Raw genomic sequence first — 144179 nt, 5'->3', positions numbered from 1 at the left:
GGATAGGTTGTGCATCTGTTCATAAATCCTCACGGTAGGGGTAGGAGAGGGTAAATAACATTAGCCCCGAAGAGGTCCCCAGCAGAGGGGAAGAAACGTTGACATTTAAGCCAAAATACGAAGGTCCCAAAATTCCAATTAATTTTACCCAATCCAAACGCAAAATTCGTAATAATTGACCGAGAGATCTTCACTAACATCTCTTTATAACCAAAGTAATGAATTGATAACTTTGCGATGGGAGCTAGTCTGAGTCTTCTTAAAACATTCGACAAAGCTGTGATTTTTCTATTCTCTTTTATGTAATTTTATTTCAATTAAATTTAACACTTGAATCACCGTAATAATCAAGTGTTTTCATCGAGTTTTATTTGATAAATATGTCACAAAAGAGCAGTTGCCTAATTATTTTCGAAATTTAATACTCGATGAGAATATATTTCCACCATAATAGAGAAAGATTTCTACAGAATTTCTAAAGAAGAAAGAGATTTCGAAAGAAGAGAAGAACAATTTCAACAGAGACACCGGCATTAAAATTAGCCGCACTTGGCAATCCGAAATCAGAAAAAACAATCAACAACCCACTCCTCCAACCTCCCGCTCCCCTCCCCCCACCACCTGATACAGATACCTATATGTATGAATTTAAATTCCCAACTCTTCAGAATCCCTTGAGAAAGCGACCAGCATCGGTCGGGAAACGCTGGGGCCACCCAAGAATTGATGCGGTGACATAGCCCAAAAGTTTTTATTTTACATATATTTTCACGTTATGTGACACTCACGCAATTACGTTTAGGCATAAAGCACCCAATATGAAGGACAACCAATAGCTATCAAAACTTTGCGTACCATTTACGAAAAAGTAATTACGGATGTAAACGATTTTGCGCTGAGCATTGCGATGTTTCGACGCGACCTGATGGCCACGATAAAAAAATAACGCTATCAATATACGTGGCAGTGCGCTGCGCTGGTATATCTGATAAGTTAGAATGGTAGCATTTTATATGGCAACAAGCTGGGTTAGGAGTCGTTTCAAATTGCTCCCATCTTTCCCCTATTCCACAGCTGTTTTGAAATGTGAACAAGCACAAAAGCATCAAAAAGATCGTATCACCAGATTTTGGATCTTCATAAAGGGATTTATTTTAAAAATTCGCGAAATAGACTCGTGTTGTACGAGCTCCACATTGCTGTAGTAATAAAAAATACGTTGTCGCGGCCTATAATAGGATGGCTGCGAGCATTGTTGCCAACATTATTATACCTCGGTGGACTATAATGCTATCGGCATCGTTTTTGAAGCCCCGACCTCATTTTTCTCGAATGTCTCGACTAAGAGAGCGTAATTACCGTGGTAGTCGGAAATAGAATAGTACCTAGGTCATCATCAACAGTACACTCAATGATGCATTAAAAATATGAGTAAGAGTCAGAAAGGCTCCGGCCCAGGAATTATGGTAAAACGCAGAGAAATCATGCAGCGATGTAAATACAAGTAGAATAGATAATGTTCAGTTATAATCCATAGTACAGAGCTGCAGGCATATTTTTTTTAGATAACAATATGCACAATCTCACTCTACCATGAAAAAATCTCAATTGATCGTTGCTATTCCACGGGGTACACTCAACATTTTAAAGTACGGCTAGTATTTATTAAAAAAGACGCACGTTGAATGAGTAAATATTATTATAGAGAAAATATTTCATCCTGCTCTCGTGCATTAGCAGTAGCGTATTAGGAAGCGCAACAAAATTAGTATTCAGAAATAGCTTCACTTTCTTAACCATAAAATTATACTATCAAGACATATTCCTCAGTGTAATATGATCTTTATTTTTTAAAACACCAAAAATAAACACAGAAACTAGGTATCATTAGATTTTGCGGAAAAATACCAAGAGAGAAAATTTAACCACTACGGTGCTCCACCAAATACGCACTCTATACTTATGAGTAGGCTATAACTGTAATAGTACATATGGCATTGACAGTGAAGATTTCTCGGGTCTTGCACTGGGTGAGATCCTCCATATCTTATGCCAACGTTTCGACAAGTAACTCGCCCATCTTATTCAGGGATTTAATCCTAGCAATTCAATCATTGGATTCCTGAAACCATGAGCGAGTCGTTGCTTGTCAAAACGTTGGAAGGAGATATAGAAGACCTTATCCGGTGCAATATCCGGTACATCTTCACTACTAGTGCTCACCGGGAAAGAACCAGACATTACATTACGTATAGAATTCTTCGCCAAGTATGAATTGCAGGCTTTGGGAAAATTATTTGAAGAAATAATGTCGGCCGTTCGGTTGATGGGTTGATGTGGGACTGAATACACATGTAATACCTTGAATTGAGGCAGTAGATTGTTGTTTGGATGATTAAATTTAATTGTAGACGGCTCGCGAGAAAAAATATATTATCATCTCTAAAGACACTAGTCATATGTGTTATCAGTTTTAAGGATGTTTACTTAAATTCAGTTATTTTCAGTTGAAGGATACGTATATTAAATCTTTCTGTAACAACCTCTAACGGATCCGCGTATCTGTATTGCAGCAAAATATTGTCTATGCAACTAACACAGTATTTCACACGTTTCAGTACACTCTGCATGCAACTTATAATTAGCTCAGCATATCATGAGGAAGATTACACTCCCATTGCAATTTCCTTGTGAAATTGAGACTATAATCTGTGTATTAAGCACAAACAAAATAGCAGGAGCTGTGGAACAAACCGCTCGTTCCCGTGTGGAAACATCATTCATCGCCGATTACCACCACAACTAGAAGTGATGGGTAATTTGGTTGGTGCGCCATAATAAACGATTTCAATCAGATGTGTACATAGAGTTTTCCAATTATCAACTGCCCGAAGCTTTTGTTTAATGTTCAATGCGGATGCCATACACAGCCCTTAACTCAATAGGAGCAACAAATATGAACGAGATAATTGGTCATGGTAAAAACGATAATTTTAGGCCATAGGACACTCGTTCATTGAACGTCAATATTTTATTGCTCGATGCTGATTCAACAATGAGTGCCGGGTAACTTATTTTTCTGGAAAATGAAACAATCAAACTACAATTATACCCGCATGCATACTTCTAAAATCCTCTGATGGAACTTTATTACATTCAGTTTGCAATATGAATTTACGTCATAGCTGCAGTCTTCACCGCCAGCTGCTAGTAAAGAAATCTCATGATTTTTTACATTGAATGCATACCGTTTTTGGTAACTGCATCAATATTAAGATTCTGTCAAGAGTATTAGATTTAAATCCACTATTAGGTAGCGTGCAAATTTTTGACTGCAAACCAAATGAAAAAGGTTGCCTATCATATTCGGTTCACATTATTCAATCAAATGAACACTCATTATAAGACTACGTGTGCCAATTACCACTTCAAGATGTTACGCATGGTAGGGGATGAGAAACAATTGTGGATTCCATTCAAAGGAGTGATAAAATATTTTTAGGATGCATGGCTCAAATTATGAATGTGTACGTATATGCCCTGATATGCGTGAGTCCACAACGCTAACTTGGAGGAAAAAATCATGAAAATGTGATCTGGAAACTGCAGAAAACCTCACACGTTGATAGGGCAGGAATTATGAAGTGCATAATCCTAATATTAGCGAGCTTGGTTTTACTACGATGCAAGCTGACATCCAAATTGACACATACTTAACGCTCATTCAAGGACCAGTAGTTTTCTTAGTCAGATGACAAGTGTCATTTAAATCCCTGTTTACCTATGAGATGCAATGCTCGAATACTTTCCTTTTTCTGCACTGGTTTATAAGAATCTCCATGATCTTTCAGGCTGAATAAACTAAGAATGAAAGAATGTTACAATAATAACATCAGTAGCGGATACAGAAAAAACTCAAGGGGGGGGCGCAAAATATATCTTGAGTTGTATTTACTTTTATCGTATCGTAATAACGTTAATTGATGAAGTCACTGGAAGAGTATTAGAAAACTTAATTTAAAGTGTATATAAAAGACAATACCATCTTATGATATAAAAAAGTTACAATTGTGGTTTTGCAATGCTTGGCAATACGGGCGGACCCGCAAGGGGGGGGCGCGCCCCCTGTGCCCCCCATCTGTATCCGCCACTGAATAATATTAAACCTTTATTGGTGTGGACCCACCTCATGTCGTATTTTTCCATAGAATTATTGATTAGGCGTTCATAATGCGAATAAAACGGATGTAGCAGCTCAAATAAAATAAAAATAAGGATCCCAAAGGCTTGAAAGAAGTTTAAACGATGCAGACCTCAAGCAGCAAAGAGATGAAACAGGAGTTTAATAGGCTCATTGATTTGGAAATACAATAAAGCCTTAGCGTTTGCCTTCTCTCAAGCTGTTTACTCGCCATCGCAAAAGTTAATTATTAATTAATTACCCCTAAACTATTTCACGCTTCATTTAATGAAGTGCTCGGAGGCAATTCGGATTCTATTAATAAAAAGTACCTATCTTGCGAGAGAGAGGTTGCTGTATCACGTCTGAGAATAATGTTTGCGCGAACCTAACGATGACCTTTCCCTGTAAGAAGGGAAACATAAAAGTCCACACTTATATATTGCCCGTTTATTCAATGATTTCAGCGGGAAGTGGGATGGAGCAACGGCAAAACATCGAGATGGGCGCGGCTAGAGGGAGGTAGGGGCGAGACCTCGTTATTAAAGACCCTGAGTGCACATACACACGGCCACAAAAAATTCTTATCGTTACTCAGCAAACCCTTTGCTCCCCGACTAACCCGTTCGCCATTTCATCCAAAATCCACTCAAGTTCATTAGCGGAACCCGAATGGCTTTCTTCCCTTCGTGGAACTTGGGAGCTGCGTTCGTACACCAAGCGCGCCCCCTACAATGCATCCACCCGTTCCAAATCCCTATTTCCAGCCGTTCCTATCTTCTGTCCCCGTCTATTCATATTCATCTTTAATGCACGCTCGCCTGCTTACAAAGCAGATTAACCATTTACTTGGTCCATCATCTGCTGCTCCGACAGTAATCCTCAGAATGCCCCTTGGTTGAGGAAAAAAGGAGAAAAAGAGTTTCCTTTCTCGTGCTTTAGAGATTTTAAAGATACTCACTCCCTTAACCTCCATTTATCATATTTTCTGCAATTAAGGTTATGAATTTAACCCATTATTCCCCAGACTGCACATAGGGCTTTTAACTCCGGTCATTTCGTATTTTACGGTTAATCATGGCCTAATTAAGATTAATTTTCGGATAAAATTATTATATTCAGCATAATATATGATTTACATAATGTTGCGTTTACGCAACGCTGGGAAAACTCCGGAAAATAAAAGCAAAAAAAACTTAGAAAACTTAGGTTGCATATTTTATTTTTCATCGACTTCTCTGATGTAATGTTCAATAATATGCTGCATGGAATTAAACGTGGCACTTTTAACAATATAATTATCCTTGATTTGCAAATTTGACATCTTCGCCGGGAATTATATGTAGCCTGCGGATGAAATGCCCTATTCTCCCTTGACGGGCATGCTACGGTTTACCCGACATACATGTTATTTTTCCCAAGGTGTCCCACATGTGGACACCGATTTTTATGCAAAATGTCATCAGCCATTGTATTGGAAACGATTTCTTGTCACAGTAAAGTTTTACGATCTCGGACCGAAATTCTAACTGAGGAATTGCTTTGCCCGTGACTTAGGCGTAAAATCACCACGGATTCACCACTGCTTTGTCAAACCCTTTTCGGAATAGAGGCCACCTCCATTTTTTGCTCCTAAAGTGGATACGGTAACATACAACATAATTATCGAGAAAATCTACCCATCCTATTCCCTGATTGTAATCGTTGATAATATTTCGAATTTCTACGGGAATCTCTGGGAATATCTTTTCGTCCTTACTATGGGTCCATATTCCCATAATTTAAAGGAACAGCGATGACAGAGTTATCCTTCCATCGCACATAGACAATATTTTTTGACCTGTCAAACGAATAGTAGAAATCCCCGTTAGGTTTTTTTGTCAAATCTCTCAAAGACTTGAGTGCGCAGTTTTCCGTTCGATTTCCTCTTGCTTTTCCTGTTGAAAAATAAAAATTATCACTTAAGAGTTGCTAATAGATTGTAACTGATGAAGAAATTATCAAACTACTTGGCAAGAATTTTCGGAGACTAACAAAAAAATTCTGCAAATTTATTAAAACCCTTTCTTCTAGTGAACTTACAAATCGTAGGCATATCACTTTCAAGTTTCACCTCTCCATCTGGCAAAAATTCATATAGATAGCCTGTAGATGAGGCCAGACACCACAATGTGTAACCTACTTTAAATTGTTCCCCACGAATGAACATTTTAGCTGTGTGCCACCTGAAATATGGAACCATTTGTTAGGAAAATTCCTAACTGAATGGAATTTTGGTTTAGTCTATTGAGAAAAAGTCCAACTTTCAAAAATGTATCACTTTGTGTAGTTGAGAATTATTGGAGAGCTGTCGATATTTATTTAATTCATCAAACCAAATGCTCATCATAAATTTCCTCACAATTGCGACAGGCATCTCCACTTGGCTTGTCCAGTACAACTTAGTGCGTGGTAATATATGATACCCCGACAACATTACCATTGCAATTATTTTTTTATATCTGCCTCACTCTGAGTAAACGTATGGTTATTTATCTCCTCGGCGTAATTATTGAGTAGCTCAAAATTAATTCAATTAATTTTTCACTGAGAAATAAGTGACGGAGCTCAATTGGTGAGTGGCCTCCATACTGAGTAATAAGTGTTTCTATTCCCTTTTAAACACAGAAATTCGGGACTCCTACGGAGGCAGATTCTATTTTTTCACATTTAGATGAACCGCTGTTTGTTCTCTGTATTTTTTACCTGGGCGTACGCGTTTACTGGACGATTTTTCTTTTGATACTGCTTGAGTAAAATGTGATTTACCTTGCAGCACCTCCTGCAATATTTGAAATACTGAGATGATGTAATCCCCATTGTAGTTTCAAAGTTAAGAAAATATTATAAATCGCCTCTCCTGTCAATTTATATTCTTCAGTTACCTTCTTGACGCTTCTTATAAAGTATACGTCTGAGGCGTGCAAATAACGAATAAAATATTCTTCAATTTTAAATCTGAAGGAAACCCCCGAATAAATTATTTAGCAAAAGGCCGAGCAAAAACTACTGCGGTATGATTGATATTATTACTGGATGAGAATTAAAGATGCATTTCAGAAGACAATTTCAGTGATACGAACCCAACTGAAGCTAGATTATTAGCCTTACATCACCTAAACGATTGAAGAAAAAATGGTGTAACGTTTCAATTAATTTCACTTCGTTTTCACGTTACTTTCAAACATTTTATTTCACTGTAAATAATACATACTCGGGAGCGAGGGAACACCCGTCCGCCATAACTATCACAATCCGAGTCCTCTCTTTTCATCTCCTCTTGCGCCGTCAACAATCCCAACAATTACCTCACTCCACCTCTGCTGCTTATTATTGCTTTTATTTCGTCACACCAACAACCAAAACAAACCACTCAAAATTAGGTGTTACATTTGCCCCATTGGAAAAGAAAATGGAATGACATGCAATTTTCTTTTTCAAAGCCTTCAAAAACAAAGTATTATGGGTTACGGGCGCGGCCCCAACGCCTTCAGTTTTGAACTTCCCCCTTTCCATCACATAAACACAGTTCACTCCACTTCACACACCGGCATTTCATTATTCCATCTGTCACACTTCTCTTACTTATCACTCCCCTTCTCCGTTCACTTTACTCATTCATTCATCACTGTCATCATTCATTCCAAGCATATAAATACCAACCATGCACTTAATAAACAATCAACAAACACTCCTGCAATCATCCATATCAAATTATTACACATGTATTTACCCTCACTTTTCTCCTGTCACATCACCCTTCCACCGTCTCTCCAGGGTGTAACCACTCTCGCCACCTATCTAATTGCCCCATTTTAAATTTTACTCTCCTCCTTTTCTCCTTCCTCCTTCTTCTCTTCACCCGACCTTCGTCCCTTCTTACGTTACCTTCACGTATCCTAAATATTCTCGCGATCCTCTCAGAGTCACCTTCTCCCGCCGATCCAAGCTCGGTTATGTGACTGCTTCTTTCCGCCATCATGGAATTGACAAGGTGCTGTCGCTCCGGTTGGCGCGCCTCCGCTACATTGTTTAGTGCAGGCCGCTAATCAGCTGATCTCTCGCCCGGCCGGTGAAAGTATCCATCGCCGAGAAAGTCATTGTCTCGTCGTCCCTCTCTCTGCTGGCTCGACGCCTGCCACTCCTGCTGCTGCGACTTCCTCGAGTCCCATCCGTGCTGCTGGTTGTGCTGGAACGCGCCTCCCGACGTCCTCCACGCACTCTCCTCACGGGGTCCCGATGTATGCCTCCCATCGAACGTCGGTACCTTCAACTGTACCGCGGATGTCATTGTGACGCCGGGTCTCGCGTCTTTCTCACGCACGATGCGTTGGACTGCTTCCTCATCTAGCCCAGCTACCTTTGAGGTGGATTCTTGTCCTATCTCGTCCGCCATCTTCCCGGGCACTTCCTCCGCTTGTTTTTCCTTTCTCCCCTCACATTCTCGCCGAAACGCCGCTAGCCCTTCGTTGATGCTTTTCATTGTCTCCTCCAACTTTTTGTCTCTTTCTTCTTGTTTACTATCTCGCCTCTCCCGTTCTGCTTTCCATTTTTTATCTCGACTCTCCCGTTCTTCTTCCCATTTTCTATTTCGACTCTTCTGTTCTTCTAGCATCTGTCTTAGTAGCACCCGTAGGTCACTGTATCCTTGGTCCTGCGTCTCCATTTCAAACTCATGTGTCTCTATATCTACCCCTTCTTTTATTAAAAGTGGCTTTAAACGCTCCTGCAGCTCAAATTTCGCCCCTTGGGTCGTTGATCCCCGATCCCTCAACAAACTTTGTAAATCCGCCTTTTTCAGTTCGTAAAATTTTTTCACTCCCGCCATCTTGAATTCCCGCTCTCTACGACGCGACTCGTTCTTCAAGGCGTTCCGTGGTCTCGATCCTTTCGAGAAGTCGTGCCCTACACGTTGCGGCGCCAAAATGTAACGTTTCAATTAATTTCACTTCGTTTTCACGTTACTTTCAAACATTTTATTTCACTGTAAATAATACATACTCGGGAGCGAGGGAACACCCGTCCGCCATAACTATCACAATCCGAGTCCTCTCTTTTCATCTCCTCTTGCGCCGTCAACAATCCCAACAATTACCTCACTCCACCTCTGCTGCTTATTATTGCTTTTATTTCGTCACACCAACAACCAAAACAAACCACTCAAAATTAGGTGTTACAATGGGTAACTCAGGATTGCACGGAGAAAATTCCAATGAGCGACTAGAGGAACGCTCCACCTTCCATCACAATCCTGCTTCAACTAATAGGTTTCTCACCCTCTCATTCTACCATCTCTGAAAATGAATGCATCTGAAGCTGAATTAAACGTCTACGAAGTAATCCTTTCATTCAACGACATGTGAATGACATTGCCCTGTATCGGTTCCACGTGTGCGCGAAACAGTTTGACTACACGAAGTACCAGAGTGTTCGATGTAAAATTCGTACCCATGGCCATGTTGGAATTCAAGATACCATTCACCCTTTACTATGTAAACTGACAACCTATGATTTCCAAAAATGCATCTAAACTGCCTCCAAAAGACTACGTTGTCGATAAAAGCCATATTGACGATTTTCGTTATGCTTTGAGACAAGTCTTCTGGTCTACCAGAGAATTCCCATCGTTGCGTAAACGCAACATTATTTACAACAACCATATTTATACCAGTAGCGGCGAAAGTTTGTGACAAAAATAAACATGATGAATAAAGGAGCTTAGAACTAAGAGAAAACATTACCTCTAGCAAGATCGCTCAATAAATCTTTGTAAAAAAATATTTATAGTTTGTAGTACTTCAGCGCTTCGAAATAGGCAAATTTTGAAGTAAAATAAAAAGTATTATTTTAATGAATATTTTCCAAAAATAACTGAAAAAGAGCGAATGGTATTTCAGGAATTCAGAAACCCTGAGAAAAAATTATCCTGAAGCAAAGGATTTTTATAATAATTTCAATTCAATAATGTTGCGTTTACGCAACGCTGGGGATTAATGGGTTAAGGATAACCCCAAAATTAGAGTGAACTATATCAGTAAAATAATTGATACAGTTCCCATAAAATATTTAATCGTGGTAGGACGGATATTCTTTTCTCTTTTTGGCTGAAAGAACTCGTTTTGAGAAAGTATTGTAGCAATATTTCAGTACTTCTGGAATAATTATTAATGATACATAATTTTTCACTTAAGTAACGGGGTTGAATAATTTTAAAACGAAGTTCTCAATATTTCAACGGAAATAACAATTAGGCTAAATAAAAAGTCGCTTGCTTCTTGGTCATTGGAAAAACTCCCGGCTAATACAAAAGTATTCATGCATGAAAAACTTGGCAAAATGGATGGCTTTTCAGTGCAAATCATCCCACTAGAAATGAAATAAAATAATTAAATTATGCGGCATAGGAATGCAGTGGAATATTTTTCATGCACGCTTCACCTTTTTCGGGAAATGAAATTTAAATATTTATAATTTTTTCACAGTGCTAAAAGTGCGGGGAAGATTACTAGATACTCTCGTTTCTTATGCCTATATTATTGCCATCGTTTAGAGCAACAGCCTAATGAACAAGGGTCCGTATTTCTATTCAACCATAACCTCGAAATTATATATGGTAAAACTATATCCCAAATGCCAAAGTTAGAAATAGGTCTACATTTATCATCCAGCATTAAGTTCATCAAGAGCATAATTAATAATTTGTGAAAGCTAACATTATGTGTGATCAAATAGAAACTAGACATCCGAAAATATCATAATGTGACACAAATTAAACCCGAAGTGTTTACGACCCGGTCTCCATTGTTTTATTTAAAAAGAAAACATCCATTTGATGAGATCCGTAATTACGTTCAGCTGAACCATTTGCTATTTCATCCAGCTTAAACTGCCAATATTCCAATCTATTTTCCGTATTGCACACAATGAAAACTTTTTATTACCACCGGAATTTTAATTTTACTAGGGATATGAGTTGAATTTTAGACACTACTTTCGTGGAAAAACTGATCGGACTTATGAATGGAAATTGTATGCATGGGAAATAGAGAATTTACAACATAGGTACTAAAAATGAAATTGCGGGCTACTTTATGAATTGATGTTGTAGTTACACAAAAAGACTTTCACATTCAAAGTGAGAAATATAATTTTCGACATACATGTTGAATTTTAATTTGGAATTTTTAAATCCATGAGGGTCAACATAGTAAATAATGCCATTGTTTTCTGCGAGACAGCGCCATTTTTGGCTCAAATGAACACACAACGAACATTTAGGTCTCACATTATTAAAACGGAGTACCACATTACGAGAAAATTAGTTTGCTAAGTGCATTTTAGCAAACATTAAATTGTAATTAACCGAGAATGAAGGAGGATAAAGGAATATTGCTATCAAGTATCCATAAATTATTAAGTTAGTGCAAACTAACGAGTGGGCTGTGCTGCATCATTGTGAATGGAAAGAGCATAATTTTTGGGAAGAGAGAAAACGGCATTTGATATACTGATATCGAAATTAGCTCCAACTGGCCCATTATTATTCAAATGACCAATTTCAGTACAGAATTCCTCCTAGAGAATATTGAATTAATCTCTCTAATGAACCGATCCCAGTGAGATATAATAATGTCTCATTGGTCCGTTGAAATGATATCTACGTTCCTTTTAAAGTCTAGAAGGAGATGAAAAAGGAACCCCATGGAAATTATCACTCATCCTTTAAATTAAATTCTTAAATAGAGTTATAAAATGGAGAAATCGTTACGTTGACTGCCATGGTAGCAAGATTCAATAATAAAGTGAAGGAAGTAAAATGAAATAAAAAATAGAAACAAAAATCCCTCGATGTGAGATTTGAATAAAACACTGCCTCTTCATTAGCATTTTCTCCAGGGTTTCACATTGAGTCATCATCCCAATTTGGCATGCGTGATTCAATTGTGAATATGGTCTACGGAGCGTGATTTGAAGACAGTTTAGAGCATTAATAATAAAAATGGATTTGTAGGATAGACGTAGGTATTCACTTCAAGAGTCAATTAACTCATAATATAAGACAACCTGATTCCTATGACATTTAGTAACGTCACTAATGAGCTACGGAGTGGCATATTTCACAGTAGTATGATACTAATTTTTAATTATTAGACACATAGCTCTAAAACGTCATATTTCATGAATATGTGAAAGACTGACAAAATTCAATTGACGATTGTTTGTACATGGCTTCAATTATGTTGAATAGCTGTTGCGAGCTAGTTTTTTTGGATCGTGGCAGTTTGAAATCAATCGAAAAATATATAAACTGACTCAAAAAGAAATATGAGATGGAAATATGCTACAACATACCAAAACTCAAGGAAGAATCCTGAAAGGCCATTTTCTCACTAATGTCGCGAAAAATAGAAAGCTCGAAAAAAGGAGATGCATGGAAACTTTGGGAAATAATACTTCTACGAAACATCACTCATTTACTACCGATTAATAAAAAAGGCTAGTAGTTCATGCCTTGATTATTGAATAGAAGTAAAATTTATGCTACGACCATTATTTCATAATGTCTTCTTTACCGTTTTAAAAAGGGAAGCGAAAAGACATTTAATTTTTGGATAACTAATATTTAAAAGGGTTTGTAAAATAAATTCGAGGCATGGGAGATACCGACTCCTACTTTATATTTTGTGATGTCCCACGGACGAAATTTTGATTAACGTGAGTGGTTCCACATGCTTCATCATATTATTCAAATTCGTAATACCCCTCAAGTGTTCACTCTTCTAGAATGGTCCACATCATGATGAACCATTTAAATTTAAATAAAATGAGAGAAAACATCACGCTTAAAAAACATTTTACGACATCTTTGGCACAATCCAGAATCCTACAATACATGCCACCACTTCCTCCCAAAAAAGGTAAGGCAAAATATATGTGTATCACCGCACTTAGCGTCGCGTTCCTATGACCCACTTCTGTCTGCTGATGAACAAAAGTTTCCCCATATGAATAAGTTACTCGCTTACCCGGATGAAAAAGAGACACCGGCATCAGCCAACGCAGAGGCAGAGGAAAAAACAGTAATGGAGCGAAAAGAATGACAGACGTTTTCTCGACCGCATAAACAGGGTAAAAACTCCTGACCGTGGAATAAAAAAAAATTAATGAAATATTTTCGGCATATTTGTAGGTTATTTTGCAAATCTAGGGTTAAAACCATGAACATATGTCTTCGGGATATACATAACCCAAACTATTGAATATCAGGCTCATAAGAAGGCAATTTTTGATTATTGAGTATATCCTTGTAAATATATTATGAAGCACATAAAAAGGACAGAGCTCCTCAGATATTCAGTTTAAAACATAAACGATTTGATTTGGATTATATTAACTTCATGATTGAAGCGCAGAAGACTATTTCCAAGCATTTTTCATTCTAAAAAATTTATAGTTGGATATTTAATTTTAAGAATAAATTCCACAGTGTTAAGTAGCACAATGGATATGAGTGATGGTTTTCCGAAGTCCATCTCCGAAAGGGTATTTTTGCCTTTTGAAATCAGTTGTCACCTCTTGAAAATCAATGCGGCCCTAATTACGATTTGATTGCGTTGCCAATTTTTGAATCGCGAAAATAAATTTTATTGGTTGTGAAGATAGAGCCACTGTCCACAAGCCGCATCTAACCAATATAAGTTTATAAAAACGTTTTCTAAAATATAACTTCATCATCAAGCTAAAAAACTTCGTAAGAGGGATTGATTTTAAGACAAAAACATATCATGGATTCACCCCTAAAATGATGAAAGCGTAATTTTAGTGACAAATATATGCCTTAAGAAGCAGTTTTGTTCACGAAACCACTTATGATTATAATACTGTTTGAATATAACTTAGACTAATCTATTTATGGCTGTTTTCAAACTTGTAATGCTCACCAAAATATCAAATTATAGTGGAAACATATTGACAATAGTGGATGTTCTAGATCTCGCTCGAGCATGGCAATAGCGTGGTTTTGGAATATGGGTGAATTCTATTTTTTTGCCTGGTGAAATGGCAGCGGCGTGATTGGTAGGAGTGCGGGGAATATTTAAGTGCTGTTCTGTGTCAATAATCTGCGAGTGAAAAAGGTGGTGTCGCGTTGGCACACGGGAACGAAGAAGGCAGCCAAGCCACTGGGAAAGACATCAGTGGAAGAACGGGAGTTGTCCTTGAAATAGATTTCAGTTGCGGGGAAGGCAAAACGTCGAAGTGTCAGAAACGAATCGAAAAGTAAACAGATTCCTCCCGCTTCCCCAGATTTCTTGTCCCAACCCTTGCTTTCAAACTTATCTTACGTTTCCCATTTCGTTACGGCGCCTTAGGTCAGGAATTCGCCAGAGAAATAATTTAATACATAAAGAATATAAAATAGAATACAAGGAATATATATTCTAAGAAAGACACCTCTTCGCAAAATTTGAGCACGCAATAAAGACAGAAAAATAAATTTTTACATCTAATAAAAAATTTTAAAATATCATGTTCAGGGACTTTTAAACCAGTGTCTTTATTTTTTTGTTTTTATTTAAACAAATCTTGAAGCTCTTACAAATTAACAAAGGCTAAATACAAAATAGTGGAACTCAAGTAGTAGAACAAGAGACGAAATAGTCATAATGTTATAATATACCATAATAACCCCAAGCATTGACAGCCTCCTTTCCGTGTAATTGATGAGCAACCACCAATAATGAAGATATATTCACGTACTCAGGAGTACTCCTTAGAGAGCGGATCAGACAATGGAGACAGGGGGTGAGATGAATATGGTAGTTGGGGAGACAGGTAAGCGAGGAAGGGGTCGGCATATGAGAAGAAGTGGGGTGTTGTTAAAGTGAAAAAATCGATTGAAATCGATTCATCAACGAAAAGAGGATTCATACATTTTTTTGTATCAAGACTGTTTTATCACATGACCTTTATTTAGAAAGAAGTATAAATCAAAGGATGCATATACTTCCAAAAAAATATATTTTTAGGGCAATGCCGAAGTAAAGAACTGTAGTTTATTTATTGGAGATATTAATGCCTATCTGTGCTCTGATTGTCCATAGCTCTATGCGTTGGAATCTAATACAAGAAGAGATGATTTCGAGATACCGAAGGCACATTTACATAACCCCTTTAGTCACCAGTGCGGTGAGCTCCGCTCGTAACAAGATTCCACGTCGCTGCGATCACTCCCGAGCAGTAGACGCAAACGTGTGGCACTGAGTTCTCATTACACTCTATTGTGAATACAACATAAGCAACCAAAGTTTCTTTCGCAACATTGTCTCTCCCAAACCGACATTTACTTCGTGATTCCATCTGCTTTGATCTTTCCTTATGATCTTTCAGAGGGTCCGCCGGTAGTGTCAGCATTTTGCGAGTCTAGGATATATTGTCTCTAATTTATGTTTATGCAACCGATGTTTTTAATGTTACTTAAAAAGTATCTACCAAAAACTTTAAAAAAGTGTCGATAAATAAGATTCATCTTTACACGCAATTCAAAATGTAGCAGTTTTCCCTCGCTGTTTCGGTTAAGTTGATGTGAGAATTATAACTGAAACTCTTTTTTTTCCTCTGACGTTTTTTGTGCGATGAGCTCGTGAATAGATAGCAAAAACCAGAGTGACTGTCAATTCTGCCTGAAGCAAAGTCCTAGCCAGATATAGGGGAGAATTAGGCAGGAGACATGCAGAGAGGTTGAACGAGGTGAGTACGTACTGCTTCCAATAATGTAACCAACTTGTCGCTCATAAGCCTATATGCAGATTTTATGTAATGTATCATATACCTAAGTATAGAATAAATGTACAATCACAAGCCAATGGCAGCAAAACAAGTGCAGTCACGACCAAAAAAGAGGGAACCAGTGATACTTTTCCAATGGTACAGCATACTTAAGCTGTGACCTCTAAAATCTGCATATGAGATCATGAGATACAAGACTTTAGTATTATGGAAAGCAATAGGTACTCATTTCGTTCAAATTATCTACATGTCCACTACCTAATTCCCTGTCTCCCTGGCCAGGACTCTGCGTCCGTCACCAGTGACGGCCACCCAGGGATTTCGTAATTCTCTCCACGAGCTCATCGCACAAAAAAATCGTCTGAGGAAAAAAAAGAGACAATGAAGATTCAAGAGGAAGCCCGCCTTCCATCGATTCACCCATAAATCAATCCAGCAAAATTTTACTGACTCCCCCATAACCCTTTCTTCTCTTCCACGCCACCGGTTAATTTTTTTGCCGCACGAGTCTATCTCCACACTTTTTTGTTCGTTGCCCGTATCGCCTGTTTTCCGTCGGAACACATGCTCTTGAAAAGTTGATTCCATAACATTGTGACTCTGTTTTTTTTCTCTTTTATTCATTTCCATCCGTTTCGGTCCTCCGACGATTGGATATGGGGACCCGAAGCTGTGTACGCGCCCTCAATGGTCCCTTTAATAAGTGCATTGGGAGGACGCGGAAGGGAAGATTTCGGCACAGTGAGTAATTTCTGACGTTCCCTTTCGAAACTGGGTCATCCGGCACCCTCAAATTATTGACAGGAAATTTGAAGAATGGTCCGGATCAAATATTCGCGTGAGGATTGCCATTCGGGTGGATTCGGGGTACAAAAAAAATGGAATTACCTTCCTGAAACACTATTTCAGTGAAGGGTGACAGCTATACAAATGAGTTTAACCTTAGAGTATACGTGGGTATTACCAAAACTGTGCTATGCTTGTTTTTCGTACGTCATTTTGAAGAGGAGTTTTAAGGCGTGAAGTAATGCGAAACTTCAGTATTATTTGCTTGAAAACGGCGTTATTAATTGATATTCTTTGCATGAATTCCATACTCTTCACTTATACTACACAACAGTAATTTTGTGTTTTTCTGTATTTTACCCGATGAGTGAATTATAAAATATGCAAAAATTACTTTTGAACTAAATTAGAAATTGTAAGCCTATAAATAGGTAAGTAGCTAAGGGATAAAAACTATGAAAGAATAATAATATTCTGAACATGCAATATGAGAATTAATTTTTAAATATGCAAGTTTACGCAATTAGTAAAAATTTGATGAACAGCTGACGTACTTTAGCATATCTATACCATTTTGTTCTAAACTAGAGAAACGCGTTGTTTGCTTCTTATTATTGGCCAAAGTATGGTAAATACCAAACGATGGACACTTGACATAAGTATGAGTTTATATGAATTGCTTTTTCTGTTAGATTTACGGTTGCATGTAAACTGCAGACGTTATGAATAATATTCCTTGGGCGTCAAAATAGCTCATTTATTTAATACATTACATGCACAAATATTGTCCTACTTCATGAAAAACAGTTTTATATTCTTCTTTGCTTTAAAGTGTTACGTTGAACGTATTTTGCCATTATTTGTGCATTCACCAAATGTCGCCTAGTGAGGGATAATTTTCAGAAAAACTTCATGACTTCTGCTGTAAAATCTTTTAAAGCTATTTTTACGAACATATAACCCAGGACTTTATATTTTTAGGGTCCGGCAAATGTATCTCTCGTGAAGAATTTAAAGGTCGCGTAAAAACTTCGCGAGGTAAGAGAATTTGCTCTGAGAGAGACTTCAATTAAACTCTGGTAAAACATACTGTGAAAAACTCATAAAAATATTAATGAACAATCATTTATCTCAAAAGGAGAAAAACACGACAGTATTTTAAAACTACTTAAATAAATTAGCAATCAACCTTACCTGAATGCCATGTCTTGCTTATGCCACCTAGTACAAATTTAGTGGGCAATACACATATCATTCTAAGGTATTATGCAATAGGCATGATTTTATTCTTGAACATTCCAAAAATTTGCGAAATACAGAACGTCTATGTTCCCCTAACATAAGTCATAAGATTACCTTCAATAGTAAATGTTTTATAGGTAATAACCTAACTTCCTGTAAATATTTCATTACGGGATATAAATATTGTGACCCGTATTACCTGAATGAAGAGATTGCACATTTAATATAGTAATAAAATCATGAGAAGATTTTAACTCTATATAATATTAATTCGTGGCAAATTAATCACTTCTCTCACATCTTACCTACCTACATAGATGGAATTAGCCCCCCAACCCCTTAGACGCTATCTTTCATATTAAAATAAAGGGAATATTTCGTAAAGTAACTGTGATACATATCTTATTCACAATAAAGGAGTAAATACCATGATAATACCTTGGAGGATTTTATCTTTGGGAGACTACCTGCGCATTATACTGTTTACCCTCCAAAACCCATCGATATCGACACCAGACAATTTAAATAGCCTCACTCTCTTTATCTGTTTGTTATCAGCAAAAATAAAGGAAAGAACACTATCGAGGGAGAGAATTTGCCGTCGTGACCATTGCGAATACCAACATATTTGGGAAGAAGAACGCGGGGTGCGTCCGAAAGTAGTGTACGAGTTCTTCATCGCAGGAAAACAGCACCACCACTCACTATAAATTCCCACTTCCATTATTTTTCCCCATGTTGACCACCACTTATTTCACGAACACAAACGGTAGACACTGCGAGGTCTTTTTTCTCGGTCGCCAACCACCGGCTAACGCGGACTCCAGTCAGAACGGAAGTTAAATAACTGTGGATTCACTACCTACCTATTCGTGGGTAGCGGGAGTATGAGAGGGAATATACTCTCATTTGCAAGTGATAGGTTGGGAAGCTTACGATCCATATCTATTGAGATTAGTCATTAATGACAAACCAACAACTCACACTCAAGATCAATGAACATCGACATAGTAGAAGTTTGATGGGGCAGATATGATATGCTTACTTCTAAACAAATAAAAATTTCTAGTCGGAAATTTGTATTTTGGAAATGTAATCTTGTCATAAAATTATATTTTTCATCTCTAAATCAAAAAACTTCTCCTTACTATAATATAAAAAGTAAAAATACGAAAGGAAAATCATTTAAACCGCCAATATAAGGTATATAAATATCATTATTACATTTCCAATCCACAGATCATATCATATTTGATGTTGCACGTACCATTTATTGCTTCTTTGGGATTATTGTTTCCAGTTGTCGTAAATGTTATGCCCTCCATACCTACTTCACACGTTAATATTATTTTTCCTCGTTAATGTTATTTCGGTGACTTCAATTATAAAGATTACCTCAACTTCCGTTTTTTTAGACTTTAATGAGAGTCGCGTATACCATGGAAAATGATTAGCACCAAAATATATATTTGCATAAAAAAAATGAATCTGGTGAGGTTAATCAAAGGAAGAATTGAAAAATTATCTTTCTCTTTCATCACTTATAAATATATATTTACTCATTCCCATGATCTGCAATTTCCTTCATTTTATTCCAATGATTCCCTGCTGTAGTCGCTCTATACGGAGTATCGTTGATCCGGTTAATTTCGTCCCAGAGCACCATGGTCACCGATTTCATTTTTCCGATTCGTCTTTCCGTAACTATTAAGCGTAAACGCACTCGAATAAATTCGCACGACGAATCCATAGAGTGGAATTCGGGGTGCATAGAGGATCCGATCGTCGTGCTAAAGCTCAAACAGCTATTTCCCAATTCAATTAATATCCACTGTGAAGTCACTGTAAAGCGCCTGCCATTCATCAATTCATATTAAAAGCGTAGTTCAACTAAATAGCTTTTAACTTGAATGACCATCACACGTTAAAATGCTAACCCATGGAAAATAACACTCCCGAACATCGAAGGGCATGAGCTTTTGATTGGGACGAAAAATTATTATAGCTCTACATTTTCCCCCAGCCTCTATAACTACTGCATGAATTCATCAATACATTTTTTACCAGGGTTCACTATAACGCATTAAGTCTGATGCTAACGCGTCTCGGATGAGATAAAATTGCCCGACAAATTAACTACGCAAAGGTATTAATTTAACCGATGGTATGATCAACGAAAAAATTAATCGCTCTAGCTCCAATATCGCACAAAGTCCTTTCTATACTGAATATGATCATCTTTATACTATGGGTAAAAACCTTGTTACTCCTTTCACATTTCAATCAATGGGATACTCTTAAATTTATGGGAAATTAATCATCACCTTGCTGCATACGTCGATATAGGAAATAGAAAAATGTACCCACCATTTTAATTTGAATTATAAAAAACATGAAGTTTCACCCCTATTAATAACTAATAGATTTTTAGCTGTATGCGTTTAAAAAAACACACTTAATTTTCAAAGAATACTGAAAATGTGTTTTCTCTGCAATTTCGTTATTAATTGTGATAAAAATGTTCAAATTCCTATTTCTCCATTACTTGAAAATGAAATCGCCGATTTTAAGCGAGTAACGCCATGGTTCTTAACACTTTTGGTCCATGTAATTTATTCTTTCATTTTTTCGCAATTTTATAACGTCCAGAGAATCACTTCATTTTTGTAAATGCTAGAAAATGCTTTTTCATGAGTTGATGTGGTGTTTATCATGTGAAAATGCTCTTCAATATGCAGTGTAATTCTTTGATATTGTAAAAATTGGGCATTAAAAATAATACAAATCTAATTTTAAAAGTTATCTACTCACTCTACATGTCCGACGTGGCAGGGAAATCTGTCTGGAAATTTATCCTCATAAATTAACTTGTCAATTTAAAACGTACTTATCTATTTAGCCTCTAGTGTCCATTTTTTAAGGAAAAAGGTTCATGAAATTAAAATTTTAGCAAGTGCACACGGAACTTGCGTTTCGTTATTGTTATGTTAATATCATAGATTTTACTAATTGCCAGTTGCTGAAAATGTTGGTAACTACTCAAACTCTATTATAATTCCAATATTCTTGGAAAACGTGAATAGTAATAATATTGAAGATGGGAGTAAACGAAATTTCTCATTTAATTATTCACTCTTATGAGAAAATATTTGTTCTTACGACGGGTGAAAGTGAAACTACTGGGCAAACAAACTCAAAAATCAAATTCATTATACGTGTTTAAGATTGATAAAATATCAGGAATAATATAAACTTGTACTAATGTGTCATCGTGAAAAAAATCTTTTTGAATTTAATATTCAGAGTCAACATATTTCATACTTTTTCCGGCTGAGTTACTTCCCAAAACATTCATTTTTCATATCCCAACGATCCAAACACAGAAAATTGTAAGTGAACTCTACGCCAAAGGAAAGTTGAACTTCTACGTAGAAGATGCTGATACGGTTGTGGGTGTAGTGAAATTTATTATAAGGACAGGGAAATAATTTTCAAACGCCAGAAGTGGCGTTGAAGTTATTTGATGAATAGATATGTATGAGAGAAGGAAGATTAACATAGACGGTGTAGCGTTAGGAAAAGGTGCTTGTTTAAGAAGGCAAATCATAAGGAAATTTAAAAAAAGGCTTGTGATAGGTATTATAAGGGCATAATGCGAAGCGAATCTTCGAAAGAATGCGGTTTGACAACGATATAACCAAAAACTCAAAAACAATTCTTATTATATTTCTACTCCCGATTAGATACATTGAGGCTGGAACTAGTCTGTCTGGGAGCGAGTTCGTTTTAGTGCCACGTGCTGGAATTTCTTGGAGGAATGGAGTTTTCTGAAAATTTAGAAAGAACTAGTATCAGTACTAATAAAAGCTAATTATTGAGCGTTTTGACCAATGTCCACCACAGAGAATACTCTCATATGACTAATTATCTCAAAATTTCTTGTCGTAAATTCTTAAAAAATATATAAAAATTTTAGGAGACGAATTGGACTCATGTTCCTTGGCAACTCTGAAAATGTTCTGATAATATTCTAAATGGGCAAATTAAGAGGGATTAAAGATGACTAAAACGCATATATGACTAATAATTATTTCATAATCTGAATGCCAAATGCTGCTAATGGACCCAAGATACAGAAGATCGACCCTTTTCTATCACTTAGCTCGTGGACGCAACAGTCGCGGTAATGTACCATCTAGTGGCCATAATTCAATGAGACCATACTCTGAAAATGAAAACATTATTTATTTTTTATTAGAAAATTCATAACTGCATCAGTGAAAATTAAAAAAATATCACTCGATGCGGCCTTATTATTTGTAACTTAACTGTGACAGTGAAAGTGATTGCGGACAAATACAATATTGCAAGAGTATAATGAATCTTCATAACAGCGTAAGACATATTTATAAGACATAAGTTGTCTTTACAGTTGGACAATCAATGTAAATTATGAAGTCATACATAATGCAATTTACATACCTAATCTTTCATTGGTAACTGAATAGATTATAAATTTTGGAAGCTAGCAAAGGCTGTGGTTTGATTAAAAAAGGTTTGATTACGTAATGGTGTATAATTGGTAGATGTCTCATTGATAGTAAAGTCGTAACCTGGCCTATGGGGGTAGGCGATCGGTTTTACAAAGGTAGTCTGTGGTTCATAGGGTAAGGTATAAAACTGAGTCATACGCCATAGGATCCTATAGAAGAACCACATTTCCGATCACAAGAAGCCAGGAAAAGAGTCTTCAGTTTTGGAAGCAATTGATGAAAAGTTTCATATCGCGGCGGGAAAGCACCAATAGCGCGCTTCCCCAGCAGAGTCGTTAAACGCGCGGAGGCGCTTTCCACGGGATATCACATGCGGGGGACCATTCACGATATCCATCGATCACACTGGAAACCCACGTGCTCCCGACACGAGGCCCTCCTCCAGTTTCCCAATAATGAACATTCCAGCGAATGAGCAATGCGTGGAGATGAAGCGAGAGGTTCACCCGCGAAAGAATGGTTGATGCTTTACCCCAGTGCTCTTTGGAGATGAGGGCAGGGAGATAACATCCAAAGAGCCATTACCTTCCACTGCTTCGAAAAGCATTAAAATTTGCTTCAACGAAAGTGAGAAATAGTTATTTATTTAAATTTTAGCAGGTTTAAGATCACATAAATAACGAAATAGTCCGTCCTTTTTATAATTATTAATCAGATGATTTGCAGCATTTAATAACTGACAATCACAAACACTTTTACAGCGTAAGATGCCCCTGACAAGGATCGGTACTCTAGGGAGCAGCAACCAACTCTGGCCCGCGATCTTTATCCGCCGCCACTAGGGCCGGGAAAACCTACTAATTAAACTACATGATGAAATTAAACCTGCAACAATTTGGCTCTAAATTTCAGATAATATTTCACATATTTGGCATTGATTACGTTTTCTAGGATGTGAGCATAAATTTAAAAAAATTATAAATATAAGAGGTATAAATTTTCATTGGGATGAAATAGCATGCTGACTGGAGGTGGGACAGAAGTGGTAGTCGGAGTGACGGCAATCTATTCTAGCTTTGGAAACATGCTGTCTAAAAATTGTTTATTTCGCAACCAGGAATGATTTTTAGAGGTTATACTATCATTATATATTTGGTTTCGTCGTTACCGGAGGTAATCAACTGCAAGTAATTCCGAAAACTTTAAATTTTCATAAAATGAGGATCCAATGAAAATATCGCGCGTGTGATATGAAAGGTTATCAAGATGTGTATAATAGAAAGGATAACATTCTAATCATATATCTTGTCACACAAGCTGAATCCCTTTTTTTTTAATTTTTGCATTGGTTTTTTTTTCTATATTCATGGGTAACGAAATGACGAACTTAAGTTTCCTCTAGGTAATAAGGATTTTGGAGAATATGCCGAAAACACTTCACTAAAAACAGAGAATGCTATTACTTACATGTATGAAATAGGACTCAATAATAGCACAAATGAAATAATGGAAAGAAAAGGAAGAGAAAACGTTAAAGAAAAAAACCCTATTAGTCCTACCGAGGTTGAGGACGTGAAAATTCCGCAATATTGAGTACTAGAGTATTATTACATCCGGATGAATTAACTCAAATGGATCGTCGAGATTGCTACCATGGTCCAGAGTAACCATGAAATGATAATAATTATAAAATTCGACTGAGGGTAATAAATTGAATGCTTAAGTAGTATCTATTCATCATTTTTCGTATTTTTCTATCTCAGACGAAGCAATTATGAATTGAATTACCCAAGCGAATAATTGCCAATTACACATTACAACACAAGTTTGAGGAATAAATACAGGATACTTGAGAAAATCATCTCTTAATTGATCCTATTCATGTGGTTCATTCTTACTCAAGCAAAAAAAAAACCATTTATCTCTATATAACTGGAGTCCTTTGCTCTGGTTCCCAATAAAATACCATTACAATTCGCGGTGCCATCAATAACACTTATAATTCAAAAATGGTGTTTTACGTGCAAATCATTTGGTTTCCTCGCCATACAAATGCAAAAATGTATCGCAAAACTCCTCGAATACAACCATGGATCTTCCCCAAATAACTCGCACTTCGCCTAAATAAAATTAAAGCTCGTTTGGGCAGTCCCGAATCCTGCTCCCATGAACCGTCCTCATTACTCTGATTACTAATCCATTTACTTTGATTCTTTTGGCGGTAAGAGTTAGCTCAAGAGAAATATTTAGTGAGAATGAGAAGATTGAAAATCATTAATTGCGAGAACCACTATCTTGAGTTAGGAACCATGAAAATATCGGGCATTAACTCTTGTTAGAAATAGAGTTTTGTTAGTCTGAAATCTGAAATCTGAATAACAAGATGAGGAAAAGACAGAATAATATTAAGCGATGAGACGCAGTGAGATATTTATGAGGAAAGTAGTTATATCCCAATAATCCGAAGCAAAAATCTTAGAAGTGCATAGTGATCTATGACAGAGCCCTGATGGCGTGAAATTAACGACCCAATGACTATTTCCCGGGTGATAACCTTCATGAATCCAAAATAGTCTTATAGTGGAATCACTGAGTGAGTGAGCGCCATAAAGGTGCATATGTAATCCAAGCATGTAGTATAGAAAGGGATTGGAAGTACAAACAGGGGAAACTACCATTCATATACGTTTTAAAGGGCATACAAGTAATAGCTCTCCGAAATACTTTTTGGCTTGTATATCAATTGAAGTTTCTCAACTTGAATAGTGGCATAATAGCCAGGAAAACGCTGTGAAATTCCGTTTTATGCACATACCGGAAGAGTGAAATAAGTGAATCCATTTACATGCATTCCGTCACTAAGTTTTATATGATCATTTAATTGGAACAGCTCAATTCATAATGAATTTAGAAAAGTATATGTTTCCGGAATTCACCATGATTTACCATTCACCAATTAAATATCTCAGGCCTAAAAATCTCACTATTAATGATGCTAATGATATATATAAGTGGAAAAAACACTGGTTTATTTTTTGGGCAATAAATCACCAATTAAATACTTTCTCCTATTTTTTTCACAGCATTATTTTGGGTTGAACAATTATTTATAGAGGCTATTTGTTGAATTCCCATTGCATAGTTAATTTCCCGAGTGCTCCACTCAATTAACGAGATTTGCACAATTTTCTGTACATAAAAATATTGTTGGCATAAAAACGTTTAACGCTATAAACAACTAGCATCCTCTTTATATTTGTTAGCGAAGTCTCTCTAAAAACTATTGTTCCATTCAACTCTATAATTGGTCAGTCATAAAAGCTGCGAGATGTATAACAAAAATGAGATTTCTTTAAAAGAACGATGTTTCACGCAATAGATGTTTTGTAAAAATTTTTTAGATCACAATAGATTTAGAAAAATTAAAAAAGCAAAACGCCTGCCATAATATATGTATTATCTATGCAAAGGATAAGTCGTTGTTAAAATATATTACTGCCGTTAATTGCGTTATATCATAGAATTGATAAAATATGAGACATATTTTCTCAGCTTATTACTTACTAAACGTGTTGATAAGGGTTTTACTATTCCACGTTTAAATCCCAGATGTTTTAAATTATTTCCATGAAAAATCCACTTCAAACTATCTGTTTTCTAAAGATTAAATAAATAACATTAATTACAGAAATTTTCAGAGTCAAGGCAATCGAAGAGTATACTTCAATTTGGAAATTAATTTACGGAATCTAAAATAAAATTTAAGTTAGAGTGCGTCAAAACCAATCAGCCCTTAATTGCTCACGTATCTTTATTGCATTCGTAACTTTATTTCATCAGCAAAACACGGTTGAAATATCAATTTAATTCGGGCAGAGAGATTGCTCAGCGTGATATGGGATTAAAAGATCATTCTTTGCAGTGGGAACGTCGGTCATCAAAAAGTTGGTTGAACAGGCTTTTGGTTTTGATGCCGATTGAAGGTTTGAAATTACAATTTATAACTACAGAGAAACCGTGGAGAAATAGGTTATTCTGGCTATTTCTTCGCTAAAAAGATAAACTTGACTCTAATAAGTGTTTAAACCATTCCCAAGGAGAAGGCCTGAATGTAACACGGTGCGTGGATTATATACTCATTCCTGATTAACTTAAATAAAAATCCCTCCTTTACCCAGAATTATAAACTCCAAGTATAAAAAACATTAGTATTTTATCATAAAGTTAATAAAAAATTTAGCAACAAAAATACTGTTCACATATTCGCTATAAATACCTCAATTTTCACGAAACAAAGATAACTGTGCAAAACAGAGCCAGATATCTATGATTGTATCGTAATATTGAATAGTTAGCTGGAATATTGCTTAAATCCGAGAGTGCAGACTTTTCGGCAAAATTAACGACTAAATTCTGTTGAGAAACTATTGCTATTATTTTATTTAGCCATGTTCATTAAAAACAAAAAGGTGAGAGGCGCGTCATTTCCAAAAAGGAGTAGGTATAAATTCAAGTATGAATTATCGTTTTTAAAATTGAATACAGTATCATACAGTAAGTAAAAAATCAGGCAAACGTTCCAAGAAACGTTTTCTTTTTCACAGAAAATTTCAAGGCCAGGCTTAGTAAGGTCAACTTTATATTGTGCGCCATATTTGTTCCTTTCTAACTGATAATACTCATGCACGTACGTTGGACAAATGTTTATGGTTTTTACGGAATTCTGGATATTTTTATTAGGCAGAGGCAGAAAGAGCGATGTCATGAAATAAGGCTCTTGAAATGCATGAATTACCTTGTTGTATCTGACCTAGAATTGTTTTGTGCAATGAGAATAGTCTTGCGCGGAAGGCCATCGGCGTTGGCTTGCCAAGGAAACAGGGATTCAAAGCGGCCGATCACGAAATGGAACGGTGAAACGATCCATAAATCACTGATTAGTGAATGCTAATCCGAAACATTGCGTTCGGAGCCTTTCACAAACCTTAAAGCGGGGCCCTGCGTGCCTCACCTCCGCTTTGGCGCCTTTCACCGCATTTCTCAAATTGCATGGCGATTCAACCGATCGCATTTCTCCTCCACAATTTCTCCGGGAGATTTGGCATCGGCGATTCATCACGCTGCAGGGTACGTATCTCCTCTATCATCGCCGTGGCGACCAGCGAATGCAATGTTTCCCTTCTATCGCCATTGGAAAAGCTCCATTGCTTTTATTTTCGACTTTTAGGCCAACTCCATCATCCAAACGCACACGATTCGCATCGCCACAGTATCCTTTTCCCATAATTTCAGGCGTTATTATCAAGCTCAGTTTTTGAAATATTTATTTATTTTTTTAAATATTTATCTCTCTGCTCAAAATTTAATCGTACTTAAGTTTCTAGCTCCCAAAGTATCTCATTGAGATGCAACCAAAAGGGAAACACATTAATTATTTGCTGCCTCTAAATCTAAAAGTATCCGTTTAGAGCAAGAAGACTTCGGAAGAAACCTGAATAAAAATGAATTTTTTTATCGGGAGGAAAATCATTATTACATATTTTATTTGGGTAATATTTTAGTTTCCCCTGTGCATTTTTGTGACTCATATTCATGAATTATGTGTATGGATAGAATTCAAATAAGCATACGTCGGATGTGCCTACTTAGGATAGTGTGTCTACATTAGGATATGCTTGTTTCCATGCATTCAATCAATCATAAATTTTCCACTTTATTGATCACTTTAACGAATGATGATGAGGCATTGGGGTCGTAACATAAATAAAACTTTAATTATTCACCTTCTGACACATAAAAATGTTAAACATTCACTTCTCACCGCTGTGAAAGGCTATTCAGTATTTAAAATCCGTGAGGTCGAAAAAAGTATTTCCCAATGTGCACTCAGATGACTACTGTTTGCAGAAATTTTGTCTTGTTCTTGTTCAGAGAAAAGTAATGGTTTTTTTTTATAACATTGACTAAATAATAATTTGCACATGCATCCCTAGAAAGAGGGATAAATGGTGACACCTTGTACCTCGATACGTCCTTTAAAAATAACGTTACCATAAAATTTGCGGTTCCTGGTGGAAAATATCACCTGTTCTTTCTTAGGAGTGATTTTTTAAAGGTACCTTATGCCGATATAATTCTAATAAAGTGTTTCAGAAAGGCTGAATAATGCATCCATGCGCAGTAAAATTTTACAAAAACTGTATTGCTAGATAGTAGGTATACACAATGCGAGTTGTGTATACCTACTATCATTATCATCATACCTACTATACACCTAGTTGTATAATGATAGGTGGGATGAGTGTTTAACAGAGGGACTTATATTTAAAGAGTGATAGTTGTGACTTGGAACAATAATTGGTTTTAAATTAGGCATATTCTAATGAGTAATGGAATAAATGAATAGCTAACAACTTCAAGGTACGGGATACTAGCATTAAATGCGGTGTAATATCGGTTTTATACGAATTAGAAAAACGATGAAAAGAAAATAATATTGAATTCGCCTTGTGAATTTTAAGAGACCCTACAAGTTAAGATCAGAGGCGAACAAAGTTCACTCTTAAGTCACGAGGGTACTCCGACGCCATTCAGACTTCACTCACAGTTGCTCTTGCATTATGAGGACGCGTGGATGGTGCTTCCCTGGATGTCTCATCTCTTGCCGTGAGGATTCCCGGCGTTCGTGTCTACATTCACAGACGAAAGTCCCCCTCCCTCCTGCGACCGCCTTTAGTTGCGCCGTTGTCTCCGTGGCAAAATCCTCCGTTCGGCAGACGCGAAGCATTCAGCTACATCTCAAAGCTCTCGATCCCATTCCGCGAGGCTTCACCGCTAAGTGATGGGGTTCCGAGAGGACGTAACAAGCGGGAGTGCGTATTCTGACGTCTAGGTTCAGAGCCGCTATCGAGAAAACTTATGCCACAAGAGTTTCATGACTGCCGAAAGAATTGGAGGGGCGTGAAGTCCAACAGAGAGATCTTAGCGATGCTCCTCTTTATCACCCGCGAAGGGACTCTAAATATGTACGGTTAATTTCGCTCCGCCGTTTCAAAGACAAACATGCAAATACTTATGAAGCGGGATCAAAAGTTAACTCAAGATAAAAAGTACCTGCCAGCATATCCTAATATAAAACATGTGCTAATATGTTACTTACAATGATAACAACAAGAAAACATACCCAACTGCTTGCCCATCCACGGTCAACTGCTCACTCAACATTTTTATCTACCATATTTCTCATCGAACTAACAGAAAATATCCTCGACAGCAAAAAATCTTAGTGCATAACACTCCCAGAATTCAACACTCCTCCTCACGTAATTACACAATAGGCATAATAAACAAATACTGCACGAGCTAGTCAACAAGATATCTGTTACATAAATAAGCATTTCTAGGCTCCTCTTCTGCCATTATAACTAAACAGGGAAGACAGCTTTCAAATAAAAAAAAGAATCACTAAAAATGTTCCTTGATAATTTTGTATTCTCTTCCGTAAATAACAGCTACACAGATGTACCAAAATATTATGTAATTACGATTTTCAACAGAAATCGACGCTTAAGTCAGAAGGGCTCCAGTTTTTTTCTGGTGAAAAAAGTACGGAAATTTACAGTTACACCTCCCTTTGCAACTTCCTTCCCTCCAATAACAAATTTGAATACCTTCTCCTTGAATTATTATTTATTTCCTCAGAAAAAGTGACCAGCAACGGCCACGAACAACCAGGAAGGATACCAATCCGCGGAATACCCCTGCAAAACGACAAATACAATTAAAACTACACACCAGGTTAATATGAATGAAAAATATCTACTCTCAATCCTCTCAAATTCGAACCACGTGGTCGTTCCATTTTTCCCCATACTTTACCCATCCCTCCCTTCCTCCCACCAATCCCTGCCCGATTTCCAATAACAATCGCATCCCCTCGCATCCATCCACATACCCTCATTTCCCCTTTTATCTCCCACGGCCGTCGCATTTCACATTTTTCCTAGAATTGCTTTCCACCCTCCCACCTCTCTCTCTCTCTCCCTCCCCACCGCATTTCTAATTTCCGCTTTATCACCCCCGCATCATTTCTCTAGTCCTCCAATCTGCTTTCCTTCCCCTTTACCGTACCCTATCCTCATGCACTCATATCGCCCTTGGATTTCTGCTTCCCCAGAACACTCCATTCCATCCCTCCCTTTGGGCATTTCTCCGCATTTATTCCCCTTTCCACCACAGCCTCCCTTTTGTACTCTCACTTCGCTCAAAAAAACCATCCCTGAACCAAAATCCCTGGCCCTCTTGTCTTCCTATTCCATCCCTCTATTCTCATCTCAAACTTTTCTCGCATTCTTTCTCTCGTCTCCCTCTTCCTCTCTGATTTCCCTCCGGTGGCGCATGCAGGCAGCACGTGCTTTTAAGCCCACCGACGCTTCCCCTCTTTCCCTGTGCACTGGAGGGATATCTCGCTTTTTTCCATCACAATCCGATTCCATTTAATGTGGAAGCAGTCGATATAATGTATAGGGAGTCGATTCTACGCCCATTCTTTGTGTGCGCTCGATATTTCAAAGTATCGACAGCACTATTTATTATTGAGGGATAGCTTTGAAATACTGTGCTGAGGTATGGAATCTACGTTCTCCAGCCCTGCAGAGAATGCGTACACCAAGCATTACTTTTAAATGCAAAAAAATTAGACGTAATATCTTTTGAAGTTCTGTCTACTATTACCTTTCAATTAGCTTTTTGCAAACTATTAAGTTATAGCCATTAAATGAAGAAAAACATCTATCAGAATATTGGTTTATACGCACGTGTAAAAGTTATATATTTCCATATCTTGTTTGAAATGGACTCTTATTCCTAATTTTCAGGCCTAAATAATATAAATTAAAGTTCCAAAATTTGAGTCAAACAATTTTTAAAACCCTCTTTTGATCAAAGGCAGAGATTTGTACGCAATCCATCAGACGCCTCCATAAAATGCATAGATTCAACGCTATTTCAATAGCTTCTCATGTATAGTACAGAATACAAATCGTGAAAGCAGTCTTCGCTAAATTAATATCAGTAACTCCCGATTGAGAATAATTTTCAGGTCACAGGTTGAGTCTGTAGTGCTTTCAAAATATTTTTTAACCCAAAAAAGCGTAAATAGAGAATAAAAGTGTCCCATCCTCTCGCTTACGTGGATGAACTCGGGGTTATTCATATTCGTATTACTTTTGAATTCACACGAGGCGACGATATGATGGCAAAGTTACTCCCATCTCACTAACAATGTGAGTAATTCGTAGTCCTCTCTACCCTGTATCCGTTTCACCTTCATCGTATCCTCTTCATAAAGTCGATATAAGCCTATGATTTTCCTACTTTTCGGGTTTCTTAATACCACGTAAAGTGTCCTAATTTACGACAAATTCACCAGTAATCCGATTTTATCTTTCAGGTTATGGGTAAACTTTGGTGTTCGTGTAACTCCAAAAACACATCCACCGTATTTACTCACGCATAGACATTAATGCATTAAAATTACTATGGTAGAAGGATAATTATACTTAAATATAATGAGTGAATTTTCCGTGAATTGAAGTATAAAAAAAAGATTTAATCCAATACTTTTCGCTCCCTGTAGCTTTCTCAATATCACCCATCATTCCTACCTATCTTCATCATTATCAGATAACCTCTCAGTTCATGTTTCATTTTGGTTTAGCAATATTGATGGAATAGTGTACGGTTTTACGATAGTAGCTAGAACTACAGAAATATGAATTACTCTCCATAAGCAACCTGACTGCGAATAAAAGATTTGACCCATTTCAATCTGGTTTTCGTCAAGGTTTCAGTACTCAATCCGCTCTTTTAAAAGTCACGGATGATGTACGAGGTGGAATATCCAAATGGAATGATGTAACTTGCGGTGTTCCTCAAGGCTCTGTATTGGGACCTTTGCTTTTTTCCATTTATCTTCTTGATCTTCCTCACAACCTTAAGTATTGTAAATATATGCTTTATGCTGATGATTTGCAAATTTATCGACATTGTCTTCCTCATGACCTTGAAAATACTATTGAAAAAGTGAATGAGGACATTGCCTCAATATCAAACTGGGTTGTAAATAATTATCTAGTTTTAAACTGTTCTAAAACCAAAGCCATTATCTTAGGCTCCACAAAACTTATAAATAAAACAGACCTTGATTTAATCCCAAATGTCAAAGTGAGTAATGTTAAAGTTCCCTTCTCAAACGCTGTTAAAAATCTCGGAGTAGCTATGTCGAATAATCTCTCTTGGTTAAATCATGTTCAAGATATCTCTAAGAAAGTAAACCAAATTTTATATCTATTAAAATTAAATAAAGAAGTCTTACCTATTGAAACGAGGAAACTATTAATATCCTCCATTGTTTTCCCGCATTTCGATTACTGCTGTTTGGTTTACAACAATATCCCAGATGATCTAGATTTAAAACTCCAACGCCTTCTTAACTCCTGCGTAAGGTTTGTGTTCAACATCCGAAGAGATACCCATATTTCACCCTACCTTAAAAATATTGGTTGGCTTCAAACTAAAAAACGCCGGAAATATTTCCTAGCAGCTTTTCTCTACTCACTGTTTCGTCACGAACAGCCCGATTACTTATATACGCTATTTAAAATTAAGCAACAAACTACTTCGATTACCACGAGATCAGATATAAATTTTATATAATATCCCGCCCATCGCACAACTTCTTTCCAGAAATCTTTCCAGGTTGTTGGGTCAAATTTCTGGAACGAGTTGCCTAAAAGTGTGAAAGAAATTCGGTCTCTGAAATTATTTAAGTCAAAGGTCTATAGCTTATTGCTTACCGCCACGCTGTAATTTTGATTTTAAATTGTATGTCTTACCGTTGTATACATTGTATAAAACTTGTATCACTGATTGGATATTGTATAATATTTCTTTTCTCTATTACTGCTCACAATGAGGATAGAACACTTGGTTTCTGACCAAAAGGTAATCCTTGAGTTAAGCGGACACCCTCGTGTATGAAATTCACTCATTATTAGTGAGATAAGCTCTATCCTCACTTATCCCAGCCAAGCCAAGGATTGAATGATAGAGAGAGAGAAAGATGATATACTATGATGAACGCATGAAAAATAAAATATTTAGTGCATAGGCAAAAACTATCCCTGTGGAATGAATTTTTCATTCACACAGGACAGAGAGCTAAAAAATATGGGATCAAATATTTTCTTTTTAGTGCTTTAACTCACGGCTACGATCTAATCTATTCATAATGGTGAAGTACTATTATCCTTCTGCCGTAACTATTATTAATTCATTAATGCCTATGCATAATTAAATAGAGCCGTTTATATTTTAGGAGTTACACGCGTACCAAGAGAGAAATGAGAAAAAATGTTTGATGGTATCATACCGTGAAGGCTGATGCCCCCATAGTTCTGAACTCATACTTGAGACATAAATGCTACAGTGCAATTCTCATAGCTAGTGACTACTAAGGTAAGTAAGGCCAAAATATTTGTACGGCAGTGTATAGCCCGGCGGAGAGTATAGAGGCATTCGTATTATATTTTGTGCGTGAAATCATGACGTTCCAAAACTTTAAAGTGCCTAACAATCGAACATTCTCTCATTCACTTGTAGCTGGTAGAAAAAACGAGGCATATTTCTCAGTTAAGTACTGCATTTGATCGCTATTCAACTGAGAGATTAGACGTTCGTCAAAAGCGACTTTTACGAGAGCGGCCTTCTATCCGAGGCACTAATTGTAAGATGGATGTGCGCACCTTAGATCAGACATGCGTCAGTAATAGATGGCCCAAGGGTTAGGCCATTACGTGGCAGCCCCGCAAAGCTTAGCAATCTAGTCGTGGATTCTGCGAGTCTTGCGCCTGTCCGATGGGTCGTTAAAGCGACGTCCGGCCGATGGGACCCACCAGTTCCTTTTGTCGTTCCACGGACAGCATCTATCTGCGTTTCCTCTTACGTGGAATATTCGCCCCCACCAGCTCTAATTACTCCCTCCTCGGACAGTAAATTGTGCGATTCAGTCCAGCGGTCGCGAATCTCCGCTCACCAATTAGTGAGAGTTCAGCGCACGGCATGAGGATATGCATACTAATCACTAGTTAACCCGACATTGATTTTGATTTCTCTTTACTGATTAAATAATTCATGACAGCTTTTATTAGTTTGAATTCAAAAGATTGACCCACTGTTTACGGTAAAAATTTTAAAGCCGACGAATCACTCCGCAAGTGCTATATTTTCGTCACGAATCACTTTTTTTAATCCTAAGTAGAAGGTACTTTTAGCAATCTCATGCAAAAACTTTCCTGCATCTCAATTATTTAATTTTCTACCGCCGTATTTCATAGGGAAAAATTTATATAATTGAGATGCTAATGAATATTGGCAGAGATCTACTCTTTCTCTCATAAAAATTTCAAAATGAAAGAAAAAGTTCCAAGCACATAGTGCGTTGTGAAAAAGGACGAAATAAAATCCGGACCGAGTGTAATGCTTAATAATAGATGTTAGTTTTTACTGTTATTTTTGACTTTTTATTACATTCGTTATTTATTGAACCGATCTAAATTATCTACATTTTAAGGTAAACAACAATGAATATCTCATATAATACTCATATGTAGATAAAATCGTCAACACGTCCACATTAGAATTCATAACATCAATAGAATAGGAGTGGGTTTACGAGGATAGAGGAATTTTGCCACAACGAAAATACAGCGAACGAAAGAATCGCCTTAAGGCCAAGGTAAGAGTCTTCTCCGAGCAATATGAAGAACCCGATTTATCAAATTTCCAAAAACGTTTCTTCATACTTCTAACTTACTATAAAATTCCTTCTTTAAAAGCATATTCATCATTTCGTTTCAAAAGTTGATTATCATAAGTAAGGAATCCGAAAAATATAATTCCCGATAACCAGCAATAATTTTGGCGCGGTCGATAACGGGACAAATTATACCTAAAAGTAGAATGACTTAAGAGTAACAGAGATCTCACATACCTGGAATGCCCCTTACCGGTGACGAAATTTTACACCAACGAAGGAAGATGAAGACTCGTAGACGCTCTTCAGGTCCGAGAAAATTCTACGACAGCCCAACCACGAGAGCTGCAACACCTGCTTGCGACCACAACGCACAACTCGATTCTTGTGAAGTTCTTAGAGGTACCAGTCACTTTATACTCCATAGAAAGGCGGTTGCGGGAAGTGAATGACTTAACACGGAATGCCAGTTTTGGAAAAGCAGACGTCTGTTTGGTCACGCTGAAGGAAGGATCGTTGAGCATTTTTTTAATGTAAAAGGAGTCAAATTGAGCGATGATAATAGAGCAGTTTTAGATTTTTGACCTTGATTACCGGCCCCGAAATAAAAAGATCTCTTTTCATCTAAATATTTTGTATTTGACAGGATTCCCTCTCTTCTTTCCCTGAAAAAATAATATTATGCAATCATCAAGCGGATAGAGGAGGTGAATTATGAGGTAATAGAGAATTTAAACGAACATATGTATTCCGTTTCTTCTTATTCATTTTCCCACACATACTCTTCATTAAGGGGAGTGTTTTCTGGGAGTGTTTTGAAAAAATTAACAAGGGCGCATCACTCACCCTCAATTGATTTGTATTCTTGCGGCCATACTTTTTTTAAAACTTAAGTTACCAACCTACTATTTTCAAGGTGTGCCAGCTCAATCTATGTGCACATTTTTCTTTATCTCAAATCGGAAAATTTTACACTATCGTACTCTTAGAGGTATGGTATTTGGAGGAGGCGACCGACAGATTAGGTCATTTGCGCCATGAGGGAAGGGTACAGAAAGAAGGGTGGAGAGAAACGCCTCGACATTAGTCTGCTCTTAACGAAAGGCGCCAAGGGGGCCACGGCTTAGCGTCCATATCAAATGATATTAGAAGAGGGTTTGTCAACAGCTCCCATTCCTGTAAAATTATTCTCTCCGCATTACAATGGCATAATCATCTCCATACTCTCCCTTGAAATGTTGAATAGTAGTAATAATAGAACTCTGCATGAAATTTGCAGGGTTTTTGGAGCACACACGGCGATTCACGTTCATAACTCATATAATGTATTCATTCATTTTTTCAAGGCCTGTTCTTTGAAATAATTATTCCCTAATGAAAAAATAGGTTCGTCCCGTTTTAGCAAACACTTTAGTTTTCTACTGGTTCAATTCTATATAATTTGATCTTTGATTCTACAATTCTCATTACCCTCAATCCTGGGCTCATTTCCATTTCCCAATGCTTGCAAAAGCACACATTATCGATGAGTTTATCTGCATGAATGATAACAGTGATGTTATTTTTAATTTTTTCGTAATAATAAATCAGTTTATTATTCGTACTATGATCCCTAACAATTGGCATTGTCATAGAAAAAATGAGATAAATATAAATCGAAAAGGGTGGTTTCCTATTATTTTTTTATTGCCTAAATCGAAATATTATTACTCCTGGAGTACGTATTTCACGCTTTTAGATTTTTAAATGACGATACCTATTTTTCGCGATTAAATGAAAAGTGAAAAATTTCAAGCGCGCGAAAACGCGACGCGTAAGTAGGAATGATGGGAAAAAGTCCGTGCGACGCATTTCTGGTTCCCCCTCCCGCCTTGTGAGGTGACCTTGATCGAGGCTCTGAGCGCTGATAGGACGCAGGATGCTAGCGGGTAGCTGAGTACCTTGCTGGCTGGTAGCGCTTGGCTTAAAAAAGGTTTTTAATACCTTATCAAACGAAGAAAACTTTCCGACCTTAGCCAGTTTTAATAGGTGATTATTAAGACATGTTTCCCTGAGCTTTGTGCCTCATGTATGCATTGGTAATCTCAGACAATGTAAAACTCCTATCTACTCGTATAGAAACTAGGTCCCTGTGACGTCACGTGGAGTGGAATCGCATGGGCGCCAATCTGGCCTTTTTCAAATGAGGATAAAATTTGACCCTTGCCATTCGTCTAAACCGGTATTTCAAAAACCAAATAATTTTTGTATTATGAATGTACTAATGGTGGGTAGCGAATCGCAATCAATGCCTTTCGTTTTCTTTGATGAAGGAAACTACCCTATTGAAAACGAGTCTACAGTGTTACAAATATTAAATTAAAAACAGGGAGTTTCAAACTATGCTATGTTTTATAGTTTATGAGGAAATTATGAATAGTTAATTGGTTGGTAATAAATCAAGTCCTACCAAGTCCAATCTAAAGCCACTATTTCGCATAAGATAATGTGAAACCTACTGAATGCGAATCGAACAAACGAGAAATGTATGAATACCTATCCTAACGGGGAATAATTTTTTTATTGTAAGACGAATATACTCCACCAAATACTCCTCTAGTGATAGAACGATCTTCAAGTGTTCATTAAACCTAATAAAAGACTAACCAGAAAGTATCTCGTGACTCTTTGGATTTCATTGTACTTTTTCTGAAAGAAAATATCTCAAATGAGGCCATGGCTTACATGCCTAAGCTCCAAGTTCTCGATATGTGGTATCCTCTATATCCCACGCACAGATGTTCTTCATTACGTCTTTTTCCCAAAGCCTGCAAGCTCCCTCAAGACGCCCGTGGAACATTCTGAGCACACACTCAATAATACACAAAAGCACACCAGCTTACGCCCGCAGCCGAGGAAGGCTGCTGGAGAGAGAGAGAGAGAGGCCAAGGGACTCCCTTTTGTTTATAACTCCACGTCCATATTTGTGGCCCCGATTGGGTATCCACGGAGACGAGGCTCCGCTGGCTGGCATATTGCAGCACGACGAGTCAATAAAGAAGAACGTGGTGGGGGAAGGAGTAGATTTTGTTTTTTTTTTTTTCACGCTGGAATCCGAGGATGGAGAGTTCGGGCGGGGACTATTGGTAGGTGAAATAGGTGGTAGGGGGAATTACCGCGGGGTTGAAGTTTTAGCGGTCGGGTGAGGACAGAAGATTTCGGGAGAGTGAGGCACGCTGAGGGACATAGTGGTGGAAAGGGTGAAGGACCCGTGTTTAAAAAATGCAGGGCAGGAATAGGTCGTGGAATCAGAATTGTGTGGAAAGGACGGGTGGAACGGCGTTCTATGAAAAAAAAATGCGAGTTATGAGCGAGAAGAATATTGGACTTTTGTTTGCAAAGTTGGGAGGAAATAATTTTGCTTATTTTCCTGAGAAGTTGTGCTGAATTTTTCCAATGCGCGATTAGTAAAATGTCCTCTCACTATAGCTAATTTTATCGCCGCTGCAGCAACACTATTTCCATGAATTCAAAAAGGCGATTTTTTTAGTACATAAAATGTGTATTCCATGAAAATAAATAAAAAGAGCAGCCCAGATCAAAGAGGAAGATTGCTATTATCTAGCCGTCCACACCTTACATCAGCATTGAATTCATTTATTTCAAGCACAGTAAATGCAGTTGACCTAAACTTTGCCAATTTATTGGAAATTTCTCCTTAATTTCATTAAAGATAATTGTTTATGCATTAATTCATGGCGTGTGGATGCGGAAGAGTTTCATAGACAATACTTTCATAGACAACTAATGAGGTATGTGACTGCTAACTAATAAATGAGAGGTATGAGGTATAACACTCATGAGGCGAAACTTGGAATGATTCACACGTCAGTATACTAATATCAGATTCCTAACTTCAATTCTATTTTTATTCTTACTCGTCCTTATACTCTATTTCAATGAAAATTTGGAAGATAAAGGTGACATATGGTTTCAAATTCATATTAACTCTAGTTATTCTAGATTTTTCCGAATTGTTTTCGCCAAGAAGATTTCAGCCCACTTCGATCATTCATCAGTGTTCTCTTGTCCAACACGAATAACACTATGTAACGGGGAAAAATGTATTTTCACAAAAGTGAGTGTTCTCAATTATTATCCACCTCCTAAATTTTGATGCTCAAAAGACCGTATCGTTGGTATTTATGGCGCTAATCATTTACTCTATCAGTGTCGATATTGTGTGTTATTTAAGTAAATGGTACATATATGGTAAATTAATCATGTTGAAGCATATGGAAATTTTCTCACTGGTAAGAAATGCATACAGGAAATATGGAGTCAAACATTCTCAAACATCTTTCACCCCTTTGTTTCTTAGTTATTCTATGTTCTGAAGTTAAGTATCAAGCAGACGTTACTCATTATCTGAAAACCCCAAATTTTCTGGTGTTGTTGATCCCTTTACTTGGTATTTTAATGGAGCCTTGCACCCTGTTCCACACGTGTAGTTGACAAAATATATTATAATATTAGCATATTGCTATTAATTTAAAATGCGTGTGATTTGTGAAAAAAAATACTACTAAAAATCTAAAGTATAATTTTCATTTTCAAGAGGTCGATATACCAATGGAACATGTATTTTTCGAAAAATATTTTGAGACCCGTTTGTTAGCAGAATTCATTATTTCATTCACTCCCACTCTCGATATTATGCTTACTTGGCTTCCCCAATCCTCAACTTCTTGCGATTCCAAGTCGTATAAAATTTACCATCTGTCTCATTTTCCTCTTTCAGATAAATGAAAAGGCTTAAACAACAATGTAAGCTAAATCCCAGTGCATCACTAACGGCCTCGAGTCTTATTAGATACTTCCCTTTTTTTCAATCTCTGTGTCACATGCTGTTATCGTCTTCCCCTTCAAATTATTATTCGCCTCACGGAATATATCCCTCACTTCGATCCTGCGGTCGACTCAGAATTCCACTTTTTAAATTCTCGCAATCTAGCCCAATCTCAGGTGTTCCATTGGCGCCCTCTTTGATCTCCTTTTCTTAAAACTCCACTTAATACATTTGCCTCACATGCCCTTCACGGCATCCGTAGACGGATTACATGGCACTCGCTTCTCTTAATAACGTAAATAAATTTAAGAACACATTTTCAAGGAAGAATTAGTTTTAAACGAGGTAATGTATTCATTTTTACGTTATCAAGGCCACGCTTTGAACAACTCGTGATCGTGAGGAAGGAACGCGTAAGTTGATATTGATTTCATTACAGGAGCAGAGTTTTTAACTAGCCCCTTTTCTCCTATCTGCTAGGAGGTATATCACGTAGCCTAATGTATAAAATGTTGATGGTTAAATGTATCAAATATTTGCATAAAGCTTTTTGCATTGTAATCAGTAATTACGTGCAAAGCGATAGCGAACACCAAGCAGGGGTGATAAACAGCCACTTCTCACGCTCGTCGATAAGTACGCAGTTGGCAACGTGAAGTAAATAGCATTTATTCCAAGACAGCCCTCTTTCAAGATATCCTTGCAAGCATGCATATAGGTGATTATAAATTCCTAATTAGAGTATATTTTCTCAAATATTCTCAGCATCACTTCTGAGAGACCACGGTATAATGAAAGAAAACAGATCTTCTCAGATAAAAACTGAGCTTATTTCCTTTGATAGCGTGATTCAAAATATTACGACAACTTTCCAACGCTTACTGGGTGGTTTAACAAGGTTTCAGCTTTGATAGGCGATACTAGAGCTCACATATCCAAACATACGAAGACGTATGTTGCTATTATACACGTTGATATATATATTTGCCTCTTAGAACAAGTTTTATACTTTTTCGGTAAAGTGGCTCTCATCAGGACAGTTCTACTGTGCCATTCTTTGCTGATCAGCGAGTCCAATAGCAATTACATGATCTTAAGAGCAACATATTCATGATTTAAAGTATGCCACAAGAAATTGATTTGAAATTAGAGAAACAAAAATGTAGAAAATATAGAAATGTAAATAGGCATCATATTTATTTTTAGTTCTCAATAAATATCATTTTGAAATAAAATTATGGGTATGATGTATGGCTAATAACGCGTATTCCGCTTAAGACATGATGTGGTAAAATGAACACTAAAAATTATGTAGGATTTGAATCAAGGGTATATTTATATAAAAATGAAATGCATAAATTCAGCTAAAATTCATTGATAGATTTTTTAGCTGCTCAGGAATGGATATCTTATCAATCCCAGAAACGAAGATGAATTGCATTCAAGGGTTTAATCTACGGAGATGATATCAGATCTCAATAAATGAATCCTGCCAGTCTTTCTGAAGGCTTGCACTCAGCTAAAGGTATTATGAGAGTATTTACACGGATAAAATATAACCTTTAGTTGCGAATATAAATCTCAGTTGATGCAGAACAATTTTCACTTACCTTAGCGATTTCTTCAGAACGGTTGTTGACAAACTCAGCTTATACCATATAATTTGCTGCATTAATCCCTCATATTCACTTATTACTAAGCCATGCAAAATGAATGTAACGAATTTCTTCTTGTTGGTACAAAATATATTAACCCATTGTTCACATCTCATGAAATTCACAACATTAGCTTGTTCACTATAATTGTCTAACACATTATTTCCTCGTGTACATTATCACCCTACATGTTTTTACCAGCCTCTAAATTGTTGTGCCAAATCCTTTTTACATTTTGAATTAAAAAATCCATTGTCTTTTGGCAGTTATCCTCACCTTCTTAGCGACACTTTTACAACATAGTCACTGCATTAACCATATTCTGAATATTTTACAAAATAAAGGGATAGTTACAACATAAAATAACTATTAATGTTCAACATTTGTTCAAATTTTAATAGCTTTCAAAAACGGCATTATATATTTATATTAGTTGTTTAAATGTCTTGAAGAAACTGCCTAATCAGTTTTCATTAACCAATTTAAAAGATCATCTTGCTTATCAGTTGGCAGTAAATGCATATAATACAACTTCCAAGGTCTGCTTCTTCGAAAAACATTCCACTTCACATATTTTACATTCCACAAATCGCATCTTTTAACGTCAAAAAGTTCGGCGATACATCTCGCCATTTTCATCTCACAGACGAGCTTCATGACTACTTCACTGAGAAAACCAAAATGTGGAAAGCTGATGCATTCATCAATCGTCCCACATTTTACATCGCCTATACCGAAATACCCTAACGCCACATCGACACACTTAGTTCCCAACATAAAAACAGAGCATATCAAAGGCATCGTACACATGCAAAATAACGACTCATGCATCACAATTTCACACAATTCACACAAAGATTGGCACATTCACGCACTCCAATCTCTAGCGAAAGCTTTCACTCTCTCGATTTCCGCAAGATAACCCATCGGTGCACACATTTAGAGAGAGACAGAGAGAGAAAACGTCAATCGTACATCCAGGGTACCAAGGTGCTGCTATTCATCGTATCATAATCCTATCACGCCCGCATTCTGACTTGATCTGAAAAGAAAAAAAATCCAATATTCGGAATCTCCCACTCACTATGCCCTCGTTTTCTGCTTGAAAAGTCAAAGGAAAGCAGAAACCTATCGTTGTAGTGCTTCATTTTACAAAGTTCCAATTTTTCTGCTACGTCAGGTATCCTACGCATTTTCTTTTTGTCCCTCAATCATAAACCTAACTTCCCTGCTTGCCTCTCGCTGTCTTTTCTTTCATGACGATATTCATTCACTTCACAACATATTCATATAAACAGTGCAAGTTTATTCAGGGTTTTTAATACCACATCATTCATGTGTTAGCTTTATTAGCTTTCTCATTACAACAAAAAACTCATCGCATTTGAAGAAAAAAAAACCTGGTTTTGAAATTAACTCACACGTAGAGTTAAAGCAATGGAATCTAAAATCGTCAATAGTACCAGCGCTCAAAGAATAATCGCATTTACCGATAGATGTCCGAAAGCTTTACGTCCTCTCCAAACAGAACTCAAGCAATGGTCGCTTTGCCACCATTGGGATTCAAACCCGGGTTGTGATCATAAACCAGTAGCGAAAACACCAAACGAAATCCACCTTTTAATCTTGTTAAATCAGAAATAACAATTTATTGTATATGTGTGAGTTTTATAGCTTTTATTATTACTATCGGGAGTATTATCAATTACGTATGACTTGCCTTCCATGGTTAAGTTCCTTTACTTCTGCTCCGTTTGGTATACGTGCGTCAATTCTACCCGACCATTCTGCATGTCCCGGCATCATCCACCTTCCCCATCCCTTCACCTCCTTCACAGAATGTCTCTTTCTCTCTAACCCCTTCCCTTCAGTACCACCGCCGTGAATCAACCCTCTTGGAGACCCTTCCAACGTCCCAATTCCCGTCCCATGTCGGCTAACATCACCCTCGTTTCCTTACATTCGCCCCACGAAAACTTTCCGCGCTTACGTTCCCTCCGCGCAGCACAGGCGCCGGGCGAAAGATCTCCCTCTTGCCACACACACATCCAACCTCATCGCCCCTTTCTCTCTTAAGTCCTCCACCATCCCTGAGCCTCCTTCCCAACCCCGGCTATAAACTCCCTAGTTTTCTTCTCGGACAACAAAAAGAACTCCTCTCGCGCTGTCCTCGCAGGAATTCAGCCTACTCTTCCCACCCGCAACTTGTTTTTCTTCCAAAAGTTACTTCATCTATTTTTTCCCTTCCCTGTCAATGTGTCTCACGGCTCGACTGGTTGGATGGTTGTCAGGTTGACTCAATGTCTGTCGAGGATGAGGTTGTGGTGGAGTACATTTTTGTTCCACTGTACATTAATTGGAAATTGGTTGTACATTACAATGATGGTGTTGGTAGGAATGAATCGGCTTATAATCAGGAAAGAAAATTTGATGTAAAGGTGCGCGGGTGCTGAAAGATTTACGTACAATCAAAGATACAATTTTTACTCAATGGGATGATTTAAGATTGTGCCAGTAAAATAAAAATCAGAAGGAGGATAAACATTATACAAAAGGCTAATTATCGTCATGAAGACAGGTATTAGAAAGGTTCCAATTGCATACAGTCAATTATCTATCAGCTGATAGCATATCGGAGGAATAAATCACAAAACATTTAATAGCATGCGTTTTTAGCATTTTTTATGGTGATAACAATTTTTTTATCTATGAATTGACAAAAATCGGTAGTAAAATCTAAAATTTCAAGGGCAGCTCCTTCCTTTTTCGCTAAGGCGTGGAATTAGGAGTAGGCTATCGAAAGCGAAGTCCATCTGGGCCCTTTGGAACGGTTATAAAGGAATTCTGGAGAGAAACGCGGCGTCCTGTTGACGTTGCCCTACTCTAAATGGATGGCGATCACGGCTTAAAGTCCCATCCGACGACAGGAGTGCTGCACTTGAATGTCGTCCACACAAGACTCAAGCATCGATCGGGCGACCTCTGAAAATTCTCTGCCACAACTGGAATTTAAACCAGGGTCCACGAGGTGCGTAAACAACACTTTAGCAAATACACCAGCCGATCCCATTCTTTTTCTCATCCCGATAGCTAAGGTCATTCTCTTCAATAATTCTCCTCCGCTGTAAACGGCTTTCACTGCACTCATATGTTACCTATATTCAAAGTACTCAGCATTGTGCATGCGCGATAGCTGGTGGCGAGCCCTATAAAATATAAAATTATAGGAATTTCCATTTGACCTTTGGATGTGCTGCCACCCATCGCGCATTTACATGTGTTAGGAAAAGCCGCCAATCGCGTCGCTTATGGTTGAGTGATCCGAGTTTCCCGAGGAAATAAGTTGTAATAATGACTGTTAAACGAAATTCATATTCGTGATAATATATTCTATCGAATGCATTACTTTTAAGTCCTTGCAGTCACGACTGAAATTGCTCCGTAGCATATGATATAGAAAAGGGGTCACCATGCACTCGTCGATGTGCTGCGGACATTTCTGGATATTGATTTAAAATGGTCCAAAGTTGCAGCCTAAATCAAGCTTCTGCGTGACGAACTGGGGCCTTCTTTATGCCGTCCCCTGGTGAGCTCATTGAAAACAGGTTACTTCACCGTGGTGCTGTTACGATTTAGTGATAAATATAAAACGTTATAAAATGAAAACTTAGAAAATAAATTCTAATTATTGCCTGAAACCTCTCCAACTAAGCAATTATTCAGTTGAACAGGAATCAAATATTTACTTGAAATGGACATTGAAACCGCTTGCATTTAAATGATGCAATCGATGAACGGTCATCCTTGTCTAGGATATGTCTGTAATGAGGGATACTCAGACGCCATAAATGTCTTCTTGTCTATCCATATTCTGGCACCCATACGATCCCAGCCTTTGTGATTTGTACCAAGGCGTGAAATGGCGTGTATTTCAGTTCTTTAGATTCCTCCCGTAATGCTTTCCACATTGGAATCCGTTTGTCCTCGACCCACATCACATCTTTCACTTCTCAGACCTACTATCCTCCTTCTTGCCTATCCTTCCCCCCTTATAAAAAGTGTTTTTTTATTCATATCAAACTTGAAATGTTTCCTATCTGCTCATTCCATACCAATCACTATACTGACTCTTCCTCGCATTTTAAAAGGTGACTAAGAAAAGTAAGACACAGAGCAGTAACGAAAAAATGTAAGAATATCTTACGTAATTCATTGCTTTGGCGAGATTATGGCAACTCCGTAATTGTATGAAAAAAGTTTTTCAAAGGAACCGGGAGTAATAGCAGCTTGGGCGCATTTACGATACTGCAAGATTAACAGAATAAAGACAAAAGACATGGTGAATAAGTAGGCAAACTCCCTACAAATTTACATAAGTCGTTATATTTCCAAAAAAGAAACAAGGTGAAATAGAGTAAAAAATCCCGAACAAGTAATCTGCCCTCATTTGCTCACACATGAGGCATTACCGGACCTTTCATTGGGTAAGCTTCCACAAATCCAAAGTTTACATAAAAATTCCATCACATTGAGATCTTTTTCAAAACACAAAACTATGCTATGACGTGGTTAGCTATTAAAACGTAAAATTGAAAATATAACCCGCCTTGAGACGGGTTAGAAATAATTTCCTGCACATGCTCAAAATTTCGGGCACATGATTCTTGAGTGCGAGTACCGATTTCCTAATTTTACGGTAGAAGTTGAAGCAATTAATCCAGCAAGCGATCAGAATTTAAAAAAAAAGACAACAAGACGACTGCAGCGGTAACAAAGGAGATATCGGGGTGGGTAAGAGAGCACGAGAAAATAATTTCCTGCCCATCGATCCCCTACTACTCCAAACTGCCAACCCCCTCCTCCAGTCATTTCCACCCTATTGTCTCCGCTGGTCGATTTGCTCCGGAGACAAATTTCTGCAGAGGAATTGGGAGCAGGCGAGATGGAAGTGTTTTGGGGCGGGAGCATTTTGCAAGGACTTCGTCAAGAGGAGGGGGCCAAGGGCGGCTTCTTTTGTTGATGAGAAACTACTGGGAGAGGAGGTTGAGAGAGGTATAGGGTGGGGACTAGGGCTGTGGAGAGGATGGCGCAGACTGGAATGACTGTGGCCGTATTGACATGGGGAATATTGGAGGGGGAAAGGTCGGGGCGGAGGAGAGAAATGGGGATAAAGTCTTGGAGGCAGGAGGAGGAATTCCTTGAGGGAGGGGGGGTGAGGTTGGTTACCATAAATCCTAGAGGGCGTGGAAACAGAGGGATGGGGTTGAGTTGTAAGAAGAACGTGAATGTATGTACTTTGCGAGTGGGGAGGTTCGCAAACGGATTGGGAGGCGGGAATATGTGGAGGCAGGAGGCTTCTTCGGGGAGGGGGGGGGAGGGTGGTGGCTGCATGCGATGGGGTAGAGGGTCTGTCGTCGATTCCTCGACGAAAATGGGAAAACTTTCAGCAGACACGAGCTTTCAACAAGCATTAAGCGAGAGCGGGGGGGTACAGGGGGGCATATGAGGGGGAGAAATGTAGGAAATGTGGGAGGAGCTGAGGCTGAGGAAGGTAGAGGAGGCCAGGGAATAAAATCCCAAAGCTGAGTTCAGGGAAAAGAGCGAAATAAGGAGAGAGGCGAATAAAGTGGGCGAGGGAGTTCATTTTCGAGTTAAAACCATTCCATAACCTTCCAATCCCTCCCAAATCACTGGCTGGCACTTAAACACGGAAATACTGAACGGGCTTTCTGTTCATCACTGCTCACGATATATACGTTTTCTCCATCCTCGTCTCAGTCGTCGACTTTCCTTTGTTTTCCTTGCATAGCCTATTTTTTACGCACGTTCCGCGAAGCAAACAGGGTTGACGCGATCTGAAATGTTCCAAGCACCGATAACTCATGCGCACCAGACTCTTATTTGGCCTCGTAAGGCTTTTTCCCGTCGCAATAAATACCCCATCCCACATGCTCCTTTGCACCAGAAAATCTCGTTTGCTCTCAAACATCGGTACGCACATTTATGTCCATGCACACACGAGTAGACGTAGACAAACACACACGTGCGACACACCCACACTTATACGCGGGCAACAAAAAGAGAGAAAATCCACCGGCATGCATGGTGGCGGAATTCGCCCACGCACTCAACTCCCAAACTTACAAATACACCGTCTCAAAACCCGCGACCACATAGGTGGAAGAATGGTGACAGAAAAATCTCCGCCAAATATTTTCCTTTTTTTCTCAAATTTCCACACATACAGGTCCCTCTCTTATTCCTTAACATGCATGCGGACGTTGCACAAACACACATTGGTACACATTTGTTTATTTATTTTTTCGCCCGCGCGTGATTCGATGAAGGGAATACTGGTGCGAGGAGAATAAAAAAAATGGCATTTTTTTCTCTCATACACATTCGCAGCACCGCCGAATCTCATTTTGAGAATTCGCTCTGAGTATGGAAGAAAGGGTGAGAATCGTAAGGGAAACTAGACCCATAAATTACAATGCTCAACAACGCGCAGACAAAGATATAATTGAAACATTGCTTGCCTGCTTGAAAAACAAGAATGTTAAGAACGTTTTTTTTACTTTGCCATTTTTCATTTAATGAGGGTATAAGTAGATTGATTTTGTGGAATCTGAATTGTAAGAATGAAAGATATATTTCTTCTCTCGCATTATTTTGGCTGTTAAAACACCAAATACATGGAATCAGTGCGTTTGATTGCTTAGAAGAGAATATACTTTTGGCAAAGGAGCAATCCACTAATCACCCTGCTAAATTTACCCTCCTCTTCCAAGTATTCACTTTATTTTGCCTCATATTATACTCCATTTTTACGCATTTGCTTCCATTCTACGCTTTCGAGTCTCGATCTGCGTATCATTGATGGAATCGACCTTTGAATATATTCGTTAGTTTCAGGACTGGCTGTCGGAATTTCAATCTTCATTTATATCGCGTGGAATGAAAAAGGCTTTGAGCTTTTTCTGTTGCTGAGTACAAAACTCGACCATCACCGTCTATAAAACAGACGATAATCACAAATATTTAACTCATCAGTTGCGCCAAGTTACGTTTAATTTAATTGTGGCCCAAGATTCAACCTTTTAATTCAACCATTCTCATGCCACCGATTGTGCCAATGATTACCGTATTGACATTTTGTCGGTAGTAATTAAGCTACAACGCTGTACTTTTTACATGATCAGGTGTATTTGTAGATAAATTAAAGCACGTTCTAAAGGATTTCACCAAAATTCGTCAAAACTGCCCTCTGTTAACGTATCAACATGGCCATCGAACAGGTAGGGATTAACTAATCATGATACCTCACACAAAATTATTTCATTGCTATTTTTCATGGGCTCTGGAAGGATGTAGCAGTTGTTCGTATTTGAATATCACACTTATTCATATAACTGTAACTCCAAATTCTGAGAAAAGGACAATTTTAGAATCGAAATTGTATATGGGAAGTAAAATTTTCGAATTTGGGATTTATGATTTGCATGTTTGTGAGGCAGACGTATCTTTAATTCTTCACTCAATAAGTCGTCTAAGCACGCACTTCTCTTATTTTTGCATAAAAAATTATGCCTTCCCATCGCAGGTAATTCTTTTCCGCAGTCAGGAAAATGCAGACTTTCGAAATTTTAATACGGCACTGCACGTACTCTGGAGAAAAAGAGAAGTTTTGGGATTACCCAGGGGAATTGATGGCTGGATAAGGCCCATCAATAATTATCAGGTCTCTAAACACAATGACACGCTTATTGAGGATAAAAGTGGAACGTCTTACGATAGCTCTGCCTTTTCTCAAAAAAATAATTCACACACACGCACACATACCCAAGCAAGCTGACATTACAGTTACATTCGTACCGCTACGGCCAACGAGGAAGAACTCGCCGAATGGCATGCACAGAAACATTCATCCATCACTTACTTCATTTTCACACGCAACAACCGACATATGGCCATTTATCACGGACATGCAAGGTTGTTTATTTTTATTCTCTTACACTAATGAACTCACGCAAGTGCTCCTTCACTTTCATACCAACACCCAGGAAAATTAAATTGAGAAATCGACCACCGTAAGAAACATACGTACATGTCATTCAGATGGAACAGTAAGCTTTAATTTTTTTTCAAAATTTTGGACTTTCTAAGATCATCACTTTTAAAATGTGTAAGCAGTCATTAACGGTTGATCTGATGAACTTCATAAACGTCAGCGTACATTCTTTAAAATTACTAAGTCGAAAATATGACGTAAATTCACTATCTACACGTATTAATTTAAGTTTCATTACAATTTTTCATCGATTTTTCAACGTTCTTTTATACATTTTCACCTCGGATACTCTCGCAAAAAATATAATGAAGCTACATTCTTTATCCTCGCAGATGTTGTGCGTCTATCACAATATTTCATTCAAGGATGATCATTGCGATTAATTTTTTCTCTCAATGTCCGTGCGTTAGCTATAGTGGCATAAAACCATGAAAAGGCTCTTATAATGTGCAGCCACGTATCGTAAGCGAAACATGTCTGCAAGAATTCTTTTGTCTCCTTTTCTATATGGGATTTTATATTTAAGTTATAATGAAACGAATAAAATTACCCAAATGTTCCATGGATAGACGTGAATATATTCCACTATAAGAAAATTCACTTCGAAAAACCGCAAGGAGACTAAATTTTACTCGATTGAAATCGACCACTCGCTAGGAGGATAAAATTTGACAACCGCACGCTGAAGTATTTCCTCCAGATTTTACGATTTTATCGACATTCTCAATGATGGGAAGTTCACAGAAAACCTGCGCTCACCTTAAACCTAAGATCTAAATTTCTTCCTACAAGCGACCCAACATGCACAACTTTGCTCAACACAAATGAGCTTCAGATTTACGGCAGCAGACCCAGAACGTTCTGGAATAATCTTGTTTTCCGTTCCAGACAAACACTCACATACACATTCGGATCCTCTTCCTTTTCCGCGACACCATCTGCACCTTTCTGTTTCATTTATAAACACCTCACAGAAAACGCACAGTTGAGAGCACTTGAAATAGAGGGAAACCGATCGCATTCGTATCCTCGCGATCGAATCTCCAACGAAATTACATCCTGACGTCCAATTACTACACGCTTAGCCCATTTATCTTCTTGGAGGTCTCACAGGAACGTGATATAGGAATAGGAGAAACCTTTGCATCCCTGCGGCCCCGTACCCTTCCAAGCAGGGTAGATCAAACCCTCTGGAAACAGGAGAGGTGTGCTTATATCGATATAGATAAATTCTGGTACGTAACCGAGGGCTCACCCAATAAATATGGTTATGAGAATTCCTAATTATCCAGTCTTGGACTTCGTGAAGACCAGTTCATTACCATAGACTCAAAACTTCAACTAGCAATGAGTGTTCTGGATTATTCTCTACCGGAATCAATCTTGCACGTATAAATCACTTACTCCTTCATGTGGGCAGAAAAAGCAAAGATTGACCTCAGTCGATTCCGCTTAACCACTCAGAGGGGCACGACGCCAAAAGGCGTACCGTTCAGTCGGTCACCAATGCGTCGCCCTGGTGACACTCAGTACGGAGGGCCACCGTCGTCATCATCATCGTCATCATCGTCCATGTCGTGCCTTCGCCTTCGACCACCCATACCTCCCACTGGCCCCCGAACCCCTCTCACCTCCCCGGCCACGCTCTTCCCACAGCACCCGCAGCAACGACCCCTGCCGTCACCCTTGCGGCAGCACCTTCGGCATCCGAACACCAGGAACACCAGCAGCACGAAGAGCCCGGCCCCACCGCCTGCTCCGAGGCCCACCGTCAACCAGTTAGCCCCTACCCAGGAGGTTCCCAAAAGTCCCCCTCCGCCGTCTGTACCGTACCCCGCACTGCCATCGCCCGTTCCAGCTGCCATTTTCTCCTTCCGCCTTCGGCAAAGCTCGATGTCTTCGTCAGATGACCAATGGAGAGGGACCTCCGACTCTCCCGGAAGTTTTCCTTGCCCATTGTTATCACGAGAGTACCCTCCAGAGCCGTCTATCGAGTATGCGTGCTCTGAGACTCCGCCTCCGGAAGAGGACATCTGGTGAGTGTTAGAGTTGGGTGGGTTGGTGGAGTTGGGACAGTTGGGTACGCCGTTACAGACCAACTTGTCTGGGATGCAAACCCCAGAGTTTCCGGGGCAGAGGAACTGGCAGAGCTCATCCTCTCCGCCGAGGAAGCCGGGCGAGGAGAGGCGGGGTGACGTGGCGAGGGAGCCATCCGGGTTGCGAGGTAGGTGGAACAGTTCGGTCCACGCCAATTTGAACGCTGCTCTGGTGGACACTCCGGATACAAAGTGGATATACAGGGCAGGAGCGGCAGGAATAGTAGTCTGAGATGTCGGTATGTGCAGTGGTGGCATTGGGTTTGGGTCCTGGTTGTAACCCACACCTCCCGATTGGGGTTGCCCGTAGTAGTACGGATCACGAATACCAATCTGAGAATAAGATGAGGAGGATGATGATGCCGGGGGTCCGTAAGGGGAATAGGGTGGCGAGTGGCTTTTTCCAGTGGACCCACCCAACGAGGAAGGACCAGGAGTTGGTGAGGGGGGAGGAGGTAAGAGCTCAGCAGCAGATATGACTGGTAGATCCCTCAGCGTCGCCGATGAGGCGTTTTCTCCACATATCCTGATCCATGGCTCACCACCATCCTCCCACTTCCCCATAGACGGTAAGTATACCTCCAGTCTTCCCTCAGCGCAGGACCTGGACGAGAACCTGATACCGTCGACGTGGAGCCACAAATCCCTCTCCCTGTTGATGTGAAGCTCCCAAATGCACCTGGTCTCCTCCCTCGGGAAGGCCGATGCCAGATAGGGCGGGTAAGGATACGCGGGAGACGGCCCCAGCGGGGACGAGGTCGGTTGTGCCGAGGGTGCCGAGTTGTCCTGTGGATGAAGGAGCATCTGGTGCTGGTGGCCGTGGATGTTCTCGTAGGAGGGAAAGACCAGCTCTCCGTCCGTGGACGCCGGCAGTTCAGTGGGACCGCATAGGGGAGAGTGGACGAACTCGTAGCGCCCTTCGAAGAGGGCGTGCGGCCACTTGAAGTAGTTCGAGGCGGCATGAGTCTTGTCCACTATGAGCCTGAGGTGCATAGACTCCCCTTTTGAGACAAAAGTCATGGGTAGCGTGGGTCCACTCGGTGGAGGAGGGGGAGGTGGTGGCGGTGGGGCGTATGGGGACACGGGCGGAGGCCTCCTGGAGCGACTCTGCTGGTGGTGGAGGAACACGAGGTGATCTCTGCAGATGCAAGTCCCGATTCCTGGCGGGGGCATGTCTCCCGCGTTCTGAGAGGATGCTGAGGAAGAGTAGTTGCTTGTAGGTACGGCCGATGGTTCCCAGATGAGCAGCCTATCCACCTTGTCCCTCCAGCAGTCTGAGCAGGGCACGGGACTGAAGGGGTGATCCTTGAATCGAACCGCTTCAAGGGTCAGTATCACGCGAGCAAACAGCCTCCGGTCGGTGACGAAGCGGTACAGGCACGTGACGTCCGTTGGTATGCCACCAAGGCCGCTCTGTTTGTAAACGAGAGTGTTGAGGGGACTTCGAAACCTTCCGGAGAATGGACTCCTCGGTGGTGGCGGTGTTGTAGAGGAAGATTGCGAACCTAGGGATGACCCGGATTGCTGCAAGGGAGGAGGAACCCTCCAACTGGCGTATACTTCGTCGCATGAAGTTCCTGGCACAGGCTCACCCGTTTTGGTGTCATTGAAGAAATCATAGTGGGCCCAGTAATAGAGGGAAGAGCCACTGTACGACCCAGTCTTGCTCTCGAATCGAACGAAGAGGGCGTTCCCAGATGAAATGAAATCGTGCTTCTCCATTGGTCGAGAGAAGGTATCGCAGAACGTCTTGATGATCCTGGAGTCATCTGCGTGATCCGAGTCGTATATGGTGAGGGATTCCCCGCAGTCACCGTCGTAAGCCGCAATCGGTGCTTCAATCCGGTTGATACGGAAGCTGCCGAGAGAAAGAAATATTGTATCAATATCCAAGTTATCTATAACTATTTTACTTCTATGGCTAAGATTAGAAGTTTTTTTCACTTTAAAAAATAGTGCTCATTACTTATACGCCATTACCCAGGTAACACAAGATATAAATAGTCCATAATAGTTACTAACTCCACAAAATTTACTAAAATTAAGGATGAAGTAGATTTCCACAAAAATTCATGACAAAATTTACAACCAAAATGTTTTTCTTTTACTTGAGATTATTTGTCTCTTTGTGAATCATATTATCAAATAGCTTCAGGAGAATTTCCAAAGAATAGATATATATATATATATAACTTTGTAATTTTTGCCCCTCGTACTACATAGGAGAATGCACCACACCCATATCCATCCGAATGAACAACCACAGACACTCCTGCAAAACCCCCCCCTTTCATGAACCCGTCCCCATTCACACCGCCTCACACAATAGTTCCTTCGATAAATGTTTTTCCCTAACCATCATTGAAATTCTGCCAGAAAACGCAACCATCATCGAGGTGAGAACGAGGGAAATGGCACATATTTGGGTTGAAAAGGCGTTTGAAACGCCCGGGCTAAACATTGCCCACTAATAGTCAAAGCAAACCCTACCCCCCCTTCCCCCCTTCTCCCCTTCCCCTTCTTCCACCCCCACTACTCCACCAAGGAGAGCTTCTGGAGGATCCGCCTGCAGCAGTTCACCTTCAGCACTGACGATAGCGGGTCAACCCGCTGAAACGTTTGCAAGCTTCTTTGTGAGTGTCCTTTTCTATGTGTTCCTATGTTTTTTATTAGTGTTTATTTTGTTCGTTATTTATACTATCGCGCAGTGCGCTTTCCTCAAGACTTTATATATATATATATATATATATATACATATATATATATATATATATATATATATATAATTGTTTTAACTGATTACCTGCCTAACTCCGCCCTTAATGATTTGAATGTTAAGTGGAGGAAAAATCCTTATTTCTAAGATAACAGAGTTCCTTTTTAATGGATTTCAAAAAGGAAAACACATAATAAAAGATTAAAACACATAATAATACCCATTATAAAACTTATTGACATTGATTCTATATCAAGGTTTTACATAAGGCAGATGGTAATAACTTTAACAACGCCATGTACATAATGTCACTCGGCGTAATCCATAAACATTTATTTCAAATCGAGATAAAAATCAATGAATTTATTTTAAATATTTTACCTTAGCATGTCTTATGGCAATGGATTCACTACATACGATTAATTGTCGTTTTCATTATCTTTTTTACATCAGGGAAAGAAATAATTTAATTATTTGTCGCATATTCACCCGCAGTCCCATCATAACATGACGGAAATTCAAGTGCGAAGTACACCCGTCATATAGTGTTCAGCTCAGAGTTGTCCGATAAACTCTAACAGAATCGATTGTCAACAATAGAAGGAGATACGAGCTTTACGTTGACGGTTCTGCCATGATCCATTTTGTGCCACGGAGTTTGCGTCACTTTTGATTACGCTGGGCGTAAATTTAAGCTCAAAGGCAGACTTGCCAACCTTTTATATGGAACATCTAAAATCCTTAGAACAGAGGCGTCATACGTTTCTCCTATTTCCGATGCAATTCCTAAATTATGTTGGCCCAAAATGATCCCTTATCAGTTCTGACAGTCACGTACATGTAAAATATTACAAAGGTAAAAATGCAACCTTATAAGTGTCGGTCACTGGAAAATTGGTCGCTAATTGCAATTTCTGTGGACATGAATTGTTTGCGGCGTAAATCATGCAATTATTCGATCAACGTTTGAATTGAGGCAAATTGAGGTACGGATATACCTTGGCTCACTAAACCCAAACGAAAGATAATTTTTTTATGAGCTATCTACATCCAACTGCAATAATGCCTGCTTAGGGTCACCAATTAAGGAGCTAAATTAATCATCGAACAGCTAAATCGTGAAACATGTCAACTTTTCAAAACAAATAACTTTTTTCAATCAGATAGATAATTATAATGAAAATGACTCGCTTAAAAGATTTTCCCCTGACAGAAGGCATGATGGTGATGACGGCTTGAATAATTTATCAAACGGTGAATGACAGCACATAGCGTACGGAGTCAACACACAACGTGTTTGCAATGCGATTTCCATCACATACGAGTTATTTGAAATTGAATTAATTATTCCCGTCTAGTTTTTTTCTATTAGATTGGAAGCTACAGCATTTTGCGGGGACAAGATCTGTTAAATATTCCATCCCAACGCAAACATATACTTTTTGATGATTGGATATCCATCCATATTCTTTTCGTTTCCACAGAGTTTCAGCAAGGATAATAATACTTACAAACAGCAGTTTAAGAAAATAAAATGAATTCTAGTTTAAAAAAACTGCATCCTTTCTCTGTTTAAACCCCCAAACAAGGGTGTGTTCCAACGGCTTTTTATTCCTTCCCTTAACATTCTTTTTAAATCCAAGCTCCAAACCCTGTTTTACCACCTACGGGTTTCCCATTCGTCGAATAATAATGTCCACCCGACACGGGTCCCACTAAATAAATTGCGCCAATCAATTGGATGTCGCACCCGCTAGAGAGGGAGAGAGAGTGAGAGAGAGAGAGAGAACGAGAGAGAGGGCAATATCGAGAGAGATAAAGAGCGGAAAGGGGAGGTTTATTTAATTTTAAATCGCTTTCGAATGTATAACACACACACAGCGGTCCATGGCCTTTTGCTTCAGGCCCGAACACTACACATTCTACCCCTTAATCGCTTTTCCTCATCAGACCGATATAGGGTGGCGACATGCAGCTCGGTTAAAAAAAATGAATGAATAAATAAATTGCCCAATTAAACAAATTCGTCCGACAAATAAACGTAGAGCTGGGTCGTACGAGCGACGGATTTAGATGGGGTGTAGTAGAGGAAGGGTGTTGGTCTGGTTGTTGGATGGGATGGGAAGAGGAGGAGGTATAGGCAGGCCCTAGGGTGGATAAGCACTATGGGTGGGGGGAGGAGAGGTAGAGGAGTGCGGGGGGGGGGGGGGACTTGCCAAGTTCGATCAATTATGCAGAGCCCAATATGTCAAACAGATGACACGTGAAGAGCGGGGGTAAAAGAGCGGCCAAACAGGAGCACCACTCGTCGGCCGCAGAATTAGCACATGGCCGCCTCATCCTCCCATTCCACCCCTACCATCGAGGCGCAGTCGACAACTCCAATACAGGGAGACCTCGTCATGCCTCGCCATCCTCAATACAAGCTATCCATCCCTCCCCCGTGGGGTTTGTACCCACTCAACCCCTCTCTCCGACGACACAAAATTGTGCTCATCCCACCCTAGCGATGTGAAATACTCGAGTAAGTGTATACAGCTCCGATCAATAAACCGTAATATTCGCCTAGGTTTAAAGGAATACAATAAAAAACTATTTTCAATTCTGATCTACTCAACACCCATAGTACCTCTGAACTAACAGAACTAGTGTAGAGGTAAGGGGTAGAGCATAGGAGGTTGAGAATAATACAATTGAGAAACATGATTAATTAGCAATGAGCAAAATAATTTCTCGGATTTTATAGGTGAAAGGGTCGGATATCGTTTACAAAATTAAATTTTTTAAAGCAAATGATAATAATAAGTTCTTTTGGAAAATTACGAAGTATATGTACTGTAATATTTACTTATATCACCTCAGAGAAAACAAATTATGCTTACAATGAGAAATTTAATCTCATTAATGCAAAAAAAAATTGACTGGCATTTAATGGCGATGGGTGAATACCCAAATGAATGTTCGTCCATACATTCCCATCAAACCAAATTTATCTTTTAAATACTAATGCGTGGATAATAAAACTAATCGATATTTACATGCTTAATATTGTTATTAAAATACACATTTCATTGGATACTGGGATAAGTATGACGAAAATCAACCTAAACTAATATACTAGATGTCTTTTTTGCCTCGGTAACATTTTAGAATAATTCCGTCTTTTTTTCTTGAGCTTCGTTGGCAGCTGACCCTAACCAACCTTGTCATAGACGGACCAAGATACAAGATTAAATTTTCCCTGTCAACATGTGGAAAAAGCAAAGTTTTTATGCTTTCAACTCCAACGATTATGTATTTCCACCAATTTACTCCCGCAACTATTGCTAAGAAGTAGTTATCGTTTCAATTTATAGCTTCCAGCCATAATTCATTAAAACATTCACACCCCCGATTCGGTTTTTTATTTCAGTTGTGGGTGACAACTCCTTTGTATCCCAGTCAATTTCGGGCATATGATCGATTGATGGCAATTTGTATGCATACTTCAAACTTCATTTCTACTGAACCTACCCAAAATATCTATCCAGTTGGATATCTACCAGTCCACGTCACTAATCAAACATTTTACCTAAAACAGCGCCTTCTTCAAGCCGCCCCCGATCCCACCTTCTCCCTGGTGACACCGAATTGTGCTTATCCTCCTTCACCTCCCCTCTTATCCTCCCACATTCCAGTGGCAGGGACGCGGCTCGAAATAGCGCCTCTGTACACCGCGGAATTCGATTGCACACACGCCGCTCGTGTTTTTCCTTCTTCGCGATGACGCGATGAAAAAAGGACATAACGCACCACTTGGTATGTCGACAAGAGAGGAGAGATGAAGGAAATTACATACGTCAGGCGATATATCGGTGAGGGTGGCGACCGCTGCGAAAAATGAACGGGGGGGGGGGGAAACATTTTTAAATTACAAAAGCGTTCCTCCAATGTGCTCGGAGGAAAATCGAACGTGCTTACGCTTCAAAGTACAGTTTCAACAGCGTCAGGATTTTCTTTTTTATGCTGTGGTCATACTTCCGGCATAATGGGTCGTTTTTCTCTCAGAACAGTAAACGTGACTGGTAATCGAGAAGTGCACTTGAGTTCCCACTGTTGAAATCAGGAATGATTGAAATAAAAAACGTCATGATAATATTAGAAACCAATAGCAGAATTGATGAGGCATACATTATAATGTTTAAGTCGTTCCCGAAGTCATCATAATTCGATGTAAAAAGCAAAAGGGCTATAAAACATACTTCTAACACGTTTTTCAGCGTAAATATTATTTCAATTTTCTTTTGAATTGCGATTTTCCTTAATTTTCATCTAAATTAGAATATTTTTTGTTACACATTATAATAATTATCTTTTATTATGAATAAATCTAATTACATAATTATAATTCTTAGCCGGCATGGCATGTTAACATTTCCATGATTAGCCATAAAATTTGCTAGTATATTATATCATTTGACTGACACTTGCCAATGAGTTGGCACTTTGCAGTTTTAAGTTTATGTACAAACTACTGTAAAATTCAGTTTAACCTCACCGGCCGGATTTCTTTATTCTTGAATGGAATGTATACGGCTGGGATAACATGTTTTTAGCAAGCAATTCGGGAAACTTTCATCCCAATTTTGTTAAAAGGTAAGCAGAAATCTATTAGAAATTGCTTAACGCAAAAAATAGTAAACAAGTTTTTTGTCTACGATGCTTAAAATCCATACTATTTTTCTCGGAAGTGTAATAATAACCCGGCCTTCTAAAACTGAACAGTGGAAGGCAACGATCAGCTTTGAAAATGAGCCATGAGGGAGTTGCAGTGGACGGTTTATTATACTCTCAAAATTTACTGCTTCCATCCTGTATCTTGTTGCGATTACAGTTTATTAAAGGATGAATTTATGGCTCTTACAAGGATTAGAGGATGAATTAAAAAGGCTCCTCGCTTCAAGGTGCTTGCTCACCAATTTATGATGAATAAATACCAAAAGGGCGAGGTGACCGCGAAGGCTATCATAAATTGCTCCTGCTAAGCGGATTGAGCAGGAGATTATCCGTCATTTATTAACAAATTAAACCTGGGAAAATTCAGGAGGGCCAACATGGAGAAAGAGTCAGTAAGGTAATCGTGGAATCACTGCGATGCTGCATTAGTCAACTTTCGAAAAATTAAAAAAAAATACCCAGTAAAATGATGATTGTTTTTACATATAAAATAATTTTAGCTAAAAAATACATCAATTTCTATTCTTAGGAGCATAGCAACTAGCAACTTTCAATATACTTTCAAATTGCTAATTAAGTTTTTTTTATGGCACAAATATTACAATTGTTTCAAATAATTCGCGGAGCCAAAATCATTAAAAAAAAAGCCCAATCCATGAATTTTAGCTTTTAAAGATTTGACACTCTTCATCACTTAGTTTTTCCAAAGATCGTAATAACAAATAGGAAATTATTGATGCGTATTTGAGCAATAAATCAACTATTGATAAAAATTTTGTTCAATGGAATGCCTACAACTCTCCGACAATCATGGATAAAAAAGTAGGTAGTAAAATTTCAAAGTCATTCACGATGGTGACTGTCTATCACATTGTTTGCGAATAGCACGCAAAGACTAATTTAAATCATTAGCTTTCCCATAGTTACCTTATTAGCCAAATATAGATTGTTTGTAAAAAAAACATCAGCTCGGCCTTCAATATGAATTGCGTGAAATCAGACACCCATTATACTCAACGAGGTGCTGTTAAACAACCTTACGTAAACTAAATTTCTATTTAAAGATTGCTTTCCAACTATAAGTGTGCTTGAAATTAAACAAAAATAGTAAACTTACATTCAGGAGAACAGCTTCTATAATGATAGCAAAAATGAAATGTTGGAGTATCAGTCGCCCAGAATCAGGAAGTCTCATCCTACGTAGAATGAGGCTGACTCATATTCAACATGAAATTATTAGTTTTGAAGTAAAAATATAATGTCAAAGTTGCATGAATCATACGTAACTTTTCATATACCGTTCCGGGACATACAAATATTTTCGAAAAAATTTGAGCGTTTCAAGTAAATGTACTAAAACATTATGAAGTGGTTATGGCATTCTAGAACATTTTATACGCAAAAGAAAATAAACAATTTCTGCTATTCACCTGTCTAAAGCTCCCATCTCATTATTTTTTTTCATTCTGCATGTTTCCAATATTGGCTGTTCTCCTGCCTCTAATTACTCGCCCAAAAAATTTTGGTTTCAGCTCGCGAAACTTTGTCTAATTTTTTCATGCATAAATTCAACGAATCGAATATGTAATCAATAAATATAAGAACATAAACCTCTGCCTCGTCAAGTAGAGGGCTTACAAACCTGAGACTTTCCTTTTTAATTGTGAATCATCAACCACGGAACAAAACAGCCTCAAAAAGATAGAAAATAAATCATATTCAAGAATCCTCAAAAGAACGGAATTAAATTCTCATTCTTCGCCAATATTCCTTCGTAAGTCTCTGTTATTGCTTTCTGGCAACGCTCAACGCTTAAGTTTACAAAAATTATACAGTAGTAGTCGTTGAATAACGGGTATGGTTCTGCAGTACAGTATTAAATTAGTAATTTGCAGTAGTATTGAAACGTTTTTCGAAATCGCTGTATTACTAGGCATGTAGAAATTATAATGTTGGTTTTATCTGTTAAGTGTGCTTTCATTGGCATTTTGAATTCCGTCAATGGCAAACTAAGATGCTCATTATGACTTGTAGGTACTAAAACTTGCATATGCAAAGCTTAACAATGGGCATTCAGTAATAATTCACATCCTTGCATGTTTACCAATGAATCATCCCATAGAATAAGAACTAATACAACTCCTCGGCCAAAGCTTATAAATTATCTATATTAGTAGGAAGCATAACAGTTTCAGTCAGATAACTTTGATTGAAGTTCATTATTCAGAAACGCAAATGGTTCAAGTGCAGAGGTTCTGTGAGATAACTTCCAACTCTTTAGCTCAAATAAATCGTCTCTTTTCTCCAAGAATTTAAGGCTTTAAAGCCTTAAAACTTTCCCGAAGTTAAAGAAAGTTAGAGCACCACCCAAGTTTCATCTCAGCACACTATGATTTGATCACAGACGCATCACGGTGAAAGTCTTCAGCTACGTAACATTAAAAAAAATTAAGAGGTGTAGTAGGAATCATAGGAAATCTTTTCATTCGCGAACGAATTCTTCCATAACCATCTCATTCATATATATGTGTAATGTCAATGCACACCATTTCTCGGTACGACATAATCCAGACTAGGACTAAAAGCCCATCCTCCCCACTCCTTCATCCCCGCACCCATCTCTACGCTTTTTCAGCGGACCAAACTCTCTGAGGCTGGAAAACCGCGTTACAAAGTCGTTTAGGGAACCCATACGGTGGAAAATAAAACGGCAAAATGTTAGCAGATGGGGGGAGAGGAGAGTTTGAGAAAAGGGAGGTGGAAAAAATAGGAGAGCAGTTTTGTGGTCTCATTGAAGAGTCCGATTTACGCTGAGACCGTCGTCTTTCAGCGAAGTCACCAGGAACCGTCGACGGAGCCAGCTGAAAACAAGCCAAGAAGATCCCTCCCGCTGGGAGAGGAAGGGTTTTCTGGGGGTGGGAGTGTGGAATGCTGTAGATTTCGGGCCTTTTTAAAGAGGGAGGGGTCTGAAGAGGGAAAGGGACTGAAAAGAGAAAGAGGTTAGGAGAGAAAGAAAGACAGAGGGAGAGAGAAATAAGGGCAGGAAAGTAAGTATGACAGGAAATGGGGAGAATGGGAGGTGAGGGCTGGGGAAATGCGTGGGTGGAAAGAATGAAAAGGGGTATCCGCAGACGTCTGTGTGTGTGGTTCACGGCAATGGGTAACGGATTAGGGCGTGGAAGGCTAGTGAGTTGGGTGAGAGGAAATAGGGTGAGATGGGATACGTGGGATGTGCAAAGACGGGGTGGAAAGGTGAATGTGGACTCAAAAAAGGGCAATGATGTGTGTGGAGAAAATGGTGGAAGAAAATAAATGGGATGCCGCGAAAAAAAAGGTAGATGCGGTGAGGGAGTCCCCAGATCAATGGTTCCATGGCATCGCTCTCAAGGCAAAAGAGCCCACAGCGATCACTCCTCTGGCCTTAAGCCATCGAGTGTGTGAGTGAAAAAATCGAAAATAATGCCGAGTGAGTGAACGGATTATTTTATCTGAGAATGTTTTCAATAATTGGTTGCGACGAGCTATTATAACGTCCCGTACATTTCTCTAAGGTTGATTAATAGGAAAAAATATCAATTTAATCCGTTTTTTTCACAAAATATTTGTCAAAAAAGTCTAAATATTCATCCCTGATCAGTTTTGGTAAGACTTTTCACTTTTTCGCTGCACCTTGAGGTAATATATTCAGTAATTACAAATCTTATATATTTTATATGAAATTTGTATAGAGACTATATATATAGGGTGTTGCTTAAGAAATAAAATATAGCCAATTATCCGCATATAAACGAGATGAGGCACATGCTTTTATGCCTCCGACATTCACAAAAAAATCGAGAGCCTTCAAATTTGATATCAATTGATAACAAAGAAGAATATATAGTCTACCTCAAATGGTATGTATTAATTAATCCGGCATAAACGGATCTCGCTAAAATATAAAGACAGTGTATCAATCATTCAAAAATAAAACTATCAATCTTTACCATGCACCTCTATCTGACACCTCACACCCAAATTAAAGTAACTCAGTAAATGTAAAATAGAAGTTCTCGTAGACACCAGGCATTTCATAGCCGTAATAGGAGAGTAAGCTGATCCAACATTCTCAATATGGAACGCTCGCGAACAACAGAATCATAGCTAAGCTCTTTGCACTTAGCACATTAAACTTACACCCATTCAATGGATTATGAACAGGCCAGTCAGAAACGTAACACTTCGTGAGATGCTGAAACTATTATGATTTGTAACAAACTGCCCCAAGAGCAATGACCATGTATTATCGCCAAAATATTTCTCATTTTGTAGGTAGTTTGGCTCAGGAATCTTCTCCGAAACAAGTTAGAGGAGACGTTGACACTGAGTCATTGTGGTTGGCTTGGCCACTGAAATGAGGGGAAAATGTAAGAGGATGTTCAGAGATGGAAAATAATGAAAGATTTTGGTTAAGGCTGCCAAAGCAGTGAGGCAATAAGAGATGATTTCCCCGGAATGAAGAGAAAGCACGGCTGGATTCGTCGCAGTGAAAGTGGAAACTGAAACCCTGCCACGTAGTAAGATTCATCAAGTGAGGACAATGGAATGAACGAGGCAGGACTTGGCAATAGATTGGCACTTTAGCAGCAGTTATTTTGCAGAGAGATGATAATGGATGAATGCCTTGGCTGCAATCATCTGATGAGTATATTCCTTTCGGCCTAATCCTCCATTTTATCATGATTCTGGGAAGTTACTTCCTACACCAACTTGTAGAACCACTCACGTGGCCATAGCCTGCTCAGTAGGCCGGCCCTTAATTTTCTGAATTGCGAAAAGTTATGTTTTCTCAGTCTCAAAATGATCCAAATGAGGTTTATATTCACATGTTAAAATTTGGTTACTTTAAAATAACGGCAACCCGTGCCCCAAGGGCCCTAAGTACTTAGAACCCCCGATTGAGTTTTTTGGAGCAGAAAAGTGCTATTTCTATGTAAAACGTAAAAGTAAAGTCCGTTGGGACGATTTTCTGTTTGTTTTGACCTATCTCTAAGCGTTTAGGAGATATCGTCCGTCGTAATGTAATCCACCCCCCAGGGCGCCACTCCGCACCGCGGCGCCGCTGAGGTAGGGCCCGCATCACTCACTAGAGACTTCCTCTCCACCCCCTCTCCTCACTCGACAAAGACTTTCCTCCTGGTGACAATATTTACATGATAGTGGTACAGAATTGAACAGGTTGTTCCTCTTGTGTCATGATTAATGTTATTTAAGCCTACAATGTCAAAGCAGTGCTCAGTCACTGCATAGCAATAGTTTAGGATAGAGCTCCCACTTAGCTCGCCCGCTAGGTAAGAACTACGCTCAACCATTATTTTTTGAATGCAAAAAAGGTTTTTTTCCGACAGAAATTCATCACCAAATAGTGGAAGTGTACGGTGAGAAGCTTATGGACATCAAAAACGTGCGGAAGTGGTGCCGGGAGTTTTCTGATGGACGGAAAAACGTCCATGATGAGTTGCGGTCGGGTAGGCAGAGTTTTCCGGAATCAATGGCGACTCAAATTGAGGAGACGGTGCGCTATAACCGGATAATTAGTCTTCATGAGATAAGGGAAGGTTTTAATGAAGGCTGTCGCTACCTCTCTGTGCAGAATATTGGGTCAGAGGTCCTTGGTTGCAAGTAAGTGTCCGGCGGGGGGTCCCAAAGGAATGTGTTTGCATCATGACAGTGCGCGTCCACATGTGTCCCATAAAATGACCACTCTATTCAATGAATTCATTTAGGATATCATAGTACACCCTACCTACAGCCTGGACGTTGCCCCAAGCGACTATCACTTGTTTATCGCTCTCAAAAAACACCTTAGGAGACATAGAAATTCAAGTCAGGCAAGTCAGTGCAAGATGCAGTCGTTAGTTGGCTTTGCGACGCAGCGGGAGAGTGGCACGACACCATTACTAAAAAGCTAGTTACAAGGATACAAGAAGTAATTGATCATCAAGACATCTATTTTAAAAATAGCAAAATGTACAACCTTTCCAATAATGTGCCTACGCAAATTTCAAAATAAATTGATTTTCCCACAATAAAAAAGTAGGAGACCTTACTTATCAATACACCCTGGTATTATTCACCTTTTTCAACATCATATCCGCTTTGGAGGAAATTATTACCCAATTGGTATATATTCTAAGCTGAGCCCTATAGGCGATTTGAACCCACTCTAGTTACTGATGAGGCACGAACAATGTCCCTTAAAATTGACTGATTAAAAATACCAAAGTTGAAGACGTTTGAATTGGATAAGGTTAAAATTAAGGAATGCAAGTTTCGGGGTCTCTACCCACGTAACCTCGTACCACTGAGCTAGCGAGTAGTGTTGGATACATTGCGATCTCTGACAACATATGCACTCGAGGTCATGAGTTGTCCAGAGCATCCGGCAACAGCGCGAACTCGCGACAAATCGAAGCGCTTGGCGCAACGTTTCATTGGTTTAAAAATGGTGCGTTTTTAACTGAAATGTCATGATAATTTTTGTTACCACTAGCATCAGCCATTTAAGATTCTTGACATAATATAATAATCAAAACACCATTAATCCATTCAATTATCATTTATACTGAGATATTCATATTTTCTGTGTCAGAATAGGATTAAATTCTTGCTACCGAAACCAAGATCTTTCCCCGATCAGCAAGGAAGATAAGTTTTTGTACTATGATGGTGTCAATAGTTTAAATGCATTGATGCAAAAAAGATGATATGACAATGTAATTTTTACTAAATAATTTTAGCCATTGCTTGATGAAAGAAAGCAGTTTTATTTCTAAACTCAGAAAAATTATCGTACCATTTTGCAGTTAGTTAAAATATTCTCAAATTATTGTAGCTCTCATATGTAACTAGTATTCCGTGAGTTTATTGTGCAGATCCTTCGCCCCGAAAGAAATTTTACAATAAAATCCGGATAACCCATTCCTATTACGATGTTCTCATAGAGCAAACCGTGTTAACAAGTGATTTATCTCATTAAAAATAATTCATCGGGCCAAGAATGTTACATAAAAATTTCCGTGCCCGAATTTTTGCTCGATGTTGACGAGCTTCCAACTTAACTGAACAAAACTACTGCACAAACCTACTGGACCATGCAGAGCCTACGTAATTGAAATAAATAGTATTTACATGAAGACGTGGTAATCGTGCCCAGTATATTGATAATAATAATAATAATAATAATATAAGGCCTAATATTTGTTTGTGTTGATTATATATTTACTGAATCATTCCCTGATTTTATGTCCTAGATGAGAATCAACGGACCCTTCCGCTAGTAACTTTATGCATGCTGAAAACTAAAATAGTTTCAAGCTATACTATACAGTTTTAATACGTGTAATATACTTGTTCTAAAAATATATTGACATACTTTTTGAAAAACAATTGCCCATAATTCTATGATCAGAACTGACATACACACAAAAACTAAGAATTGATCCATATTTCTCTCAATATTGTAATTAAGTATAGGTGATCGGATTTCTAAGGCCCCTTGCGTCAGTAAAGGAGGTAAAATCATGAAGTAGAACATGACCATTTCGTTTTACTGTGGACTAAATTCGCCGAGTGGGCCACAGCGTTACATGTAATTTAATGATGAAGTATCGCGCGCAAGGAGCCTTCTACATAATCAATCAGACACAAATCGAACTTCCACCGAAAAATCTCTTGTGTATCTCCGGGATATAGATTTAATTATCTAATTAAATAGCTAAATTGGCGAATGCCAAGAGTTGAAATTACGTTCAGGATCTAGTAAAAAAAACAAACATAAAAAAAACAAAATAGAAAAAGTCGAATCATTACCGAGTGATTAGAGTCATTCCTTCGATGCGTAGACAGAAAAATATCGTAGTATCCTCTGCTTATAAACTTAATTAAAACTAGATTCAGATTGTAGTTATCAACAAGCTGAAAACCCTTTCAGATGGTTTGGAGATTTTTAAGCATTTAATAGACGAAAACTCGACTTCTGTGGACCATCTAAACCACCATTCGCCTCTCCACGATTTCCGCAGCGCACGGCAGACGCGGACGTCACACACGGTCGGATGCGACAACCTTTTCGAAAAGGGTTCGTTCGATTGTGCTGGAAGCGCAAACCGCTGCAGTGGGTCCCCTTATCTCCTCCCTCCAGGGAGACGGGCGGCGACCGCCAATTGAAGCGGCGAGTGCTGAGACACGGCGACCGGGAACGGGGTCGGACGTCTGCCACACTCGAGGACATAATCTTCCGACGGCCCCTCGACATTCCCAGATCCCTCCAATACGCTCTCTCAAAAGACTCCACCGATCACGTCTCTTTCCTTTGCCCATTAGTCTGATGGCAGGACAAAATACCCTCAAGAAATCCTTAAATAACTCTTCTCTTTGTTCTACCATCGTCCATTCATATTCTTCATTTCAAAATGATCTGACCTAAATAACCTAAAGTAACTCAAATGGTCACTAGTATATTGGCTGCTCGTGAGAAGCAATATGTCTTGCTCCACACGAGCGGGAAGAACGCTTTGAATGACATTTCATTAGGCAAATTACTCTTTTGATCATATAATTCAAAATCAATGTGAAAACTCGTGAGATATATTCATTTATATATGGAATAGTTACTTCCTTATTTTAGAAAACGTATCTATTAGAAAAAAAAATATTTCTGTCACTAAAATTAACGAGAAAATCAATGTTCAGTAATCAATAAAAATAAAAATCGATCACTCCATATGAATATATTTTATTACAATAATTTATTTTACTCCGTAAAAATAGAAACATATGGTGGAATTACTTGTTTATTTCATGAATTTTTAACACCATGCATCTCAATATTTAAACTTTGTAGGCTACAGCCTAATATTTTCATTAGACACAAGAAAAATTTATGCTTCAAAATTTCATTTTTACCCATTTTTTGTTACGGGGCAGCCTCAAATTAACGTAAGGATTGTCATTTAGCTTTCATCTATCTTTCACTGATATGCTTGGCCAATCGTTTTCGATTCAACGCTATAATTACCTTCGTCATCATTCAGGAAAAAACAACTCTGTTATTGCTATACGTGAATATACTTCGGTAATTCTTATAATTCCCTAATACTTCGGTATTCATAATTTCCCGTTTCAGCACTTCTTTCTCGAGCTAAATCAGCTAATCCGTTTTTCTCCACCATTATATATCCTAAGCAGTGATTAATTATCTGCTCTTCAAAGGCCCACAATCTAAATGATGTCATGCTATAGTGACCTTATAAAATATTATATAATTTTAACTATTCGTTATATAAATTAAATTTTGTATTTTTTAAAGATTCTCAAGCTATTGGGATAAAAGTCATGAAAGTAGACACCAAATAAATAAGATAATACGCCACCATTTACTACTCCGAAAAATTATATAAGACAAATAGTATTAATCTTAATAGCAGCAGGTATATATTTATGAAACTGTATGCGAGGAAGAACGGCATAAACTGGTTTTTTTGCCGATTCATTATCAAGGTGAATGCAGAACAGTAGATACTTGCATCGGTAGTCAAAAATCTTTGATGTGTCACAACGCTGACAATTTTCATATCATCTACAGCAACAGCCTTCATTTAGCCTACCAAGGTAATCTATCTTCAGTAAATATTTCAATCGATCAGATAAAATGAATGTAAAACGATATTAATTACCGCAGATCCACAAAACTGCCGACCCCTCCCAACGTATGGAGATACAATGTACCTTCCATGCATCTGCCTAAAAATGTAGATTATTTTCTTTCCAGTATAATTCATTCCGATATTTTCTCATGCATTAACAAAGGCCTCAGAATTTAAACTAATTGAAAGTTATAAAAAATCATATTTACCGAAATCGTTTCTTCTATTCTGGCATGATATTCACATTATTATTTCCTAAAATTTTCACACAGGGTGATATAAATTGTGATAAAACCACTTAACCACAGTCCAATTCTGGTGCAGTGACCTAAAAATATGGATTCTTCCGGTTTCAAAAAAAAAATACTCCACTGCACATCTGCCTCGAGACTCAGCCGTAAGCTGACGCGCCTCCACTCTTTCCCGTCCCTGGAAAATCCAACACGGTTGGGTGCCCACCGTTGGGCTAGGAGGACGAAGAGGCCGGGGTGTATGGGGCTTCACTGAGAGTCGGTTTGAATTCGCTCGGATTGAATGCGGTCGGAATGCGGTCCCCAAGGGGGAGACGGATGCGCTCGGCGCGGCGGTCGTCCCCGGGCTACGCCGGCGTCAGTCCGCACCGCGCCGCACCCTTCCGGCTCCACAGGCGTCGCTTACACCAATCCACCTTTTGTCGTCTTCCTTTTGTGCTGTCGGGAAGTATAGCGCTCCTCTCCAAATTAGCGCCGCTTGTATAATTCACTGCACCGGAAACGGGCCCTAATTATCTTTCTCCCTCTAGCTACCCAGCTAACTCGACTCATTCACGTGTCTTTGAGTTTTAGTCCGGGTCCATGAAATCATGAATGTGGTGATATGATATGCAGCTATCGAAAATGGATACGGATTCCGCGTTACCCGATTGCCATATTACGGCATGAAGCGAGTTTACGTATGGGATAATTTCAAAGATATTCATTCCTCCCGATGCGCCGACGAGCGGACAAAAGCTATTGGATTTTGCTTTGTGTTGCGACGTCACCGCTACTCCATCCGACTGCAGCGGACGCAAGGGGAACAATTGTATTGTCTGCTGATTTTATCATTAAATGCGGTGCCTTGCGATAATGGGCAAGCTGTAAGTAAGTATTTTCCTTTAACTGACGAATTCACGGCGAATCAATTGCTGCGTTCTCTGAGGCAATTACTGATAGGCATAGAAGTAGCTTGTGCTCTTCGATAACTGCCTGAGTGTACGAACAATGACGTCAGTTGGGATGGAATATTTACCATTCTGTCACGAATAACGCGGAGAGCTGAAGGGCCTTTTCATGCTGAATGAGTTATGCGATGAATTAGATTCCATTAACAGAAGAGCATTCCTTCCGAAAGCAGGTCCGATGGACAGCTCAATTCGATATCCTTTTCGCAACTTCCGCACTTTGTGATTTCTATTACGATGATTCAGTCTACATAAGCCAATGCAGGCGCTGGTTTTGATCCGGAAATAAGAAGTAGGTAATTTTTTCGCGACAGCTTTTTGAATAAATGAATGAAAAAAATTATCAGATTTATGGGATATATTTTGAAATTTCAATTATTCTCATGAACAAAATAGTTATTTGTATATCCCTGGAAAACAGGTTTAACTTAAAATAAATAAAGTAGTAAAATTTTTCTTTGCATACTGAAACTGAGAAAAAAACATTTAGAGATTGGCATTCAAAACATGCTTCCACTCTTTGATGAAAATATTCTAAATTCAATAGGGACAGCTGGAGAATTCCAAAGTCTTTTTTTTACGTTAGAAAGCTAAACTCTGTTAAACTGTATACAGAAGTGAGTAAAACATGTCTGTGAACATGCTAATATTAGACCTATCCAAATAATAGATAATTACACTCAAGTATCTGCATATTGGAAGTAGCATGTGCCATAGAAACAGCAAAAAAAGCAAAAGAAACTGATAGTCCAAAAAAGGATTTATTATTACAATTTATTTATTATGTAAAAGTCGTTGCTTCTATGGTAACCTCCTCTTAGTACGTTTTCCACATTATATCTTGTAGCGAAAAATATGTTCCACGTATCATTGTAGGAAAAAAATTCCGTAAAAGTGATCGTAATTTGTCCAGTAATGTCTGGTAACATAAAAGCATCAAGTTTTTGCCGATTCAGACAACTACTTATAATAGACATTTGCATTACTTTTTGTACAGTACAACTTTTTAAAGTTGCAACTCATCAAGGACCGAGGGGCTCAAATTAAAGATCAAGACGAAGCAGATGTAAAAATTTATTTTCATTAATTTATTCCTGAGTAATGAAAATATGCTCACGTCCCATTAGGATCTTTCATTCATTTTTATTCCAACTAATGAGGATTACTTCAATTTCACCGCGGTTAAGCCATCCGTAATCCGAAGAGACGAGATAATTTTTTTCGTAAACCTCGTGCTGCAAGCCTCACACGAGCATACACATTCTCTTCTTTTGAGGCATTAAGTACAATTTCCCGTGCTTTCCACGTAAACGCATCTTTTTGCAATTTAATGATGGATGAAAAGAAGAAATCACAGCGGTGAGAGGTCATCACGTTAACCCAAAGCTGCTAATGCAGCACGAAATTTATTTAACTCTCAAAATGCACCGAAAGAAATTTAAATAGAGGGATGAAGAAAATGTAGTCCAAGATTTAGAGATAAAGAAAAAAACATTTTAAAAAATTAGAAAAAATGGAGGGCTCCACATCTTTTTCGCTTTATTTTCGAATGCGGAGAGATAAATTCCCCGCATGTCATCTCAACGGTTTTAGAGCGAGTTAAAAAGGTAAGTGCTAAGATCCCCCACTTCTTTCTCTCTCGGTCATTCATCAACAACGAACGCTTGGGATTTGAAAAAAAGGAAAAAAGTAAAAAAAAAATTAACGGAAGTGGAAAACCCATTCATTCATTCATTCATCAACTCTTCTCCTCTCTTTTAACCCCTTACTCATCCCCCTCCACTCTTCCCTCACCCTCAGAGTCCCACCCAACCCTCTGCGACACCCATTCCCTCCCCACAATCCCACTCAAAGAGTATCATCCTTCCCCGCTCTTCCTCTGCGACTCAGGCCCTCTTTTTACCCCTCACCTACCTCCACCACACTTCCCTGAGAGAAAAAAAAGAAAACACGAAAAAAAACGTCGAAAAAGAAACTTTCCTGACGCCCTCCTCCCTAATAACTCCGCCTGCAAGCTCCTCTTGCCTGCGAGTGTCCGGAACGATTCTGTCGGCGACGCGTGAGTGCCCTGAGGCGTCTCGTTACGCCCTTTAATGAGGGCATTGCCGCGCCCCGCACCCGCAAGGGAGGAGGGAACCTCCCGCAGCACACATACACACTCACACGGTCCCGGAGACGAATCCTTACCGCGCCGCGCCTCGACGCCACCCTCTTGCCGCGCTCCCTCCAAATTAATGAAGCGTCAACATATACCTTTCAGGGAACCGAGCGAGTGAGACGGAATTAAGAGATAAATATGGGACGAAAATGTATCCGTATATACGTGTGTATGCACGGGTGTGTTTTTGCGGAATGAGAGAGGGAAATGCAGGAAGAAGTCTTGGGAAGGTACATGCTAGTTTTTTTAGGGAGTGGGAGAAGTTTTTGGGGAGGCAGATGGCGTGTATGTTTCTTTTAAAGGTGTGACTAATTCACCGAGTTCTCATGCGGTGGCTCTAATTATTTTCTTATCCACTCACTTCCCCGTACTCTCCCTCATTATCTCCTCCCGGGTTGTGTACTGCGAAGGTGGTATGAGCATGGGAAGCAGAGAAGGAAGGGAAATGATGTACATTTTTCCGTTACCACCCGACGAAAAACATTCTCTCGCTACTCTCTTTCGTGGGTGTGAACGCGGCGACGTTAGAGTGGCGAAAAGCAGCGACAATTAGACGAGTGAGAAGACCCCGCTTCGCTGGGTTATCATTCTTTCCGTGTTCTGTTTTTATTTTTCAATTTGTAGCTTCATTCTCCTTTCGGCGCTCGAGTTTTTAATGACTCAGCGGTTCAGCGTTGTGCCACTGCTTTGGCGTGGTGAATGGTGATGTCTCCTCACCGATGATTTTGCCGCATATTTGCCCACGATGAGACGGAAACCTAGCTTCTGTGCGGTGTCGGTTTTTTTCCCATTTATGCCTGAGATGGTACGGGAGCTCTTCGCCAAGTTTATTCATGACGTCATCGTTGCATAGAGCAAGAACGGCAAATCTCCTCTGGCCCATTAAGCCTTACCAATCAAACTGTTTATGCGTTCCGTCTAACTGCACGTTAATTATGTCTTCGGCTTACACGAGGCTCTTATGCGTTGGAATTCCGATGGCTTGGAATATGCCGAGAGGATATTCTGAGAATCCAAAGGATATCTTTGCTTAACATTCAAATTCCTTTCAATGCTCTTCACAAGTCCTTATCATTTTCATAGTACCTAAAATTGCAATACGAGACCTTGGGATAAAATAATATACTGGAAGCTTTCCAAGTGCTTGTAAATAATGGCTACCGTTTCCTTATTTAGAGGCTTAAGAGGAAATAATTAATCACCACCACTTAATTCAAAACATTTGCTCCTAAATACCTATAATCCCAGGTAAGTTAATTATTTCTATTGAGGAACTCCAAAATACCTGTCTGCTATTGCAAAGAAAGTTGGTACGATACTATCATAGATAGTAATTCAATAATTTAAGAGACTCGTTTACTGCAGCACTTGAGGGATTATCCTAATCATTCTAATAGCTGTAAAAAATCAACGAAAAAAACATTTTTGAAGCTTGAGTGATTATAATTACTGAATAGTAATTATTGGTAAGCCTCAAGAAGCAAAAGCTGCATTTTCGAAGAATTTTCTTGCCGAAAACGAAACATAGGATGAGTTACTTATTGCACCATAATAGCATCAAAAAACAAATATAGCACATTTTCTATTTATTTGAATGTAAACTGGGTAAAAAAATAGGTTATGGTCATGGTCAATACTGTTATAAAGATGGTGAAAGATTCTAAAATCACAACTAAACGTCATAGTTGCGTCATAGATATGACGCAATAAATCATCTTATTCCCAGGTGTTTCTTACTTAATTAACGAGCTATCAGCGTAACCATGAAAATGAATGCTATGCAGATCATTTCAAGAGCATAAATAGCGTGCTATTGCTTAAAAGAAGAGAAAAGTTGACTGATGACAAAATTGTACGGGAGCGACCGGAAGCGTTTGTAAAATCATACGGATAAAGAACTTCCACACTACGAAAGCATTTCAACAGGTTACGAGGAAATTTTCTTCGTAGAAAGCAAGATGTTGAGTAATTTACAATATTTTTTATTATGCCTGGAGGTATTCATGATATTATATGTATAATAATGATATGGAAGGAATGACTAAATTTTTTCTATGGGTTTCAAAAAGTCTCATTGTTGGAAAGCTATTCATGGACGCTTCACTTGCCTGAAATTGTTGATAAATTAGAGAAACCTGAAACCTTTCTGGAGCTTATACTTTTATTTTGATCGTTACTGTTTTATATACACTAATTCTATAGTTCCAGGAAATATAATTTAATAACAGAATGCAAATCATAGCTATTGAAATGCATTACTGCTTAATTCCTCATAGTCACCTTAAAGCATTTGAATCTGATGTTTGTTAGTCATACCAATGATAGCAGCATTAGGGATATAGGTAATACTAATGTTTAACGCTTGATGTGGTCGCAACATTTTATATTGGTAGTCAAAAGTAAAAAAGCCTACTAAAATTGTCGTTTACTTGCTTGTCTTCAAGCAATTACACCAGATATTCTCAATCCGTATTTTTTCATGATGAAAGCAAGGCATTGAATTTTGTTTACTGAAATGGTCATTAATCTTCTCGGAAATAAATATAATTTTTTTTCCAGTGTTGCCACAAATAAATCAAGCCACCGTGAACGAGAAAGGCATTGTACCCCGTAAGAAAAAAACGTGTTACTTTATCGATTACTTAAATTATTTCTCTTAATAAAACATCAACAGTCTATTTCAGTAATGATTCTAACAACTCTATTTTTTTTTAAAAAGGAGTGCCAGCCTCTGATAAATGATTTTATGTTTCTCCTTTGTGTTTTTCATAGGAATATATTTCTCCTTTTCATGTACGCACTGGCCCAAACGAAAACAGACATTATCAGTCAATCTTCAAGTGTACCTAATACCATTAGAACTAGTTGCATTCTTGTTCGTATTCTTCAGTGATAATACATTATTACATATTACCATTAATATTTATTCAATTATTAAAATACACCTTAGAAAGGTACTGACTCTCCTTGTGCGTATTTCGCATTATTAGGATAACGGATACGATATCTTGCCATTCCCGCAATGTCCGCTCGCAAATGAATCCCGAGTCTTGGTAAGCAATGCTCGTCCACGGGTGAAGCCTCCACCTTGATTTAGGAGCGATAAGGATGACCACGAATCGACTACGAGCCCCGTTTACAAGGCGACACCAAACATTAATTGCGCGGAAACGATCTCCTCGTGACGCAACATAAACGGCCAAGGACGTGATTGAAAGGGGTCACGGTCCCATCGGTTGATTTGGCGCTAACTGTTCCGAAGATGATGAAAGGAGTGATTGAAGGGAAGGCAGGCTCGTGAGAGGCAGGAAAATACTGAGGCAACATGTCGCACGATGAGGAGCGGATAAATCGTGTTTTCCCAAAACGAGTCGATAACCAATTAAATTTAGCAATCTCCCTCGATAAATTCGTAAAGCTTTAAGTCCTCTTTATTAGAAAAAAATATACATTTGAGACGTGAAAAGATGCATTTTCATCTCGGAGAAAAATTGATAGGGCAGTTATTTTATACCACTCGGTGTTCTGTGTCAGGGACTGATTTTGGGTTAATGGTGGCCTATGATTGAGCTCGCCAATCCAGTAACTGCATACATAAAAGAGGATGTCTGTTTGTCTTTCCACTATGCATTTTAATTGTTATGGCAAACAAAGTTAGTGCATATGTGCATATAAGCCTACTTATGGTTGTGTCCAATATGTCCCCTGCGTCCTTTTCTCATTACTATGTGTTATACCAAATCTTACAACTTCTTTGGCTGGGCATCCTGACGGGTAGGCAAACCTCTACACAAGCGCCAAGGGTAAACATAACTCAAAGGACACTACGTGGTGTGAACGCATACCCCAGCAAAAAGGTTCTCAACAGGAGGATTAATAGAGAATGTAGTATCCTTTATTTATGTTTTTACTTTTATCGTGTCAAGAGGTATGCTTACATGGTAAGATGATCATCCGCAGAAGTTGTATGAGGTGACGTAACAAACAATGATGAGAAAATGACGCGAGGGACGCAACGGATGCAGCCGAAAGTAGCACTATAGGGTTTGGGAGTATGAAATGCATCTATGTGTTAACTTTGGTCACAATCCGTGCAGCCGTAGGGAAATGCAAAGCGGACAGACATACACACATCCTCTTATATCATATGAGGGGGTGAGAAGCCAAGGGGTACAAGTGATTTTCTTATAACTAGAGTTAGGTACAGAAATTTACAGAAAAAATATTCAAATACTTGGTGGCCAAGGGAAACGAGAGAGTCTCTGTTATGCGCGGGCATCGAGTGGAAAATGAAATGCACTAATAAATATTTAATTGATACCGTTGGTTTTCATTACCTAATTTCTGTACCGAAATATGTTAAGAAAAAAATATTCTTTGTACCCCTTGGCTTCTCACCCCCTAATATACGTACATAGATTACAGCTGATACTGAGGATAAAACATACTAAAAATTTGTTATGTTCATATATAAATACAAGTGAGGATGCCATTTCTGTGATTCATTTTCCTCCTTACCCATTTACACGTCTTCCGATTTCCAGTTGGAATTAATGCCTATTACGTACCAGCCTCGCGTTGCCTGGAGACCCTCGCTTCCTTGGAAGGGAGCGGCGGAGAGGAAATTCCTATTGTGTGTATCCAACCGATTCCTCGCATGAGGTTTAAACTCCACATTCGCTTCGCTCGCGGCACCCAAAACTCCTATGGCATCTCTCCCACAGCCTCGCACTCGCATTCCGCACCCGCTTCGCACCCTTGCCGCGCTCCTTCCAACAAACCCCTTCTAATCTTCCATCTCCTCAACCCCTTTTCCTCTTCCCTTGTTCCATAACCTTCCGTCTTAGGGCACAAAACCCTTTCCTCCGCCACCCCACCCCCTCCTAAATAACCCTTCTCCTCTCCTGAGGTAACCCTACCCTCCTCCTTCCACTCCTTTGAACCAATTTTGGAATTCGGCCAATCTCTAAATGGTGCCGATAAGGAAACTAGCGAGGGGGCCAAGAAACGGTGCCGACGAAGTGTTTATAGAGATGCTTGCCTTCTTCTTGGGATTCCTTCTCCGCCTCTATTTTGCTTTCTCTCGCGTGCGAAGGATAAGCTTATTTTCTCTTACGTGTTTTCTCTCCTTTTTTCGCTTCTCCTTTTTTTCACGAGCGGCGGGTGAGAGGGGATCTTGTTATAAGGAATCCACAGTATTTCGGGACCGTGATGCTAAATCCTCCGCCTATGCACCATGGGTCTCAACTTGTTGCGCGGAAAATTGCGTTTGAGACTCACTGCGTAAAGATGTACTCATGGCATTCCAATGAAATAACAAATAGTGTATCTTGAAAGGCTACTCGGGTTTCTCACCGAGTAATTGTTGATGTATGGTAGATGGATGAAATATGAATATTTATTTAATTAAACCAACTCAAAAGAATCGTTTGTCTTCTTTGTTAATTGGTTGAGGGTTTAAGTGTTAAACATTCCATAAATAAGCTTTTCACAAAAATTTATAGGATTATAGTAAAGAAGTAAATATTGCTACAGAGAAAAATTAGCATATGTATAATTTTCGTAACTCAACTTTAAGGGAGAGCATACATATTTTTATGTCTGCATTTATAAAATTCTGATATTATTATAAATCATACATTTAAGCGTGTAATTCATACTGTGAGAGCTTTTGATACAAACTTGGAATACGAAGGAAGAGAAAGATTCAACTAATAAACTCATCTTTGAACATTCAGAAATTTCAACAGTACCTATTATAAGAAATGAGTCTGAACTATTAAATGAAGGTTTGAAGATTACGTTTATGAAATAGAATGAGTTGCCAATTATTTCGAATGCCTATCAGTATATCAGCAGTATTAATGGATAATTATTCCAATTATTAAGGTGAAACTATGTCCAGAGAAGAAGGTAAAAATTAGAGAACCCATCTTAAGGGAACGGACCAGTTTTTGCTCGTCACTTTATTTTTGAATACATATACTATCAAAATATTTTAAATTTTTTAGCTACATTGGCCAATTTGTAATTTATTTCAACCAAACTTTTCAGAACTCTACAAAAGGAGCAGCATTTCAAACTGTAAAATTGGCCAAATTGTTCATTAATTTCCCCTTAACCTACGGTGTAATTACTTCGTCGAAGATTTTATCCAGGAAAGGGACATTTTTTCTATAAATGAAAAGTTAATACTATACAGATTTAAAATAATGATCATACTTGTTACGACGACTTACCTTGGGAAATATAATCGCACGACTTCCCCCGGTCGTCCTCGCATCAAGTACGTGCAGGACGTGTGCGGGGGATACCAATGTGCGACAGACAAGAATATTCCTTCTGAGTCTCCGGCTGCCTCCAGCGCCTCGGCCGTCAACTCCCAATCACACCTTGAAAAGACAGATATGACATCAATTGCATGTTATTGATGAAAGTGAATCACAAAATGGGTGTTAACCATTGCACACTACTCTTTACTCTGAACTGATTCATATATAATTAAATATGTAGTGATGTTAATAAATTTGGCCTAAGGCGTAAAAATAGTTCAACGCGATAATATTTCGAGAGACAATTGAATACCCCAAAGAAGTAGGTACATCAGAGAAAAAAGTCTGATTTACATCATATCCAGGTTAACATTACGGATTTAACGATATAAAGTACCTTCTCACACCATAATTAACTAATATTATGTTTGGAATTTTTTATGAAAGTCTGTTTATATTTCGATACTCGTGTAAACAAATTATTGTTTAATCCAGGGAAATTTTTAAAATATCCTCTAGCACTAGTGGAAGACCTTCGCGCTAAACGTATAGGCTTCATGATTTGTCTGAAACTATAACTAACTAATTTTAATGCCAAATGAGTTTTCATTTTCTGTTAAAACTTTAATAATGAAAAATAGGAAATCTTTACGCATATTTATGGTTCATTCACTTGAATAAAAATTACAAGAGGTAAGAAGGCATCATGTAGTTTTTTATTTTAATTCAAGACTCGTAATATGACCTGGTTAGTTATCCATGCTGTAGTCTCTCATGTTTTGTCACTACGAGATTCAAAATCTCTTCAGCTTTAACTTAAATTACTATTTTTATCCACTCGTTTTGGATTCGTAACACGCGAGAGCTATAAACCTTTTCAACTACCGGTAACTAAAATTACAAACAAACATCAATCCAATTAAACAAAAAAGTACTTAAAACCATTAAAATCCTAGCAATCGGTATCGCTACGTAAGCATTTGAATACCATCAATTCATTCGGGTCACATCGTATTCCAGGGGAGACTAAGACGCATGCACACGAAATGTGTTGCCCTAGAATTGCCACAAATAAACCATTCCGCCTCACATGACAACGATTCGTGCTCAATGGCCATCGTATGATTGTGAATGCTTATGCAGCCTGCTATCAGACATGGAGGACGAATTATTCACGGATATTCTGTTCGGCTAAGCATTGAAACGTGAGTTGAGCAAGCACGTTGAACAAATCATTATGCGTACACAGATGGACGGTCGCTAGTAATAGAAGAGCCGAGTGACGACAAGAAAAACACTATCCTGTGCTTCTACCTTATTGCCATCTTACTATCGTTGGCCAATAATAGAGACTCGTTCCTTATTGAAGAAACCACGCTGACCATTTTATGGGGAGCGAATTCAAATTTAGAATAGAGAGACGAGGAATAATAATCTGTTTTTACAAATAGTCCTTCGCAAAAAGACTTTTTTTTAAATTTATTACCAAATATATGAAAATTAAAAAAGTAGTGTGAATTATTTTTCGACTGGGTCACTTTTTTTACAGAATACCGAGTAGATTATACTATCCGCTATTCTCATATTAATTTAATAATAATAAGATTTCGGAGCGAGGCCATAGCAGTAGTGACTGTTGCAACATTCTAGAAGAAACAGTAGCAACATTATAGAAGTACCTGAAGTATTTTGCCATATTCTGTTAACTTCACCCTTAGAAACCCTGAAAACACGATAAACATTAATAGTAAACACCATATGTAGATAAAAAATCATAATTTTAACAAGGATTCTAACGCAGAGAGGTCTTGAAACCGCCACGCATATACGCAAACGGTACTCTTCATAAACCGTAAATAGAAAGGAAAGCATGCCTTTCCAAGTCAAAAGAAACCCTAGAGCCCCTTGTGACTCACGGCAAAGACGCGCATTATAAATTCTAAGCCATTACCTCGTCTCTTTCCGGAGTGCGGGTCGAGTCAGAGAGATGGGGGAGGACTGGCGCCATGGGCAACAGAGGGCAAAGTGCGTCGTCTGCGGCCAAAGGGGAAGAGGTGGCCGGAGGGGCAGAGTGGCGGGTCAAGATCAGGGATGGACCGTCAAAAGGGAACGGTCTAGCGTCGATTGAGGCCAGTAGACCGCGACCCTTAGGAGACAAGGGTCCGGGACTTACACACGTGGCCTCAGGGTCCTCTCAGATGCACGCTGTCGACGAATGTCCTTAGGCCCCGCCCGCTTTCCGAAGACCCTCTCTTTCCTTTTTCCTCCAGCGGAGCTGGGCGTGTGTTTTATTTCCAAGAGGGCACACTAACTTGGTGGATATTGCCTCTGTAGCCCACCACAATTTCCTTTTCGCAGCTTGTCATTGCCACCATTAAAATTTGTTTGAATATTATTTGTAGAAAATTTATTTGCCCACATATTAAGAGGAAATGTATATTTTATTTTTTATACATATATTATTAATGTTAACTAAAAATTCAAGCCGCTTTTGAGTATCAGACTTTAATTTTCTTTTAAATACGCCCATCGTTTGGAAATCGTTTTAAAAACAAAACTCGCCAATTTTAACAGTATTTTCATTCAACCGACCTATGTTCACCATATTACAGCTATTCTGATAGTTTGCTTATTCATGTACTTGCCTTGCATGACGTCGATACTGCCAATAGTTAGCTGAAACCTAGTTTAATTAAATTTGCTGAAAAAATTTACAATTTTATTTTGTAGTGATTATTTATTTTTTTATCCCGATTCCAAAATGTTTCCAAGAATTATTTTTTCACAAAAAGGAAAAATGCTGGTAATGGCATCAATTTATGCGAGAAAAGCTACTTTTTAGAAGTTTTTTATTTGAAGATTTTCGCTTATATTCCAATGGTTTCTGCAAAATATATCATTCGTTTCGAACATTTTTTCGCATATTCTAATGTGTACATGTTTATCGTAAATGTAGTAATGGGAAGTGATTTCATTAAGAAAACGACCAACACTAGCTAGTTTTCATTCCCGAAGCTTTCCGTCGTGGTGGGTTTCCCCCTTTTTTTAGCCTAAGATGTCCTTTCTTCCTCGTCATGGTAGTAGCAGCCGTCTGTCCTTCATCCCCACCCTCTCATTTCATTATTCCGCACCTTCTTTTCTCTCCAAATTCTCCAGCTATAGTCGTTTTACAAAGCTCGCCGCTAGGACCTCTACGCCCGTAAACATCTATTTCTGTACCTTGTCAGTCTCCCTTGTCTGGCTGCAGCTGATTCGTGCATTTGCTCACCTTTTATAAGTTGTCGCTAACAGTCTTTGTGTATCACATTAATTAGGCCCCTCTTTTCAATTTTATCTGAGCAGTCTCATGAGTACATAATTAATTCATGCAAAATATATGAGTTCAACAGATTCAAGCTTCAATTGGTGGAAGTTAGACATACTTAAATAAATGAAAGATCGTAGCACTTTTCCACAAGAATATTCTAAAAGTGCTACGATCTTTTATTTATTTAAACAAAATATATGAGGTTAACTCAAACGGTTCGACCACAAACGCCATATTTAATTCCTGAAGTAACTGGCTGATAGATAATTAATTACTATATTTATGATAACATTGTCTCAGTGAGTGTAAGAAAAATACATGCGTACATACGAGAACGATAAAGTTATCAAATTTAATGAAAATTCACTTGTCTCGATGGCACAGTATCGTAATAAATGCTTAATACTGCCAATCAAAATACATTGTACGTTCTCTTTAATCAAGTAGAATACCTATTTTCTTTAAATTAAAACTTTTACGAATATGGAGCTTTGAACAGGTCTGTTACACAAATCGGCCAACGCAATGAAACTGCAATGTTGTAAATACAACTATTTTTTTAATTACTTGTTTTCTAATATTGAGAAGAAACCCGTTTCTCTTTTAGGACTGATTTTTAAAAACGGAAAGAAGTTGAGTAAGTTATCTGGATTAGAAGAAAATATATTATGAGAAGAGTCTCTCTAATTATCAGTAAAAAGGGCCATTTTTTATAATATTTGGGCATATTACCTGAATTCGGCTTCTGTATGCCTTATGTAAGGTTTCATCTCTCGAACATCCTACATAATTACGAGTGGACTACCTCCTCACTCAGCAGGTAATGAACTTCGAGCGGGGTCTAAATATAGCAGACTTTTGAGAGAAGTTGCATCGGCGGCTGGCGGTGGAGGGAAGACGTGAGCGTCTTACATGGCTGTTCGATGAGCTTACATTACCGTTCGTGTTCCGGGTATTTGCGCAGTTCCATCAAAAGATATCACGGCTGTTACGCTTCCCATTTCACGCTACCAATCGAGGAGTAGCCCCCATGTAACTGAATGGAGGAGAAAGATAGGAATTTAGGGTCGGGGGAAGGGAGGGGAAGTGTTCTTCCTTCTTTGCGAGGCGCTCGGGAGAGACGGTGAGTGTTTTGTTCATTTCCTTCTACGCCGCTAATGCTTTACCTGAACTGCCTGCCGTCCCTCATCCCAACTCCCTCTTCCGAGAACCGTCTCTCCAACTCTGCTATTTTCCACTTGCACGGCGGACTAAATGTGTCTGGGCTCCTAGAAACGAATCGACAGCACGGACAGGAATAAAAATACACCGTTTGAATACGTTTCATTCGCCTGCGAGTCGCTCCCTAGGGAAGAGAAGGAAGAAATATAGGCATTGGAAAATGGTTCTGTACGAAGCCCTCCGAACCATTTCTCTCTCTCTCAGTCTCTCAGTCCTTTCACCATTACCACCGATCTATTACTCGTATCTAGCATGAGACTTCCTTCTTCATCTCACCTCCAGTTCTAGCCGACGCGGTGGTATTTCCACCTCTTTCCTTGCAGTCTCTCCCACCCCACTTCCCGATTACCCAGTCCCATTACTTCAACATGCAACCTATGTAGTTTACGGGTAATCCCCAAGGTTCTTTCGCTTGGTTTCACTCGTGTGGGAATGAAAGGATGGGTTGCGATAGGGGAGCATCTCCTCTCAGGGTGTCTCTTCCTAACGATCTTCCTTTCCAATGCCAATCTTCCTCTTGCATTCAATGACCAGACTAAGAGGGGAATGGGGAAAGCAAACGTGATCATGATAAGCTAAAGTGAGTGGCTACCGAAGTAAGTATAGGGGAGGGGAATGGAGCAGACGGATTGGAAGAGTCACAGGTATTGAGATGGCTTTGGTCATAGGATCGACTTCCTCACGGACGTCGTGCAGTAGATGCCTCGTTAGCCCGATATACTGCAGAATTTTCCTTGCATTCCCGCTTTGTGGCCAATTCTTAACAATACAGACACAAACTATATGAAACTTAATTGTGTTCAGGCGCAAGCCTTCTGTAAAGACAACATTATCAACACGCTACGCGGAAAAAAGAGACGACAATGAAAACTTAGACGCCAACTTTTTCATTTAACCATGGGTCAGTGGGGATCGCAAACCTAGCAACTCGTGTTATGCGACGAAGGCAAGTATTCAGCACGTGGCAGTCACTTTCTCAGTGGTTCAACCAGGAGGTTGATTTTCATCTTTAGTTGGTTTTGACGCTCAAAGAAGACGAAGGCACGAGCATGAGAATATCACTCATTCAGGATATGGGGGTTAGTTCTTTTCTTTGACCTAACTCGCCCTTCGAGAATTTTGCGTGGCGCTGTCCGAAGGCTTCCACCAGGATTCGAACCCAAGACCTCTAATTTTATTTATTAAAATCTTTGAACTCTGTCCAATTCAGGTAGGCCGCTCAGGTCGTGTACCATGTATCCTTCAAGACGTCAACTAATACTTTAAGTTTATGATAAGAACTTTCTGTAAATTCTATCAAATGACTACCTAAATGAGCAGAGATAAGGAAAATAGGAAAAGAATTAGAGGAGATCAGTGGATTAAGACACAGAGAGGGATATTGCCGATAGTCGTCTTCGGACGGTCTATCCCATGGCTACTATGTGCCTCACGCCTCGACAGCCCTCGCTTGAGCAGCTTTCATCTTCCTTTTTCTTAGTCTGGATACATATCCTCCTCCTTTCCACTCTTCAGCTATCCCTTTCATTCTTATTTGATCGAGTCTCAGTTGGATAGTCGGATGTGGGATAGACGCCCGATAATTAAATCGCGAATGGGCGAACGAGAAGATTTATGCCGTTTAAACCATTTCAATTTTAGGTTGCGACTGAGTTTCTAGACCAAGGCCGCCAGCCGTCTTTTTTTTACCACGGTGGCTGGGTGGAACGAATATCGCGGATAATTTACTAAAAACCCCAATGGAGCAAATATAAATTTATCCCGCGTCCCTGTGGAGTGCTATCATGTTAGAGAGGGCTCTATTTAACTTCTTCGAGAGAGAGAGAGAGCGGGAAACTAAATCACTCGACCCTTATGCTTCATTGAGCGCCGTACTCCGTGGAGCGTTGGAAACCCGCGGGCACTTTAATTGGCCTCGGGTAAATGAAAGTTTTACTGGCACTACACTCGGGATGAATAGGAACCATTGGGCGGTATTTTATCATCATTCCCCGTAAAAAATTTATCTGCCCTTTTTTTTAACTAGATAAAACTGACGAAGTACGCTAGCAGAGATATGGTGATGGAGCGCTCTTATTTACAAATGAAGCCGAGTGTAAATGGAAAAGTAAAGTATTTGAGTAAAAGATAAATATCCAGTTCTCGCGACAGTTATCAATAAAGTAGATTATAGCAAAGTTTGGGTTCAATTTGATCTGTGGGCCGTCCAAGTGGCTTGTTCATTCGTCTGATGACATGAATTAGATTAAGTGCATGCAAACGTTGGAAATGTTTCTTTTTTCACTTGATATTGCGGCTGGAAAAGTCAAATAAGAAATAAGAGTGCATCTAAAAGTTTTTAATTTGTGGAGTAATTGCATAAGCATTCCACAATCTGAATAAAAGTATCAAACTCCTAAAAGATCGACAAAATGTGACAAGTGGTACCTGTTAATAATGCATTCCCAATTCCGGGAGAGAGAAATAAATACCTCAATCGACTTACTTAATTGCAGTCTTTGAGCCCCTAAAAGTCAAAATTTGTCAGCTATGAAATAAAAGTTTATCTTAAAGTTTTTAATTTGTGAGGTAATAGCATAAGAATTCCGATTTATGAATAAAAGTATTGAATATCTAAAAGATCGGCAAGTTACAATTTTGTGGTACATATCAATAATATTATCCCGATGCCGGTAGATAAAATAAATCCCTCAATCTACGTAGTTAATTGCAGTCTTTGTGCTCCTAAACGTCGACATTTGACACCAAAAGGCGAACTTAATCCTCAAAGCATCATATTTTTTGTAACCTTAATATTTTGAAAAGAGCGACATCACTGCATTCATGCACGTGGCAAGTCTCCCTTTGTAGACTTCTCATCCGTTGGAAATTAGAGCGGTGGCTTGCAAAGGGCCACTCGCAAATGCGAGAACACAAAGGCAGAAAGAACCTCTCCTCCACTCGAAAACAAAACTCACCCTCCAGTACACACGCACGCAGGAAAGTGAAACACTTAAAACCCCACGCAAGAGAGATCTAACGCACTCAAAGCGACAAGCAAAAACGTGGGACCGCCACTCTTCCGTGTCCTACTATTCTTTTGATTACGGAGAACACGCACATACAAACATGTATAAGAAGCTGAAGTACCCGAGAGGAGGACGTTAACACAGAATTTTCATACAGTACTTTTATCCTAGGGCTGATACGGAGTCAATGATTTGTTATTCCTGCATATGCATCCAAGACTGAAAAAAAACAGATTAAGTGATCCAGGCGCGTGGCCAGAAACTGGCGTCGTGTTTGATTACATGCGGATTACAGGTAATGATAATATATTGTCTATCACTCGCACGTATGGGAATAGCATAAACTTCATTAAATAATAATAATAAAATATATATGCATTTCATTTTAATAATGTTGAATTTAATAATCATCGTTGGGTTTCTCGAAAAGCATTATTTTTTTATGGCTTTATCTCCAAAGGCATTTTTAACGAAATTCACCTTAGTTAAAATAAATCAGCTTTAGGCTATTGATATGTATCTTCAAGGAGATTCATTGGCAAGCATTTTGAAACTAGTATCCATTTAAAAACTCTTGCAATAGGATATGTGCACCAGAGTTCTGAAGGTCCCAAAGCAAAGCAAAGATTTCTGATTTTATGCAGATTTTGTCTTTAAAACTGTTTGACAAGCTGGAATTAGTTTTCCATCTTGTTGTTTATTTACTACAAAATTTTATTCCCATTGAAAAGCAGAAAAACGAAGAAAGATCTAAAGGAGCAAACCAATAGAGAGTCCACCAAGAGTACTGCTTGATCTGAGATATAATTGAAGGAGTATTTTATATATTGCGGCACGAGAGAGAATTTTCGAGTTTGAATTTGGTATGGAATGACTCTGTCCGCTCAATACTTAGTTATTGGCTAAGCCTTTAGTTAATAGCCGGAATGAATCTAAAAAGGGTAATAGTTCGGAATGAACCTCGAACGATTTAACCACCATTCTTTTGTCTTTGTGGAAAACAGCCCAGTTTCACCAAATTAGATGATGTGAATGAGGGGGAATTTTACCAAATTTTTTACAAAGTACCAATTGGTCCCTTGGCACAAAAAATAGACACAGGGTAGAAACGATAAAAAAGATGAGTGAAGAAAAACTCCGTACCTAGACCCTTCCTTTCTGGTCCCGGGGGAGTCAACGTGGCCAGGCCAGCTACCCACGTTGAAGTGGAACCCGGTTCCCAGCAGCGGTCCCGCCGGGGACGTTATGAACTCCAGCAGCAGATCTTCCCCAGTGCCCACGATGGAGTGCGGGAACCTCCCGACTCCGCAGAAAGTGCCGATGACCACGGGGGCGAACGGCCTGGGCGGGGGCCTTCCCTGCGAGGGCCCACGCGACCTCTGCCCCCCGCCTCCACCCCCGCCGCCGCCTCCTCCCCTGCCCCTTCCCCCGCCCCCACTCTTCCCCGTTCCCTCCTCTCCATCGCCGTCACTCCCTCCACCTCCTCCGCCTTCACCGGCCGCTGCGGACGCCGCAGCCGCCTGCTTCTCCCCCGCCCAGTCCCACACACGGACCAGGTCGTACGGACACTCCGGGGAGTGCGTGGTGTACGAGTACGAGGCGGAAGGCCCGGCGGAAGAAGACACGGCCGAGGAGGAGGATGGGTAGAAGAATGGGCCGGCTTGGATGACGGTGCCCGAGGGCAGGGAAGCGGCCGCGGCGGCGGACGAGGCGGCGGCCGAGGCGAAGTACGAGTCCCGGGCGGAGCCGGTGTAGACTGCGGCCGTCAGCGACTCGGAGGTGGAGGCGGAGGTGATGGGCCTCATGGGACAAGTCATGATGTTCTCGCACCGCTGACCGTCCACGTTGAACGCCTCGTTTTCCGTGTACAGCTTGATGAAGGGCAGGCGGGTGTTGAGACGGTAGAGGCAGCGAAGGTTCCGCGGGTAGATGCCCGGGTAGGCCGGGGACTGCACGTAGCACGTCTGCAACCTACAAAGAGACAGGAGAGAGAATTTTATTGAGGTCATCATCATCATGTGTGGGATTATAAGCGTTTGACGGTCGGTTTGGTCGCGTAAAGTGGTCCATTGGGGAGGACTGGTGGTTACGTCCCGTGCCCGTGCAAAATTTAGCTGACGTGGAAGTTTCCACGCGCGCGGTTATGGAGATAATTGGAATTAATTTAATAACGGTGCGATAATTAAACGGGTATGGATTAGGTTAAAAGCATTGCTGGATTAATTTATTTTTAGAGATATCACACAGAAAAAACATTTCTCAGCGAAAAGAGGGGTGACCAAAGAGCAATATACTGAAAACGCTATATTTCCCATATATAACGCAGACATTGCATATCTACTATAAGCAACCCAATCTTACCTGTTTCATCTGCAAGTCAGTTTCCCAAGAATAATTTTGTTCACATCCGGCGATGAATTAAAGTTAATACAGTAGCTAAAAAGTTAAGCTTATTATCTACAAAACTGATTTAAATTTTATTTGCTGATTTAGGCATAACACGTAAGTAGAAAGTTGAATCTCGTCCTAAAACAAGGCCTCGGCTCTTATTATTTTTTAATTCCTTTGGAAATATTAAAATAAAATTATAAGGATTTGTAAAAAAAATCCTTGTGATTTTATTTTACATCCGTTTTCCCACACATTTAGTTTATTTACACCAAATATTCTTTTTCGAAATCTCGACTTTCCCATTAGGAATACAAAAATGCTTCTCAGTGGTAAAATACATTCTAGCGTTATATGAAAAACTTGAAAATTCCGCACAAATATATATAGCCATGTTCCAGCCATAACAAACATCATTACACTTTCATTGCTTTGTAAAATGCTGGTAGAGTAACTGTTAGAGAATAGTATTAAAAAGGAACATTAATGACGGCAATGATTTCAATATTCAAGAACAAAGCTCTTCAAAACGAGGATGATGTTAAATAAAATTATGCATTCATACATGCAGATTTAATCACAAATCAGAATTTTTCCCTCATCGTTAAATGAATTTGATCTATGAAATAATTTAATTTATGCGCTGTTCCTTTTAGATAGCTTCCTAATTAATTGGATAAACACCCTTTACATAAACCCCCAATGAGAGAGATAGGTAATTTTGGATTTATGCGGCATACCTCGACAGAAACTTTAATCCATTTTTATTTTAAATCAGTAAAAACATTCAACTCCCCTTTTGATCATGAGCTATATGACCTAATTTTACTTTGCTCTCTGAAATATTCCACTGACGAATTCCTAAAACTTTGACCGTGAACGCGTTGCCGGAACATTGGCTTTGTTCGCAATTGAGCCTACCGAATCACGAACTTCACAGATGCAACCTTGGAGCAGGAACAGAAATAGGAGGAAAAAAATAAACTTCCTCACGTAAACACGACAAAAGACGACTGGAACACGAATCGGGAGCTTAAAATCCCGTATCTCTCAAATTCACGTGCAGCTGAATCCATTTTATTTGCGCGGCACACTTAAATTGAGTTCCCCCTTCTCGGCGTTGACAAAGGCAGTGTTCCAAGACGCATAATACGGACCCGTGGGCTCGTTGAGAGGCAGGCGGTGGGGAAGGGAGGAGGGATATGTCAATGGTTTCCTAGGCTTTGTGAGGAAGAAAAGGGAGCACGGCGATGGAAGGAGAGAGAGGGGGAGAAATAGAGATTCAGCCAAACGGGTTCAAGGTGCGGAGACTCGGTTTGGGGTGGGCGGTCCGTAGCGGAAACAGTACGGTTCAGTTACGTCCACCGAAGATTGGATCCCAAAGCTTGGTAGAATGGAGACGTGGTCTCGTGAGGTAAGGAGAAGGAGGGGGAGTCCTCGGTGGGATGGGGAAGTTTCACAGTCTTATTCTCCCGCTACACTCCCTCCACTAGTCTCACTCAAAAACCTTCCTCCGCATGCCTTGGATTACAGGAGCTCCTTCACCTCAAACCTCCCTCCCTCCAATCTTCCTTTACCCACCCCACTCAACCTACCCAGTGTTACTTGCCCCTGCCCTGAGTGGCATACGATCGAAGAACCGGAGCGGAGAGGGAATCTTGTGGAAGTCGCGGAAGGAGAGCAGGAAGTTGCGGAATTGAGAAGGTGTGAAACAAATCTCGGACGAAGAAAGTCGCACATGTCAATGGGAGAGAGAAAGAAGGGGATTTGTATGGTCTCTGGGAGAAACTGAGGAGGGGAGGAATAAGCGGGTCTATAAGATACCTGCCTTTTCCAATGAGGACGCGAAGTATATTTGAAATTGGATTTTGTTCTCCTTTAAAACATACACTTGAAACATCCACTATCAGAGGGTGGAAATACTTTTGTTGATTTAAGACTTTGATTTAGATGGATTTAAGTGAGACATCTTATGTAGTTACGCATTATAAATTATTTAGAAAAATTCAATTCTTAAATATGGAATTAATAATTAAAATTACCCAATTTAAACAAATTTTCCATTACAGCACTTGAAATGAAAGCTATCGTGACATCAAATACCTCCTCCTAAACCTCAATGAGTCCTTCTGAGCCTTAATTACATTTAACATTTCTTCTCTAATCGGATGAAATTATTTCTATTTAGTGATATCTTAGGTACATACATTACCGTACAGAATGCTATTCACCTAACGTTTTTATAATGAACCCGTTTTTACTGAGAAATTACTGTCTTTTATTTTTATTAAATTTTATGAACATCAATTATCTAATAAACCAATATTATTCATGGCACAATGATTAAAAATAAAGTATATTTTTTGAATCGATTGCTGTAACGGGATTCATAATTCTGATTCAATATCTTTTCATGCTTTAAAAGCGTCACCTGCCTTATTCCGCCAAAGTGCGGGAAGTGGGCCAACGTGTCAGGTGACTTGAAACGTGAGCAAGCAGAAGTTTCCGTAACGGGATGGAGAGGGACGGAAATTGAAACTTGGCCTGCACTTGATATGCCCAGGGGAAGTGAATAGGACAGTAAAAACGACTAACGCGAGAGGATTGAGGCTGTTCAAGCCGTAATCATTTTGGTGCATCGAGGGAAGCAGGGCGTTACGGAAAGGAGTTCAAGTGATTTCGAAACCAAGGGTTGGAATGGTGTGGTGCCTCTCCAATGATTAGCTGCGTAAAATAATAAAGAATCATCACGTTTGATAAGTACAGTACGAAATAAAGCTCCTAATAATACCGATAGTATCAAAAAAATATTATCTGAGAGGAGCAAATGATTATAAATACACATAAATTTTCACGTGATTCTTAAAGGTAATATATTCCTTCATTCAATTCGTGATATAACCACCGAAAATGGGAGAAAATGAGCGTTTTTTTCTTGGAAGAAGAAGACGAGAACACAGGCTATGGCTTCAGTATTAAAAAGCTGACGATATAAATCGTCACTTTCGCGGGAATTAAAACTAGATCTTTTGCGTGTGTGCGGACCATGAAAAACACCTTGAAAAACGCCTCTCCGTAGAATTTGAAAGAAAACAGCGTCTCATGAAGCAACTGCTACCAATTTCAGCCCAACATCTTAATAACGGTTTGAAGACATGTCATTGGGGAAGAGCAAACTTATCCTAATAAAGCCACCGTTTCACAAGTTATGCACGAAAAGTTTTGCATCCCCCTCGCCCCTGTTCCTGCCGTCTAGAAACTTATTAAACCCAGATCAGTTATGAATTGAAATTGAATTATAAGGATAACCACGATGGTAATAAAAATTTTATTACTTTTGGTAGTAAACTTTTCAATAGATTTATAAATATTTTTTACCTATGTAGGAGTATTGAGCAACGTATTTGCAGATTAGTGCACCACTTAAAATGTCTGATCGTCCTTTTATTAAAAAAAAGCACTGTAATTTCTGAAGGCAAACCACCACCGAATTATAATTCAAAGAACCATCGGAGCGCAAGGTCCACAGAAAATTAGGCACTACAGTATATTGATAAATGGACGTAAACTCACCTGCAGTCTCTGAATATCCTCTCGCAATACGTTCCTGGAACAGGTTCCCCTCTTCTGTTGGGGTAAAGCTCTGGATGCTGACCGTAGCGGAGGTAAACCTCGAACTGCTGCTCCGCTCTCGAGTCAAACGCGTAATACGTTTGGCTGGTGAAGTTGTCCGCATGGAAGACCAGCTTCACGAACGAAGTCTCCGAGATGAACGTCTGTGGCTGCTCGGCCTCGCCGCAAAAGAGGCCCGGGTCCCTTCGATTGCTCACCTCTGTCTTGCCGTTCCCGTCCACGATCTGTAAAGAGAAGATGGAGGAAACAGTGTAAGAAAACTCAATTTCATTTAGTCTCCTCTACTCGCTAGGATACATGTATTGCAATTCGCTGCTGTTTTTTATAATATTTGACATTGCCTAATGTCACTCAGGGATTCAAGTGGAAGGTTTTTTTGGATCGATGAGGGTAGAGTTCACCCGGTACCTAGTCAAAGGACTGTCAGCTAACAGTAAGCATAATGCATTAAGGGTAGGGGATCCAGTTCCTTTCCTTAGGCTACCTCACACTATGATGATATTATATGGGGTGTTCGAGAGTTTTACTCGCGATTTGAACCCAGGACCCATTGATCAGCAGCATAGACCCCCACCCACTAAGCTACCTCAACCACTGCCTCATAACAGGGGTAAAAAAAAATGCAAACAAACATTATTTCCCCTAAATTTCTTAGTCTTTCCATGTTACACTATCTCTTCTAAGGCAAGCGTAGTTAACGCCTGTGATACAGCAACCCTCACGACTTATAAATCAATCATGGGCCTATCCTACAAGGATAAAACAATAATAACGTACCTCATAGGTACCTTAGGTCTGAATCTATAATTATTACTCCTGCTAAGCAATATTGAAAGTAATTTAATCAAATTGCATTGGTGGACATGATTTATGCTGATCTGCTTTTTACGCTATGGATTTTTCCAGACTTATGCATATGCATACGCAAGCAAATGGGATACTAGTGGAGGCAAATATTGTGACCACTTTTTACATGATCAGCCAATTTGTGCGCATTACTGGGTATGGCATATATAATATTTAAATAATTAATCAAGTGGCTTGCGGTTATAATAATGTCAACATCTGTCCGGTTGAATGCAGACATATTGAAATCTAGTACTGGAAGGATAAACTTTATTGATTACAGCATTCCACCATCTTTAAGAAATTAATAAAGGCTTCAATTGGTGAAATTCTGTTATATTGATAGTGAAAAGAACTTTTGTTAATCAATACTTTCATTTACAAAGAAATTATATTTTGTACTATAGCCATAATTATTAAATACACTGTGGATGAGAATCGATCCACATTCACCATGGGTGAAGGTTACCTTCTTTAATCATTTGCCAAACTTTATTCATGCTACATACCATTAATATGTCGACACAATTATCGTAAGTGACTCAAAAACTGACAGAATAAATGTTTCCGGCCAGATTACATTTTTTATGAAACCACATGTAAATAAATTGGTTAGTAAAACTAAGTTGAAATAAGTTACATATAGTTTGATAAAGTAGCTGAAGAGGTAATTGAATAGTGACAGTTTTTCATGCAATGGTAAACTGGGACCCAGTCGTCAGAGACCGTACGCAGTTGAAAGTATCTTCACCATGCTTAGGTAGTAAAATACGTGCAGCTTTAAACTTTTGCCCACAAAAAGAGATTTGAGGAAGAAAATACCGAGACCGCATCTGGTTGTTGAACAAAACTTGAGCAGAGGACAAGTAGATGAGAGTAAGGGACAGCGGGGAATTTCGTTGGGAAGGCGTCGTAGCGACCACTCCACTCGACTTTTCTTGTGCCCAAGGGACAGAATGGGAAGAACCTTGACGAAAAGGCCTCATGATATTGAGAGAGAATCGAGGGAAATTGTATTTGGGAGAGTAAAAAGAAAACGGCAAAAATGAAAAGGGAAGTTTGTGTGATAGGACGTCCACGGGAAAAAGTGACTCTCGATTGATCAAAAGTATTGTAATAACTAGAGGGAGAATGAACATTTTTACACACAAACACGCCAAGTCGCAAGGATGTAGAAAATAGTACCTTTAGGTGATATTGCGAATCCTAAAGCGTACTTATTGATAGCAGTAATCAAATTCTGTTAAATTTAATGCCACCGCTCGAGTTCCTCATTACATTATCTGTGCGTTTATATAATTGTTACATGGAATTACAGTTTCCCTTTCAGTTCAAAATTAATTTTTCTCTAGCCTCTATTAGCCATAGCCAAGAATAAGCACATTTTGCACAATTTTGCACAGTTTCGATACAAGGGAATGGAAAGAGATGGTTATGGTAATAAAAAAGAGGGTTTAAATGCAATTATAATTGCAGTTTTAAATAGAACTAGATTTTACGCTAGCAAGCTAACGATAGTTTCCGCAAAAAAATTGCACTATTTTTCAGCATAGATCATTGTATGTTTCAGAGAGGAACAAAATGGGGTCAAAACTTCCAAAAAGTTTGCTTCATTATTTTTGCCAACCTTTCTCGTGCATCAATACGGCATGCAAAGTAAAACAAAAGACCATCGAATCAATAAACAGAGGATCAAAAACTATCAAACCTTGGCACTATAAAAATATGGAAAAATCTTCTTCAATAGTGACCTAGAAATCCATATGAATCTCTCTGATACAGAGATGTTCTCAGAGCGCAACGTAAAAAGTGTTGACTCTTAATCCGCACGGATTTCAGAAATCCTCTTTTTCTTCCGTTAACATTTCCGGACAATGTAGGGAACAAGCTCAGCCCATGAGTGCCATTATTTTCCACACCACAAAATGTCTAAATATGCCGCGGTCGCCCATTTCTCATTCCTTCGTATGCAAAACTTGTTCGATTTTTTGTCCGTTTCCTGGTTAGCATTCCTATTTTTCCTAATGCATGCCCTCAGCGTATATTTTTCGGAAGAGAGACAACTGGTGGAGGAACTGCATTCACCTAAGAGGTTGTATGGAAGTTTGCGTAAGTATGACAAAAAAACGGAGGGTTATGTGAGCACAAAGAAATTTGCAACGAGGACAAACCTTTGAAGGTCATTCCTGCTTGGGAGCGGGAGAAAAGGGGGAGGTAATAGGGGACGGTGCGTTGTTTAAATGTTTTATAGGTTACATTGAAAAAATATACGGGATGCGAGTTGGCTCTGGACGTTGTATTCTCTGTAGCTGAGATCCTCCTCCCACAGGTTTTCTAAGGAGGAAGATTCTGGGAGGAGGAAAGGCACAGAGAGAAAGGTCAAAGTTTGTAAAAAGGACAGGAGTTGCACGAGGAAGTATGATGTGTTGGCAACAGAGTAAATAGATTCTTTATGAGTTTAAAAGGTGAAAAATTACCTTGGATTACCGAGAGTGTGCATAGATTCTTAATGAACTGTTTGGATAAAATTTAGATCCTCATATGCTCCTGGAGGGCATGCATACACGTGCATATTCGTGTATAAGGAACTGAAAAATCATCATAAATCTCGTCCATAATATACTAAAAATGTATCGCTTGATTTTTCCTCTCTTTTTCCCGTTCAATTGAATGAAATTTTAAAAGTCAAAATTGAAGATGATCGAGCTTTCTCTCTTATTCTTCAAATTCGCACCCCATTAGAATATTTGGAATCATCACTAGAGCAACTTCACATGATTTCATTCTACTGAAGGTTGCTGGAAACAATGAAGACGCCAATATCATTAGAGTACACAAATAAGTGGAAAGCCATGGAATATAATAATAGTATAGAATATACATTGGCAGTTGCGGATAGGAGAGCAGAAAGATTGGTATTATCTGAAAAATTTCACGGTTCCACACACTTGGCGAGTGTTGGAAGGTTATAATGGGATATGATTAGATCGTAGCGTAAAAAGAGGAAATTTCCTTTAAACTGGTATTTTTGTAAAAGAAGCTTCGAAATAAACTTTTCGATTGCAGTGAAAGTAATTGGCAGGAGATATTTTGGAAAATCGAGTGCCATTTCTTCATATCTATTGAATGCGATATTAAATTTTTAACTTTTTTCATCGGTATGGTGATCTACTACGATTCAAAAGAAAAAAAAAAGGATTATTGATGATCAGTTTAGCTCATATGAAGGATTTATGTACACTGCTATCCTTTACTTAGTACTGTAGGCAACACAAACATTAACTTATTATATGGGTAAAATATCAGCAGTTATCAAAATATCTTAGCGAAGAGAAAACTTTATGCTGTGAAACGGTGCATAATTAATGACTAATACTATAACCTACCCCGAAAAAAGGATGGTAAGAAGAATATAATGTAAAAGAAATGGGATATATGTTTATAATTCCTAGAGAAATGGGAGTGACGCTATTTGAAAAATTTAAACTCTTTGCTAGCTCCATGAAGAATTCATAGGGGTATACTTTCACATACACTGATAGCGCATACAGCATACGCAATAGCAAATATGTTGACCATTAAAATATATCAGAGCGCAATTTTTCCGTGGAGCACCGACATCCATGGCGATGGCCTCCTAGGGGTTAATTCGTCCCCGATGATATGATAAGAAATAAGATGTGAAAAACAAATGTTAATTGTTGAGTGTGCTTCCCAGTACTGTTTACATTGTGAGAAAATCACGACCCGTATCAGCAGGCTCGAAGTGGGCGCCAAGGCGTGAACAAGATTTTGTTGCCTGCGGCCGACACCACTTAGAAATGAAATTCATCAAAAATACTCAAATTATGGTTTCTTTACAATGTTGAATATATCTCCAAAAAGAGAGTATAAGACATGAACTATAATTATATAATGGCATTTTGAAATAAAAATAATATCTGCACAATACCCCTTGCAGTCAAAATATAAAGAACAGACGTTGGTAAAGTAGAATTAATTCACTGCCTACTTGCCCAAGATATTTTCTAATGTATGTGCAATGCTAAAGCTAGCATAAGCTAGTAAGGGTTTCAGTTCTTGGTGGTGATAGAAATAGCGTTTAACCTCAACCGTCCATATTGAGTTGAGAATTCAGATAGAGGCCCATAAGTGTTCAACATTTTTTAACATCTCTCTTGTCCTATACCTTAAAAAAAACGAATCACTCTGGCTTAATATTCGAATTTTGTCTTAATTATGACTTTATTCTAGTAGTAGACTTAAGCGGTGATCATAAATTATTTAGGTAAATGGTGAAACTGGTTTGTTTTATCACTCACTCAGTTATTCAATCCGCAGGTTGGCATGGATAATTAGTTCAAGGGAGACCTCAGCCTAGTCTAGGCCAAGGGTGCTTTAATTTTCACCCATCCAGGGAAGGGTGGCTACTGGCCAGCTCCTCTCGCTACCATCTCACATTTAAATAATTTTTCCTCGAAGCGGTCTGCAGACCTTGCCTGAAGATTGAACCTTGGACGCTAAGGTCATATTTGAACCTCTCAACCCACAGCCATCCTTACTCCCCGGTTTATTGCACTTACTCTGAAATTTTAATATAACAGTTTAGCGTTGAAACATGCCATGCGTTGAAGAAAAAGACTAGTCAAAGAGATGTGAGTTCATAAGCAAAGCTGAGAGGCCTCACGTAGGTATCCTAATTTTCTTGGCATTGTGATGTCCGAGTAACGGCCTCGTCCTCCGCTAGACTGCTACCGCGTGAAGCACTTCCAGGGCAAGCTAACGGTGATATTATCTAGTCATTACATTTTCTGTAGGCTGGCATATTATATAAATTTAACCACTCAACCCTTATATCTTATCTTTTTCATACTTTATACTCGTTTTTAACCGGAATAATTCTCTACCTTCACTTGCATTTTTTTTAAATATCGTCATAAAAATGTTTTTCTTCCCCAAGTTATTTACTACTACTGAGCAAAGAGTGTACTATTTTATCGAAATATTGAGAATATATTTTAACAGAGTGAACCAAGTACCCAGAGGGAATGAAATTGGGTTTAATGTTATAGTCATTTAACAGTATTTTTCTGAACCTTCAATAGATATTAAAATACATATTTATTCGTATGCAAAGCAAAAGTTATAATTTATGCCAAGAATACACCTGCATAACGAATGGAATACTTTTTTGTAATTGTTTGTAATCAAAGTCTAATTTTGATTGAACGATTTTCGTGGAATAATTATAGCCAACATTAAAATAGAGGAGAAGAAAATGAGGTGGTAGAGGGAATTAATATAGCAGACTATTCTTTGAAGTCAGTCCCGAGAATACCAGAGCCCTGGAGTCCCGAAATAAATTAGCGGAGCACTGGAGTATTCAGAGCCCCCAGTGTGACTCCACTCTAGATTATTTGTGGACGCAATACATATTTTTACTTTCCAACATGGACTTAGGGTAAAACCACCATCGAGGAAATTGTGATGAAAAAGTTAATCAATGAGATATGATCACGGAAAAATATTAGTTGAGTATTTACAGGTTCAAAAATATTATGTTATGTAAAATAGTTATAAATAATATTATCATCCTTTCTTTTCAGAGTAATACAATCATAAAATATATATAATTAGTTTAAGTACATAGGAACCGATGAGTGACTTGAGTGGTTAAAAATTATTTTGGGATATGAAAAGAGCGGATCATATTCTGATATATCCCTTAAACCACACCCTAAGGATCAAATATTGAATATAGCCGATTTTTTATCATCGTCTTTAGTTCTGATTTGTCCATATTTAATATCAGAGAGAGTTTCAATGTGAGCTTTTACTTTCTCTGCAAAACATGACGTCAGAAATTGCATCAGAGGTGTATCGATGCTTTTTTCATTTCCTGCTGAAAACCCTCTATCCTCCGTGGCATAACTTTAATGCTTTCCATCAGCTAAAAGTTTGGATTTGAAGGATTATTTTAAAAAAATGACGAATATTTCAGTACCAGTAATTTTTAAGTATTCTATCAAATTAAAATCTACCACTGTCGAAATATCAATCAATACTTTGGGATGGAAAAAAATTATTTTAGGTAAAAAATGGAATAAAAACGAAGAATAAAACGCCTTCCCTACCATTCAATCTCTAATTTTCCCTTATATTAACCTTCTTGGAGTCTTTTTCGAACGACCGATGGCTTTTTTGACAAGCGATTGGGAAGACATTGTCAAGATTACAAAGGCGTATTCCAATTACTAAGCAATCAGGAAAATGGAATATGACAAAGTATAGCTTTGAAACTCTTAAAAAATTATTAGCTAATCAATTTTACGTAATTTTATTTTCTATCTCTCTTAAAAGCAGATTTTAAGGGTTGAATAACATTTCTCCTTTCCCCAGATTTCTAGAAGCATTTTTTTTGTTTTCTACGGGGCTGCTTCCTCATAGTGCCGTGATTCTCAGGTTCTTTTTCCCGCACAACCTATAAGCTACGCTAATGGATTTTAGATTAACGGACGTTTGAGAGGAGCAAATTAATGGAAAAAATGCCTTCCTTTGGGCATCACCTTTTCCCTCATTATTACTCAAGGTCTAAAGAGTATCTACGACTTGAAACTGGCAAGTTAACGACAGAGTTTGCCAGAATAAAATGAGTGCCAAGTTCTTTTTCCCTCACTGAGTTACGCAAAGGTGCAGGGTTAGTAATTACCCGCGTTAAAGGGAACCGTTGGAGTAATTCGCTTGGGAGCACCTTCTTTAGCTCAACATGAAGTGATTCATGAGCAGGTTGGAAATTATTAAATTCCCTATCCGTAATTTTACAATGAGGAAAGGTGGAAAAACCATGGAATTTGGTGCTTTGATGTTTTCTATCGACCATATTTTGTGTATTTATCGCAATTATTTCTGCATCACCTTTTACGAAGAAAAATGGATAGAAGAAATCGCAAAGAAAAGATAAAAATTGTTTGCAAAGGAAAATCTGTCAAAGCGATTAGATTTGCCTCGTGATTTGTAGATTATGAGTTGGCGCGTCTTAAGGCTGGTAATGTGCTCAAAATTCAATTAGTGTATTAATTAGGAATGAAAAACAAGACTGCAGAAACAAAGTGAAGAGTCAAAGTTAGTTTTTTTATCATACTCAAATACTGCTGTGCAAAAAACGTGGCCTCAACTATTTACAGCACGCTTTTATTTAACTCACTCTGTCTGTTTGTATGTTTGGTTCAAATCTTGCAATCGAAAATTCGACCACTTTCCGACTTCCAATCGATCTGAAATTTACAGGAAGTCGTATTCCCGGTGAAAATGCAATATTTTACCACTTTCGAACATCTTAAGTGTGTATTTTGATCATTACAAACATATTAATTTTAAATATGGAAATTTCAACATGGCGGATTTTTTCGAAAAAAATACGTTATCCAATCATGTATTTTGGTAAATCTTTAGAATAGTTTAAAATCATTCCAAAAATATGTTACGTTGCTTTATTTCAGTAAATATACAATTATGAAAGTTAATTACTGATGATTATAAATGATTTTAACACATGTCAAAAGAGCATAACAAGGTAGTTTTTAGTAGTAGTGAAGACTAAAAAGTAGAAAATAAATACTTCTTTAAAAAAAAACTTAAAAAAAAACACGCTTTTATTTCGCTTGGAACGAGTAATAAAAAAATATTTCAAAAAACTAAACAGTAAAAAATAATTTTTTATATGAATAGTTAAAAGAACCTGGGTAATCCATAATATGTTCACTAATAAATTTTTGAAATGATAATTCAAAGAACCTGGGTAATCTATAATGTTTTCACTAAAAATAAAAGCGTGGGGCCTCACCATATGGTGTCATCAGGTGTGTTCTAGATATAAAATGTAATAGAAATTTAGTGGAGTAGTATTTTTATGTAATGGAGTAATATGTTATGGTGAGGCCCCCACGCTTTTACTTTTAGTGAAAACATTATAGATTACCCAGGTTCTTTGAATTATCATTTCAAAAATTTATTAGTGAAAATATTATGGATTACCCAGGTTCTTTTAACTATTCATATAAAAATTTATTTATTATTTTTTAGTCCATTTTTTGAAATATTTTTTTTATTACTCGTTCCAAGCGAAATAAAAGCGTGTTAAAAAAAATGTTTTTTAAAGAAGTATTTATATCATACTCAAATACTGCTGTGTAAAAAACGTGGCCTCAACTATTAACACAAAGAGCAAAATATTACCAGTATTTCTGAAAATTTCTGAAAAAGGATATAATTTTCATTAAAAAATATGGGGCTCAGGACTAGCCCTTTCTACAAACTGTGCTACAATTTCAATCAGAATAATACACACAAATTATTCACTGTGGATGGAAAATAAGACAGATCACTTTTTATTTTGAAATTAAACATTCGAGCTACGAATTATTAATGGTTTCTTTCTCTTTATGAATGCATGTGTATGTTTACAAATTGTTATAGGTAACATGTTACAGCCATCCGTGAGAAAATTATTTTCAAATAATAAAGGAAGGAAATATACGGAGAGAAGCAAATATTTTCAAAGGAAAAGTTTTATTTTAACGTATTAAAAATATTTTAATGTATTCGAATAAAATGAAAAAAAAATCACAATGCCCTTGATCATAGCATATTTTTAGATCGAATCGCTTTAAAATGTGACAGACTTTTCTAAGTACATGCCAATCCTAATAATTATATGTAAGTAATCATGGTTGGCAAGCGGTCAAAATTCATTAAAAAATAACCATTATACTACTCTATCAAACAGAAAATTTAGCACTCTTACTATTTTATTTAAAGTGCATGCAAAAAATATTATGTTTGAAGAGAATGTGGGAATGAGAGTGAAGGGAATAAATTCAAATGTAGCGTACAGACTAAGAAGTTCATTCTTAAAAAGAAAGATTCGCAGTAACCATACCAAAGCTGTATCTTCCTGCACGAAAGTTAAAATCATCTCTGCTATCGTTTAAAACACCTCTATTAAAAATGATTGAATTTAACAAAATATTCCATTCTCAAAATCGCTATGCGACCTGGTCAAGTTTTTGTACGTCACTCTACCAAATTCTTCCATGAGGAAAATACACCATCGAACACACATTTGCCCCTCTATCTTCCCCCGTGGTCTCGGGATCTTACCGCAAACACGACCCAGTGCTTTCAACTGTCCCGCGCTCGGAGAAGCATAGCGAATGGTTAAGAGCCAAAGCTTTTAGACCCGGACCATAAAGTGGTCATTAAACTTCAACCGAATAAGAGAAACCACAACACGCTGAGTATTCGGCCACCTCAGTGAGGGGAAATGGAAGCAGAAAACTGTGTTTTCGAGGAGCGGTTGAAGCTGTGAGAGCAGGTAGAAAGGTTTGTGAATGGAAAATGAGGGTGGACAGGGAAGACACGAGGAGGTTGCTACGTTTTTGGAGTGCGCAGAGCCCGAAAAGTAAGAGTGAAGATAAGTCCACTCCATCCCGGCGTGAAAACGGTGCACAAAATGCTGAGCCTATAACTACATCCACGGCCGCAGTAAACTTTTATGCATCATCGCCAATTTTAGTTTTATTATTCACTTGCTTCAGCACTTCTGCAAGAGTTTCTAACGTCAACTACTAATATTAGAAAGGGCTATTTGTTTTAAGGGACACAAGATTACGAAAAGACTGAAAATCCGAGAGAGTGCATGTGAAACTGGCTGATATAAGGGAAAACTTCATTACTTCCTATTTTAGTTTTTCTCTTCCAGTCAGAAGAGGGAGCGAGGTGGAAAAACCATGGAGAGAGTCAATTGTAAAATGACACTGAGTAGTTGAAAGTTTGGAATGGAAAACGCATATCATTTCATTAGACTGTTCTAAAATTAATCAACAACATACAATGACAAACAAACTTTTTGACTCAGCACATCAAAGTCGGTCTAATATATAAGAATATTCAAAATAAATAAGTGCAAAGAAAGATGCTAATATTTAAATAAATATACGCACTAAATAATATTGTTATTTAAGAAATGGTATGCATAATTTAAAATCTTGAAATCTCAAAGTAATAAATATTTATCTAAGATTATGGATTTAATAATGTCAAGTTCTAGTAGGGGAAAAGAATGAAGAAATCATCACATCATCATACTTAAATTCAACTTCAATGCTCGTTTCATATATATATTGATATCAGATTGGTATTTGCGTTAGGACTTTAGCTCACACCAAACGAAGATGATACCTATTACATTTCTCGAGTCCAGGATAAGAGAAGCTGTCAATTTCCCTGGGCCGCAACATCACACGAGAACTTTCAGTACTGAGGTTTTTAAAGTCTTAGCTAATCTTTCAATCAGATGCCTAACTGTTTCTCACCTATATTAAGTCACAGAGCCTACCCTTGATTGATTGATGTATATCATATCACATATCATATTATCTACAAATGATATTATTTTTGTTTTTTTCCTGGCGAACTATTGCAGTGAAGTTTTCTCGGGTTTCGCACCGGCGCACAGTGGGGCCAAACCCCACTTTAGACGGACAAAAGTCAAAAACTTTTACTAAAAACCCTAAAATATTCATACATATGTTTTAGAGACCGCTTTAGTGAAATCCAATGTTAAGTTTTCAATATTTTCGATTTTTTTATTCATTCAATTTTATTACTTTTAGAATTTGAAAAGTGACTTGATTGGTCGTAAAAATAGATTATATATTGGTTTGAAATAATAAAACTAAAAAAGGTCACGTTAATAATCCTAGTGGTCGAAAAAAATCTTATATAAAATTTGCAAAATTATTTTAGCAATATCTTTGAAAAAACCATCATGCTTAATAGAAAAATAAAGGTTTGCTCTTAAGTTTGCATGTACTATCATTTGCAAAAGTCTTGCAACAAATCGAGCGGTGCCACTTTCGCTCCACAAAGATTGTGCCCGGAAATTGTATGGTTTTCGGGTGTATGCAACAATCCAGTACTAGTCTTCATGGTTCAATGCATGGAGAACGGGTCATTGGGTGGGTGAGGTATTTTGTCATCCTTTTCAGTCTCGGTGTTTGACCGCTTCCATTTAAGTGAAATTAATGTTCATGATATTCCCCCAAACACATTGTAGCATTTAATGCAGTAGGAAAGATCGAAGGTAATTCCTCGGAGAGATTATAAAAAGTTGGTAGCTTGGCTCTTTTTGAGTGATCTCAGCTCTTTTGAGAGAGCTGGAAATCACGAGTCGTTCACTGTGAACATGGCAGACTTTTGTTTACATCAATCGACTCGGGTTGATGTTTTAATACAATATCTACGACATATGATACGAGGCAGCTTTGAAATTCCCAGTGTTTCATCATATAAATATCTGAGCAAACACGTAAAATATGAATTAGTTAAGCTGATCGGCATTAATCGTTGCGTAAGTAATAACAGAGTTCTCCGACGTCCGTCAATCGGTAAAGATGTATTCCTTTCCACTTATTCAAAGTATGACGAGGAAAACTTAATTCCAGCTAAAAGTCCCATTTTTAATGATTGTCGGATTTCAACAGGTATTGTTTGATAATATGTTCTACTGCTGAATTAGTGTGAATGCGAATAATAACTCTAAGCTGCTATGTCGTTGATGATTAAGTTATCTTATTTAGATGCAATCATTTACATATACACTGATGAATTCGGGATAATGTAGGATACTTACTTAGCATTATTAATTGAATTATCTACTTGCATTAAGTAGGTTACATTGTATTAGGAAATGTGTTTGTTGGCAATATGTTTTATGTTTAAGGCATCAGTGGAACTGCAGCTCATTTCATAAAACCTTTCAAGTCGAGTAAAAAGGACGTAAGCAAATCCTAACAGAATTTTTGTTTGTAATGAATGTATACGCTTGCTTCATTAGAAATACAAATACCGAGTTTGAAACATAATAACAAATAATAATAACTTAAAAAGACGATACCATACCGAAGTCGCAGGCGACAACATCATTATATTCCTATTGTATATACTAACCAGCCGAAACATTGAGTATGCGAAAGCCTCCGTGCTCAAGTTATAATCATATAAACGAATAAAAGACTAATATACCGAGAAAGTGATTATTTTGATCAAATTCGTTCAAGTGAGAAGCCGTAAGAGAAGCACATGAAGGAGCTCAGTGTTACAATAACAGTAAATAATCAAAATTACCGCCTTTATCAATTTTTTTTATCCTCCGCACAGCCGTATTTTATTTTAAAGTTTTTTTATTTTTTATTTAATTTATGTTAAGAGGGTACCAGCTGTTGAATTTGAGCATTTTTTGCAACAATTTATAATTTAAATGACCGTGCGACGGGAATCATGCGTAGTTAGCGCGGTAGGACGAATCAATTGCGTTTTCTTGAAGGAACTCCAATCAGAATCACTGGTGAATGTAATTCCTAGTGCTATATGGTTTCCTTTACAGGTCCGTAACTGCTAAACATTATTAACCTTTGGAATGAGAACTATCGTAATAATCTAAGGTTCCATATACGTAATTTCTTAAATAGATCAATTTTATCTGCTTAAAAAGAAAATTATGAATGATATTTTGCAGCGATTATGCTGTCCGTCTATGTAGTATGCTGCCTATTTGTCATCAACTTGTCGCCATTTCTACCAAGTTAATTTCTCCAGTAAAGTTTTTCAGAACAATTTTACCCTTTTTCGTTTCGTAAATGAGCAGTGACGGAAACTTTTCTTAGAGATAGAAAAAGATATAAATTAAGTGAATAATTTTACTTTTAAACTTTAGGCTTCAGTATTCTACAATCAGTGTTTTTTAATACAGTAATTTTGTTGGAAAGGGACAGAATGTGAGACTAGCTGATCTACTAAGTACAATCCTAGGAATAACCTATGTAATGGTAATCCTTAATCGCGCACGCACCACGGCGCTTATTTTTAAATATAGGAAAGGCTTATCTTGAGGTATTTATCAACTATTTTTCTAGTGCGTACTTTCTTCAAGCAAATTTTGGCATCAACATGTATATGATAGTCCTACAAATTGGCCCTATTTACACTATTTTGGAAGTACGTGAGAATCACTTACGGCCTGCAAGTTTTACTCCAGGTAACCTACTTCTCGTCCCTGGCTGGTAAAGTTGCGATAAAGATGTAGGGCAAGACGAGGTGCAGGACCTATTAGCTGACCAAAACTACGGCCCGGGAGCACCCGATTCAGCGTTAAGAGCTGAGGGAGCGGCTAAATTATGCGCAAAGTATTTTACCTCCCTAATAGATGCGCAAAGTATTTCCCTCCCTAAAAAAGGGCGAATATTGGTTTAAATTGACTTTCAATTTAATCTCTGTCTGTTGTTGTTATTGGAAACCTTACCAATGGAGGCATTCATGGATAGGGAAAAGTCGTACTATTAAGTCACTCTTTAAGTTGGTTGTCCTTAATAATATAATAATGGCCGAAATATTAAAATCGAAACAATAACTAATTTATTATAGCAAAAAGAAGTTTAATGCGACATGATCACTAAATATGTTAGTGCTATCGTAAAAATTGAAGCCTCTCCTAGATATGTAAACAGTAAAAATAGAGACACATTCTGCTAGCAACGATGAGGCCTAGCGATTTTTTTTGGCAATCAAATCCATTTTTTTCCGAAGAAACATTTCCATCGGTGTAAATATATTTATCCAATTAACAAATTGATAATTAATGAAGAAGAAAGCTTATGGAGCTATCATTATCAGCTTCAACCTACGTAAAGAACTATTTAATGCCAATCAATTAAATATGGTGGAGACGACAGAGTCGTGTTTTTTTCCGGAAAATTGCCAGTTAATTTTTTTTTCATTTATTAATTCTTCTATATCGAACAAATATTTCAACAACTTAATATAAAGTCTCCTGAACGACGTTGAATCCCTAAAAAAAAAGGGTTACGAGCGAGTTGATTTCCGTGTTCCTAATGGCGAAATCGTGCCCCCAGCCGGCCTTATGGGGTTTACCATTGGAAGCCAGGCGTCATAGGTACCCACTCTTTTAACGGGTAAATAATTTCAATTATCTACTCCAGTGAACTACGGGTACAAAAATAATCTCAAACGCCGCGACGACTTAACAACATCTACGCTCGTTTACTCAACTGAACATCGTAATGATTTCCTACGTCTCACTCCCGTGTCACGATGACCCGTTCGTGAGTCGTTCCCGAGCTACCATGAAGATTCATACCTAGATAGTGATCATTGAAACTTAATGGTGGCCAGAAATCGACAATGGAGCGAAAGTGGCGCCGCTCGATTTGTTGCAAGACTTTTGCAAATGATAGTACCATTTTCCAATACACAAAGAAAGAAAATACTGCATTGAAGAGGTAGTTTTACCTTTCAAAAACAAAATACAATAGAATATGGTTTATTGCGCGTAGAGAGTGAAAAAGTACTACATTGGCATTCCAGAATCGAACAAGTACACCTCAGTTGAACGGAAATAACCTTTTCGAGCACTTCATTCATGACAGGGTGGGAGCCTCGGGAATGGCCTCTCTACATTTCAAAAATCTCAGCTCTTGTGTAGAAAACTTCATCGCTTGTATCTATGAGTAGACAAAATATATAATGCATTCAAATTTCATTCATTACAAAATAATAGTATCTTAATGGGCACTGTTTATATTATAGTTTACCCGTTGCTATGCGGCCATTACGGCCGGATGGATTCCCTTTCGGCTTGTCATTCATAGCTAATCTTTTAACATAAAACTCTTTTTGCAACTCGATGGCAGTTGATTTCTTTTACAATATTTAGCTAATTCTTCAATTAATAATATATCAAAATCACATTACGATTCCGTCCGATTATATAACTTTTTTCTAATTAAATAAAACTTTTCATCGTGAAAAATCGACGACGTTCCATTCATGTTATTAATTTCTCCAGGGCTGCTTTCTCCAAAATATAAATAGTAAAAGCCAATGTATATTTTCAATACTTGTTCCAATTGATTGAAAGTTAAAAAAAATGAAATCAAAGGGACCAGTGTACTGTAATCATAGTTTAAAAACGACCGTCCATTTAAGCAACTGCGACTCCGGGACCAGTGCTTCGCTTTTCTCTCACTTTGACACTTATTTCTACGAGAATATGCACACATACCATCCCGTGAAATACACTGCTATGCAGTTCAAACATCCTATTACCCAACCTAATATTTTAAAAAACCCCATTTCAAACTTTCATTTTTGGACTTTTGTCCACTTAAAGTGGGGTTTGGCCCCACTGTGCGGCGCACCATTGGATTCCTGAATCCCTGAAGACGATGGGCGAGTTGTCCATCGAAGCGTTGGAAGGAGAAATGGAGGACCTGACCCGGTGTGAAACCCGAGAAAACTTAATCTACAAATGAATTCGGATAAATGCACCAATTTGATCAATTAAAATAGGAAATTACAAAAAATAAGAAAACAGTATACATATATCCCTATAACTCGATTTATGTTATGGACAGGAGAATAGAAATTAATTAGCCGAAAAAATAAACCTTTTGATGTGATGACATGCACAGATACACAACAAGAAAATAGGTATGTACTGAAAATAAAATTGTCACAAGACTTACAAAAGCGTAAAACATACATATAGTACCATAGTAGATGGATGAAATTAATGATTTTGAATTTGAAATAAAGGAGAAACGAAAAAATAACGTTCAAGTGTAAATTTTCTAATCGTACCATTAAAAATTCAAAATACATACGGATTAAAGTTTACTTTTTACTAAAAATAGCATCCATCACACAAAGAAATTAAATTCGTGCAGCATTTTCCGGAATGGATAACATGAAAAAGGTGATATAGAACGATAGAAAATAGCTTTAATGAATAATAGCTTTTCTGCGTTAAAATTAAGTTCTAAGCCAGTAGCGTCATTCAGCGGCCTCATATATGTACACCATGCAGTCATGAGCCAATTCTCTTCGCAAGACCGAAGTCATTTTTCCAAGTATAACACCCCCTGCATTTCTGGAAAAGGCTCACAGGGCAAGTAATTAGGAGATCAATGGCTCAACTCCCTTCGCTTGGACTGACGGATTTTTCGAAAGACAAGAGCGACGCTGGTTAATTGGAGCTCTGATATCCATTTTTTCTCTTTGCGCTTCTATAAATGCCAAATATTTTTCCCTCGGACAAAATTGCGTTCCCTAATTTACAATTTCAGGCTCATTGTCAATTTAAATTTATCCTCGTCCAGTAGGCATCCAGAAAATACTTCAATGACATGAAGGAATCCACTGATTAAAGTTTACAGCATATTAATTTTCCTTCAATCCCTTGACAGTGGGGGAAAACTATGATATTTTTATTAATATTGTCGGAGGTTAAACTATGCATAAATATCCTGGCGATATTAATGTTTACCATCCGCATTGATCATAAAAAATAAATTGTTACCTCAATGTTACTGTAGTTATTATTAAATTTGCTATCATTCAAATTATCTGATTGCGTGAATATACTACAATAAATATTTTTCCAGCTTTTATGCTCGGTTTATCAAATTTTGTAATCACAGTTTATAATGACCATTCGTTCGTTTTAGAAGTAGTTTCTTTGATGCTGGGAATTCGAGTTAGGCAAATCCTCTCCTATTACAGAATCCACTTTGATGATAAATCAATAAAAAAAAGAGTTGGCAACAAATTTATCGGTTGGCCATAAACGTACAAAAATGAAAAAAAATACGCACCCCATTTAAATTTTTAGGCAGAAATAGGAGACATAGAAATATTCTTCCATTGCTCTACCATAGGTAAATAGGACAAATGGATTGGTCTCGATGTCCAAATCCGCTTACACCAAAATAGGCGACCTCAGCTTATCGCGTAGAATATTTAATATGGTGCTAAACAACGTCAGTTCGCCGAAATTCGTGGGGTATGCGAAACGGCTGAGGTAAAATTTGCACTGACCACTAAATTACACAAGATCACGTATTAGACAAAGGTTGCTTCCAATGCACTACTAGATAGGATACCCACAAAATCACTCATGCCGACGGAGCATCCCCGAGGCATTAACCTGCGGTGCTTCGGTTTAATGTGCTGTGTACTCTCCACTAGGCCAGAGCGGGCAGGACAAAAATCGATATATGGCCATTCAATGATTCTTACTCACAGCCTAGGTCCAGCAATTAATGGTGAAAATGTCCACGAGGCAATGGGGTCTCCATTATTTCCACACTGTTCCCCAGAAAACTAACGGGTGGTTATCACAACGAATAATTTATGCTGACTGCTATTTTTTTTAAATTTAACATTACAGATAAATTTTTAATTAAAAAAGTAAGCCAAAATACATTTTTTGCGAGCATATTCTTGATAAGGTTTAATGACATCAAAAAATCTCACATTCTATCTATTCTAACATTAAACTATTATTTCGCAATATTTTTTTTACTTGTAAGTCATTCCATCACAATTTAACGAACGCCAGTTCCTTAAGGTCTCAACTTTCGCTTAAAATATTTGTATGGGTTTATATTCACCTCAAAGTGAGTAAGACGAGAAATTTATACGAAAAATATTGGGGGCTTAATGCGCTTTTTAATTTTTTTGCAATTATGAAAAAAATCGTACCTTTAATCATATTTCATCAATTTTATTTCATCTCTAAATTGTCGTAGAGTTATGTCTTAACCTTAATTTTGAGGTATGAATTTGAAAAGGAAATAGAAAGCGCCAAAAATTAATAATTCTAATATATTATTATTGCAAAATTTAATTGTTTAAAAAATTGCTAAGTCATTTTTTACAAATACTCCGAAATCTCCATTAGGAATAAATACCATAAGTTAATTTTACATGCCTGTGGATGTGTTAACAGTATCATAGTAATATGACCTTTGGTATCTTTAATTTTAAAAATATACTTTCGAAGAGTCTTATGCGAGTTCTGTGCTGAGGATTTGGAAGAGATAGTCAGCTAGTTGGACATATTCATGTAATTCTACAATATGAAATCAATTTACTCGTGAAATTAAAGGAATTTCATGATTCAAGACACGTATTTTTGGAATAATTGCATAAAAATAAAATGTGCATACAACGTACAATATTTTTTTTCGCAAAACGACCTCTGCTCCCATAGTATGTGATACATTGATATCCACACATAAATATTAATCGAAATCTGAGACCCTTAGCGACAAATCTATTTTAATTTAGACGGAATGACCCATTTTTATTCTAAATTATTTGATTTATTCAAATAAATCTATTTCCAATGGTTGTAAAATTTTAATACGTAAAGGATTCCCTTATTAATGACCAATCAATATACGCTACTCAAATGGTCTCAAGCTACACGAAAAAAGAGTTTATATACTGATTGTGTTCAAAAGTTTTCCATAACCTATTTTCTGACTACTCTGGTATCATGAAATGCGTGTTTCAACCTCTTCTCTCCACTTGTAATGTGTGTTAAAAAGAGTAGCTGGTGAAGCTGAGAACTGGATCGATTTGAAAAAAAACAGAAAGGACTTCTTAAACTGAGTATGAAAAAATGTAGCGTCATCATGAAAGACTAAAGGGCGAGTTTTGGCTTGCACGCTAAGAGCCTCGCGTGAGAGAAAAGAAGAATTTGAGAAGAAACTCTCAGGTGCAAAGGAAAAAACAGCATTTAAAATTTCTTTCCCCGGCGCGAATGCTTCCAACAAAAGAGAAATGGGAACAGAAGAAAAGTGGAAGAGAAGTATAAGAAAAGGGAGACCACTTCTTCCCAGATGGTCTCTCTCCTCCGGACAGAAATTCTAAAAAAGATTTCACTTGTTTCATTTCAACAGAGAACCGTGGCGTAGCTTACGCAGTAGCCCTTAAATACATTAAAAATAAAGAAATATTGCTGAAATGCTGACCGTAGAGACTTTAGACACTAAATCTCTAACCTATACAATTCTACGATTCTTCTGCTTTTTAATTATAAGCTCCTAAATTGCTAGACAACAATATAGCATAAACCTTAGCTATAGGATAAGTCGAAAATAATATTTCAATTCCTTACATTACTTTTGAAATAAAAAATTATTAAGGATCGATTTTATGCGTCGCAAGTTTTAATTACGCATTTACTCAGCGTGAAGTTAATTCGCCAATTTTTGATGATTCAAAAATATTTCGCTTTTTACAAGTGAATAACTATAAATGATATTATAAATAAATTAATGTCTTCCTCGAAAACAAGAAATCAGGCACATCATATTTATGAGTACCTTAATATATTTCAGTTATCGAAATGAGCTATTTCCTTGCGCCTATACCCAATTTATATTGTTCTAAATGCAATCAAGTACCTCATAAATGTGTGCATAAAGATACCAATTATTTGCCATTTGCTAGGAAACCTACTAGAAAAGAGCACAAATGTTTGCCCATACATTTACCTTTTTGATACCTATTGGATGTTAGATATAGCAAAGTGTGAAAAGTAATTTCTGTCAACCAATGACTTACACTAAAACCACGATCCCCAGAATCTACGCAAAATTCTTCGACTACTTATATAAAATTCGAAACAAACATGCGCTTCAAGAGGTGACCATTAGAAAGGGCACAAATATTAAAGAAAGTGACGAAATGCTTTTGAAACCAAGAGCGCGTACTTGCATCCTTCATTTTTACGCAGTTTGAGTAAAACGTCTTACGGAGACATTAGGAGCTTCGAAAAACGAACGGACACGAACGAAGGAAGAGAAACGGTGAAGAAGAAATAATGGGGAAAAGGTGCTCTTGGCTACCTCTGCATCTGGGGCAAAAGAGAGCTCCTTCCACCTTGCCAACCTCCGCTCTTCCTTCTCCCCCTCCTCTTCAACATCCTCTCCTCTCGTGTGACCCAATTCCCACCCCCACCCACCACACACCTCACCCCACCCCCAATTCGACCGCACTCTGAATTCTCCCGCCGAAATCCCCCAAACCTCCCGTTACCTCATCCCCTCACTAAGGGCAGGAGTAGTAACTGTTAGGTAAGTGTTAAATTTTCATGAAGAATAATAAGTAAATCAAAAGTTACTTGCCACGTTCCACAAATAACCTAATACAATGATTTCTTTTTTTCCTGGGGTATGATACTGAAGAAATATTGCCGGGGTTTCCACCGAGTAAGTTGCTTGTTGGACCGGGTGAGTTGCTTGTAAGACTTGCATGACCGGATGATTTGCTTGATGGAATACAAGCGACTAACCCGGTGGAAAACCCGAGAATATTTCCCAAACTTAATTTGAAGTTTTATTTCACTTAAGGAAATGACTAAGTTGTATTTTTATGTCATATTTTACTTAATTTTATTTCAATGTGGAAAATTTGCCACCGACTTTAAATTAAAAATGCAATGGGATTCCACGATAACAAGTCTGAAACAACTCTCAATACGAAGTAAAGGAATATAGTGTAAGCTTTCGCATGAAATTCATGAAGCCGTTTTTTGTCACTGAGTACAATTCGTGATAATCAAGAAACGATATGCAAAAAGAGGTTCTAGAACATTATACCACACGCATTAAAAAACGTTTCAGCTTCGTAGATACCATTAGTGAATAAGTAGGGTTAGGGGTATGGGAGCAAATGTAGGTAATTGATTTCACAAACATTATCAGTTATTGCCTCCAATTTAAGAAATCATATTTCAAAGTGGTGAAAATTCTTGAATCAAGTCTGGTTACTAATGTCACTTGATCACCTGTAAGTGCAAAACACGTTGAAATGTACGAAATGTCTCCAGCAACCTACTTTCACATGCTTAAGAATAATAAACTGGCTTTGAAAATAATACCTTTAATTTACGACTATATTATTACTATCCTTCCTCATAGATCCTCTTTTCATTTCATTTTGCAACAGTAACTCCCACCAGCATGTCACCTCAGTTTTAAATGCCTAATAAAACATTTCCAAAATAAATACACAATTTTCCGACAAATGTTTAAATCAAAATCCCCAATATTGGTCAAAAAACATGGAAAACCTTTACCTTTATAAATTCTAGGTTAATAATTTCAGGAAATACAGGTTCGTTGCATTCCCTGATTTTGATAAATATGCCATCGTTAAACTGGATACATTTCCGCGAGAGCTAAAACCAGAATATTTCCAGTTTTGACCAAAATTTGCGGCATCATTACTGGTTAATCATATTTCGAGTTTAATTTTGCTCAGTTTTTTTCTTAACATTTTAAAATGTATGATCAAAATATTAACAAACATGAAATATTTGCTGACTAGTTTATTTGATCCAATTTTAATTAGAGATTAGTTATTTATTCGTCAACATAAATCCTTATGTTATCAAATTAATATTCACTGGTAATTTTCCCAAATGATTTCCGTTAAAACTCAGTATTTCTCAAAATTATTTTTTACTTAAGATGAACTACCACAAACCAAGGAACAGCCCATCCCAATGGGATCACCCCTGGAATCGCCACCCTCTACCGACTTTAGTCAGTAGTCTTTAAGGGCTATTTGAAGGCGAGATAAATGTGAAATTTTTGTAAACCTGCCGCGTGAACGGCGGTGAAATATACAAGAATTACCATGAAAAAAATTCTCCTGGACCGGTGATCGAACCACGGACCTTTGGCTTTCCGGGCCACTGCGCAGATCACTACGCTTCCAGGTTCAGTGGCCCGGGAAGCCAAAGGTCCGTGGTTTGATTCCCGGTCCAGGGGAATTTTTAGCATGGCCTATTCTTGTATATGACAAGATAAATGATTTTTCATAAATAATATAACACTTTTTTTGAGGAATATTACTTGAAACTAAATTTGCTGATATGTCAGATTACACATGATTAATTAAGCTTGAAACAGCTCTCTATAGATCATTCTCCCTTTTCCTTTCCATTTGAAACATTCGTCGCATCTCGCACGGAACTCACCTGCATATATCCGCCATGGCACGTGGTTGCGTTCACGAGTCGGCCGATCTTGAATTTCTTGAAGCGGATCCTGAGTATCCAGTCGCGCGGAGTGCCCCGGAAGGAGCGGAAACGGTACCAGCAGGTGAGCGGGCGGCCGAAGTTCTCGGGGGTCACGTCCGGCGACGCCACGTCCTCGTAAATGTCCACGGTCTTGTTGCAGTGGTCCCGCTTCACCTCCGCTGTAAGAGCACGAAAGAGAGATTTGGAAGTGAGTGAGGGTGAGGATCTCTCGCGGGGGAAGGAATAGAATGTGGGGCAAATGGCGGTTCTCTGACCAGGACCAGTCTTTGCAGTTTGACGAGGACAAGCGATAAATTGAAGGGAGGCCCACGAAACAAGGCGCATAAACATGTCTCTATGAAATAGTTAAAAGCTTATCATGAACAAAGAATAAATATATTCGATGATAATATGATAATAATGTATAAGTACGTGATATAATCCATAAATGTGTAGCTCTATCATCACAATTGAACTCATAATACAACCTTCCCGTTTGAGCATGAAAAGCTTTACACCTCACTACTTTAATACATCGCGGTAAGCTTTTTGATAATTTCATCAAACATATGCATACTTTATATAGGCAATCCCTTTCTCGTTGTGAATTCTTGAGTTACGATCACAATGAATAATATAAAATAATTTAAGCCAAAAATCCTTCTTATTCGTGGCATTTAAAAGGAGAAAATAGCGCTAACTATTACCCATGAGCAGATATTTCACTTAGAAAATGTGAAGCATTTCGTGATAACAGAATGCGTAAGGTAACTTTGCGACGCGGGCTAAGCGACAAACAAAAAATAAATGCCAAAGAATGCCTCGGAGGAAAGCGCAATCCTTCATTTAAACGGTAATAAGCCTAAAAACACATTTTAACGGTGGGTTTTATTAAAAAAATCAATATGAATTGCTAACAAATAATTACATATGGTCTACTACGAGTATAATTGAAATCGCAGGATTGAAGTTTTAATTGCGAAACTGAAATATACTCCAAATATTATTTGTGCTTATGAGGCTATGCACTGATCCATCGCACATGCTATATTTGTTCTATTCATCGTAACTTGAGCTTATAAATTCCAAGAGATTGCTGTCCTCCTTTTAAAGAGTTTTTCCGGTTTTTCTCTTCAATGTTTTGGAAAAACTCAGGTTCCGCTGCAGTCCCCTTAGCCCCTCCATTTTCCAATAAAACAACTAAAGCAATACCAGAGGAATTAACTTATATGTAAAACTTCTTATGAGTAGCAAGCACTCTTGAAAACTATATTTTGAAGAGAATAACATAATGCACAATATAAGAAGTTGATATAACTCTTTTGCTTTACTTTGAGCGGGAGGGAAGTAAAGTCTCGAATTGAATAGAAGCTATTCATTGTTTTTTTTCCAAAGGAGACCGAAGTATTTGTATAACATGTTTTCGTTAAGCTAAAGAACATAGCTAATAAACTAAATAACTTAGTTGCTCTCTTTCAAAAAATTCCATATCAACTAATTTCATGATCAATGATATTGTGGATTTAAATTATCTCTCGCACACTATTTTTCAAATAGGTCAGCTGTTATGAATTTAATAGGTCTCGATAACGTAACTAAAGAAAAATGTCTCCCTAAATTAAAAGTAGTTCTCAAGAAGCACGTAAATTTGGTTTTCATGGCGATGAGGGTGGTTTAGATCAGTAACCTAAATGTTTAGGGCCATAATTAACCTTTCAGTTAAACGCATTGGCACAGTTAGCCTCACTGAAATATTCAATTCAACTTTTAAGCCAAGCAAATGTATAGAAAGGAACTCGTCTACAATTAGAAGTAGGTTGTCACTATTTGGTAAGGAAATACCATGGGCATTGGGGCGCAGGTATGTCTTCCAAATAACACTGCCAGTGACTCGCCGCCCTACTAAAGAGAGCCCCGAAACTATCAAACAAAATAATTTTGGACAAAAATATTTTTCCATACATTTTCCCGCAAATATTGAAAATGCGCACGGACAATTTAATTTAACGCCCTTACAATTTATTTTCCTGAAACGAAACGTAGTGATCGTAAATCTCTCAGCTTTAATTGTATCCGCATTCATATAAAGTATACGGAATCGAATCTCATTTCCTTTTTATCTTTCAATCCTTTTTCCGCACGAAGTTTTCCGGCAAGCATTCAATGCACGTAGACTTTTGAGGTTCATTGAAAATTAAAATTAAAAAAATACAGTCCGCATTTCCCATTTCCTTTTTCTTTTGGGCTGCATGGCTAGCGAATTGGAGCACGGGAGAGGTTATTAATTATTTATCGACGCTCCAGAGATAGGGAATCGGGTCATTGCAATTCGAAGGCGGAATTGATCGAGCGGAGGTGACACGGAGGAAGCCGAAACTGTATTTTGGCACCAAGACAGCACACGCCGTCCATACACAAAGTTTCATCCATGCATAATCTTTTGTTCTTCCTCACTGGAAGTCCAATCCGTCCCTCCATTCTTTCGATTCCCATTTGATGCAGTTTTCCGATTGCACTTCCTGAATTTCAATAAGTACTCTCATCCTTCATAAATGCAAAGATTTCAGAAAACTTGCACATTAACTTTCTTCATTGCCCTCCATTCTTATGTCTTCCTCCCATAATAATGAGTTTTTTGCGCTAAAGATAGATGTGGTAGTCTTATATTCAGCTAGAGTAATATTTTCGTCGTTTAAAATAGCTTCACATACATTTGAACTCTTGAGCAGGCTGTTTGAAATTAATGCTTTTAGGATTTAATTGAATTGAGTTAAAAATTACCATCGTTCGAAAATATTGCATTTGAGTAGACTGATGCATAGCAGGAAGTATTGTTATGTGCCTCATTAGTATCATCAGAAATTAAACACAATTGGTTAAATTTAAAAATGTATTAGCTTGAGTAGCATTGTTATCATTATTGACATTAAATCCTTAATTTTCTCTTTAAAAAAGTAAAAACGGGTATTTGGTAAAAAACAAAGTTTAAATACGAATACGTGGAGTAGAAATATTAATGTAACATGCAATTCTTGCTGTTTTTTAAGGACCAGGACAAGAAGCAGATGCATATGAGATATAGAAATGGAATTTAAACTGGATTCAACGCAAATTCATTCAAGTTTGCAAACGTTTTGATTTTTGAATTTTTTGTTTTGAATTTGAAGGACGCAAACATTTTGATTTTTTGGCTAAATTCGGGCCAGGCTAAAACAGAATCAATTTTAAGAAGAGAAATACCTCCCTTAGAAACAACAGTAGAAGCTAAGACATCACAATAAAGCTACTCCACATTAACTGGAGGATTAGGAAGTAAATTTCAACAAGTAGAGCTCATGTAAGACAGAGCCTCAGACAACCTATAGAGTCTATGAATCCATATCCATATTCCCTTTATCCACAAAAAAAACTTAAAAACCAACCAAAACCAACATTCTACCCCATCGGTCTGCAAATCTATCATCACTGTTCATGAAACGGGTAGAGATGCAAGAATTGATCTCTATAGCTCCTTAAGAAGGGATTCTTGTCGAAGAAACCGTAAGATAACATATAAAAAATTAAAATATGAATATTAAAACCGTCTCTATAAAGTAAATGCTGCATTATATTTTAATGATGCGTTTTTAACCATATGTAACAGTGCTTTTAAAATGCATCAGGAATTTTCGCGAAAAAGCATCCCCAATGAAATCGCCAAGTCCCCACCATTATAACTTGGAAATTCTTAATATTTTGAACTCATGACGGAGTAATTTGTCACTACGACTACGGCAAAATTCACTAATGGTCTTCCAAAATTTAGCTGAAACTCACGTTACGCTGGTACTAATTTTACTACGAATTTCTTCTTATACGCCGTCTCGAGCATGCCTGCTGCTTACTCACATGCTCCCCTCCTTACAGCCACTAGGCCTCCCACTGAAAATTTAAATACGCAAATGCATAAATACGTATTCACTTGCACGCATATGCATCGCGCATACGTGCCGGTGGGATGAAATGGAGATGCAGAGGGAGGAAGGAGGTGAGAGGTGAAGGTTGGGGTAGGGGAGAGAGGGATGGTTCGATCGAAGGGGTGGGGGGAGATGAGATAGAGCGAGGGAAGAGGGGAAGGGGGAGGCTTACCACGCGGCACCGAACGCGAAATCGAATCAGCCTTTGCCGAGCTCACCACCACACTCGCATTCCCGCGTACACACGGAGACCAATCCTAACAGACACAGTCTCATTATGCAGACATCGCTTTTGATATTTAAATGCGTGAGGTAAGGTTAGGGAGGAGGAGTAGGACACGGATTGCCCTAGCGGTGGGGACCGGAGAGAGGGATGGGTGCAAATGGGGAGGTTCGTAACCTCCCCCTCGATACCCTCAGGGGGTGGTGGAAGGACGAACGGTGGAGAAGAGTGGGGAAGGATAGGACGAGGTCGGGACAGCACGTGCAAGCGCTGGAACGGCGTAGAGGAGCGCACTCGCGTAGGGAACCGTCGCGATTGCGATACGAATAAATAAAAAGCGAGCGGGTTTCGGGGGGTGGGCGGTGGGGTACGGGGTGAGAGACATTGGCCGCAGGAAATCAAGGAACGGATATACGATCGTGCTCCACATTTTTATGTGACAACAAGAGAGATAAAGGGGAGGAGAGGATCTTTGGGTGAGTTAGCGGCGCTGCTTCTCCCTCGCGGTTCGAGTGGAAGATTGCGGTGCGGACTACGAAGAATGAATTACTCTCTTGCCGAGACATTTGCTCGGTAAACACTCCATCCGAGCCAAAATAATATCCCATTCTTCCGGGCGATGTTGGCTCTCTGCGTCAGTTCGCGGGAAGCTTTCAAGGAGCACCCGGAATGTTATAGCGTTTAGTGTGCGCAAGAGAAAAAAATGTCGAAAATTTTACATTGGAATCACGCTGAGTACTCCTGCTCGACAAAGGTTTGCTTAGGGTAACCTATAGTTTTTGTCAATCTCTAAATGTAGATGGCCTCATCCCAAGTGCATACAATGTAAGAATATCGTGGAATGTATTGAATTGTGATTACGTACAGAAAGAAATGGAAAATTAGTGTAAAGCAAAGTAAAATGGATTTGAAGAAGAATAGAGAAGGAAGCAAAGAGTAATTTGAATGAATTTCTTTGCGGTTGAGTGAGATAACAAAATATTTTATGTAAAAGAAAGCTTTACTTCCATGAAAGTATAAATAAAATGTGTTGAAAGTATTTATAATATTTGTGGGCAAAACTTTACTACGCTCACCGGAAAAATGATAGTGCACATTAAAATTAAAATCATGATTTATTTTCCAGTTCATCCGTTGCTCTATTTGCATCCATTACAGTGAAGGTAGCTTGAGAACCTTTGATGAGAATCGATTTCTCTTACCAATAGAACGGCGTGAGTATAAAAATTATTTTAGCAGAAATCAGTGAATTTCTGAAAATAAATAAAAAATCGAAGATTTATTTAAATAAAATTCTATCTTAGTGTTGTATGAGAGCGTCATTCATATATGATGATATATTTATATCATAAACTAAAACATATAAGTGCTTGATAACAGAGAAAATGGAAATTGTGGCGAAATTTAAATTTTAAGGGAATTCTCTCAGAGATTGGACGTCATGTTAGGTAGAAAACTTTTTCGATATCTGTAAGTGAAGAGTAAATTTTAAATCACTCAAGTTGAAAGGTGAACTATGACTTGTTCAACCGAAGAGAAATAATTCATGCCATGCACAACTTCAAGGCAGCGCCTGATAGTGATAGAGATTTCAAAAATAAGTCAAACTTGAGAGATTTACATGGCATTAAAGCTTCCATTTTTCATCTTTCATCGAAAAAAGTTTGAAAAATAATGGACGAAATGAGGGCGATGAAAGCAGCTCCGAAAACTGTTAATACTAATTTATGCGAGCCATGTATCCAGCAGAAACTCCATTAGTATGTTACCTTTAGAGGCAATCTCCTCCCTCTATGCTGCTTCAAAACTTACGCTTGAGAATGGGAACTTGCCCAATTTGCAATTTAAACGCGGAGCTGGAACTTTTAATGAGCTTGGATTGCTTTAAATGAATGGATTTCTCAGTTTAAGATGAATTCATGGCACGAGAAACAATTAACCCATCGGAGAAAAGTCACGGTGAACTTTGCCACCGAGTGCGATCTTGATCACGGCTGCCACTGGCTTAAGGAAATGGCCTGGTGACTGGATAAAAGTAAGTACCCTGGCATAACTTTCAACGCAAGCCGTGCAACTGATGATTCCCATTTATTTACCACTATTAGCATGCACTTTTCTGTTCAATAAGAAGCGCATAAATCTTCACAGACGAAATGGTGATAAAAGATCGGAGTCAATAGCCCAGTAGATGGAAGATTATGAAGATATGAAATCAATGGTGAATGTTAATACATACATATATATCGGTAAACTAGTGAAATTTTGAAATAATATCAAAATTTTCGTATTTGTTGAACATTTTGAGCATCGCAACAAATATTACTTGAATAAATATGAAAAATACTGGTGTAGAAGAAAAACTTTGACTTAAGAACATTTAGAGTCATCACATTTCTTAATTTCTCATTTTGGTCGCTTCTATCCAATAATAAGTGAAACTCATGGTAAAGATTGCATAAATCCGCATCTCACAGATTTATTTTCACCAATTAGAGCTATGTTATATTTATACATCGTGAATATTCACAATTTATCATTCCTTCTTACCGACACAGTATAATACTTCTTGAGCATTTTCAAAAGCGGTGCTGAGATAAGGTCAATACTCAGGCATCATTCTTCCACCTCTGTGCCAAGCAACCGTAAATTTCCATTTATTTGCCACGATCGCCGTCCACATTTTTCAGCATCAAATCGAAGCCAAAGCAGTCGGAGACGTCTCCAAGGAGTCGATGATGTGGCAAGGACCCTTCAGCCGAGACGATATCGAAGGGTAGAAATAAAAATGTATGCGGGGAGCGACGTCACAGCTCTAAAGTTGGGCAAATTGAAAACGTCCCACGAGAGCTATCCGATAGGAAGAGAGAGAAAAAGGAATAATGAGATAGGAATGGGTGCTCTATGCCTCGGAGGCAAGGAGACGCTCCCGAAGGGGAGAACCCAAGAAAACCCCCCACTCCACCACCAGCATGGACTACTACGGGTGGCCACCAACTGGGAAAATCTGGGAACTAGAAGGAAACGGGAAATAATCTAATTTACTTGAGCTACCGGATAAAATTATAACTCGTTGTCTTCAAAAGAGATTACAGAGAAATCAAGCGCTTTCACCGACATCCTCTGATTTAGCAAAACCTAGCCAAAATTTATTGTTTTAAACCTTGAATAAGAAGAAGAAACCACGAGAGATCTGCATTTTAAAGTTGAGTCTCGTTGGCAGGTGACAGAATCTTGAAGGAATGATGTCTTCCAAAAATTCATAACCATTACCATTTCAAAATTAGGTTATAATTTCCAAATTAGCTCAAGGAAATTAGGAAAAAACGGGCATTATATTTCCGTGCTTGATTTCTTTCCCTTTAACTCTAGAATGTCGATCCGGTCATCATAACTTTAATGGTATTAACCGCATAAATTTTCGGGTACTCTTAGTTGCAAAATGTTTGAGTTAATTACCAAATAGTATTACAAAAGAAATTTTTAACAAATGACAAAAAGGTCATTCAAGTATTTAATAAGGTAATATATTCATTAACATAAAAAACATAGAGCAAAAAAGTGTGATTCATTTCAAAGTCTAATTTTCCAAACACAACAAACAAATTTGACGCAGTTACAAGCTAACGCAAAATTTCCATCTTAACTCAATCTCTCAGCGATGATTCTTAATGCCACACCCGGAATTTGAAACTGACACCCATAGACCAACATGAAGTGGTCTTAACACTCGGCTACCCTACTCCCCTCTTACACGATATGTATATTTAAGAGGGATAAAGAATGTAAGGTCGAAGACTATCTATAATTGAGTGGAGGTAATGAAGAGAAGGGAAGAGATACGGGGACACTCATGTCTTCCGTACCGACAGAACACCACCGTGGAGACAGCGCTGCTGTGGTGGTGGTTGAATAAGGAGGAGGTGGAGAGCGAGTTTGTTGGCGGAAACTCCGCATCGTTCGACGGGTCCCTTGCTTCAAGTCAGCGCTTTGAAGTCATCACGGGTCCCTCCACCGTTCATGCATCCAGCTCCTTCAGAGAGAGACCATGCGAGGCCGGCTTCTCCGTGGTCTCCTCACCCTCCACCACTCCTGCACCCCCGACAACAAAAACCCACAAAACGAGACCATTCCCCCTCCCGTTCCTCAGGCAGTCAAGCCATCCTACACGTATAACGCGTGTAACATCTTGGTGAATTGCCTTTGCTATCGATTATCGACTGCAAAGAATGCGCTCCGATATCCAGAAAGGGAGTTCTTTGGCCCATCGTCGATTGATAATACGTTTTTTTAAGGAATATCAATGATAACTTGACATTTGCTAACATTTTCACAGAAAGTAACCACCTGGGGAGATCTATAGTCCATCTTATAAAACCTAGGAATATTGGATCTAAGGTTGACCAACGACTAACTGTGAATCAGAAATTAAAGTTTATCTTTACCATCGTGAATGAAAAATAAATAAGAGGCCAATTAACAAATTACCACCAGAAAATAGCCCTCTACTCAAAATTATTTTATCACCTAATGTCTACATAAATACTCCAAGCATAAGTTGGAGTATTTATTTATACATTGATTGAAAGTGAAAAATAACACTGTCCATCGGGAAGTAGGGTCAATTCAGCAAGCATTCAGAAATATGTATCGTTTTGAGCCAAAAAAATATGACCATCGTAATTTGACGGCCTACAATAGACCGGTTAACAATCGCTTGACCCTCAGCAAATAACTCACTACCGAACATTGATACTGAGTGTCAACAACGCATTCTCGATGGCCATAAACGACGGCGTAGTTTTTCGAACAATCGAACCATCCCAAATTCCCATCACCACCACCAACTACCGTGAAAATCCATCCTCTCCTCCCCGCTGTCCAATGCATCTCGGCCCGTGTCACTCTCACGGATCGACGAACTCGAGCGGGTCAAAACGTGAGCCGCAAGCTGCACGGCCGGCCGCGTGCCCATCCGCGCACTCCCATCTGCCTACACACACACTCACACATACACACACACACACACACACACACACACACACACACACACACACACACACACACACACGAGCTTTCGTCGAGTGAGGACGTGTTTCTGCTGTGCTCCGACTTGACTGCCTCTTTCGTGTGTTTCCCGGTGGATTTTCGCCGTTTTTCTTGGTGAGATCGCTCCAGACTTATATATATATATATATTTTCACTCTCATTTTATTTCATTCATATAACATTTGGTCTTTTTCTCTACTTCTCTACTGTTCTTGTGATATACTCATATTTAGTCCTACTGCTTCTATTCTGCGGAAGCGTTTCGCTTTTGTCTTCGAACCTTCTCTCTGTGCGTGCGCTTTTCAACACCTGAGTCATCGCCGTCTCGGCGGCGATGGCCTTGGAAGGGGGTGGGGGAGGGTCACCCCCTCCCCTACGCTCTCCCCCTCCCTCCCCTTCCCGTATTCGAGTTGAGACGGGAAATGGGCTCACTAGCCGTACTCCATCTGCCGAATTACTGAATAGGTCAGACTTATCAGAGACCCTGTCACTACCGTCAACCTCTCCAACCGTTCTTAGGAGGGTGGCTGGTGCCTTACACTTGTCATCCCCTGCCGACCGACCACAAGAAAGCGCCCGTGATCGGGCAATTTCTACCGAACCGCGTCCTAGCAGACCCACACTCAGTTATGCCTTCGTTGCCAATGGCAGGACAGCCGACAAAACAACGGTGTCCAATTTTCCGAGCAATCCCAATCCTCTTTTGCAACCACAATCCCGCCGAGGCGTTCAATCCAGCTATGCCATACCAACGCGAAAAGTTACTCCCTTGACACGCGGATCTTCAAAAAAGACTGGAATCGTACTCTCTTGCATACCGAACACCTCGCTTCTAGATTATGTTTACGCAGTCGGCGATGCTCTAGGAGGTGGCTCTCTTATTACGCATGCCTCCAAATTATCTAATGACCGCGTGGCTATTTATTTCAAAAATGAAGAGACGGTGAATAAATTTATGGACGAATTCGGGGGGATAACTCTCGACAACCGCTTTGTTGAGGCACGTACAATGATGTCCAGAGTAGAGAAGCTCATTATTTCAAATGTTCCTCCTGAGGTTCCAGATAATGTTCTTATTGACATTATACAACAAGCTGTCACGGTATGCGGGCAAATTAAGCACTTCACCATAGGAGCGAAGAGAGACGGGTATGATCATATCCTTTCATTTCGAAGGGCAGTTCCGGTGATGCGAAGACCAAACACTGTGATTCCTGACTCGGTGCTTCTAGAGATAGAAAATTCCTTGCAGCGAATCTATCTCTCCTTTGAGGAGCCACGCTGCTACAAATGCAAAGGTGAGGGACATGTGGCAAGGATGTGCGACGCAGAAACCTCAAAGACTATCACCCCTCCCGAGAGCACACCAAACTCCGACCAGCAACACCGGACAACCTCCTCTCCAGTGGTTCTCCACTCCACGGAAGATAATGGCAATAACCCCATTCCATCGGTACAGGACAGTGCTACCTCCAGAGACTCAATCCTTTCCTCGCTACCAGATGAACAAAGTCCCCCGAAGTCAAATGAAGAAATCAAACAGCCTTCTTTACCCGTCCCCGAATCCTCTCTTTCCCATTCCACTCCTCACCCTTCCGAAGCCTCTCCCAACCTTTATCTTTCGCCGATACCATCCTCTTCCACCACACTTTTCTCCCCAACGGTAATACCCGACTCCCTAACTGACCTCAACTTAAATTCCGTTTCGACACCGCAAATAGAGAGACCGCCAGTTGATGCCATAGCTTTGTCTTCGCCTTCTGCACTGACGCAACTAAGTGACGTCGACATCTTTTTCGACGATACGTCGAGCGAACAACCCGCGACTGCACGCACGGTGAAAAGACCTCAAAGCTATGATGATGACCTTCATTTGACTCTTTCTAATCAAAGAAAGAAGTCATTACGCGAAGAGGATAAAGTAAGCAAAGCAACCACTTCTGCTTATCGCCTGGACGTCCGCGACAAGGAGATAATTGAAACGGTCATGAAGAATGACTTGTCAGAGATATTGTTCAAAACGGAAGGAATTATCTCCTTATTAGAGGAGATACACAACAGAAATGCTCCAAAACAGATCTTATTGGCTAAAAAGTTCACCAGTGACATAGATGGGCTATGTCACGCATTAAATCACGTTAAACAACATGTTTCCGAAAAACTTAGGGCACGCATCAGTAGGCTGTGTGCACACCTCCAAAGTGATTAGTATACACAATGGGGCAGCATCGATATTTCTTTTTATTTTTATTTTTATTTTATTTTCTTTTAGTTGCTTGTTTATAATAACCTTTCGAATACTCCTAGATGGCACTTGATTTATCTATTGTCTCATTAAATGCAAAGTCTGTCCGTAGTTACAGAAAATGGGCGCAACTGATGTCCTTTACTTCAAACCTGAAGGCGGACATTCTGCTACTACAGGAAACCAACATTGTCTTTCCTCCGGTTACTGGCCTCCCTGGTTACCAGATTTATTTCTGCCCGCCAAGGACGCAACAAACTGGTACAGCCATCGCTATAAAGAACGCTCTCTCAGACTACGTGGTCAAAAACGAAATCGTCTTCGACGGGCACGCTCAAGTAGTGCAGCTTAATATTAAGGCCTCTCCATTAAAAACATTGTACATATTTTGCTTCTATGGCCCACGGAACGAAGAGGTTGCTTTGCAGGCGACCGACGCGTTGCACGAATATCTTAACCACATCCCGCATGTTCCACCACCAGGCGAGTCCATCATTCTACTTGGAGGGGATTTCAATGTAACTCTGCACCCGGAGAAAGATAGGACCAGCCACATGGAACGTCATCAACGCTTCGCGCAGGCATTTGGGAGACTGATAGATAGCAGCGCCTTAACAGACGTTTGGCGCGCACTCCGGCCTTCATCACAAGGTTTCACATTCATCACACCGCGCTCCTCCTCCCGGCTAGATCGCTTCTATTTATCGACAGATTGCATGGCAATGACTACAGATATATCTCTTCTCTCCACTTTTGCAGACCATAGAGGGCTCTCCTTGAAATTAAAGATGCCGGATAAAATACCCTCACCGCCATATTGGCGATTTGATAATACACTACTTGACGACAAATGCTTCATCTCTTCCCTGGAAGTATTGGTCACATCCATAGCATCTGAACATACCGACGCCACTGCAAAATGGGAGGCGATCAAGAGAGAAGTCAAGGAGTTCTCCATTGAGTACAAGAAATGGACCAGACAGCTACAAAATGACGTACTCAGCACAGAAAGTATGCAAAGAAATGCCGAAAAGATAATGACTTCTCTAGGTTGGGACCTCCTTACACACTCTGACGCCTCTGCGATGAATCATTTGGCTAGGTGGGCTGTTAGATGTCGACCTAAATCCTTGGTAAAACTCAAGGTAGACGACAAGGAACTTACGGAACCCGCAGCCCTTAGGAAACATCTTTATGCTCACTTTGCGACCCTACATCAAGAAAAAGACCAGCCTTTCCCCACGTGCATCGATGCCCTTGAAAACCTAAGAAAATTAAGTGAAGAGGAGACTGAAACTCTCGAAAACGAAATTGGCAAGGATGATTTCACCGCTGCTCTGAAAGCTCTCAGCAAACGCAAGGCACCTGGTATAGACGGCCTGACTGTAGAGTTCTACACTCACCTATGGACAGTGCTAAAGAATCCCTTCACAGATATGGCCATCAAGGCCTTCAGTGATGGGCGTCTGCCGAGAACCACATCGACATCTGTCCTCTCCCTCATGAGCAAGGGAGGTGACCTCTTGCTTTTACAAAACTGGAGACCTCTTTCGATTTTAAATGTTGACTACAAGATAATTTCAAAGGCTCTGTCCCTAAAAATGTCACAGGTCATTCCATCAGTAGTATCTCCAGAGCAAAGCTACTGCATCCCAGGACGCTCCATATTCGACTCCATTTCACTCCTACGTGATGTCCTCAGATGGACAAACATCCATAATGAGCCGATGGCCATCTTATCACTAGATCAGTCAAAGGCCTTCGATACCGTTAAACACGCCTATCTATTCAAAGTAATGGAGAATATGGGATTTGGTCGCAAATACTTAGGTATGATAAAAACTCTCTACAGCAACGCAGCGTGTATGGTGAGAGTCGCGCAGTCACTCACGGCCCCGTTTCCTTTCATGAATGGGATAAGGCAAGGTTGTCCACTTTCTGGACAACTCTACTCTTTAGCTATTGAACCCCTGCTCATGCTTCTCAAAAAATCTATGTGTGGTATAAAACTTCCTGGAAACTGCGAAAAAAGTCTTGTAGTGAGCGCATACGCAGATGATATTAATATTTTCATAGCCCAGGAGGAAGACTTTGCACGTGTCACTCCGTGCTTTGAAGACTACTCATCAATGTCGGGCGCTGTTCTAAATTCGTCAAAGAGCAACGGCCTATGGGGTGGAAGCTGGACGGAGAGAATCGACAGACCTTTAGATTTCCAATGGTCAAACATTGGAGCAAAATTCCTTGGAGTTTGGCTTGCCAATGATGTCATATCCGAGCGTCAGCATGTCGCACAACAATTACTTCACAAATTAGAGGACGCTATTCGCTCTTGGCGACCTAGGGCCGTGCCTTTGTCTCTTAGGGGCCGGACTTTGGTTGTGAACAAATTTATTGCACCCAAACTGTGGCATATCCTACAGTGCCACTCCCCACCACCAAGAGTCAGAAGAAGACTGCATGCTATTATAGCTAATTTTATTTGGAATGACGGCAAACACTGGGTCAAGAGAGATGTCTTAACATCCCCAGTAAATGAAGGCGGTATAGGGTTAATTAACATTGATGACAAAATGTCATCCTTTAGAATGCTATTCCTGCAGAGACTACTGCAAGGCCCTTACGATACCCCGTGGCGCATTATGGCATCCGAGAGGCTAAGAGGCTACAGAAATAAAGGAAAAGCTTTCGAGCTGCTAACTGAGATTAAAGAGTACCTAAATTGCCCTCTTACTGATGACTTTTATAACAGCCTAATAAGTGCCTTCACAGCCTTCAAACTTCGGTACATCCCTGATGACGTTTCTACCCTAAACGACCGCCCTTTTCCCACAGGATGGCCTCCTCCAGTCCCCGCCATTTTCTTCTTCGAGAGTATGAGATGCAAACGGTTATTAAGGCTCCCGATAAGCAAACGATGCATGTACAAGGAGGTCATGTATCTACAGAAGGGCCGAGACTGGCCCTTTAAAGGAAAATACCATGATGACGTGCATTGGCAGGCGATGAGATTCGCACCCAGTTCAGGAAGAGACGCCGATATCGCCTGGCGTCTGGCGCACGACAGATGGGCTGATGCTCGTTTCCTCCACGCTACCGGCGTTCGGCTGACGTCCGAATGCCCTTGGTGCGATGGTGTCGAAGGAAACGCTTGGCACTTGGCTTTCGCTTGCAGGAGAGTGCGAGAGGTCTGGAAGATAGTTGTCAAACTTATTAAATCGCTATCAGGAATGCGGACCCTATTCTTGTACCATTTATATAGTGGTATTCCACTCAATCGTTTCAGTGGTCCTGGCCACAAGCTATCCAACTTTCTCATTACTCTCACAAAAAGTTCAATTTACGAGGAGCTAACCCTTTATTTCAAAGGAAAAGTCCGAGATATTGGATACGTGGAAAAACTCGGAAAGAAGCTGAGAACAAGAGTCGAGAGAGAAATGAAATATAGTGCAGCGCATGGTTGTCTCGATGGCTTCAAAGCCTTATGGGGATATAAGGACGTGATTTGTGACAGTCAAACTGCCGTTTACAAACTCACCCTTTGATTCAGTTCTAAATGTTAATTAAATAAAATAAATTTTAAAAATCAATGTCAGATCCAAAGCAGCAACTCTGACTAATACGGTTTTATCTATTTCTTTTATTTATCTTATCTTCTTTCACTCTTATACTAATCATTTCATCTCCATTACCGGGGTATTCCATCACCATTTTTCAACCTGTTGCTTTCTCAATGCATCCTACCTACATACTTTTAACCACGTTCTCCGCCAATGTATTTATTTATTCATTTTCCTTTTCATAATTTTAACGTGCAGATATGATGCTCCACCTCGTCTTGTCTACTGGCGTATTTTCAACCGAGAACCAAAGGAGGGGGACAGATGGTTGGCACGAGCATCGTTAAACCAGCGACGATTTCGCCGTCTCTTTTTATTCTTCTCATCGACGGCTGGAGCGACAGGAGCGCCGGGAGCGAAGATTGCGAGCAGGGGTTTCAATCCCTTGGGAGCAAACTATCCCGGCGCAGTCGCTCCAGAAGACGACGAATTAGTCAATGCAGTACAATGCTATGTTGATGTAACATTTATGTAAAATTTTTGTTCTATCGAACAATAAATAATAATAATAATAATAATAATAATAATAATAATAATAACACTCACACATACACACTCTTCCCTGGAGAGAGCAGAGGAGCCCTACTCACCACCACGCGCCTCACATACACTCAGAATATTCCCTCCGGGGCGGACCTTGAGTCGATTTTATGCACCGCTGCTCTTCACGGAGAGGGAGGGGTGTGCAGTCCCCTTAGGACTCGCCCCCTACTCACCCAGTGTGTGCGCTTTGGCCGGATGCAAAAGTGGAGAAGGAAGAAAATAAATAAATAAAAGCAGCGGTGAAGGAGATCGGAGGATGCCGGGAAATGGAGCGAGAAGGGGAAGAGAGGCGACGATAATGGAGGAATTCACGGTTGCTTTGTTCGACACGGTTAAAGAGAGGAGGAGGATGAGTATCTGCACGAAAGGGTGCGAGCGCAGGAAAGTTTTCCTGGAAGAGCGCGAGCTAAGTAAGGACAGATTCTGACACAAGGCAGCCTGTGCGGAATCAATGATATTCGAATAAGTACACAAATACCTTGTAGAATAACGAAAAAGTATTTGAATATGAGTTTTCCTGGATATCAGACAATTACTTATACCACTTCTTTTTTATCAGAGCGCGACCCGGGTTTCAATGAATTATCATCATCTTCAGGCGCAAATTATGTTTAAATGAAGTTATTATATGACATTATGAAGTTGATGATAATTCATTGAAACCCGGGTCGCACTCTGATAAAAAATAAGTGGTATACGTAATTGTCTGATATCCAGGAAAACTTATAATGGAATACTATAAAGTAAATCACGCGTTAGTGAATTGTATTCGAATATATCTTTCAAACTCCTTTAATCTTAATACTACTATTACTCATTACACTTCATCTATCACACAAAATAATTTGCGAAAATCGAAATTGATTCGGCTCATATGCAACGTTATAACTGCATTCGCAAATATTATAACACGATTGAAACAAAAAAATCAAAAATTTGTTTTTGCTCGAAGTACTTCGTAGCAAAGGGAATCGTTCACGTTCAGATAACTGACAGAACAAGGCTGAAATGACCATGAAACTGAAAATCAGACTATATCACAAGACAAGGACATTTGACATTGAAATTTCTATTTATTGACTCGTTGTATATATTACAAAGCAAGGTGGTTTTATTTTATTTTGTTCATTATAACGCCTGGAGCAGTTCGTTATTACATTGCCGTTACATATCAATAAATGAAATGTCTATGACCGTTAGTCAGTTGAATAAATTAATGCCCCAAGGCATTCTTTGGTGAGCAGAAAATAAGATGCAAGAGAAGGATTCGGTAGGAGTAAGAGAAGAAGTGATTTATGTGAAGAACAATAAACTATGAGAAAAGTAAGAAAAATAGACTTGTATTATCATGAACTCACCCTTATTTCCGTTATGATTGAAGTCTTGTAAAAGCCAAAACAACTGGAAGAACTGAATCATCAAGTTGGTCTAGATTCATGTACATGTTGAAAAACTGTTGATAAAGCATGTAATGTTTCGTGTGTCTTAATTTTAATGTGCCATTCAATGACGTATTTTCCGAACCTAAATTTCTTAGATAACTCTGCAACGCCAAAGGGCTGACGCATTCTCACTTAAAGTGCTCCCTTCCTCGACAAGGGAGGAGCACGTCACCGTTTCGGAATCATCGCTGAAGCGAGAATAAAGAGGTTATTAGCAATTGAGATTCCGCACGAAGGATGGTGAATAATTTTCATTCCGCCCTGGAGTTCCCGGATTCACCGAAGGTTTTCGGCTGCCTACATGCAACAGCGGTGACAAACGCCGCAATGGCTGGGTGCTTAGCAACGACCCAAAAGGAAATACTAAGTGAAGCGTCATGGCAAAAGCAGTCGTATGGATCAAAATAATATAAATTGCAAATTAAAAATTATGAAGTTAAGTATTGAATAAACGTGCAAAGATTCTCCCATTTTGTTATCGGTTGCTTAATCATGCGCTTACAGCTTTTAAAAATAAATTATACACTAGCCTATCATTTTATTTGGACTTAAATGAAGCTAAACTAATTAATCGTACAGTCGCAACGAAAATCACGCCAATGATTCCGGATCACCGCAGCTGACAGAAAAAGAACTTAACTGCTGACTTTAGACCTAGGAATTATTATATTTCCTTCCGTTATGTAACGTTCCGGTACCTTCATTTTTTACATACGAATTTTAATGACGCCTTTCCATTTATGTAGATTATCGTTTTATTTATATAGCACGAAAACTTGCCAATGAAGATCGAAAAGATAGTATATGCCTTGTGGGAAAATATTTGAATGATTTTCCCCCGTAGTTATAGAAGCGAGATCACTCTTTCACTTTCTTTCAGTTGATTTACTAATTCTGAATATGCCTACCTCTTGACGTAATTTCCAAACCACCGACACAATATTAATGCTATATCTATAGGTTTTTTATCCCTCCCGTTCAACCCCATCTAATATGAAAAATCTGTAGGTAATTTTTCCCCTGTGGTCTTGATAGCAATATCAATCTAACTTCTTCCCATTATTTTATCATTTCTCTTCATTTAACTCACATACCACCGAGATCAAACTACTGCCACCTGAGTTTTTCGTCTCTCTCTCTCTCTCTGCTCCTCAACCCAATTACCCTTATTGGCATATTCAATTGATGCTGGACTCCTTCCCTCGACCGACAACCCCACCCGATAAAGCTTACATGGCCATTGTGGTCCGATCCCTCTCCCGTCTTCTTTGCCAACTGCACGGGGTGGCGAGGAGTGAAACTTGGAGAAGTTTCGCATTTCCTTCGCTCAGCTTGATTGCTCACCTCCGCCGCACGTTTTAATTCCCCATCCACGCCATCTCTCCTTCACCGTTGCTAGAGAATAATGCCAGTGATGCGGTTTTGGGGGAATATTTTAACTTGATTGCCCCCGGCAAAGTCTTTTCAAAGGTTTTAGGCTTCGATTCTATGGAAATTACTTATGTAAGGCAAATGCCAAAAATGGAATGTGAAATATAAGTATGCGCATCTTTTCGTGATTATTGCATTATTTTTTTTTGAATTCCTCACAAATTGAAGTCTAAAAACGTTTGTGAAAGAAAAATGGTTCTTTTTTCTATATAAGATGCAATTGGAAATGCCGTGGAAAATAGATTGTTTGCTAGTGATGAGAATGGTGATGTAATTTTTGTTGCTCACGCCGCTAAAATACGTTTTCCTAGCGGGTAGAGCATTCATTTAAAGCGAGAAAGAATTTTATTAGCTAAATTTTACAATGGACATGTGGAAACATCTAATCATTTAAAGTCAGGAGACGCAATTCTAGATTCCTGGATATTTTTCATTTTTATCGACGATCATCAACACAATCATTGAAACATATTTGCTGTCACAGTAAAATAATTTGAAGCATATGATGTACCTAAAAATCAAATTACAAGCACAAATTATATACCTATTCACATAAATGAATAACTCCATAAAACTGTTTCCACTAGTGATGCATGGCTTTTATGCATAATACACTGTATATTTTGTGGTGATCAAATGAATGCTTCCATTGGAATGAAACCACTACGTTGACGAGGAGTGTTTACATAAGAGACTAATTACGGAAGGATCTTACGTTTACACTGCGCTTGAAGAGTCCTTAAAGCAATGTTTTCTTAAGTAAGTAATGGTAGTGTCATTTTCTAAAAGGTGTAATTTTATTGGTACTTATTTTTTTAAAACTTGTTATGCATACGATTTTGCATGTTTGTCTTTACACACTAATACGTTTTTTATATTGGAGGTAAACGAAGACTTGTATACAAGATCTCCGAGCCACCTCAGGGTATTGGTAAAGAGAATCCGTCTCAAACCAAAGATTCACGACAAAGTTCTCCGTTGTTGGACGGGAAGTGAATGAGTGGCCATCGTTTTTTAGAGTATCTATGGACGGAAGCTGGAAATCAAATTTCTCGGAAATCTCTACAACAGATATGGTATAGATATCAGATTTTTTTGCCAACTCAACACGACTCATGTGAGTGAATGTTTAGCAACCTCAGCTGAATGCGTCCAAGCTACATATACTGTAAGATTTCATTTAATTATTAAAACTCTAATTTCAAAAACCTTTTCCTAAACAATGCGTCAGATTAACGATTGTGTATTAAATCCAGTAATATCAAGCAAATTCATATTAATTACACTTGCCAGTGAAGTCAAAATTACATCAGTAGAGATTATACCATATGAACAAAGCAGAAATACACGAATCAAAGGATCCACAAGAATCATGTTATTTATGATTGTTGAGGTCTTGGTAAGAACCTGCCATGAAACTAATAATTCAATTTTATTTGAAAAATGACAAAAATTTCGCATGCGACATGGGATAAAAATAGTGATGGAAGAATTGGCAGCCGTAGGGATTCAATTTTTTGATCTTGTCAACTCAGAGTTGGTTTTGAGTTTACAAACTCGCCAATGATTGCGAACGAAAGCTAAAACAAAATTATATTCCACAAAAATAAAAACACTTCATTAAAAACTCATTGAGATTTGTTGGAATCGATAGACAAGCAATAGTATTTAACAAATAATAATCCTTACCTGATTAAACAAATTACGGTTGATTAGTCAGATACAGAGTGCCAAATTAATTGAGTAAATATAGACTGCTAGCGTGATAACAAAAGCATTAACGAAGCGAATATGAATTCCTAACTAAGGGTTAAAATATCAAAGTACGGATTGGGTAATAACTTGGAACATTTTTCTCCATTGAAAATTGAAGCAGGCCAAACCGTAGTTTTAACATTAATTCCTCTCCAATTTTATCCTGTCTGCTCAGATTTTCTCATTGTATCACTGGGTTTACGTCATCATACAAAAAGCAGCTAATGAATATAATTTTAATATATATCACTTCAAATACAAATGTACAAACTTACATGAAATCAAATACTTTAATACTATCCGATCAATGATAATATTATTATGGCATGCCCAGACTGCATAACTGCAGTTGAATTATTTTGAAATTAGCAGACGTGTAATGGAGCGATAAATTTGAAAAAAAGCCCTTCTTTCCGGGGGTAAAGTCATGGTTCAGTAATGTGGGAAGCATAAAAAAAATCAGAAAAAAACGCATTTTTATAATTTAAATTGCACACAAAGAAAAACACAGTTACTCACGTAAAAATAATACTGAATAAGAATTATATTCAGGAAAATAAAACAAATAATCGGACGAAAAGTCATTTTGGATTGGAAAATGGGATTCATGAGATAAGGAAATCAAAAGTATTCATAAGAATGAGAATTTCCAATCCATAAAAGTCTAAATTAACCAGTGTTTTGATTTTTTTAGTGCTTCTTTTCCTGTACAATTTCCGACGGCATTCATGTTCCGCATTTTTCATCAAATAATAGTTCAATTTTCATAATTAAAAATCTTGTACTCATGTCAATGAAAAAGAAACACACATCCCTCTCTAATCTTCGTTGTTCCTAGAATCCATTAATAGATTTCAAAACAATGCGTGACTATGTACAGCTTCTTTTCATTAACCTATTAATTTCCAAATAGTGTTTCCATGAGGCATTAATTGATACATGATAAAAATGGCCTGCTTTAATTTTCAATGGAGAAAAATGCTCCAAGTAATTACCCAATTGAAAAAAAATTCGAGATTAATTAATAATTTCATAATCCAGGACTATATAAAAAAATCAGGAACGAACAAAATTAATGCATCTCCGGGAGCTTAATATTTGGCAATAAATATCCTAATAAACTTATGCAGAATTTAAATTTTAACTATTAACATTTTAATAAACCCCCTTTAATGAACAGAGAACCAAGTTATACAGGAAAACCTGTACTAACGCAAAAGTTAATCTTCTGTCCTAAAGCTGTGTGTAGCATATGATTATAAGGGAGCATGTATTGTACTACCCAATTCCACAATTAGTACAATTGGTATTTTGCAGGTGTTTTAAGGTAAAAGTTTAAACCCTATGATAATGGATTCGAAAAATGTAAATACACGAATACATAGATTTTTCACTCACATCAATTTAAATTTTTATATTTCGTTTTTCTCGTACCTTGAAAACTATACGATTATATTTTTTTCTTATTTTTGAAATTATTAGTGAATGCATAATCACGCACAATACTTTATATAATTAAGACTTTTACATAAAGCCTTCAGTACTGCTTTATATAGCACTGTATAATTGGCAGTGCACTCGATGATTATAAAAATTGCGATTTTTATCAAAAATAAAGTTAAATATATAACACATTCAGGCTATTTACCGTGAATATCAACTCAAGAACGCAAAATTTGAGAAAGAGATACCACTGAAAAATGCCAAATATTGTTGAAAAATGTCCGCAATATTAAGGCTGTTCTAAATTTCTGTGAAAAAACATAAGAACGACGCGAAGCGGGAGGGAGACTGTCGGAATGCCTAAGGGGATGAAAGGACGCACAACAACCATTGCATAAGACTACGGGGGGAGGTAGCGAGTGCAGCCCGGTGACGGCGCTCTGCTAATCGAAATTTGAGTCCAATCAGATTTATCCCTCCTCCTACAGCAGTGGCAAAGGCTGTTCCGTTCTCCCGCGCTAATCGTTTCATATCCCCAGGGGGTCGCTTTGACCTTTTACAATAGGAACAAGGGGAGTTTGTGAGGATGTGTGGACGCAAGCGTTCCAGGGAGGAAAAAATATGCGGTCAGGACTTCAATTGAGACGAGACATGGTGAAAATGTCGAGCTATAGGTAAAAACTGATGTGACCCCAATTTAAATAACGAAGACTGATTTTACTTGAACAGCAAAATAAATCGCAAAATCGAATGAATTTCAAATAAATATAGATTTGAGCTATCTAGTTCAAACACTCGTAACCAATGCGCAAACCATTGGATTGCTGGAAATATTCACAGGTAAATATGGCATATTGATATATTTTTTACTTATTTCTATCTTGGGTCCCACGAGAATTCCGAGTGCGGATGGGTGAAGGAGGAAGAATTACCGAAAAGAAGACTTAAAAGTCCCACAGTTTGTAAATATAAGAGGAAATAGATAGAAAGTGGGGAAGAAGAATCCCCGCTGAGAGTTTATGATTGAGTGGAGACCCCTGTGTGCGCCAAGCAGAAGACAACGGCGGAAGCAGTTATGCCAAGAAATGCGATCGGCTGTCGGATCTGGAAGCCTATGTCTCCCAAGAACAGGGAGTGACACCGTGAAAAAGCTAATATTCGAATAGAGAGGAAAAGAATGCAATATAAATGCACTGATTGGGTTGTTCCGAGTAGGAAAATATGGATGACATAACTCGCTACCTCGAAACGGGTGGAATATGCTATTGAAAATAATTGATAGGCCTGGAATGACAAACCAACCATAGAAATTTAGGTTAATAAGTTAAGTACAGAGGGGGGTTGACGGATAAGTACTCAAAACTCTCAAGATAGAGATAATACTATTGCTGAAGTACTCTAGACGCAATATAGTGCTTACTACAACAATGACTTAAATAATTGCTTTTCAAATAAAGCATCTTCCTAATGCTTCTTTCATGTTATTAAAAACTGGTTATCGTTTAATCAAGAAAAAAATTTCTTCAAAATCAATAAATTTACCATTACTTTCCAAACAGTGGAATTTAATATAAAGTTGTATTCTTTTTAATGAAAAATATGAGTATCTCTTCTATTCAACTTAACTATGCACATAAATTTCAAGGAAGCAAAAAATTACTCATTACACGTATTATCCTCGTAACTGCTTCGGAAGCTTAGTTTGGAGCTTATTTTTACCATGGAAAGTGCATTTTTATTTTGATGACATACTAGTCAGAAAATATGTATCATAAATCTTAATGCAGGTTTATTCTACTGAAATCTTCCTATTTCTTTGCACTCTCGCAAACCGTAAAACAGGTCCTAGTATGGTCACACATGCGCGGCATTTGAAAAACTATGCCACGAGTAAAGGTTTCGTAGGGTGATTGTGATAAATATGTCATCTGGGCACACAATAATTGGTTATACATTAATCACGACCATAGTTCACCTCAAAAGCAATAAGTGTATTATCAATCAGGGAAATATAAGAGTAATAGAAATTTATATCCCAGATACCGAAAACCTACATTATCTCTATTTTTATCCATGAATACTCCTTGATATGTCCACGAGAAGCAAAACTGAAGGTGTCCTTGACGAAAATGCAGCCGCAAAACAAAGAGAGGGCTTAGTATGGCCGCATTCATAGCATTTGAAAAAACTAAGCTTCGAGTAGGTCTCAGGGAGTAAATAAGAGTAGTAGGTCACCTGGAAACGCTCAACACAATCTCTTTCTTTGACTGTCACGGAAGATAGTCGTAGAGAGTTAAATTTGGCACGCAAAGACAAACAAGAGGTTGACAGCAATTATCTTTTAACAAAAGTAATTAACGAATAAGAGAAGAAGTAACTCAAATGAAATGTTATCAGCCACCATATAAATAATACCTCATTAAAACACAGTTTATTTCGCATTGATAACGACTAACACCTTTTCCGATTTCCAGGTAACAAAATATTGATTTGACCTCGTAACACCAGGAATCAATTATGTGAAATTAAATATAAATTTTAAATGACAAACGTTTTGCTTTTCAATGCAAAATCTGATCATCATCTGAGTACATCACTGGTTTTCAACTCAACTTGACTACTTGAATAGATTCCATGCAGGCAAACAAATACTCATTAAGACTACTATAAATTCTTTTAAAGCATTTTAGTTAATTATAGGGCTTATTCTCAACACTGAAAATGTATTTATATTTTGATAATATTATAAGTCAGAAAATATTATTACCATGAAGGATAATTCTTCAAAACAAATTGCTTTTCACTTTCATACAACCAATATGACGTGGAATAGTGAGTTAACGGTTAAAGGTTCCTAAAAGCATGTTAGCACCTCCCAATACTCATTGGATTCGGCATTTCAAAGGCAGATGACAAATATTACCCGATATTCCGATGAGACTGCGAATTCTTCGATCAGATCGCTTCGTGCACGCCCCCCCCGTGAACGTCGCAATTGATCAATGGGGTCGTTGGTCAATAAAGCGGTGACCGAATATCTCTCATTCGTACAGTCAAACAGAAAAATGGAAAATTTTCCATTCAGCCAGATCGCACCTTGTTCTTTGCACTAGCAGTGTTCGAGAAAAGCAATGAATCAAGCTTTTCATGATGTCAGCTTGCACTCAATAGCCGTATCACATTCGTTCGGAGTGTTTTCATTCTTACCGCGATAATAACGAAACCTTATCACACGAGGCGCTAGGATTTTAACAGCAAGTCGGTTGAATCAGTGCCAAGGAAATATATCTAAAATATGTTTGCACTAGCAAATAATGCATTAAAAACTGAAAAAAAAAACATTTCACAAGAGTTTTTAAGGCAAATTTCCAGCGATATACAGAAAATAATAAACTGCCGAGAAATTCACCGAATTATTAACTATGCTGAACTGCCTTATTTTATTTGAATAACTGAAGCATTACCTTCCGTATCACATCAAGCGATTTTTCCTCTGATACTGATTTTTTTAATTTTTAAAATTTTTTAAATATACGTGCTGGAAAATACGCCAATCAGAACTTTTTTAATAACATATTTGGAACATAACTAAAAAGGAAAATTATTCAAAGGAATGGTCACATTAAAAATAGAAAGCAAACGTTTTACTTTAGTGCATTGACATAAGCTTCGTTGGAGTTATATTGTTGACGGAAAGTAGTTTATTCGTTCTCTTCTTGAAATATTAGTTTTGAAGGCATATACTCTTAAAACTATCTTCCAATAATCTAAAGAAGTGTCTTCGTTTTTAGCATATGTATAAGTAGGTACTTTTGGCAGTCACCATGTAGTCCAATGTATCGCACACTTTGTTTTTAGATCACATCACCAAAAACGCTGCTAAGTTGCCTTTCGGAAGCATTTTATCATCCCTCAAAGTCTTTTTTATTCAAAATTTTATTGTGTAACAAGGTTAATTTAGGAATTTATTTATGTTACGGACATAAATGCAAGTTAATATTTGAATTTATATTTTATCATCCTTTGAAAATAGAGAGTTTATCATAACCACGTTTAGTATCCTGTGTTTACAAGAATGAAATGGACTTTGTGATTTCCAGTCAAAAATAAAACAGTAAACCATAGGAATTCACGTGCCGGCTTCGCTTCAAAAGGTAACGATTTTGTAACTGGAAAATATAACCAATCGATTAGGTTCACCTCCATAAACAACTGTATCTGTTATATAATGGAAATGCTGCATCAGACCTACGCAAAACTATAATATATCTCTTGGAATAAAAAAAAATGATTTTCAAAATTAATGAAGTAGCACGAATAGGGAAATAATGGAAACCTAATCTAAACTGACAGAAAAGCAAAAAAGATCCAAGAAATTTATTGTCTAATGCTATGGAGTTAATTAAGATCCGCGGATTGTAGTTGTAAGCAACAATTACCTGGAAAATAGGAATTTTCGCCCCAGTACCATTCTAGCTAAAGTCTAGTTTTGCTATACAACCTCTTGCAAAGGATATCCGACCTACTTCTTAATGATTTGGTAATTATTACTTGTTAATCTTGGATTTATAAAGTAAATTTTAAAGTTTTCTTTATGGATACCAGAGATAAAATAACATTTATCAGATTAGTTACTTTTGAAAATGTGACGCATGAAGCAAAACTGATTATTTAAAAATAACTACCCAATCGATTACAATAAATAAACTATTTTCGACGAAATTCTTTGAGTATCTCCAGTTTTATTAGTGCCTCTGGGTCATTTTTTTAAATGAATCACGAAAGGACACGGTATTTCATGCTAGCGAGAATGATGATTAATGAAAACCCTTTGGAATAATGCCAATATTATATTAGAGTGGGTGTTGCAAGATTAAATTATTTTTTTAACTTACGGTAAATATCTAAATTTTTTCAAAAATTGTGTTCTTTGTGCTCATCATTGTCGTTTCACATTAATATGCAGCGAATCAGATACCAAAATTAGAAAATAAGATACGGTATTCCGTGAGATGTCAAGGAGTCCATTTTGTTTATTACTATTATTGAATTAAGATTTTTCCTTTCTTTAATATCGACAAAATAACACTGGACGGCATGGAAATCGGCGCTAATACCATTCCTGATGATTCTTCTGTAAAATGACCTCCTGAAACCGAGTATAACCTCCATTTTACCCCATCACCCAACGTTTTTTAGGGTTCCCCCCCTCCGATTTTATATCACTTTTCAATGATTTGGAGGGATAAAAAGGATTATTTCAGCATTCATATCTCTTCCACGGGTTTAGAGGGCTAAAAAATTCTAAAGCATGAATATTTATGGTAATGAGGCAGATTCAGGGGGGAATAGTCCCCAAAAAGACGCATTGTGTAAAAACGCTATTATAATGGTCGATTTTGTCCGTTTTCTTGCAATAATGCCCATTAAATATCCTCCCAAATATATCTCTATGCCATAAATGTTCATGTTTTAGAACTTCTGACCTCTCTAAATACTTAGAGGAAATGTAACTGCTAAAATAATCATTTTCATCCCTCCAAACTATCGAAAAGTGATCTAAAATCAGAGGGGGGCTCCCCCGAAAACTGTGGGTAATGGGGAAAAACGGAGGTCACATTCGGATTCAGGAGGTCATTTTACATGAGAACCAGAAGGAGTGGTAGCAGGGCTCGAAAAAAAATATTTTTGGCCGTCCAGTGTAATTTCACTTATTTACGTCAGGTGAGATTAAAGTCAACCTAAAGTAAGGTCTCGAATAATAATTTGATTCCTTAATTTCAAATGTTATTAATCTATTACGTCGTATAACAACTTTTATTCACAATTTGCAGGGAAAAATCTGTATAATTGCATACAAATGGAGCTCCATAAGCTCAAGATGGATCCGCATCATGTGACAGTGGCTATATCCATAGCTGAAACTAATGAATACTTATTGTGAGAAAAATTGAAGATAAGTTACTGGACAGATATCAAGGTACATAATATGGGTCAGAAAAATTTCCTAGCAAATAAAGCGGCACCACTTACGTTCCTGGCCAAAATTTGACTTCTCATTCGTTTTTTTTTTTACTATAAGGCCACTCACATAAAGCACGATGACATGGTGAAATATGCCTTTGTTTACATTTAATTCATTAAAATGATATTTCGAAGAAAAAGCTTTTTCGAACGAAGAGCTTAATCGCCATTGATACAAGTAATCATGGAAAAATAAATATCTTCACCATCATAACTTTTTCTTATATTGCATAAAAATCTTTCGGTATGGCAACAAAATCCTATAGTATAGAAACTATGACATTCAAGTGCTCGATAAATAAAATAACCTATAGCTACAGAATAAGTGAAATTGTTTCCAAGAGGAAAAATTGCGCGACTAAATTGGTGGGCAAAAGTTTTGACCCATCGTATATGGTGAAGACAAACATGGACACGAAGGATGGGAATGATAGAGAAGAAAACGAGTTGGCATGGAGAAATGGTGTGATGCAGTTTACTTATCCAAGGGTAATACTGCCATGCATGCATGCATGAATGCAACTATTAGTTCCATAATAATGACATTTCCACACCGCAACGATAGTTTGTATAGCATGTTTCAGTGGAGAGAGATTGAAGGTAGGTCTGCGTCCAAAAGAAGTGGGAGTGAATGCTCGGAGCGAGAACATTATATTGCCTTTTAAGGAAATTCCAAAGAGGCGAGAGCGAGGGCACTCTGGTGGAGAGTCGGTGAAGTAAGAGGTTGGAGTGGAAGGAGAGGGAGGAAGAGAGAGAGAGAAGAGGAAGGCTAAAAACGAAAGAAAAAAGAGAGCGAGCTCGAGATGGGAATAACAACGCGAAAGAAGATATGGAGGGAAACGGAAGGGGAGAGGGAGGTGTGAAAACAGGGAAAGAGAAGGGCGGACTCCGCGTGAAAGTCAGCTGAAGAGCGTGTCGCGAAGTGAGGCCTGGAAAGTGAGGGCGGGGAAATTGGGGGAATTTAAAATGGGGAACGAAGGGAAGGGGGTAAAAAAGGAAAGTGGAAGCCAAATAGACTACACAAAAGGAAATCCCGTAGCAGATTCATTTATATGCTGCCACCTTGAGCACATTTTAATCGGTTTCCAAAAATGTCCACAGCACCTCATATAGTTCTGATCGATCCTTTCATTCCCAACATTTGTAATGTAGTAATATAAATTGCAAGAACTTGGAATGAAAGGTCGAGTATTCCATATATTACACCATCACGAATATTAATTTCTGTTTACAACCCTGATTACACTTTATTTCCCTGCGAAATAAGGATCTCTCTGTCTGTCAGCGTTAGGCCCACCATGCACTTTAAGTTTGGCCTCAAGGCCTGGACTGTACAGTAGGGCGGATCGGAAA

At 38.4% G+C, this 144179-nt stretch overlaps 1 protein-coding gene across 1 annotated transcript; it reads right to left on the bottom strand.

Annotated features, from left to right (window-relative positions):
• Positions 1–41896: 41896 nt before the first annotated feature.
• LOC124153254 lies at positions 41897–115449 on the bottom strand. The gene is made up of 7 exons (XM_046526374.1): positions 115374–115449; positions 115057–115277; positions 92238–92521; positions 88008–88247; positions 87420–87617; positions 78708–78860; positions 41897–53849 (listed from the first exon to the last, which is right to left on the bottom strand). Exons 1-7 carry the CDS (start codon positions 115447–115449, stop codon positions 51422–51424), a joined length of 3600 nt encoding a protein of 1199 aa, XP_046382330.1. The 3' UTR covers positions 41897–51421.
• Between the last annotated feature and the right edge of the window lie 28730 nt (positions 115450–144179).

The sequence above is a fragment of the Ischnura elegans genome, chromosome 1 (genome assembly GCF_921293095.1).
Source record: "Ischnura elegans chromosome 1, ioIscEleg1.1, whole genome shotgun sequence".
In the NCBI taxonomy this organism is placed as follows: Eukaryota; Metazoa; Arthropoda; class Insecta; order Odonata; family Coenagrionidae; genus Ischnura; species Ischnura elegans.
The sequence above is the reverse complement of the archived record's forward strand: the minus strand, read 5'-3'. Positions and strand labels throughout refer to the sequence as shown.

Bases quoted from the DNA above. Each gene is read 5' to 3' on its own strand.
- LOC124153254 (XM_046526374.1), bottom strand. From the start codon at position 115,449: ATGTTTATGCGCCTTGTTTCGTGGGCCTCCCTTCAATTTATCGCTTGT. The intron at 87,618-88,007 runs GTACTTCGCCTC...GCCCCCGCCCAG, and splicing joins ACCGGCTCCGCCCGGGACTC to GCCGTTCGCCCCCGTGGTCA. The intron at 78,861-87,419 runs GTACGGAGTTTT...TGTCTTTTCAAG, and splicing joins ACCAGAAAGGAAGGGTCTAG to GTGTGATTGGGAGTTGACGG.